Consider the following 144,179-nt stretch of genomic DNA (forward strand, 5'->3'; position numbering starts at 1 on the left):
CCATTTGGGTCAAATAAAGGTTCCAACTCTCACAGTTCCACTATCAGTTTGCTAGAAAATCTCAAAAAAATAGGAGCATGTAATTGGGCCATCATTTTGGTAAACTAGAAGGTGTGAATTGGCTAGATGAATGTAATTGTGATTTAGAGCATTCTAGAAAAAGAATCAAGTCAAAAGGCCCCACAGTTTGAAAGTTATTGCAGTTTTTCAAGTTTTGGAGACCTCCTAAGAATGCTTTAAAGTCAAGTTAGGTGCATTAAATGACCTCAAAAAGTGCCAAAAAATGAGAGACGAGCGAAACTTGTCCATAGGGCTATAGAGCGCTTCAAGATCTTTTCGAAAATGTAAACGCTTCGTCAATCGGAGCTACGGTTCAAAAGTTATGCCTCCCGAAAGATTGGTGACCATTTTTAGATTCTTCTAGATTTGCACCGACTTCTAACGCAGCTTCTAGAACCTTCTATTTGGTCGGTGGATGCCTACTAGCACTTTCTAGAATGTACTTCTAGTCCTTAACTCTCCGAGGTCTATTTAAGGAGATTTTTGGCATTGTAAAAGGAAGTTCGGAGTGGAGCTTGAGAGGAGGTACTGAAAGGAGAAATTATCTCCAGATTTGTGCTATTGTAAGCCCTTAGGGCATGTTTTGAAGTTTATTTTCTCTGTACTATTTGTACTAGCTTATTTTCTCAGTTAATATAATTTCCCCTTTTCTATTGTGTCCATTTTGTTCTTGGGTTGTGTCCCCATCAAATTCAAATATAATTAACAAAACATATATACATATAGATAAATAAACTTTCTTCACAATACATGAAGTAGAAATCAAAATGAAAGTCTAGAATATGTGATATGGCTTTTTAAGGAAAAAGTAAAGAAATTATACATTTAAAGTTTCAAATTATATAAAAAATAGCAAAAATTAAATGAAAAAATAAATACTATCATATTAGGAAAGTGATGAATTATCATACATTTAGCAGTAGGTTCTGGTTGGCAATCCATTGTTGCCTATATCAACATTGGTTGTTATAGTTATTTCATTGGGTTTCCATTGGGTGTGATTCTTAGTTGGAGTTTTAATCTAGGAGTTCAAGTGAATATCTCTTTTATCAAATCAACAAATTTTATATTTTGTCTTAGTTGATATTTATTTTTTAACGCATTCAAAGTTGTACCACATGTAGGGAATTTGGGGTGGAATGATATGTGGAACAACAATTCAAACACTCATATTATGTTACCTAACATATAGGTGTGATTGCAGTATAGAGGTAACTAGAATAATTTTGACTACTAATTCTCAACATATTTACCTTTTAATTATGTCTAAAATAAACCAATATTTTTATTTAAAATATTTGATTATTTGTAGGTTGCGAAGGCACTTTTTCATGTCAAGTCAAACTCTTCTTCTTCCTTTTAAGAAAATCCATTATTATTATGCATAAGATTTTGTAATTTCTAAAAGAGTAATTTGAATTGAAAGAAGAATATGAGATCTATTTTCAATAAATTTTGTTTAAAAGGTATGTTTCATCTATGTATATTTGTCCATCCTAAGAAAATGTTCTATATCACAACGTACACCATAATATTATAAACATGTTTCGTTGGTGACTTGTTGATTTCATTCTTGAGTAAGTGTGATGGGTCCTATTGAGCTATCATTTTTCATGATGCTAAATGATAGGAATCCTTTCAAACTCCTCTCTTGAAAAGCTAATCAAGGATCAACTCCAAGGTTTCAGGCAATCTTATGACCTACTGAAATTTTCTCAATTGAAGATAAATGCGTATGTTCACGACGAGAGCTTTGCTAGTTTTGAACAATTTTGGATAATTTGTTTGATCTAGTACTGTTTGAAAAAGTAATCACAAAAGGAATATATTTTTGGTATTTTCTATTTTTATGATGAATGCAAGTTATTGATGCAACTATATAAATTCCTATTTTAACCAAGTGTTAGAAAAGATTAATTTATGATTCCATTTATTGTAAGAAAAGTTTAATTTATGAATTATTAATATATTAATTTATGATTCTATTTATTTTAAGAAATGATAAAAATAAAATAAATTATTTGTAAGACTTGATAAAATTCTTAATATTTCCTATTTAATAAAATTGATAATAAAAAGTTCAAAATCTAAAAAAATCCTTTAGATAATTCTTTGTCAACATAAATGCTATACGCATTATATTTGATCAGGATTATGTTGCAACTTGTGTACTGTTATGAGAAAGCTTGTTTCATGTTTAAAAACATAGTAAGAGTGTTATTTTCCAAAGTAAAAATGAGATAGAGCCAAAAAACAAAATAAAAAAATGAGAAAGAGCAAATGTATGTAAAAAAATCTATGACAATCAAATGTATAACATTATTCATGAGTTTAGCCAAAACAACACTCAAATCACCTAGTTTCTTTAAATTTGATATATGGCCAAATCAATATTGGTGAAAATTGTTTTTTATTTTAAAAGTTGTAAAAGGTCACACATACTTTGAACAAAATTATACAGAAGCAACATAATGTTCAATGGACCATAGGAATTGACATGCTAAATTTTTTGAAGTGTAAATATGACACTTCAAATTATTAATAAACTGTCAAATTTTATTATAGACAATATAATATTTATATGTATAATATATATTAATGATAAATATCTCTTATTTTATAATATATATTTTTTTTTCATTTTACATATTTTAATATTATTTATAACATTATATTTATATTAATGTAAAATATTTTTAAAATAAATAAATAAATATGAAATCATGGAATTAGAAACTTGTTCATTAATTTGATATTTTTGTATATATTGTCAATTTATAGTTATTTATAACAAGTTTCTAAAATGTGTATTGTTATTAATTTAGAATCTTTTCAAATAACAAAATTGAAATTAGAAACAACATATATATTTTATAGACTTTTGTATATATTGCTAATTTATATCTATTTCATTTTTTTTATATTTATCAAATAATATTTAATTATATATTATTATTATTTATTCAGAATCTTATTTGAAATTAAATATATAAAATTAAAAAAATGAGTAATTTGATATTTTCAATGATAATCAATATTTTTCACAACCTAAAATGAAAGGCATTAAAATGGTCAAACCATCATTAAAAAATCATATAACAGATAGGGGTGACTGTCATCAAATTCCAGACCTAATGGCATGGGTGGAATAAAATCCCACAGAATTGAATTCGAGCCAGAAATGTGTAGCTCCCAAATGTGTCACATCTGACTGCAATAATTTTGTCTTTCTCTTCCTTTATTTGGTAGTAACAATAAGAAACCATGGGAACTATACATCTTTAGTGCTTGCTACATTTGGACGCAATGTAAACTATGTGTGTAGTTGGGCTACCATGTCACATCAATAGGCTCAACGACACTTGAATAAAGAGGGAGAAACATGTCATAGGACCAGAGTTTTTGTTATTGGATGGGGAAGATGTGCATTCCATATATCCAACCGTACATTGCCATAATTAATAAAAGCTTATCTGCTCTCTTTTGATGTCCATTTTTCAATAATTAAAAAAGAAAATTACCCCTGGTGAAAATATTTCGACCAATAGGAATTTAGAATTTAAATAAAAAAGATTTCTAAATATTTCATGTTTAAACTTTGGCAAATGACAACTTGTCTTAATTTAAACTAATGATGTACTGCTAACGAAAACATTAGTACCCTTGTGCAAGACATGGACTAACAAAAATTATAAAACAAAATCATTGACTAGCCCACCTCTATTTTCAAAGCACTTGTGCTTGCAACGATGAGCCTATAGGTGTTTATTTTAAGTAAAATTCAATTTCATTTTGTAATAAATCAAATAAATAATATTTATTTAATTTATTTATTGTATACTAATAAATTATCATCTAAAATTTTTTCCCATAAAAATCTAACATGAAAAACTAATAAGAAAATAATATGAAAAAATAACCCATATTTTAGCTAATAAGCCACTAGGCTCGAAAGGGTTCACTGCATTATTTTTTCAAAAATGTTGGGATGTAATTTGTTTTGAATTGCTTGAGGCTCTTGAAGAATCTAGGAAAAATGTCTCCATTTTGAAGAACTTTAATACCACCAATATTGCTCTCATCCCAAAGGTTAATGATCCTTATTCTTTTGTTGATTCCCATCCTATTTCTTTATGTAACACTATCTATAAGATTATCACAAAGGCTATGTATTTGCATCTTAAGCCCATTATTCCAAAAAATATATCAACAAAACAAGGGGGTTTTGTTCGTAGTTGAGAAACAACTGAGCGAGCTATAATAGCCCATGAGACCCTTCATTCCATCAAAGAACATAATATTTCAGCCTTTGTTGTCAAATTAGATATGATGAAGGCTTACGAAAAATTGAATTGGTCTTTTCTTCTTCTAGTGCTTCATCAGTTTGGTTTTTCTTCTAGGTGGTGTAAATGGATTAAAGCTTGCATTTTAGGTGCACAATTTTTCTATTCTCATTAATGATGCACCAACAGGTTTCTTTGTCTCTTCCCATTGAATTTGTCAGGGTGACCCTCTTTCTCCATTCCTATTTATCATTATGGCAAAGGCTCTTAGCAGACTTATTAACTCATTTAATCACAAAGGGTTGTGAAAACATATCAATATTATAGGTACATCTTTGTCCATAACCAACTCTCTTTTTGTTGATGATACTTTACTTTTTGGATCATCTACATATCAAGAAGCATAGAGTATGAAGAAAGCCATTGACCTATATACACAAGTTTTAGGTCAATGTATCAATGCAACTAAATCTAAAATTTATGTTTTTAATAATTCCCAATTGGTTTCTCAAAGAATAGTCCATCTTCTTGGTTTTCCCCATGATCATTTACCTTCCACTTATCTTGGTGTTCCCTTTTTTATGGGATTAAACAGACCCTCTTATTGGAAATCTATGATTGATCGTATCAAGAGTAGAATTAGTTCTTGGAAGGTTTGCTAGTTATCCCTCTCAGGTAGAATTTTTCTTATTAAAACTATTCTTTCTGCCATTCCTAACTATTACTTCTCCATTCTACAAGCCCCTAAAGGTATCATCTCTCAAATTGAAACTTTAATCTACAGCATTCTTTGGTTAGATAATATGAATGGTTAGAAGAAGATATCGCTAATTTCTATTCATGCCATGTCAACCTCTTCTAGAATAAGAGGTTTCAAACTTCCCAACATTACTGATAGGAATAAGGCTTTTGGTGGTAAACTTGTTTGGCAAATGTATGAAAAGCCCTCTGCCAAATGGTGTCACCTTTTGTAAGAGAAATATTTAGATAACTTGGAACCTTCCAAAGTTCTTACTGTGCTAGACCTACCAAAGGGATCTATCATTTGGGATTTCATGATGGATTCTTGAGAAGTTATTATGTCATTCATATCATGGCAAGTGAACAACGAGGATAGTGTCAATTTTTGGTTTGATTCATGGAATGGGTTCCCCCCCTTGCCACTATTGATTCTCTAAAGGATCTTGCCACTATTGATTCTTTAAAGGATTTTTCAAATATAGTGATTCAAGCTTGGGGGACATCCTTTTCTGCTTGTCTTAGCTATTCATAGGTTCATATGGCTATTCATTTGGCAAGATCCCTCATCCCTTCCTATATCCCACAACCAGGGTGCTTCTTTCAAATAAGTACTAGCTGAAAGGAATGTCTTTATGTCTAATCATCTAGATTGCTTCTTTTGGGTTCTAGCTAAAGATGGTAAATACTCTATTAAATTAGGATACTTGCCTCTCCAACACAACTAGTATAATCAGATCACATATTGTGCTTTTGAATTCTATTGGAATAGCTCAGTTCTGTCAAAAGTAGGATGCTTTGCATGGCTTGCACTTAAAATCCAAATATTGACTAGTGATCATCTTCATAGATTGAACATTTATGATCCGTTTAACTATGTGCTCTGTCTGCAAGCTATAGAAATAATAGACCACCTCCTCTTAAATTCCCCTTTTGCCCAAGATTGTTGGCATTTTGTCCTTGATAAGCTTAATTTCCACATGCCATTACCTAATTCTCTATGGGATTTATTCCAAGCATGGCCAATCTTATACTCTAAATCAATTTTTTCATGTCTTTGGAAGTGCATCCCTGCATTTATAGTATGGGAAATTTGGTGGGAAAGAAACAAAATATTTTTTAGACAGACTTCATCTCCAATACCTCAATTTTTGGAAGGATTAGAGAGATCAATTATTGAGCTTGTTAATGCTTCAGTAAATAAATATAGGGGTAAACATGTTTTTTCTCCTTGGGATGGCTATATTATTCAGTAGTGGAAGGGTTTACTTTTTTCTCATCTTCCTGCTTCATTGTGTCCATCCAAGATTCCTCTTATCCATGCTCAAACCAAGTGGATTCCTCCAAGTGAGGGTTATTTCAAACTCAATTTTGATGGGGCCTCTAGAGGAAATCCAGGAAACTCTGGCTATGGCATAATCATTAGAGATTTTAAAGGTCATGTGATTGTAGCAAAATCATCTTCTCTCCCTTACTGTACTAATAACAAAGCTAAGGCCTTGGCCTTTCTTTTTAGTTTGGAACTTACTAAATCACTTTCTATATCTAAGCTACATGTTGAAGGGGATTCATCAATTATTATTAATGCATGTATTAAATTTCATGTATGTAATTGGTCCATATAGTATATATTACATCAAGTATGGTCTCTTTTTTATTCAATCTCTGAATGTTACATCATGCATACTTATAGAGAAGGCAATCTTTTAGCTAATTGTTTGGCTAATTTGGGTATTGATGGGATTTATATTAACTCTTTAATTTCCCCACTTAACCTCCTTGATCTCCCCAACTTGGTTAATATTATGACAAAAGAATATGTTTAGTATAAGGTTGAGTCCTCCTCATTTTTTATTTGATAGTAAACCATGACTTCTCTATGATTTTGCATGTTTATTCTTTTATGGATCTTGCTTGTTCTTTTGAGATATTATATGCAGTTCGAGGTCTTAGATTACACTTGCATCATATGGCTTTCTAATATCATGGTCTTCGTTGAAGTTTTGGATGTAGCTTAGGGATGGTAATCTTTGTGACATTTTTTGTTGGGCTTTGGGTCTTGTCTTTGGCACCAATCAATGTATTGTATTCATATGAGTTTTGGGCTCTTTGTAATTACTATAATCTCAATCTGAGAATCTCTAGGACAAGATTCATTGGTGTTGACATATACTCTCTCTTAATGTGGTATTTCTTCTTCTACATTCCTTTTTTGTATTAGACAGTGACCAAAGTTTTTATTTTCTAGTTCTTTTCTCTAGAAGCTCTTTTGAACCAGTTATTAATAAATATAAATATACTTTTTTGCCAAAAAATATATAAACTAAAATAATTATAAAAACTAAAATCTAAAAACTAAACTAAGGGAAGTCCTAGTGCTTCACCTCTGTGAGCATCACCGAGATCCAATGGCAGCTAAGTGTTTTATTTATCATCACAAGAGATGGATTCTTGTAAATCACTAATCATTAAACATGAGTCAATGAGTTTGACTCAAAAACTACATAGTTAAACCCTCATAACAATATCACAATTTATCTTACTATGGAAAAATATCTTTAAAAATTAATATGAGAAATATTTTAAAAATAATAGTAAAAAAAACCAATTTAAATAATTTAAAAACTAAAACTTCAATCAATTTAAAAAATCAAAATTAAATAAAAAAGAAAGAAAAATATGAGTTAAAAGTAGAGATAACAACTAATTAATTTTCTAATTAAATAGAAAAAGAGAGAGTTAAAAGTATAGATAAATTAATTTATAAATTAAATAAAACAATTAAAAATGGAGATGAACAAAAAATAAAGATAAAAAATAGAGTTAACAGTGTAGATAATAGCTAATTTAATTAAATAAATAGGAAAAAAGCAAGAGCTAAAGTTGGAGAGAGATAAGGGCTGATAATTTTTTGGCCAAAAAAGTAATTGTACAGGAACAAAGTTCCCACATATAACCTATCGGCTAAATGAATAAATGTTGTTCCCAAATATGTTCTTTCTTCTTCATTTGTTTTCTCCCAATTCAAATCTCATAAAAACAAAATGTATCTCGCCCAACTATCACTAAATTCCCCCTTTCATATGCATGCTTTCCTTTAAAAAGAATATGTTAATTTTCTCCTAAAATTTCCTAATTACTACCGTAGCTTACATAAGGTTTCCCTTAAATTAAGGTAGCAGTCTATTAAAGTAATTTTAAATTTATCTAATTCTATTTCAATAAATACAAATCAAGGAGATAAGAAATGGAAATATGTAAATTTAGTAATTCTAATTTACAATGTCAAATTTATTAAAGTATAAGGAAAATAATTTAATGAAACTATATAAATAATGTTAATTGATCTATTAAATCTAAATACAATTTATGATTATGACATTTCATTTCATTTTTTTAAACAATCATTCGATAATGTTTTGAATTATAAAAAAAATGGATATGTTATTAACCATCACATGACATTATAGAATGTGTAGATGTATAGAGGATGAACCCACCCATTATCTGTAACATAATATAAGAGGTATTTGGAACAAGGATTCCAGTTAAACTCTCTTGTTCATTCTAGAGTAGTAGTGTAGCCTGTGATCCTCTTATCCATATTGTCACATCTAATTCTCAACTATTATAATTTATTTGTTTTTATTTAAAGTCTTGTAATATTTATTTTTCTTATTTCAATAAAATAATTTTTTTTACCCATTAATCATTTGTAAAATGGCTCAAATAATATCATATTGTTTTTATAATTAATATGACAAACATTCTATTTTTCTATTATTTTGATTTTAAATTATTATATTTTTTTAAATTTATTAACCATTAAATATAAAAATGCATCAAAAAATTTATTGCATAACAATTGAAAACTATCAATCAAACAAAATTTAAAAAGAAAAAAATATAATTAAAAATAAAGAAATGAAATGAATTTATGAACAAATATTTGTTCATGCACACTAGTTCATTAGTGGAGACTAGCTCAAACAAAAAAAAAAAAAAAAAAAGTAAAACAAATGAATAAGAATCCATTAAAAATATTATGCTACACAATATTAACATATGGTCCTTTAGTTTATTAGTTTTAACTATTACTCTTCTTTTATAAAAACAAAAATAGATAGTGGAGACGAACCACTAGCTACTTAGACTAACTTTATGCACCAATTCTTAATCTGTATGTCAAATTTTGCCAAATTTTGCAATGATCCTATGTAGGTGAGTGAAGAGCTTAAAGCTAACATTTCATCTTTTCCGCATTTACAGAACTCTTTATAGAATTCATAGAGTACAAGAGGTTGTCTAAAAGTGTCATTTCCAGACATTCAGCCCAAATGGAGCAATTAGAAACCAAGAAAGTTGATAAATGATCAACTATTAGTGCATGTGTGAATGGCTATTAATTTATGTGCTATTATTTTTGGGGTTTTTTACTAGTGGTAATTGGAAGGGGGGATAGGTGACAATAGGACATGGGGGTCATTGGAACATGAGGACTTGTTTTATTAGAAAAAATATAATATATAAGAAGTTGAGCTTATTTTCTATTTAAATAGAATTTTATACACATTATAAAATAGGTTAAATATATTTTGCCTCACAAAAAAAGAGCTATTTGTAAACAAATTAAATGAAATAAAAGTAAATAGTTTATAAATGATAATATGGGTTTAAATGTTTGATTTATTTTAGGGTTTATATCTAATTTTAAGTATACGTTTTTATTTAGTTTAATATTATGATCATTTCTTTTAAATATTTTATAAAATAGATATAATTGAAATATATAAAATAAAATGGATTATTTTCAAGTTATTTAGATTAAAATTAATATTTTATAGTAAACGAAGTATTTTTTAAAATATATCAAATATTTAAGAATGCATATCAAGGTGTACAAAGTTACTAGAATGCCCTACTTGGGAACCTAAGAGAAATAAACCTAACATGTTACAATGTCCACTAAACTAATTTCTTATTAAAATTTAATCAACATCAAAGTAACAATGCAGAAGCAATATACACATACACATCAAGTACACATAAGCAATTACGAATACAGTTTCAATTCCTCAAGGGTTCCTTCATGTTGAGTCACTTTAAGAAGTTTATATTAATTAGTTTAAGTCTCAAGTTCAAGTCCATAATCAAGAGTGAACAACATATACATAACCTCATAAGAAGGTACATGAATACGACAGATACAATACAATATTTCATATGAATAACATCCACTGCACATGTCGCAGGGTATTGGAGAATAGATACAGGGTTTGTATAAGATCATGGTCGGTCTAACTATGGCCTTAAGTGACATTGAAAAAATAGGACATCAATGTTAGTCAACTTGATGTGAAATCTTGAACTAGTTACGAACCTTATATCATAAATTTGTAACAATACAATTTATAGTAAACTAACTTTAGTTTCTAAAATACTAGCCTTTTTCTGATAAAAAAAAAATTTATTGGTCAAAACTTGGAATTTCAAAGAAAAAGTACTAAAAATTTTAGAAAATGATAAGAAGTAGGTGTATGTCTAATCACTTTAATCATAATCAAATATATATATATATTCTAGATATAAGAATTAGACTCATACCCAGATGTGATGCATTGTTTTTTGTATTTTTATTCCAAGGAAATAACTAATTTTGAATTTTCTGTTACAACATTTTTTTCCATAAACAAACTCTCGTGTATGACCACCTTAACTCATTCAAAACTATAAAAAATTAAGATTTATTTTTATTTTCCTTCATACTAGGAAAAAAATAGAGTGTGATGCATCTTTTAGTTTTGATAAGGTTATACCTTTTTTAAGTTATAACTTTTTTTTCAACCAGTACATAAATCAACACTTTATAAGGAATTCCATTAGAAAATAAGTAATAATTACTTACCAAACTCATAATTTGATAGAAATTATATCAATGAAAAACTGATAATTTCCTTTAAAAACCCTTTTCATTTCATCAAATCCAGATGTAAAGCATTTTTTTTCCATATCTTTACTTTTTGGCCCATCATGACCCTACACATATCTTAAAAGTTCATTAAAATACAAGATACATGATAATATATATACATCCGCTTAATAGAAAATCTCCAAGATAGGAATAAAACTAATAATGGTACAGGGTATGTCTAGGATCATGGTGTGCCAAAAAGTGGCGATTTGAAAAATCTGTAGTTTTGAAATATCTCAAACCATTTCAAAATCTATTCTAACCTTTTTCCCATCCACCCTGATACTAAATGAAAAAATTTAATATCTTTATAAGGTATACTATATCTTTTGATACCAAACCTATATGGTCAACTTTAAAAACATCCTTAAAATGTGCTTTTGGCCTAATTTTATGTGATTTTTACTTTAAACATGTAGCTGACGATTTTTTTTTCACCAAAAATTGATGAAATGAAAAGAATTTCTTAAGAATGTTCTTATCTTTCCATAAATGTAAGATTTTTCAAATTATGAGCTTAGTAAGTGATTATTACTTATTTTCTAATGGAGTTATGTATAAAGTGCTAACTGACACACTACTTGAAAAAAAACTATAATGTACAAATGGTACAAAAAAAAATTTAATCCAAAAGATGCATCACATTCTATGTTTCTTCTACTATAAGGAAAAAAATGGAAAATTGAATTTTGCAGAGTTTTGAATTAGTTAAGGTGGTTAGACACAAGATTTTTCTATTACAAAAATACTAAAGTCAAAAATTAATCATTTATTATTTATTTAGAATAAAAATACTCAAAAATATGTCACATCTAGGCATGAGTCTACTATTTATATCTAGAATATTATTAAAAAATATTATCATTTGATTTTGATTAAGGTGATTAGACATATGTCTACTTATTTTTGTTCTAAATTTTTTGTGATATTGCATTACAATTCAAAATTTTGACCAATCAATTTTTATTTTTTTGAGATAAGTCCTAGTAGTTTAGAAACTAGATTCAATTTTCTAAAGATTCTTTTCTCTCAAATTTTTGATATAAAGTTAATAACAAGTAGAAAATTACACATCAAGTTGACATAACCCTGATTTTCTATTTTTTTATTGCCACTTAAGAGCATAGTTTGGTTGACCATGATCCTGCACATACCCTACAACTGCATCAACAAACATCCAAAATTTCTCGAATTGAGGGAGACCCAAATGGTAAGAAGTCACTACCTCTTGATCGTGCGGTTACCTAGCTAGGGTTCCACCACCATGCAGAGAAGATAATGAATGATCTACATTCAAATAATCAAACCATAAAATGATCCTAGGCAAGGAATCGTGATGGCTAAAACTACCTCAAGGGTAACAAATTATTGAAGAAGGAAGATAATCAAAATTGAAAAGACACTCATTCCAAAAAGCTAATGCCACATACCAAAGTCAACATTTTGATACCATGAATAAATTAAATATCATGAATCAAGACATATAATACTGAAAGAATAACCATTTCCAAACCAAGTACCAAATATTAGAAGTACAATAACCAACAAATCACCAACTATTGTCAATGAAAATAAAACACCAATTAATAAATACAATAGTCAATACACCACCAGATGAAAATACCAAAAATCTATGGAGGAGACTCCAACTACATACTAGGGATTATTTTCATCACATGGTCAAACTACTTGAGTTACCTTGGACTGGCCTCTCATTAGACCCCGAACCCTCAAGCATTAAGTTACCTTGGATTGGTCACTTTGAACCCTAGACCCTCAACATGACACATGTGAAACTAGAATACCCTCTGATGAAGGCAAGTAAAACTAGTCATATCTCTCACTACGTATCATCTCATTCCCATCCTTAACCTATACAAGTGCTCAAGGCATGGGTGAGACTAACATTTCTAACTTATTTTTTTAATGTGTTTCTAAATATTTTAAATTACTATGTTATCACTTATTACATAACTTACAATAGGTTACCCTAGTATTGATCAGTTTGGGCCTCAGACCCCTATTGTAAGCCACTCCCAAAAGTATACACCTAGACTACCTTCCAAAAAATACATAAATCACAATTGTGTCCCATAGCTCAAAAATAATAAAGATCAAATTCAGTTCCATGATAGACAACCCAAAAATACCATTAGTTCTCAAAAGTCAAGTTCTCATAAATGGTCATCAAAATAGAACTCATAAAATAAATCTCAATTTGAATCATAAAATACATCATGACATATGGTCAAATAATCACCATAAAAGAAAACTCAAAGATACCTTTGGTGCACATCATAACTTGGCCAACTAAACAATCCACAAAGAGAACCATTACAAAAATAAACATCGAGACTCTAAAGGGAATATAAGAAAACACATATTTTTTAAGCCATATGGTTTAATTTCATCATTTTATATATTTGGATTGAGCTACAAGCATGTGTTTAGCCATAGAGTAAGAATATGTATGTTTACATAAATTGTTAAGTTTTAATACACTTATTTAAAAGAAAAGAAAATTTAAATGTTAAATCCCTTTGTGCATATAATATGTCATGCAATATTACCATGTTATTAATTTAAATAATCTTAAATCACAAATGACTTATATTGCTAGATTAAAAATTGATCTCAATTATATTTTTATTTATTTTTAAATATTAATTTGACTTCAATTTAAATCCAATATTAATATTTACATTCTTTTAAATCATAATGCAACTACAAATAATTCATATGTGAAATTATAATTATAATTAAATTATTTATAATTTATCTCATAATAATAAATATTCTTAACTAAATGATTACATAATGAACTCTACCATAACTTCTCTTAGAATATAAGAAATTACAAATACTTATTTATTAAATTTCTACTTGCATTAATAAATATATAATCACTTATATGTAAATAATAGTTTAACTAGATTTAAGATATCATTTATAATAACTTCCACTTTATAAATAAATGAGTAATATTTATTTAATTTTAAAAATTAATAAATAAATTTATATATTTTAATAAGAATTTTTTTTAAAAATAAATTGGAATTATTATTTTATGATAGAATCTAGAAAATTGATCTGATAAAATCTAAGGGTGCCTCAAAAGGCTTTTGTATTATTTGGGATCCTAGGAGAATTGAATACAAAAGATGGACAGCAAACAATAATTGGATGAGTGGAAGAATTAAAAGTTATAAAGAGGATTTACATTTTGTTCTAATCAATAAATATGGTTTGACTCTGACAACTAATAAGAAAGCTCTATGGAAAGAAATCAATACCTATATAAACATTTATCCCTCAAAGTTACTCTGGATAGATGAGGACTTTAGTGCTATTTTAAGTTTAGAAGAAAAACAAGGAGTTTTTCAAATAACCTCCTAAGGCATGACAAATTTTAGAAGTTGGATTACCAAAGACAATCTAATTAACTTTGTCCCAACTAATAGTCTCTATACTTGGCATAACAAAAGGAAAGATTTATGTCAAACAATAGAGAGACTTGATCAATTTATTTTCAAAGGAGATCTTAGAGACTTTGATCATTCTGTTCAATCCTTTATCCTCTCAAGTGTGGGATCAAATTACCTTCCAAACATACAAGAAATAATAGAACATCATAAACCATCCAGAAACCCATTCAAATGTGAAAAGATGTGGTTCCAAGATGAGAAGTTTATGGCACTCATAAAAAAATGGTGTTTAGAAAGGAATTTTGAAGAATCCAAAATGTTATGTTTTATATCCAAATTAAAGATGTCAAAGGAAAACATACTAAGGTGGAATGATAAGCACTTTAATAACATATTCAAAGAGAAGCTAGTAATAGAAGAACTAAAAAATATTAATGAAAAAATCATAAAAGGACTAGATAATTATAAATATTTAAAAGAAAAAGAATTACTATCAAATCAAGAATCTATACTAGCAAAATAAGAAATCTTCTAGAAATAGAAATCAAAGGAAAACCGATTATTAGATGGGGACCAAAATACAAAATTATTTCATAATAGTACTATCAACAATCAAAATGTCAACACAATTTCAAAAACTAAAGATGGACTAGGAAATGATATAGAAGATCCTAAGTAGGTAGCAAATATATTTGTAGACTATTATACTAACATTTTAAATAATTATTAAAATTCTTATTTATGAGCATAAAGACCTATATTAAATTCCATTCCAAGACTCATATCGAACAAAGACAATAAATTCTTAAATAAGACATTTTCAAAGGAAGAAATTAAAACAACACTTTTTAACCTCAATCTAGATAAGTCCGCTAGACCAAATGGATTCCAATCTTTTTTTGTTCTAGAAATGTTGAGATATATTAGGAGATAAATTATGGCAAGCTATAGAAGCTACTAGAAATTTAGTGTTTGAGCTAATAGAGATTAACAATACTTTCTTAGCTCGTGTTCCTAAGAACTTGTCAATCATGCCAAACCAAGAGATTATTGCCCTATTGTGCTCTGCAACACTATATATAAAATTTTAACTAAGGCCCTAGCTAACCAACTTAAAGTTGTCTGAGATAAACTAATTTCAGAAGATAAAATAGGTTTCATACATAATAGATAAATTTTACATAGAATTATTATTATCTAGGAAGTAATCCACTCCTCCCAATCAGATAAGGAAGCATCTATGCTCATGAAATTAGACATACAGAAAGCATATGATAAAGTAGATTGGAGATTCTTGTGTAACTCCATTGAAACATTCAATTTCTCACATTAGAGGATTAATCTTATCTTCAACTATATAGCTACTCCAAAAATAAAACTCCTCATCAATGGTATTCTAGAAGGATTTTTCAATATCTCAAGAGGAATAAGTCAAGGAGACTGGATATCTCCATTCTTATTCATTATTATGAAAAAATCATTTGGTATAGGTATTAAGAAAGCTCAAGAAGATTCTCCTATCAAAGGATTCATAACAATAGAAGGTATGCTTAAAATTACACATCAACAATTTTTGGATGACACTATCCTCCTAGGAGAAAGTTCCATGAAAGAAGCCCATAACATCAAGAATATCATCATAAAAGATATGGAAGCATTTGGTCATTAAGTTAGTGAAGACAAATCTGAATTTTTTTCTTAAATACCTCACTAAATCTTGAAAATAGCATATGCCAAATTATAGGATTTAAGAAAGGCTCTTTCCCTTGCAAGCACCTAGGAATACAACTTGAAAAAACTTAAGGGATTGTAAATCTTGGCTCCCTATTTTAGACAAAGTAAATAAAATTGGAAAATTGGAAAATCGGAAAGAAAAATGGTTAACTAAGGCATGACAAGAAACTAAAATAAAATCAATTCTTTCTGCTATACCAACTTATCAAATGTTGTGTCTACCTCTACCTAAATGGGTTAAAAACAACTTACATGAAAACATGAGAAAAGTCTTTTGAAATGGATTAGAAGAAAAGAAAAATAATTCTCTTATAAAATGGGATAACATTAGTAGACCTAAAAAAGTAGGAAGCTTCAGAATTAAAAATTTAAGTTGGAAAAATAAAGGTTTGGGAGCCAAACTAGTTTGGAGAATGTTCTAAGAAAGGGATAGTAAATGGGCTAAAATACTCTATCAGAAATATATGTCATCTTCAGATTGACTATTTGTATCTCACACCATTAATCTTCCTAAGGGATCTAGAACTTGGAACTTTATGATGCAATGTCGACCCCTCGATAGAAAAAACTTAACTTGGGATATAGGTGATGGGAGAAGTGTCCTATTTTGGGAAGACTCATACAAAGGTCTTTCAGCCCTAGATAACTTGACTATATGAAGGTCTTCTAGCCCTGGACAACTTGACTATGTCCTCAAATATTAGAAACACCTTGTCTAACCTCTAGGGTAAATCAATTATCAACTACCAAATTATCACTACTTCAGAACATTCATTCAAATGTGAATGGAAATTAGTCACTTATACAAGTCTTATAGAAGATGGAAATTTGCAATATAATCAATTCATAAAACAAAGAATGGCTAATAAAAAAAATAGAAATGATAAACTAATCAGGGGTGCATCTAAAGATTGGAAATACAAAGTTAAATTAGGCTACAAAATTATCACTAAATCTCATAGAGGGAAGCAATTATTATTTCCTTTTGAACTATGCTAGGATTCAACTTGTTCACCAAAAGTAGGTATTTTCCTATGGGCAACACTCCAAAATAGGATCTTAACAGTAGATACATTTATGAAAATGGGATTTGAAGAGCCATCAAAATGTTCTCTTTGTGGAAGCAATTCCAAAATAGGAGATCATATTTAATTTAATTGTCCCTTCACTAAAATATGCTTGTTTTGGTTATGTAAAAAATTAAATTAGCAATTGGTACTCCATAACAATCCCTGGGGCCATCTCAAATGTTGGCCTAAGTTAGGACAGTCAAGAATTTATAACAACCTTTGGAGGATAACCCCTTCTATATTATTGTGGGAAATCTAGAAAGAAAGAAGCCATAGAATCTTCCTGAAGATGGAGCTATCTATTCCTTCTTTTTTGAATAAAGTAGAGGCTAGTATCATAGAAAACATCAACAACAATCTCAGAAACTCAGTGAAAGAAGAAGGATATTTCTCTGAATAGGATGCAGAAATGAACAAAAAGTTGAGCAATCTTATCAATACTCCCATGATCTACTCTAAAGCTAATAATTTGGTTAAAGATAACTATGAATGGAGTCCTCCACCTATTGGATGGATTAAGTTGAATTTTGATGGTGCATCAAGAGGTAATTCTTGTAATGCAAGCTTAGGATGCATCATTCATACTGCTAATCAAGAATGGTTAGCCAAATGAGCTAAATTAATAGGGAAGGTTAAAAATAATGTTGGAAAGATGGAGGCTTTAATTGAAGGTCTCCAACAAAGCATGGATTTGGGAATTAAGAAATTAATCATTGAGGGGGATTCTCAAATCATTCTTAATGCAATCAGAAAATGAGGAACCCCTAATTGGTAGCTCAACTCCAAATTAGAATAGGCTTTAGAATTAATAGATAAATTAGAGGATGTTTGAAATAAACACATATTTAGGGAAGGGAATAAAGAAGTTGATTCTCTAGAAAATGTAGGGGTAGGTGGAGAAGAAATATTCATTAAAAAAGAACTAAGTAATCCTAACTAATTAAGAAGCAAACACACTTACAAAAATCTTAGAATTGAAGGAAGTATTAATAATACAAATAAATTAAAACTATTAGATCAAAGGAAGTATAATTGATCATTAATTTTGTAAGAATTTTCCTAAGGTCAAGATTCACCCAAGAACTAAGAACTCAAACACAAGCACAATTGTAGACCAAAAATGGATATGATCAATTAATCAGAGTATGTCTGAATACATTGCTCTGTTCAAAATGTGATGTTGAACACATTAGGAGTGCATGTATATAAAGGCCTCTTAGGAAGCACCTACAATGTCTCTATAAACAACCAGGAGATAAGACAACTAAGCACCTTATCCAACATTTTAGATGAATGGATAAGAATGACAAAGTGTCATATGTGTGTAGAAGATTCCTATGTTGTAGACAACATGTGCTTAAAAGAGGTGTGGACCACTGTGATGTCATCAAGACAACTCACAAGAATGCACAAACTCCTAAGTGTCTCACAAATAAAAATAATAAAATAATGCAAAATAATAAACTAATGCATTAACCTAAGTAAACTTAAGTAAGTGTAATAAGTGAATACTTATTTACACCAACACCCCCCCTTAAGCGCAATTTAGGGGAATGTCCTTAAGCTTACAAACTAGGATGAAGATGCATAATGGGTCCCGGCTACTAGGCCATATTAGGTACCCATGTACATAATGAAAATGAAAATCTCCCATAAAGCAAGGAAAGAGGGAAAACCTCATGGGAAAAATCCTCTCCCAAAAAGAGAGATGAAATAAGGATGCATTGATGGATGGAGTAATCAAGACCCCCCCATTACAACATACATCCATGTATATAAAAGAAAGAATGGAGAAGGACAAAACCTCCTATGAGGAAACCCCCCCCAAAAAAGAGAAGAAGGAGACAAGGTCGTTCCCCCCCCCCTGCCCCCTCCCTTAAAAGTAGTATGTTGATTAGTGAAGAATGCTCCTATGTAGAAGCTGATCCATGACCTTTCGATGATGTTCCTGCCCTTTGGAAGAAACAAAGGAAAGCATACCTGTGAGATGTGTCCCCTGGATGGAGAAAGAATCTTTATGATGATCGGTGTCTCTAAAGCTTGTCCAAAAGCCCTTGTGTTGATACTGATGATGGCTTCCTCTAAAACTACTGAAGAGAAGTGCAAATCAAACAAGAAAGGAGGTAGAACCTATCTCAGGAAACCAATAGTCTTCTCAACTGATGAAGAGACCTCTTGCAGATTTTGTAAAGAAGAATCCAAAATCACACCAATTTGGAAGGATTGAGCATGTAGAGCATGGAGTTGAGGGTCAGAGTGGGCCCTTGCAACAACTATAGAAGACTCCTCAGAAAAGAGAAGCAATAAATCATCATAAAAGTCTCCCATATTTACTGTGTGTGACTCCAAGAACAGAACTAAAATGTTTGGCAAGAAATTATCACTTGGAAGACCATGAGTACCTTGCAGTGCTAAAGTACATGAATCTATCACTATGGCAAAGGATGAAGTATCCACCTCAAATAGAAGATGAATGTCATCAAGAATGTCTCCCACATCTTCAATGTGAGACTCCATGAACAACTGTGCAACGTCTGAAAGGAAGTCTTCGCATGAAGGTAGAGTAGGAAGACATAAAGTATCTTGCTACGCTGATTCTGAAGCATCTATGGCTGAAATAGGATCAGTAGGAGCAACAGGAGCTAGAGGTGTGATCTCATTTGAGGTTGAAGAAACCATAGCTGGAGCGACTGGATGTAGAAAGTCCACTGGAGATGGAGGATCACATGGATCTCCATATGCTTCCCAAATAGACCACCAAATATCACAAGGAAAATGTGCCAATCTAAGAGGACCAAAAGATTCCCTACTCATACTTTTACGTAAAAATTGATGAAGCTTGATAATATATGTCCAATCAAAATGTGGTGGCATTAAATAGAGATAAGGAAGCAATACTGGATGTTCTCTTAGATGGTTAATTATCAAATTCCTCCATTTGTAATAGTTCCTTGTTGTCAATTGTGGTCTAATACCAAATTGACAAATCTGACAAGACTCCATGAGATCAATCAATGAACCCCCAAAGAATCAAAGAAACCCCCCTAACGTATGATTTAGCACTTGGTAGCCACTTGCCAATTTAGGGCCTATTTTTTAAAGTAGTATTTCTATCCATAGAACCTATAATGTGATTGCAAATCTGGAAAGTAGACAAAAAAAAAATGCACTTTCAAAAAAAATGGAACCTGATTTGGAGTCCAGATGAGCCCGTACCAAGCATTTTAAGTGGAAAATTTTGAGATTTTGGAGTTGCAAAAAAATTCAGAAACAAAGATCTCAAACCACCTGTACCAACGTGTAGATCATGAAATCCTACCCCAAAACAAAAAAAAAATTGCTCACAAAAAGGAGTTCATATGAGGAAGATATCTCTGTTTGAAAATTGTTCCTGCTATTATTTTTTTTGAATCGCTGTTGCGCCTTCAAAAAAAAAATCACTCTAGATTTTGCCTTAGATGTCCGATTTGGATAAAACAAAATCTAATCTGGAGGTTTTTGGACCTTTTGAATGTGCTACAAATATCATATTTGCACCAACAAGCTTCAATCTTCACTTGCAAAAAATCTCTCCTATGGCCCTATGGCCAAAAATTTTTTGAAAAAAAATGTAGATCCAAAAAAAAAAGGTAGAGATGCAGATGAAAAAAATTTAGATCTAAAAATTAAATGTACAGATCTGAAATGATCATACTAATTTTGCAAATCAGTCCTTCAAGTGCTGATTTGCAAAAAGAATTTTCCTCACAATCGACTTTGGCCTAGGGTAGGCAGCTTTGTAGCCAATTTTCACCGAATCAGCATTCTGGATGCCATGGTGAGGTTAGATCTGATGTTGGACACTCCCAATTTCTACAGCACTCCAGATTCAAGCTGAGGTGATGAAGCAAGTATGGTCTCGAATGGCTATGTGATGAGAAAGTCTCCAAGTTGCTCTGATACCATGTAAGAATTTGCCTAAGGGAAGGATTCACTTAGGAACTAAGAACTCAAACACAAGCCAAACTATAGACCAAAAATGGATATGATCAATTAATCAGAGTATGTCTAAATGCATTGCTCTATTCAAAATGTGATGTTGAACACACCAGGAGTGCCTGTATATAAAGGCCTCTTAGGAAGCACCTAGAATGTCTCTAGAAACAACCAGGAGATAAGACAACTAAGCACCTTATCCAACATTCTAGATGAATGGATAAAAATGACAAAGTGTCATATGTGTGTAGAAGATTCCTGTGTTGTAGACAACATGTGTTTAAAAGAGGTGCGACACACCAGGAGTGCCTGTATATAAAGGCCTCTTAGGAAGCACCTAGAATGTCTCTAGAAACAACCAAGAGATAAGACAACCAAGCACCTTATCCAACATTCTAGATGAATGGATAAAAATGACAAAGTGTCATATGTGTGTAGAAGATTCTTGTGTTGTAGACAACATGTGTTTAAAAGAGGTGTGGACCCCTATGATGTCATCAAGACAACTCACAAGAGTGCACAAACTCCTAAGTGTCTCACAAATAAAAATAATAAAATAATGCAAAATAATAAACTAATGCATTAACCTAAGTAAACTTATGTAAGTGTAATAAGTGAATACTTCTTTACACCAACAAATTTAATGGTACACAGTAGAAAGAATTACTTATGATATTAGTATTAATAAAATAAAGAGAAGTAATCTACAAGGCAATTTGTGTTAAATAAGAAATGAAATATGATCCATTATCATGTTTCAAGGTAGACAATGGATTTATTTGCATTTTCTCTAACAAAAATCTTGGCCAAGTGTTTCTATTCTTCTAAGGTCTTCACTCAATACATTTAGAGTTTTAACTAGCATCGAGAAATGGAAAGCGACTAACTAACATTCAAAAGTTTGTAACAAGATCTTCAATTAAAGGAGAAAGTTCAAGGAAGCATATTTGAAATGCTAGAAGAAAAAGACATTGGTCTATAATCAAGATTGACTTTACTACTCTCTTTAAGAAACACTATTTTAAACTTTATTATTTAATATAATGGAGGGAGTTGGCCTTCTATCAATCAAAATAACAATAATTTGAATTTTTTTTAAATATATAAATTTGAAAGTTAAATTATAGTTTATAAAATAAAAAAACATGCAATTAGTATTCTCACATTCCTTTGATCTCTTAGATCATGCAAGCATAATATAGTTTTTTTTTTATCTTTAATAATATATTTGTTTTCACATGCATGTATAAGTTTAGTTACAATATGCTTTCCTCACAGCAATCTTTTTTTTTTCCAATAAATTTTGCAACTAAATTATTTTAGATATAAGAAAAATATTTATCTTTATTTAGAAAATTCATGATAATCACATAGCTCTAATGGAAAATTTAAAGTTGAAACCCTAGCTATTCAATTTTTTGTTTTCTTCCAATTTCCTATTATTAAATATTTCCTATATAAGAAAGGGTTTTAAATGAATACAATCATAATCATTTTCTAAAATTTTCTACAGTTTTTCCTCAATCAAGTTTTCTTGATCGACGAGTTTTCTTTTTCAAAATCTACTAGATAATTCTTTATCCAAAAATTAATACAATAAATTAATAAGCATTATGCAAGCACCCAGCAAGACACGAAATAGACTAATCTTTTAATAAAATTCTACAATGGGTTTTCAAACTCTATCTCAAAATAACAGTTGAATATGAGACAATCTGTAAATATATGTAAATTCAAAACTCTTTTAAAGTTTCAACAATTATTTTGCTCCAACTATAAATTTTACTCACCAAAATCTATGTGTAAAATGATGAAATGAAAAACCTCTAATATAGAGCCCTAACTCCCTTTAGGGTTTCTATTTCTAAAAGCCCTAAAATATAATCATTTAATTTAATTAATCTTTTCATGCATATTTAAGTCACTTTTTAATTAAATAAACTCTTTTATTTTATTTTCCCACTTTATCATTTAATGCAAGCACTTTAAAAATAATTATTTATTATATCAATAAAGATAACTAGAGTTCATTATTTAAATGCAAGTTCTAGTTTTAATCAATATTAATTAAATATTCACACTAAAACAATATTTAATACTTGCTATTTAAATTCTTTTTTATTTAGCTTTCTAATTTAGAACTTCAAATTAAATCTTTTAAATTAGCCATATATTCAAATAATTCAATCGAATTAAATATCATCTTATTTTAATAATTTTTTCTTTTTTAATTCAATAAAATTCAATAATTCAAATATTAATGATTAATCCAAAAATCATAAATAAGCATTTTACCAAGGAAATCACAAAGTCAAACCACATGAAATGTATAAGGAAAATTACCCAAAGTGAAAATCAAACCACATACACATAGAAAGACTCACTAATTTAGAAAGGGTAGGTGGTTAGTTACAAGTCAAGTCCTTATGGGACAATTATTTAGGCTAAGGGTGAGATTGTATTTGAACATTATCTTCTCATTCTTACTATTGAGTTATTGTGATAGGTCACACTCATCTTGGAAAATCATGGAAGTCAATGCCTAGTACCTGCAACCTGCACAAAAGATGAGCATGTACACACATGCGTGCACACACACACACACACACACACACACACACACACACACACACACACACACACACACCTAAGCTAAATAGACAATGGGGAGGAGTGGTACATCATGTAGATCTTGACTAGCAAGTGACTACAACTCCCTTCCTCAACCACACCAAACATGTCAAATAGAAAAGTAAAAGTGATACACACACCATACACATGCTAGTATGGGGTATCATAATAAATTATGAGTCAAATCATCAAATTCTTACATATAACATTGCATTATGAATATGAAATAATCATCTTTTGGAGACCTATCATATGACATCACATGTGAGAGCAATCACAATTTACTAACTCGGAATCATTAAAGCATCTTTAATGCACAAGTAATCATAATCATTAATCAACATGTAAAATATAATCAAGTAAGTAATCATCTTTGATATGTATGTATGTATGTATATGAAATCCAAGTCATGAAATAATGCCACATAGTTGTAAATCAAGTATCTCTAAAATTAACACATGCATGAAATATGCCTAAAGGAGTTTGGTAATCAGAACATAAAAGCAACCTACATATGGACATTATAGTTACAAACTATAAATATGACTTTTCAAATTAACAAAGATGTAAAAGAGTTAAAATATATAGAGCACAATAATATTACATTGTAAAAAAAATAACTATAAAAATTATTGTTGATTTCAATTTTAATCTTATATTTTCAAGAACAAGAAATAATTTTCAAACATGAAAAATAAAATCAAACTGATACTAATCATAACTCTAACTAATTGAACCTTTATATTATCTCTAGCTCTAACCTTTGAAGATTTGTTTTAAACTAGAAATAATAACTGAACTCAATTAATCTTATATAATATAATGATCTAGGATATATAAAAAAAAAAAATTGAACATTTCATGTCCATGTTTCTATTGAGGCAATTCAATTTCAAGCCCCAACAACAATTACTCTACAAAATAATTTACCTTTCAAAAGTAAATATTTCTTTAATGAAATCAAGAATTCCTATAATTCAACTTTTAGTAATTTTATAATATAAATTTAAATTTATCATTACATAAATTTAAAATATTTACAAGAAAATTATATTTTTCAAAGAAATTATGTCTTTAGTTTCTACATTAGAATTTGGGTTTGGATTCTTGGTGCATCAAAAACCTTGATATAAAATGCTATAAAGTTGTTAAGAAATTTGGACTTAATGAAATTTGTTGAGGTTGGAACACAATGTTTTTTATATTGTAAAATATAGTTAATTGTTTCTAAGAAAATCAAATGAACCAATGAATTTCATTGAAACTTGGTATAGACTTGCTATGATAATGGTTATAATGACTTCTAAATTTGTAAAGAAGTCTTCGAATCATTAAATAAATGCTTTGGAATTTGTGAATTCTTGATTGTTTCCTCATTCTAAAATTGATCACAATTAAGAATTAACTTTGTGAACTATTTCAATGAATTTATAAATACCTTTTAATTATATTGCCTCATTCTGATCTACATAATTAATTCAATATAAATTTTCCCTGTCCCACTCTTTTGACTTAGGGACAATATAAGTTAGTTGTATATGTTTCTATTGGCATAACTATTACACCTCTTTTTGTTGCAAATGCTAGTGTATTCTATTTTCACATTCCAATATGGAAAATTTAACTTTCCATTATTTGAGAACGTATTCCTTTTAATCTATAATAACCTATGGGATAAGATAGAGATAAAGCATGAGGTAAGGATACAAAAAAGAATCATTAATCTAAAATATAAATATGAATTTTGGTGTGTGTAGGCTACTAGATGATGCACACCTACTCTTCTGAGGAGCTAGCTTCCTCTATCTCAACCAGACTCTCGTCTACTTCCTGCAACCACTCAAAAACACTCAAAGAGACACTAGTAGGTTAGTGTCCAATAATCCATAATAAAACATTAACTCATAACTCATAATTCAATTTAATTTCACATATTAAATAAATAATTTTAAAATGACCACTATCATCAGAAGTAACATGAATATCATAGATCATAACATGTACAACATATCCCATATAATCATCTAAAATTAAATAACTATAGTCAACAATCAACGACCAAGTCAAAGAGTCATAGAAATATGCTAGAAAATAGGTACCAAAGGGCAAGTCATCACAGAGGTTGATTTTTTTCATATATAATTACATCTACAAAATAGAAACAAAATCCTCTTATTTTGTATTTTGATGGATTTTCATGTCATGTTTAGGAGGTAGGCAAAAGAATTTGGAAGATAGGCATTTTTTTGTTGTTGAATAGTTTGTGTTTTATTTTCCAAGATTATCTCTTCGTATACTTTGCCAATTTTGCATTTCTATATTACACTACACTTTCAAGACATTTTTTCAAATGGTTCATGTGCCTTCTAATTATTTTAGACACCTATATTTGATAAAATCCTTTATCCATAATTTCCTCTAACCTTAGAGAAAAAAAATTCAATTCAAATGTAAATATAATTTAATAAATTTATTATTGTTTGATAAGTTATAAGCATTGAGGATCCAATTTCTTACTTATATAGATATTCTTAGCCCATTTAAAATGACATCCACATGGTATTTTTTTAATATGCAATAAGATCTTTGGTTTTAATGGTAAAACAAAGGATAATTTGGTGTTACCTATCAGTTGTGATATTCCTTGCTAGAATTGAAAAAACATTCCTTGAGCTTGAATAGAGCACAAAAGGAAATTTTTAGATTAGTTATAATTTGAAAGGATGTAGATGCTGGTAATACTGGTTCAACATGCAGAATTTTTTTACATTTGGAAATTGCTTGCTAATATAGTTAGCTTTGAGAATATTAATAAAAGATTGAATTTATAGCCTAAGCTTTGGGAGGACACCAACTATGTTAGTACCTTTTAAATAAACAATTAGATAACATCATTCAAAATAATTTGATAAAATGTTTCATTAACATGTGTTGCTTTACAATGAAAGGCTTATGGAAATAAGGCACGTAGAGCTTTTAGATTGCAAATAGTGCAAGCCCTTTAAACCTAAATATGCTTGAAACATCATCCTTTTATAAAGTAATTTCATTTTTTTAAATAATCACATTGATGCATGCTGCTAAACAAAATTTCAAGTCTGCACAATAATATTCTTGATATCTTGGACATTATTTTATAGGGAAAATATATAATTGGTCAGTTTTGATTATGAATGATAGTGTGATTTTCTAAGTTTGCAACAATTATCTTTTCCATATAAGAATTAAATAAGTTGAGGATACTTAGGAATTTGGTAGTTGTTTGGAAACCAACCAAACCTTGTTATAAAAGATGGGTCATATTTCTTCATTTATGTTTTCTAACAAATTTAGTATTAAAATATGTACAAAGTTGCCAAAAGATTTGTTAAATGGAAGAGTGGCCAATATAGAATGATATTTAATGTTTAATCAGGCAAAGAGAAACTATGACTTGTGTATGACATTTATAAAAAAATTATTTTAGGCTAGGCTTAGATACTGAATTCAACAAATTTATTATAACTATTCAAGAAGGCATAGAGAAACTTAAATTTAGAAAATGTATTTAAACTAATATTTATAAAAAATATATTCCAGATGTTTGGTTCTTTGTTGCGCATGCGCTTAACATAAAATGATTACAAAAAATTCTTACAAACCTATAATCTTTAGTAAAAAATAGGGTATAAAATACTATATAAGTTAAATGACAGAGATGGCAAGTTTCACCCATGTGTAAAATAAGGCAGCAACAAAACCATTTTTTAAATATGACACAAAAAGAAGTTATGAATAGAAATCATTTGAATAATTTGTGACATTTGCGATAAATTATGTGTAAATAGATAAACAGGAGTAGAGGGAGAGATAAACTATATATTTTTCTATCAATTTTTTCTAATGATTATTTTAGAGTCTTGTCTTGTTGTAAAAATAAAAATACTTATATTAGATGTTTTTTATTTAAAAAATTGTAGAAGAAAATTTAAAGAGATTTTTGACAAATTTAAAGAGCTCTAGGAGAGGCATATAAAAGTAGGGAGTCATAAGGAGGAGTAATTTTTCATATTAGTGCCAAAATTCTATTAGTATGTGTGTAGGGAGGGTCTATGTGAGTTTAAAAGATAGAAAGGTAGGATAATGAGGTAGATAGGGAGAGTGTGTGAGGTAGTAAATAAAATCTATTGTGTTTTAAATTTTTTGAATTTTGGTCAATAATTCATTTTTTCTTGAGCTTAGTTGTGTCCTAATTTAATTGTAGATATAACCTTATGGAATGATAATTACATTGTTGATTATGTAATATTTTTCTTTTATTAACATATTGATATTACGAAAAAATAATGTAAACATCAGGTATCATTATTCAATTCATTGATACAATTTCTTATTTTTTAGTAAATGGCACTGTGTGTTTTTTTTGGCAAAGGTGGACAAGCCACTAAATATATTTATAAATAAAATTGATTCAAGAGCTCAACCAAGAAAGAATCAGAAAGAAAATTTGGAATCTTTGCTAAATACAAAAGATTGATATAAAGAAAATTACTATATCGATGGGATAAAAGTTCCCCATTTAGAAGTTGGAGCAGATACTTCCACCAAGACCAAGAACAAGCAAAGATTGAGAAGATATCAAAATTACAAAAAAATGATAAGCTATAAGGATCTCAATCTCACTCCTCCATAGTTGCATATTCAGACTTGGAACATGAGGCAAAAGCACCCACATCATGAATATCACATCTCCAAATGGAACAAAGTGAGGGCTCAGAAGAAGATTCCCAACCCAACCCATGAGTTGCACCCCAAGTGAAAGAGAAAACAATAGAATTTACCACATTCTAGCTAAATTCTAGAGCATCATGAGTAGACTGTAGTCAATTCAAACAACTTGAAGATCCTTTGAAGAACAACCCCCCAACACACCTGAAACCAAGTGCTGACCCTGCAGACTAGTAGTTTTCACATTTTTGAGACCCGTGAAACCAAGGCTAAGAGTCAAGGGTCAGCCAATATGAAGGCTAGAGACTAGGTGATAGCAAGGTAAATTTGTTTGGAACATCTAGCAGGTCAAAATAACATGCCATGTATGCTTAACACACTCTTCCAATTGGAAACCAATGCCCTCACAATGACTTGCACAGTGTTCTTCATAAACCAAGGACTCTATTTTTCAAAATATTTTTGAAGGGCCTCATAAGTTGCCATGAAATCATGCTTTTGCATTAGCTAGGATTGCAAAAAAATACCACCCACTAGAGCATTACCCATCCAAAAATCATAATGCTATATTGTAACTGTAAGTTTATGATCTCCCCAGAATTTGCGGTAAGCAACCTTGGTAGTAAGGATTTCCAAAAGAGAGATAGACTACAATAAGTCCAATGCATTAGATAGGAAGATTGACACCATTTTGGATGGGAAGAGGAAATGTTTGGAGGAAGGGGAAAGAATATCATCCCCAATAACATGTCTAATCACATGCTGAATGGAAGGAGAATGAATGCAAAACATGACATCCATATCAGAATCAATGATGTGCAAAGGAAGAACTTGTTCATCCACATTTGGTGGAAGCCAAATCTGATAGTTTTTGGGCAGAATTGTTCTATGGAACTAAGAGCACAAATCACATTTGACATAGACCTCCATGAGAGATAAAAACTCCAAGCCACCAACAAAGAAATGTGTTGAAACCAGAGGCTTAAAAGAAATACATAAGATGGGTAAAAAGGACTGCAAAATCCTATGTGAATAAATTTCCAACAAAAGCTAGCATGCATGAAGGATATGAAAGACAAATATCATTGTGATAAGAAACATAATTAGTTAATGAAGTGACTTCAAGGCCAATGAAATAAACTACACTTCTATCTAAAGCACATGAAGTACAATTATGATGCCTATTTGCTAGAGATCTTGGTGGCTATAACTAACAAACTTAGTTATGGGAAAGCTGAGACTATTATGACATACATGCTACATTAAGAAAATTAGTACCAACATCTATCATTGTTTGAACTGATCAATAATTGCAACTCCTCAAATTGGTCAATGAAAGAGGTTGGTTGAAAAGTGGAGATCATGATGCCATCACACCCAAGATTTGAAATGTAATCTACAACTCTGTTTCCCTCCTATAGAGTATGTGAAATGCATATATCTTGAAACTGATCTAACAAATTCCAAATCTAAAGAAGGATATACTTGAGTTTCCAAGAGAATGTCTTCATTTTAATGTAGGAATTAATTATTACCTAAGAGTGACCTTTAATCTACATATGTTGAAAATTACCTTTCTTGGCAAGAACTAAACCAACAAACAAGGCTTGAGCTTCTTCTAAATTGTTGATACCATTCGGTAAGGGGGTAGTTGTAAATGCTAACACTTTCCCATAACAATCTCAAATACATGCCCCTAACCTTGATTTACCTGGGATTTCTCTAGAAGCACCATCAAAGTTAATCTTCCCATACCCAGAATTGGGAGGATGTTAGTGTACATCAGAACAATCTTCTTTATGTTGCAATTTTTAGGTTAGTCCCCATCCCACAGGAATAAAATGTGTTTTCCAAACACGAAGGATATTGGCATCCCAAGAAGTAATAATAGGATTAATCTTACAATTGCTTAGACTAGTGTTAGTAACTTCTGCAATTGGCTTTTCAATACCTTCAAGCACCTTATCAATAGAAGAAAAAAAAAATTCTGAATATTATCTTATTTGTTGCCCACCAAATGGCCCAAATGACTAATGTTGAGGCACACTTCCATAAACTTGCAAATAAGGCACAAGGATGAATGATCGGCCATGCCTAGAAAATGTCCCAAATATTGTTTTGAAGAGGGGTAAAGAAGCTTAATTTTTGAAGAACAAAGGTCTAGCAGTGGTAGGCAAAAGGACACTGCACAAAAAGATGATCACCTATTTCAAATTCATCATTGCATAACACACATTTGAAAGTTGTAGCAATATTTAATCTTACTAGTCTATCACTTTTAAGAATCCTACACTTAATAGAAAGCCATGCAAAACAACTAGCTTTTGGTAGTACTGCATTGTTCTAGCAAAACAAGTATTCTCTAGAAGGACTCTTATTTGAAGCAATCTTTTGAAAGAGTTTACTACCCTCTTTAATAGAATAGTTACCATCCTTGGTAGGGGACCACAACAACTTGTCTTTAGAATTTGATAGGAAGTCATGTTTCTGTTCTAAGATGGAATGAAAATACTCTTGGTCTTGGTTAGGAAGAGGAATAAGATCCAAATCCTTCCGAAAGACTTTCCTTGAAAAGAGATAAACTGCAAAAATGAAGTGATGCACTTGAGTTCCCCATACAAATTTTGAGATTAAAATAAGATCTTTTGTATTGGGTAGTGTAATCAAAGGAGGTTGACCATTCCAGGAATCTCTCCAAAAGCTATCTGTCTCTCCATTATTCACTTCCCAAGTAACATACTTAAGGACAATGTTTGTAGAATAAACCATAAAATCCTAGACCATAGACCCCTTTGGAGGATCGAGCATTAAGAATATTCTTGATGGATCATTATTATCCAAGTACTTTTGCTACATAATTTGATACTAGGAAGTATGAGACTTGGTATACATTTTCCAGACTAGTTTACCACCAAATGCAACATTCCTTTTTGATAAATCAAGAACTCCTACACCCCCAACAATAGGAAAATGTGTCATGTCTTGTAGAGAGATGAGAGGTATTTTCTTGTGTTCTGACATATTACCCATCCAAAAGGAATCCTCTAATCGATTTTTCAATTTGTAAAATGATTGAGGGTGGAGCTTTAAGAACAACAAGATAGTAATTTGGGATAGCTACAAGTACTGATTTAATGAGAAGAATTCTACCTAATAGAGAGAGCCATCTAACTTTCCATGCAACAACTTTGCTTTTAATTCTAACAAGGATAGAAGTCCAATAACTCATCTTATTTGACTCCATAAAGAAAGGTATTCCAAGACAATTAGAAGGTAAAAAAGTCCTCTGAAAATCCCAAAATTTGCACAATTCTGTCTGAAATAACTTTGATAGTATTGACAAGATTTTTATTTTATTTTGAGTGTTAATTTTTTTGCCCTGAATCAATAGAGTATAATTGCAAGATGTACTTGATCTACCTAGCCTTTGAAACTTGAGAGCTACAAAATAGTAGCATATCATCAACAAATAATGAGTGGGTAATGGTTAAAGAAGTACCCTAAATATGCACACCCTTCCACTTGCCTAATGAGTTATAAAGCTTAATGGATTTGCTCAAAGCTTCTACCATAATAATGAATAAAACTGGTGATAATGGATCACCTTGTCTAACACCTTGTGTAGAAGAGAAAAAAATAGAAGCTTTCCCATTAATGATAACTAAAAATGAAGCTCCAAAAATACATGCTTTAATCCATTTACACCAGTTTTTTGAAAAACCCATTTTCCAAAGAACTTGAAAAAGAAACATCCAACAAACTTCATCATATGCCTTTATCATATCAAGTTTGATCACAAAATTCAAGGACTAAGAAGTATTGAAGGAATGGAGAACTTCATGAGCAACCAAGGCACCCTTTATAGTTTCCCTACCTGGAACAAAACCTCCTTGCTTATTAGAAATAATACCTGTGATGAGATGTTGTAATCACAAATAAATGGCTTTGGTGATAATCTTACAAGTCAAATTGCACAAAAAAATGGGTCAAAAATCTACAAAGGTTTTAGGCTCCTTAGATTTTGGGATTAGGGAAATATTGGTAGTATTAAAGTACTTCAACATAGATCTATTTTTTATGGATTCCTCAATAGCAACAAATAAGTGCCAACAAATGGTGTCCCAATAGCTTTGATAGAAAAGAGCAGTAAATCCATCAAGACCAGGAACTTTGTCTAGAGGGAATGAAAAAACTACCTTAAGAATCTCTTGAATAGATAAGGGATCCATAAGCATAGAATTCTTCAAAGGAGACACCATTGTAGGAATAGCCTCAAGGAGCTCATTCACTTGAGAATCCAAAAGTGTTGGATATACAATGGGGCAAGAAGATTTTAGAAGAAATTAACACCAACATCCCTGATATGTAATGCATTGGTTAAGATATTTCTTGATTTAGAATCCTTGATTTGGAACATTGTTTAAGCATCACTCTTTTGTTTGGCTAAGGCATGAAAGTATTTAGTATTCTTATCACCTTGTTGAAGCCACAATTCCTTGGACTTTTGTCTCCAATATTCTTCTTCTTGACTAGACAACTCTTCCCATTCAAGTTGAAGGCTCTTCTACTTATGATATGTATCATTATCCATACCATTTTGAATGATATTTTTGTATATATCATTTAACTATGCTTTAACAACCTCTTTTGTCTTGAAGACATTCTTGAAAACATGATTATTCTAATTCTTAATAAGTACCTTGATATGCTTCAGTTTGTTGGCAAATTGATGCATCTTGGAACCATGAACAAAAGATGCACTGACCCGCCACTATTTAATCAATTGAAGGAAATGAGGATGGCATAGACACATTCTTTCAAACTTGAAGGAGGAGTTTGACTGGTTATTATCCCCATTAGTTCCCTGAGTGATAGAAATAGATATTGGAAAATGACCTGAACCTAGCAAAGATAGGATCTCTGACTGAATATGAAAGTTGTGTAGTTTCCATTCTTGAGAAAGGAGGAACCTATCCAAGTGAACAACAATCTGCACAAATCTAGCTCTCAAATTTGTCTAGGTAAATGACCCTTGAATGGCATGAATATCCATTAAATTATTGATTTCCACAAAATGAGAGAAGTCATGAATAGTTTTGATTGGTGGAAAAATCCCTCCATCTTTCTTTGATTCATTCAAAATTGCATTAAAATCTCCCCCAAGAATAATATTATGAGAATCTTGAATTTGGATCAAGTGAGTAATACCATTCCAAAATTTTTGTTTATCTTGTGTTGAGGAAGGCCCATAAACATTAATAGGAATGAAAGCAAGGTCAAAATTTGACATCTTAAGTATTTTCCAATTGGAATGTTGCTGAACAAGTTGACCATAAATAGTTTGGGGATTCCAAAGGACAACAAGACCTCTAGATGCTCCTATCCCAGGAGAATGCAAGGAAGACCACTTAGGCCATTTAGCAAGTGTCTTATCCAATGTGTCATTAGATAACTCAATTTCGTATGCAAGATAATATTTGCATTCATAGAATCAAGTAATTGTTTGATCCTACATCTTTTGTCAAAGGCATTGATGCCTTTGACATTCCAAAAGTTAATCTTCATTGCAAACAAGGAGAACATTTTTTCCTCCTTGTCACACACTTGGTAACAACAAATCTATCATCCAAAGTAGTTTGAATACCTACTACAATTTCAATTTTAGTCTTGGAGCTTTTTGGTCTACCTCTAGATTTGGGCATTTTAGGGACTAGCTAGCATTGGGAAGGAGATTGGGAAATTGAGAGAATTTGACGATGATCAAATAGCCCTATCACAGTAGAACTATTAAAATCCTTAAGAGAATGACCATCATTACTCTTAGATTCATCAATATGAAAATGCAAACATTGGAAATTTGAATTGATTGTTGCATTTTGAAACTTCTAGTAAATACAATCTTCTAAACCCAAAGAATCCTCATGAGTGCAAGAAATATCCATAGGTTGTACTCCATGTGAATTATCCTGAATAACTTTCACAATTTTTGAGATTTGATAAATATTTGGATTGTTAGTAAAAGATTGAGTATTCCAAAATTGCAATTCTTTAAGCAAGCCATCAATAGAAGTGGACTTCTAAAGTTGTGAAATAATTCCTTCTTCCTCTGTTATTCCAAATATGATAGAAGATGCAATTTCTGAGAGGATCTGGTCACTAGTCTGTCGAGCCTTCAAATCTACAAATTGAGAGTTAATGAATAGGCCCCATGGAATAGGAGAGCATGAAGGGGATCCCAAGATAACATACTTCTACCTTGGGGTCATGAAGATTGAGATAAGGGGCAAAGTGGCATTATAATCCTGATGGGAATCTAAGCCCCATTTAAAAGAACATGAAGTTTGGTTAGAATTGTGATCTAGAAAAAATTATGTAGGGCCATGCACCAATTGTTGACATTGTGAATTAAAATATCCTAGTCTGTATTGAAATTTTTGCACTGTGACCTCATCTTGAATCTTAATGGACTGATTCCATTAACCCCATTTAGAGTTGATCACAAATTTAGCAGGGAAATTTTTCCTCATGTCTAATAGAAAGCAAAATCTAACATCCAAATGTGGACAATTGAAAGGGATAAGATCACGTTTTAGAAAAATCCCTATTTTGTTAGCAATAAATTTCAATAATTTGTGGATCTTTGTACTCAAGCAATAGAAGAGAAAATGAAATCCAAAAGGGAAAAAAGTGAATATCTGCAGATTGAGGCTTGAATTTTGGGACCCAAATCATAGTGAAGAGCCTTGAGCCTTGACAAAACTAGCCTTTTTGTTTATGAATGGAATCCCTAAAGTCCTTGGATGAGAAGATGGCTACCAAATATTGGGAATCAAGGTAGATAAGTAGAAGATATATTTTAGCCTTGGCTAGGAAGAAAATGCCCAATCCTTAATAGCAAAGAATGAAAGTGTGGAACCAAAAAACTTACCTATAAGTGCAGATTAATGGGGAAGACCAATCAAATGTTGTAACAAATGACCCAAGAGAGTGATTGATAGTGGATTAAGGATGGTCATTTAGCACCTGTAAGATTGCACCCTGAATCTTCTTATTTTTCCAAACTTGATGGGTCTTTGTTGGGATGAAAGGTACCCTGGAAGAGGTAGGAATTGATATTTTAGGGGCAAAATCATTGGCTGCTAGCTATGATTTTTTGCCAACAAATCCATACAACTCATGTAAAGGTGTAGGCTCTTTCTCTGTCTCTACTCTCGCAATATCAACCATCCTAGGCAAGGTACCTTCACAAATATCAAAAACAAGTTGTTTATGGGGTCATCACTAATTGCCTTTTGATCCAAGCTTCCTAGATATATGAGGTTGAAAAGCACCCCTGCTCCTCTGATCTAGCACATTGGGAGGGGGTTAAGAAAATTTGAATTATTTTCTCCCCATCCAAAACTATTTTCACAATGTTGATCATGTGGAGGATGAAGTAAAGCTTGATCGGATGATTTCCCAAACTCAAATGTAGAAAGTACCAAGGGGGGCCTAGGTTTATTTGTAGTTTCCTTTGAAGAAGCCACCATTTTAGAATGAGGCAAAATCATCAAATGCAATCTATGATTATGACGAACATGAAATCACAGATTCATGAAGAAGGGTTTGGTCGATTGAATAATTTCTTTGCCACAAAAGATTGACTTCATGCCCTTATATTTGAGGCAACTAGTATTCTTTTCCTGAAAAGGGCATCATTGAAAATGGAAATCAGAACGAGGCCTTGTAGCAGGTTGTACAATTAGCGTAGAGGACAAAATGTCAGTAAGATTTTGATTCCCTGTAGGATACTATTGTGACTGATTACCACTAATATTTTCATGTCAAATGTTTGTACTCTAGAACCTACACCAATACCTATTCCTGTCCCTATATTTGATGCAACTCCTACACCAATAACTATCCCTACAAATCCTCAAGGTCTAGCTCCTGCTCTAGCTCCAGCTCCTACATGACCTATCCCTACAAATCCTCGAGCTCCTGCTCCTACTCCAAATCCATCTCTTGCATGAATTTCCATAATGGCATTGTGTGTTATTAATGTTCATTTTTTCTTTATGAAAAAGAGAGTTGGAGGATGTTGGAAATAATTTGAACAATAAAACATCTTACAATGCAAATGAAGGATCCCAATCCTCTCTCATAAATAGAGATAAGAATCAATAGGGAAACATAAGGAGAGACAATGTATTAATAGATGAGTCATAATTGAATATTAAAGTAGGGGATAGTTATGAAGGGGGAGACAAAGAGGAGAGGAGTGGGAGGGAGATAAATAGGGAAATGAGGGAGATAAAGATAGAGAATGATAAAGATATATGAGGTGATACATGAACAATGGATAGAGAGACAAATATGGCACATTTATAGAGTAGATCAAAGAGAAATAGAGAGATAAGATATAGATACATAGGAGTGAGAAGTAAAGAGGGCTAATGTAATATAGTGATAGGAAGGGAGAAAGGAGTGTCTATGTGTGTGAATATGACATATATAAACACAGGGGTAGGGAAGTAGACAAAGAGAGTTTATGTATAGCTATTTAAGGACATTATCAAAAGTATACAAGACTATCAACTTAACCCTAGCACCCTTCAAAGGTGCAAGTGCTATTTATTTCCTATGTTAGAAAGGTTAATATTTATAACCACCTTAATTTGTAGTTTGTTAAGAATGATCAATTAGTTGTCATTATAAGCCACTTAGCATAGATTTTAAATGTTTGACACATAGAACATTTTGAAGGTTAACTAATTATAATAATTAATCCTTTGGTTAATTAATAATTTCTAATAACTAATACTATGAAATTGTTGAGAATATGAGTTGACATATGTCATTGCATAACAAGGCTATGTTACCATACACAAATTTCTTGTCACTCAAAACATAAGAAATAAATTGCTCTTAATTTTTTTTATCAAAAGTACCTATTTTGAATGTTCAACATGTAAATCATTAGAATGATGAAGGTAATTACTCCTTATTGCACAAGATATGATTTATATAGAGCTAAATATGGATTTCTATAATCCAAACTTGATTGACATACCCTTTTAAAATCTTAAATGTTTTGAGAAAGATACACAAGTAATGATATCATTGTTGTTTTGATTGATTACCATTGACATCAATGATAGAAACCAAAGACATCAACAAAAAGGCACCCCCTTAGTTGAATGCAAGGTGAGATAACACATGGTAGATGCAACTCAATGTTGCAACATAAGGTGGCCATGGGTAAAGTTGCCTAGGGCAATAGATTAGATGACATTGTGGTGATATTCCATATAGGCACCCTAGTTTTACACAAGCTGATCAACTTATAGTTTCCTTCACCCCATGCACATCTCGACCAAGGCATTAAATTGAGATGGATACAACTTAGAAAAATTAATTTATTACACATGGAGAAAAATTTCCAAATGGCCTCAATTTTTTTAATTTGGGGTTGCCAACTCATCTAGCTAGGATAGTAAAATATAGGGTGTGGGGTCCATGTAGTGACCTAGGTGGACCCCTGACATTAGGGTATACATATTATGGCTTTGTTCCTCTAGTATCTTGGATGTGTGTGTGTGTGTGTGTGTGTGTGTGTGTGATTTTATCTTTATTCTCTATTGTATTTGAGATTTTTTGATCTTTCAAATAATTTCTACAAAGTATTTGTCATTGTGTTTAAGTGTTCTAAATCTCATTTTTTTCTTCTACGTATTAAACAAACATGTTACTTAAGTTTACTTAGGGATGACATTAAAATATTCTAATTTTTAGTGGGGTTATCATGTTATAAATCATCCATGTTAAGTGAAACTTCTATGTTTGATGGACTTATCATGCTATTAATTTTCCACCTTAGTCGGATGATCCACCTTTAGTGGATGAGTCACACTATCACTTTTTCACCTTTAGTGGGCATTTCATACTATCACTTTGCCACCATAGGTGGGCAATAAGTTATTACTTTAGGTATCATGTCATAATATTAAGACACTTCTCATAAGATTTCTCCATTACCTCTAAAAGATCTTATCTTGATAATCTCCCAAAACTCCTAAAGGCAACTTGATTAGAAAGCCATAAAGTCTTGGGGCTTTGTAGGTTTTTCATTTGAAATACAACCTTCTTCATTTCTTCTAAAAACAATTGTGTTCCCATCTCATTCTTGAAGCCAATCAATATGCATTATTTTCTTCCAATGAAATCCCTTGCAAAGCTCACATTCTTTCATCTCCTTAGTAATCACATTCTCCTCTCTACTCAAATCCAATGTATGACCTTGATTCAAAATTGTGTAAGTGATTTTATCTAGCTTGAGCCATAATTTTATTGAGCTACAAGTTGTCAAAGAGCCTCCTATTCCAGTTCTATTCGGCTAATATTTCAAAGAATACAATGTTTTTTCAATGTAATAAATGGCCCTACCATGAGCATTTACACCACCATACCATAAATAAATATTGGAGAGAAGAAACCCTTAAACACATAATTTTTAATCTATAAGAGGGTTTTTTTGAATTTGTAGAGACAATTTATAATTGCATCAACTAGTGCTCAAAACCTTTTGAATCTAAGATCTACAAGATGGTAGTCCATCAATCCTCACTACAAAAAAAGAAAGAAAGAGAGAGACAAGGAGCCACCAAGCCTCTCTGAGATAACATTGGCTTCATTCTTATTACTCCAAGTGAAGATGCCATTGTTTTTTATCATAATGAGTAAACTCAAGAGATTCATACTGCCCCTTTGGAGATTAGTAGAAGGGTCAAGCTTAACTATGACACATCTTTTCTCCTCCAAGTTACAAACACCATTAAAGTCACCATCAATGATTAGAGGAAAAAATATATCAAGGTACCAAATGTATCTAATATGAGATCAAAGCTTCCATTTTTGCAAGAAAATACTCTAGAAGCATAAATGTTAGTGAAAAGATGATTATCTCCAAATTCTTGACTAGAAACAACCATTGGTTATTGGAAATGCTGAAGTGGTTAAAGACCTTATGAAACAGATTCCACAGATTGAGGCCAAAAACAAGGTGTTGGAGAAGGCTAATAGTGATAATCTAAAGAAGATGACAAGCCTAGAGGCCAAGGTGAATAATATGGAAAAGATAATAAAGAAAATGATTGATAATAATAGTTATGCTTTAAAGAATATGGCAGATAATGCGAGTAGTCTCCTTAGTAAGAATGAGCAAGATAAAGGAAAGGATTCCCCTAGTATTGCTGAGAACTAGGGACCTAGTAAATGCACTAGATCTCACTTTAAGAATAATGAGGAGAAGAACAAGATGGAAGAGGTAGAATATGCACATCTTGGCAGACCATGCAGCTAACATGCTGAAGACTATGTAGTTGTTCGGGTGTTGGTTTTTTGTTGTTCCTTTGCTGTCTTTTTAGCTTCGTTCTTGTTGGCCTCATGTCTTCTTGTTTTTCTCTGCTCTTTCTAGAGGCCTATTTTTTAGTGAACTATGCTTTTAGACTTAGATGGTAGCTTTATGCTTTTTTCTCTAGACTTTTGGTTACTTTGTAAAAGGTTTTGGGTCCTTTAAAACCCGTTTTTACTTAATCAAAACAACCATTGGAATAAAGAGTGTTTGAGGTCCACCAAAGAGTGGCCACCTTCCTTGGATGACAAAAATGTGGTACACAACATAGATGCCATCAACTCCAAATTACCTAAAAAGGCTAGGAGGTCATATTCAAGAACCTCTATTCAACATTCTACCATTATCAATTAAGTTTCCTTGACAGAGGCAATTATAGTAGAATGAGTATGATTTAGTTAATAATAACCCTTTTTTAGGGATATTATTCATACCCCTTAAATTCCAAGAAATGAAAATCATTTATGATATTGGGAGAAATGATAGCTAATGATCGTTGTTGACCCTAATTCCACCAACCTCTAACCAATTAAGTTCACCTTTTTGTGATATTTGTAATTCCCCATCTTAGAGTTTTCTTTGGGAGGCCCCCTTTTAAGGGGATTTTGGTCTAGAACCAAGGCATGTGAAGTGCCACTATTTTCAAATAATCCAAGGCCTCTTTCACTTGAGGAGAAGCTAAAGTACTCAAGGCTCCAACATTTGTAGTGAATATAGTTACACTTATTTTTGATAAATATATAAGTTTAAAGGGTAAATATGTGTCCATATGACTTATCCTTTGAAGTACAATAAAAGACAAGAGTTGATTATCATTCTATCTATCTTCTTAAAAAGCCCCTCTATCTATCTTTTTAAAAAGTCTCTCTTAGGGGTCCAACACTGGAAGGCAACTCAAAGGGGATCCCCTCTTCTAGAACCATGTCCTCCAAAGCATAAATCCCATTTAAAATCTTGTCTATAAGAGAACTTCTCAAGGCTATATATATTTGAGAGTTCTCTTTTGACCCATTTGATAAAGGAGTCTTTCCTTTATTAGTCGTATAAAAAATGTGGATTGACCTTAGTTGGAACAAATTTCAAATTAAATTGAGGGCATTTCCTTTGCAAATGATCATACTCAAGGAGAATTCTACATCTAAAAGGAAGAGTTTTATTGTAAAGTTATTGAACCTAAGAAGAGGGTCCAATGCATATTTCCATAGAATAAAAGAAATGATTATTCAAATTAATAGGCCTAAGAAATCACCTTCCTATCTAAAGGTTTTTTAGCATAACCATTTGGTTTGTTAAGAAAAATAACAATCAAATGAAGAATGCTACTCCACCATAACTTGAGTAGAGATTATAGAAGTCAAACCTAGATAGGGATCCTTGAAGGAAGTTCCTTAGTAGAATCAAACCCCACACATCATGGTTTGATAAAATGACCAACTTGATTATAAAAATAAGGTCCTTGAAAAGCCTTTTTTCTATCCACCATATATAAAAACAAAACTAGAAAGTACAGTAAGCAACCATTAACATCTCCATTCCACCTTTAGGATTTTGAATTCATTGAGCCAAATATTTTAATATTGACAAAGAAATGCAAATCCCCTTCAAATCGAAGCATGGTTGGTCAAGTATGTATCATCCTCAAATACTATCTCTAGTCAAATCACCAAGACCAAACAATCCTAACATCTTTGCAAATAACTAGATTTACTTTCTTCATTCTAGGAAAGTGCTTCAAAGATGGACCGTCTTCATTAGTTTATTTTTATTTATTTTTATGTTCCAAGAATTCTTAATAAAAAAGAGGGAGGATGACCTAGAATATCCATAGCTCCAAAAATTTCCAAACTTGAGGAAGTACTAGACTCCTCCATATAAAGCAAGCTATAAAGAGCAAATACAAGGCTATACTTTGAAGCACCCACTCTACCAAACCCTAAGACAAAGACCACCTAAACCCCAAGGAAAACAAATATCTTCATGTTGCAAAAGGAGAGATCCCAAGACAATTCTAAAACAACCAAGGAGACAATCACAAGCATGAGAGAGAGCACTACAAAAAAACCCACCAAAATCCCATTACCACCCTCAAGCATACTACCTTCACCCTAGTGTATAACACACCTAACCAACCATAAGATGGACCCAAATTAATATTTATAAACATCCATATTTTTTTTATTTCGAATGCTCAAGATTATATTCCCAACAATTCTATAAAAGTAAAATTATAATTATAATTGTTGTTTAAAAAAAAAAACATAAATTTTACAAATATAATATTATTTTATTTTATTTTTAAAGATTTTTGTAATAAATAGTATTAACAATTGATCTTGAAATCTATTCTTCGTTATGAAAATATACATTAACAAATGTTATGTAATAATTAATACTTAGTTCTAAAAATAATAAATATTAAATGCTTGAAGAAACAAATTCTAAACCATGATAATTTATAAATTATTTCTAAAAGCCACCTACACACTCCATAGACTTCATCATTAGGGAGGCTAATGCAAGCTCCTTTACATTAATTGCTTTGATTTGATAAACATTACTTTTTAAGTGACATAACAAATCATGTCTAGATAATATAATAAACTTAGATAATATATTCATTAAAGAAGTGTTAGGCTAATGATCCCGGTGCTACGCATCAACTCCGGTTCGAGTCACACTAGGTTTACCACAAACCCTTTTAAGGGTGAGTGAGTAGCCGAGTTGGTGTGAAGGCGAGTCGTGAGGCGTAGTGTTAGGCTAATGATTCTGGTGCTACGCATCAACTCCGGTTCGAGTCACACTAGGTTTACCACAAACCCTTTTAAGGGTGAGTGAGTAGCCGAGTTGGTGTGAAGGCGAGTCGTGAGGCGTAGTGTTAGGCTAATGATCCCGGTGCTACGCATCAACTCCGGTTCAAGTCACACTAGGTTTACCACAAACCCTTTTAAGGGTGAGTGAGTAGCCGAGTTGGTGTGAAGGCGAGTCGTGAGGCGTAGTGTTAGGCTAATGATCCCGGTGCTACGCATCAACTCCGGTTCGAGTCACACTAGGTTTACCACAAACCCTTTAAGGGTGAGTGAGTAGCCGAGTTGGTGTGAAGGCGAGTCGTGAGGCGTAGTGTTAGGCTAATGATCCCGGTGCTATGCATCAACTCCTGTTCAAGTCACACTAGGTTTACCACAAACCCTTTTAAGGGTGAGTGAGTAGCCGAGTTGGTGTGAAGGCGAGTCGTGAAGCGTAGTGTTAGGCTAATGATCCCGGTGCTACGCATCAACTTCGGTTCGAGTCACACTAGGTTTACCACAAACCCTTTAGCCAATAGTGGCATGTTGTGATGGTTAAGTTGTTGTGTTGTTATCCTTGCCATCAAGGTTCAAATCTCATGGGGATGAGGTCCCCTGTTTGTGGCCTCACTGGTTCATAGCTCCAGATCAAAGCGTTTACCCCTCTTTAAAAAAAAATTAAAAAAAAATCTTAATCATTTAACCTTATAATATTCAAAAAGAATATTAATATTAAAATTAAGGTTTTAATATTGTGTTTAGATTATTCTATATAAAATATTATAAAAAGAAGTGTGTGGGAGACATGGCATTCAAATTAGGTTAAATTTAGAGCAAAATACAAAGTACAGTTGCAAAAGGTTTCCAAATAGTACGTCTATTTTGATTTCAATTTGCCTCATATATAGTAGGCTTGAAGTGTCTATCAATAGGCTTGAAGTGTCTATGGTAAAGTCTCGTCTATCATTATTATTATTACTATTATCATCATCATCATCATCATCATCTTTAACAATAAGAGCAAGAGAAATAGCATGGGATACTCAAGAAGATGATTACTAAAAGATATTAGAAAAGTAGTGTGGGTTGCTCAAGAAACTCGGAGAAGCCAATCACTAAAAGACATTGGAGATGTATCTTCCCTAAACATGATCTCTTCTTACAAGAACAAGAATAAAGAAGCATAAAAATGAATATTTGCCCTCCCTAACACCTACTAACCAAGGGGGGCACCCCAAAATTAGGTTGGTCAGGGGACGAAACTTAAGATTGTGGATAGTTCCCATAGCCTTGAGTAAATCTGAAAGCCTGCTTCTTAAAAGACACTGGTAGGGGGACACCACTAGATTAGAAAAAAACAAAACAAAAAAACTACAAAACAGAAGACTTATATTTTGATTTACTAGATAACTCAATTAATCAAATTGAAGTTGAAAGAGATAGATAATATTTAATCATACCATCCACCGAAATTGAAATCATCTAGGGTAATGATAATAGATCTTTCCGAAAGTGCACAAGTTTCCACATTCATGTGGAACACGTTGAAGAATGATATGATGGGAGCTGGTCCTCCATAATCATATAAGAACTCTTCCTTTTTATAGCTCAAAACTTCTAGAAGAACATTGATGTTCATTGCGACTAAAATGGCCGACAAAATCACTCAAACAACTGACGTAAATATAATTTAAACCAGGTGTTTTGAGGGCTGGACCAGCCATTAATTCAACCAGTCTGGATTGGACCAGAAAAAGCTCTCTTCGGATAAAGTGAAAACACTTTTCCTGTGTAGGTTTTAGAATTTTGGAGAACAGAATTCCACACATCCACAAATGCAAAAGGGACAGACCCATGCATTCCAGTACATAATGCTTTCTTTCATTGAAAGTATGACATTTCTACGGTTTATGAGACTTCTAGACTAAATTGTTCACATTTTTTATACTTCTTTTACAAAGATTCATGGGTTTCTTACATTGTACCGAATAGAATTGTTGTGGTGAGTAATGCTATTTCTTAATTCTTGACTTTAATGAAACATCTGATTTGACTGTTTTAAATTTGGTGTTTAAGTTACTTTTATAGCCTGACTCGTCTATGATTGGGAATACAGATAAAATCGGTCCAATCTACTTTGCTTATCAAAATTTCTTTGGTACATCAGAGATTCCGTTGGTACATTATGTTGTAGTTTAACATTGAGTTTGACATTTTTGTTTCATTTGATTAATATGCTTAGACCACATTTTAACAATTGAATGTTTATATTCATTTTACAACTAGGTGAACATGTCTAATAGTTATAAGAGTATTTGTTGATTTAATGTCTATAACTTTAGTAATATGTATCAAAATTGGTGTCAATTTACCTCAACCTAAAGATTCTCAAGACTCCCAATCACATTCCCTATTGGCATCCCCTTCTGAACTCAATTTGGAAGAAGCATAAGTGCAAGTGGGCAGTGAGCAGAGTGTTATTTATAGGAACATGGATCCCCACAAATTAAATCATAACAAGAAGATGAAGCAAGCTGAGCTTCATCTTCCTCTTGTTGAGAGTGTAGAAGTGCAGGAAAAGAAGTTGTTGAGAGATATTTGGGAGCAGTCACAGAAGTTATGGAGGATTGCAGGGCCTGCAATCTTATCCCGGGTAGCTATGTATGGAATGAACTCAACATCTCAGGCAATTGCTGGTCACTTGGGTAACCTAGATCTGGCTGCAATTTCTATAGCTTCTGTTGTCATTTTAGGCCTCAGTTATGGATTCTTAGTGAGTAAATCTTTTCCTCGCAAAACAATATATATTAATGATATCAATTTTGTGCAATTCGTAATATTGTACAGTATTGTTTCTAAATTTGATTGTGTTAAAGATTCCATATTAATATTTCTGAGTCATAAGTGATCTATCATTAAGATAATAGAGAGCTAGAGGAGAAGAAAAAGTTTACAATAACCTTCTTCTCTATTATCATGAGTATGAATTATAGAGATTCTTCTCTTTTAGCTTTCTATTATCGCGATCTTTAACTTTATGATAGATTATAAAAAAAAAAATTCCGTATAATAGATCACAGAATATAATCTAAAATATTTATGTAAAATCTTTAATACAATTGTACATCTAGAAACAATATTGTTCAGCAATACCGGTGCTGCCTTCTCAATCTCAATCAATACTTCTAGAATATGATCTCTTGTGTTATGAACTTACGATATATTGGTAAGTCTTATTTGTTCATCACTACCTTGTCTGCCTCTTTTTAAAAGTTCAGTCAGTCTTGCTTTATCAGTGCTGATTGTTGGAAATAGTTCACATTTGGATCAAAGATGGATTTGTCTATAGTTCAGTGATAGAGCATTCTAGTGGTAAATGAAAGGTTCTAAGTTTGGGTCTTAGTTGGTCCATGTAAAGCTCAACATGATATTAGAGCAGGCCAGAAGTTCCAAGCATTTTATAGAGTGATTTAAGAGGAGATGTTGGCAATATCTCACTCATACTCTTCCTCGATGCCAAGAGGACTCATAATATGATCTCGAAGCATTAAATATTGAACCTTTGCAACCTTTCTGACGAAAGTTTGCAAATCCAGTAGTACTGCTATGCCTGAGTTCTACTTCTTTCATTTCATTTTGCCTCCTTTCTCCAGATCAGCATGCTTCTTTGGTGGGTTCTTTCTTTTAACTATAAAGCACACACCTACCATCTCACAAACACTTCTTCAGCCTTAACACTTCTCTAGATCTTCTTACTCTGAGTTTTAAACAGTCACACAAAAACGACAAAGTTATATCAGCCAAAAAACAAAAACAAAATAGAGAATAATACTATGGAGATGTTACTTGGCATTTCGTTTTGATTATTAAACAGATTTTTCAATTGTGTAGCTTTCTGAGTTCAGTTACTTTCACATTCATTTGTAAGGAGTGGAATGATGTTGCTGATTGTTTGAACAAATAAGTCTTAGATAAGATGCAAAGCTGAAATATAGTAGATAAGGACAATTATCTCCTGATTTGGCTCTTATGTTTATAATGATAGGGTTCTCTAATAATCTTTTTTCTGAGCACTTTAGTTATATCTCTTTTTGTGATTAAATAAAGTTTTACCCAGCTTATAATAATACTAAGAACATACTTTGTTACTATAGCATGCTGAAAAGCTTATTAGAAACTTAAACCAGAAACTGAGGATGGCAGAAGCTATAGCATGCTGAAGAGTATATAAGAAAATAATACAGATGACTGGTGGTTTTGTCAAATACCAAACAAAAAGCCCAGAAGTTCAGTTTTGGAACATTCTCATGATAAATGGTAGGTCTTCGATTTGAATTCTAATTGATCAGTAAAAATCTCAACAATCATATAGTATTGTAGTATCCCTTCAAGGAACTAATGTTCAAATGCAATTCTCTTGGTATTATTAGTGCAAATACATGGAAACGAGATGTACAACAATGATGCCAAAAAAATTTATTCTGAATTATTACAGCAAAATCATATGCTGATGAAGTACAATGATAATAGTGATACCTGAGAATGGGAATGAATCAAGCATAGACACTGTAGTGTTGCATCCTGCATGCATACTGTAGCAATCAAAATTTATTCTTCAATTTAAGCACAAAATAGAACTCTTGAATTGAAGCTCTCCCAATTACCAAATTCAATAGATATTTCACCATCTCAAATAGTTGCAACACTGAAGAGTTGACGTTCTCCAATGACTGACTGAAATCAAAAACCTTAGTTTCTTCTCCCAACTTGATATCAAATGCAATTCACAAAATTGGATGATAAATAATGAAGCTCTCACCTCTTTTTATACTTTTCCTAGACCCTCGTAGAAGGAAATAAAATATTTAATAATTTCATTCTCTAGAAGTTTCCCCCTTCCAATAATTAATGCACTTGTTAGAAGTTTCTCTCTTGCAATACAATAATTAAATAAAATATTTAATAATTGCATTCTCTAGAAGTTTCCCCCTCCCAATAATTAATGCACTTGCTGGAATCTCCCCCCTTGCAATACAATAATTAATTGTACTTCTAGAAAATTAAATTACTAAAAGCTTCCCCCTTCTAATAATTAATGCATTCTCCAATAAATTAAATTAACTAAATATAAAGTCACTTTTTCTTTTTTTTTTTTGACTTTTGACTTTTGACTTTATAAGAAATTAATTCAATCAATTTTTCCTTATTTCTCCACTTAGCTTTCGAAGAATGTAAAGGCAAGAACTCTACTGATATGCTAAAAAGAAGGGGACATTACAATCCGCCCTCCCTAAAATTGCTTGTCCTCAAGCAACTTTAAGTTCGGATGCTGAAAAATCTCCTCATTCTCCCATGTCACATCCTCAACTAGCAGGTCCTTCCATTTCACCAAATACTACCTTATAGTGTGTCACCTCAAGTTCCTTTCCCTGAAATCAATGATGGCCTCTGGCACCAATATCAATTTTTTGTGATCATCCAAGGGAGGCAATACTATAGAAGGCACCACATTCTGACCCAACACCTTTTTGAGGCATGACACATGAAACACATTGTGCACTCTATTATTTGTGAGAAACTCCAACTCATAAGCCACCTTACCAACTCACCTAACAATCCTGAATGGTCCAAAATAGCGCATGGCTTGAGTTTCTCTACACCACTCTTCTTGAGAGTGGACTGCCTATAGGGCTGCAACATGAGGTAGACCATATCATCTACCTCAAAACTACATTCAATCCTCTTCTAGTCTGCATATTGTTTTTGCTGGTTTGAGCTCTAGCAATGTTGTCCCTGAGAGTGGCAACTATATCTTACTCTCCTATAATAGTTCACCTGCACAGGGTACCCGACTATCACCCAACAACAAATCTAAAAAATTGGGTGCCTCATAATCGTAAAGTGCCATGAAGGGTGTTATTTGTATAGTCATATAGTATGTAGTATTGTAGCAATACTCACAGAGATATATCTATCTAACCTAAGCTCGTTGTTGAGCTGTCACATAATTCCTCAAATACCCTTCCACCCATTTGTTCACAATCTCCATTTGACCATCTGTTTGTGGGTGATAACTGGTGCAAGGTGTAAGCTCAGTGCCACACAACCGAAATATCTCCTGCCAAAAGTGACTCATGTAGCAGTTGTCCCTGTCACTCACAATGTTTCGAAGCAAACTATGTAATCTAAAAACCTCTCTGAAGAAGACCTCTACTACCTGATCTGTTGAGTATGTAGTAGTGATAGGGAAGAAGCGAGCATATTTTGTCAGCCTATCCACCACCACATAGATACAATCGTGCCCCTAGGCCTTGGGCAAGCCCGTGATAAAATTCATGGAGATGCACTCCCACTTCTTTTTGGGAATAGGAAGTGGTTGTAGGAGCCTTGCTGGATAAGTGTGCTCTTGTTTGTTTTGATGGCAAACAAGACACTCACACACATACTGTAAAACATCATCCTTAAGCCCCTTCCAAGTGAACTACTCCTGAACTAACCTATAAGTCTTGAAATACCTGGGATGGCTTGATGTAGGTGAATCATGAAGTGCTCTCAAAATCAACTACTTCACTTTCGATCCAGGGATTAAGTAAATCTCATTCTTGTAAATGATCAAATCATCTACAAGAGTGTACCTAGTGTCGATCGTTGTTCCCTCCACTATTTTAGAGGTCCGTGTGTCTTTGAAAATTTTTGCTACAATCAAGTGTCGCTAATCCTATGATATCCACTTCTATTGATGATCATTCAAGTCCCACTATTCCAAGAAGTACCTCAAACTGTTATGGTCATTTTAATACAAAATTTTTTGCCCACAAGATACTGTCTGAATTTGGCCAAGGCATGCATGATGGCCAACATCTCCTTATCATATATGTTGAATGATCTCTCAGGCCCTCTGAGTTTCTTGCTCTCATAAGCTATAGGATGCTTTTCATGCATGAGTACAGCACCAACTCCCTCTCTAGAAGCATCACATTGAAGCTCAAATGGCTTCATGAAATCAGGCAATGCTAATATTGGGCATGTAGTCATTATTTCTTTGAACTGCATGAAACAGTCCTATGCCTTGTGAGTCCACACAAATGCCCCTTTCTTTAGAAAATCTATCATAGGTGTTGTGTGCCATGAGCAGCCATTGACAAACCTACAATAGAATCCACACAGACCAAGGAACCCCCTCAACAGTGTAAGATTCTCTAGTGGTGGCCAATCAACAATAGTATGGATCTTGTAGTGTCTGCCCCTGGTTCACATTTGTTATCGTTGTTGAACTCTTTTAGAACTAATTTTATATTGTTGGTTAGCAGCATTCTTTTAAGATTATCAGATATTGTGCTATGGAATTCAGTTTATTATGTGATGAGATTACTTAGACTCTACATTTTATATATGTATGATGATTATTTTTAGTGTTTACAATTATTGATGATGATTATTACATTGCTTTCAATTATTAATGATGATTAGTAAGATGATTAATAATCATATGTGCTTTCTTATGGATACTTACCCCATACTTACATGTGTATGGTGTGCGTGTTTGCCTTGCGTATTTGCTTTTGTATGATGTGTCTGATGTGGTTAAGGAAGGGAGTCGTAGTCACCTGCTAGTCGGGATCTGCATGATGCACCACTTCCTACCATTGTCTATTTAGTTTAGTATATATTGTGTTTGTACATGCATGGTTTTTATGCAGGTTGCAGGTACCGGGTATCGACTTTTTTGAATTGTCAGGATGAGCATACCCTATCACATTATCTTAATGATAAGAGAGGGGAGATAAATTCTCAAGTCCAAATTCCAACCCTTTAAGCCATTTATTCTAATTGAAAAATTAGGACAAGTATCTAAGTTGAGTACCCTCCGAATGCGTCAGATGATGTAATTCGTGATATAAACCCCTTGGTTTGATTTGTATGTATTTTGGCTATGATGAGTTTTCATATTTTTACCTTTGTGAGTCTTTGGAGTATTTTCTATTAATTAAGCCTAATTAAAAATATTTTAATTAATGATTTAATTAAATGGAAAATTAATATGGTATTTTAATATTTATTTTATTTAATTAATTGAAAAATTAATTAAATAAAATAATTAAATTTGAGAATAAAAGTTAAAAGTTTAAATTTGGAATGTGACAACATTTATTTTAATAATAATATATTTGGAGCTCATTTTTAAATAAATGACTAAATAATAATATTATTAAAGCTAATAAATATTTTAGTAATAAAATTTTGGAAAATAAAATTTAAAAGTGAAAAATATATTTTAAATTATTAAAAGATTTTAAATCTCATATGATTAAAATATAAATATATTAAGATTGAAAAGTAGAGATATTAAAGTAAGTGCATGAGATTTAATAAATAAATAAATTAAATTGGAAAGAGTAAAGTAAATTGGAGTTATAAGCTTGCATGAGAATTAATATGTGTCAACAATATGAGAGTTAGTGCATCAATTAAGCACAAGGTGTCTACAACTCTATGACTCATCAAAAAGATTGAAAAAGACTCATGCTTAGTTGGTGACACCTTCCAGCCATTTCAAGAAACATTTCAAAAGTTTCTTGAGAGCTATTGATATTCAGACATTCATAGAAGCTTAAATGAAAAACTTAATGGAAGCTACAAGCTTAATAGAAGCTTCAAAGCTTACATGTAGGAGAGAAGATTCATATGCTCATATTTTCTACTTGCTTCTATGCTCCTTCTAGCACTTCTAATCACTTGGAGGATTCGATCGGCTGAAATTCTTGGAAGAATTGTGAATGACGGAGAAGGAAGAGATTTTCTATGGACTTCTGAGGCATGGCAAATTAACATCAGTGTTCAGGTGCACTCGTGATATTCTCATATTCCATTTGCACTCTTTCTCTTCCTTTCTTCATCATATCTGTTTTATGTGTTTGAATACTCTTTATGATTGAATCTACTATTTGAAATTGGAATCTAGATATTTTATTTGGATGAGAAGAAAATAATAAAAAAAACCCTAGTTCCAAATGAGAAAGAAATTAAATTTTAATCAAGTTTCGGTTTGAATATATATTAAATTAGAAAGACAAGATTTGGAATTAAAATAGAAATTTTATAGTAAAAATTCGAATGATTAGATGTAATCTTTTTATCAATTATATTTTTAGATGCATATGAACAAACTCTTTTATGGTTAAATTTAGAGAACAATTATTTTAACAGGAAATTCTTAATTCATCACAAATTGTCCTGTTGCTGCCCCTTGGATAGACCCGAACTCAGTCATTCATAACTTTTTATTGTGATCGAATTTATTCGATTGCTCCAGTTAGAAGTGGTGTAACTTGGCTCTCTCCAACATATTTTAATTTCAGTCCGATCCAACGGTTCATTAGGGAGATATGGCCGTCGTACTGAGACTATTTTATTCAAAGACAGATATTTCTCTTTTTCTCATAACTAAGAGTTCTTTATGCTTAAACTTCACCAAAATAATATATATGGGTATGTGCAAGATCATGGTGTACCAAACTATGGCCTTAAGTGGCAGTGAAAATTCAGCAAATCAGGTTTATGTCAACTTGACACATAATTTTGAAGTGGTTATGGACTTTATATCAAAAAGTTGTAAGAAAATAATTTGTAGAAAATTGAATGTAGTTTCTAAACTACTAGGCCTTATCAGGAGAAAAAAATAATTGATTGGTCAAAAATTTGAATTTTAATGCAGTACTAAAAAATTTTTAGGGCGAAAATAAAAAGTAGGTGTATGTCTGACCACCTTAATCAAATCATAATATTCTTTTAATATAATTATAGATATGAAAACTAGACTCATGCCCGGATGTGACGCATATTTTTTGATATTTTTATTCCAAATAAATAATTAAATATAAATTTTCTACCAAAACTTTTTCGGATTAAAAAAAGTCCCGTGTCTGACCACTCTAATTAATAGAAAATTTTATCAAATTTTTCTTTTTTTGTTTTTTTCTTATACTAGGCGAAGTATAGAATGTGACGCAACTTTTAGATTTAAAAAATGTTATACTGTTTGAAAGTTATAGCTATTTTTCATTCAGTATGTCAATCAGCACTTTACAATAGTCTTCATTGATAATTAACTAATAAATACTTATCGAACTCAGAATTTGACAAAAATTATATTGATGGAATTTAGAGAGCGATATTAAAAAACGCATTTCGTTTCATTCAATTTCGATCAAAATAACATTGTCAGACGGCTACCCGAAGTCTGAGTATCACTAAAACTCTCTATAAACACGTCTTTGGGGTTGACCGGGCAGGCTTGGTAAATACCAAGCCTGATCGGATATCCGATTTGACATCGGATATCCGATATGGCTCGGTAGTCAAATTCCAAAAATCTTCAAATTTTAGAGGAAAATTCGATTTAAACATTCTAGTTTTTTATTTTTAAATTATTTCACTTATATTAATATGTAAAGGCATATTTTAATATATTATATATATATATATATATATAATAACGTAATGTAAACATACAAGATATAATCAAGTAATATATAATAATATCTTATGTTAATCTTATTACAATCTATAAATATAATATATATTATTATTATTTTACTAAATATAATAACGTAATTTATATATATATATAAAATACGTATTATATATTATTATATTAATATGTATGTTATTAATATATACAATAACGTAATATTTTCATTAAATGTAATATGTATTATATATTATTATATTAATATGTATAATAATATAATATTTATATAACAACGCAATATTTTTATTAAATATAATATATATTATAAATATTATTATATTAATATGTATGTTATTAATATATTTATATAATAACGTAATATTTTCATTAAATATAATAATGTAATATGTATATGTATATATATATTATTATATTGATATGTATATTATTAATATATATGTATATTATTAATATATAAGAGTCAAAGGGGGTCATAGGGTGACCTATAACCCTCATTGACCCATTAAACGACGATATATGTCTCTAAGGGTCCTGGGACCTATAGGGACATATGTCGTCCTTTAATGGGTCAAAGGAGGTCCCTTTGACCCATTAAATGACGACATATGTCCCTAGGACCCCCACGGACATAGCCGAATCGTTCATATCGGTCAAAGGGGGTAGACCCATTAAATGACGACATATGTCTCTAGAGGTCCTAGGACCCCCAAGGACATATTCGAATGGGTATTATGGGTTAAAGGGGGTCATAGGTCACCTCTTTGACCCATTAAACGACGACATAGTCGAATCATTCATATAGGTCAAAGGGGGTCATAGGGTGACCTATGACTTCCTTTGACCCATTAAATGACGACATATGTCCCTGGGGGTCCTAGGACCCCTAGGGACATAGTCGAATCATTCATATGAGTCAAAGGGGGTCATAGGGTGACTTATGACCCCCTTTGACCCATTAAATGACGACATATGGTCCTAGGGGTCCTAGGACCTTTAGGGACATATTCAAATGGGTAATATGGGTCAAAGGGGGTCATAAGGTGACCTATGACCCTCTTTGACCCATTAAACGACGACATATGTCCCTAGGGGTCCTAAGACCCTTAGGGACATATTCGAATCGTTCATATGGGTCAAAGGGGGTCATAGGGTGACCTATGACCCTCTTTGACCCATTAAACGACGATATATGTCTCTAGGGGTCCTAGGACCCCTAGGGACATATTCGAATGGGTAATATGTGTCAAAGGGGGTCATAGGGTGACCTATGACCATCTCTGACTCATTAAACGACGACATATTTCTCTAGGGGTCCTTGGACCCCTAAGGACATATTCGAATTGTTCATATGAGTCAAAGGGGGTCATAGGGTGACCTATGACCCCCTTTGACCCATTAAACGACGACATATGTCCCTAGGGGTCCTAAGACCCCTAGGGACATATTCGAATGGGTAATATGAGTCAAATGGGGTCATAGGGTAACCTATGACCCTCTTTGACCCATTAAACGACGACATATGTTCTCCTATGGACATATTCGAATCGTTTATATGGGTCAAAGAGGGTCATAGAGTGACCTATGACCCTCTTTGACCCATTAAACAACGACATATGTCCTTAGGGGTCCTCGGACCCTTAGGGACATATTCGAATCGTTCATATGGGTCAAAGGGGGTCATAGGGTGACCTATGACCCTGTTTGACCCATTAAACGATGACATATGTCCCTAGGGGTCCTAGGACCCCTAGGGATATATTCAAATCGTACATATAGGTCAAAGGATTAAACGACGATATATGTCTCTAGGGGTCCTAGGACCCCTAGGGACATATTCGAATGGGTAATATGGGTCAAAGGGGGTCATAGGGTGACCTATGACCCTCTTTGACCCATTAAACGATGACATATGTCCTTGGACCCCAAGAGACATATTCGAATGGGTAATATGGGTCAAAGGGGGTCATAGGGTGACCTATGACCCTCTTTGACCCATTAAACGACGACATATGTCCCTAGGGGTCCTAGGACCCTACAGACATATTCAAATTGTTCATATGGGTCAAAGGGGGTCATAGGGTGACCTATGACCCCCTTTGACCCATTAAACGACGACATATGTCCCTAAGGGTCTTAGGACCCCTAGGGACATATTCGAATGGGTAATATGGGTCAAATGGGGTCATAGTGTAACCTATGACCCTCTTTGACCCATTAAACAATGACATATGTCTCTAGAGGTCCTAGGACCCCTAGGGACATATTCGAATCGTTCATATGGGTCAAAGGGGGTCATAGGGTGACCTATGACTCTCTTGACCCATTAAACGACGATATATGTCTCTAGGGGTCCTAGGACCCCTAGGGACATATTCGAATGGATAATATGGGTCACCCTATGACCCTCTTTGACCCATTAAATGACGACATATGTCCCTAGGGGTCCTCGGACCCCAAGGGACATATTCAAATCGGTAATATGGGTCAAAGGGGGTCATAGGGTGACCTATGACCCTATTTGACCCATTAAACGACGACATATGTCCCTAGGGGTCCTAGGACCCTAAGAACATATTTGAATCGTTCATATGGGTCAAAGGGGGTCATAGGGTGACCTATGACCCCCTTTGACTCATTAAACGACGACATATGTTCCTAGGGGTCCTAGGACTCCTAGGGACATATTTGAATCGTTCATATGAGTCAAAGGGGGTCGTAGGGTGACCTATGACCCCCTTTGACCCATTAAACGACGATATATGTCCCTAGGGGTCCTAGGACCCCTAAGGACATATTCGAATGGGTAATATGGGTCAAATGGGGTCATAGGGTAACCTATGACCCTCTTTGACTCATTAAATGATGACATATGTCTCTAGGGGTCTTAGGACCCTTAGGGACATATTCAAATCGTTCATATGGGTCAAAGGGGGTCATAGGGTGACCTATGACCCTTTTGACTCATTAAATGACAATATATGTCTCTAGGGGTCCTACGACCGCTAGGGACATATTCGAATGGGTAATAAAGGTCAAAGGTGGTCATAGGGTGACCTATGACCCTCTTTGACCCATTAAACGACGACATATGTCCCTAGGGGTCCTAGGACCCCTAGAGACATATTCGAATGGGTAATATGGGTCAAAGGGGGTCATAGGGTGACCTATGACCCTCTTTGACCCATTAAACGAAGACATATGTCCCTAGGGGTCCTAGGACCCTAGGGACATATTCGAATGGTTCATATGGGTCAAAAGGGGTCATAGGGTGACCTATGACCCCCTTTGACCCATTAAACGACGACATATGTCCCTTAGGGACATTTTTGAATCGTTCATTTGAGTCAAAGGGGGTCATAGGGTGACCTATGACCCACTTTGACCCATTAAACGACGACATATGTCCTTAGGGGTCCTAGGACCCCTAGAGACATATTCGAATGGGTAATATGGGTCAAATGGGATCATAGGGTAACCTATGACCCTCTTTGACTCATTAAACGATGATATATGTCTCTAGGGGTCCTAGGACCCCTAGGGACATATTCGAATCGTTCATATGGGTCAAAAGGGGTCATAGGGTGACCTATGACCCTCTTGACCCATTAAACGATGATATATGTCTCTAGGGGTCCTCAGACCCCTAGGGACATATTCGAATGGGTAATATGGGTCAAAGGGGGTCATAGGGTGACCTATGACCCTCTTTGACCCATTAAACGATGACATATGTCCCGAAGGGTCCTAAGACCCTTAGGGACATATTCGAATGGGTAATATGGGTCAAATGGGGTCATAGGGTAACCTGTGACCCTCTTTGACCCATTAAATGATGACATATGTCTTTAGGGGTCCTAGGACCCCTAGGGACATATTCGAATCGTTCATATGGGTCAAAGTGGGACGCATTAAATGACGATATATGTCTCTAGGGGTCCTAGGACCCTTGGGGACATATTCGAATGGGTAATATGGGTCAAAGGGGGTCATAGGGTGACTTATGACCCTCTTTGACCCATTAAACGACGACATATGTCTCTAGGGATCCTCGAACCCCAAGGGACATATTCGAGTGGGTAATATGGGTCAAATGGGGTCATAGGGTGACCTATGACCCTCTTTGACCCATTAAACAACGACATATGTCCCTAGGGGTCCTAGGACCCTAGGGACATATTCCAATCGTTCATATGGGTCAAAGGGGGTCATAGGGTGACCTATGACCCCTTTGACCCATTAAACGACAACATATGTCCATAGGGGTCGTAAGACCCCTAGGGACATATTTGAATCATTCATATGAGTCAAAGGGGGTCATAGGGTGACCTATGACCCCCTTTGATGCATTAAACGACGACATATGTCCCTAGGGGTCCTAGGACCCCTAGGGACATATTCGAATGGGTAATATGGGTCAAATGGAGTCATAGGGTAACCTATGACCCTCTTTGACCCTTTAAATGACGACATATGTCTCTAAAGGTCCTAGGACCCCTAGGGACATATTCGAATCGTACATATGGGTCAAAAGGGGTCATAGGGTGACCTATGACCCTCTTTGACCCATTAAACGATGATATATGTCTCTAGGGGTCCTAGGACCCTTAGGGACATATTCAAATGGGTAATATGGGTCAAAGGGTGTCATAGGGTGACCTATGACCCTCTCTGACCCATTAAACAACAAAAAATATGTCGCTAGGGGTCTTAGGACCCCTAGGGACATATTCGAATGGGTAATATGGGTCAAAGGGGGTCATAGGGTAACCTATGACCCCCTTTGACCCATTAAACGACGATATATGTCTCTAGGGGTCTTAGGACCCCTAGGGACATATTCGAATTGGTATTATGGGTCAAAGGGGGTCATAGGGTGACCTATGACCCTCTTTGACCCATTAAACGATGACATATGTCCCTAGGGGTCCTCAGACCCCTAGGGACATATTCGAATGGGTAATATGGGTCAAATGGGGTCATAGGGTGACCAATGACCCTCTTTGACCCATTAAACGACGACATATGTCCCTAGGGGTCCTAGGACCCTAGGGGCATATTCCAATCGTTCATATGGGTCAAAGGGGGTCATAGGGTGACCTATGACCCCCTTTGACCCACTAAACGACAACATATGTCCCTAAGGGTCCTAGGACCCCTAAGGACATATTTGAATCGTTCATATGAGTCAAAGGGGGTCATAGGTCACCTTTGATGCTTTAAACGACGACATATATTCCTAGGGACATATTCGAATGGGTAATATGGGTCAAATGGGGTCATAGGGTAACCTATGGCCCTCTTTGACCCTTTAAATGATGACATATGTTTCTAGGGGTCCTAGGACCCCTAGGGACATATTCGAATCGTACATATAGGTCAAAGGGCGTCATAGGGTGACCTATGACCCTTTTGACCCATTAAACGACGATATATGTCTGTAGGGGTCTTAGGACCCCTAGGGACATGTTCGAATGGGTAATATGGGTCAAAGGGGGTCATAGGGTGACCTATGACTCTATTTGACCCATTAAACGACGATATATGTCTCTAAGGGTCCTTAAGGACATATTCGAATGGGTAATATGGGTCAAAAGGGGTCATAGGATAGTGATTTTGTGTTTAATCCATGCACAGGTATCGGATATCCGATATTATAATATATATATAATATAACATATATATTACATTTTATATATTTTTATATTATATTTTATATTTATTATATTAATTTACTATATATTATAATATAAAATATTATTATTATACTATATTATTATAATTTATAATATATTATACTTTTTTATTATATATTATATTATAAGATATTACTTTTTATTATTATATTATATTATATATATATATATATTATATTACATTACTATATATTATAATATATGAAATATTATATTATATTATTATAATATAATATGTTATTATAATATTATTATTATAGTATAATAATAATTATAATAATATTATTATATTATAGTATAATAATTATTATAATAATAATATTATTATAATATAATAGTACGATATATTATTTAATATTATTATTATTATTTTATATCAATAATAATATTATTAAATAATATATCATACTATTATATGATTTTAATTATTAGTCGGATATTGGATTTAATATCGGATATCCGATAAGGCTCGACTTAACCTTCCAGGTTTGGTTTCTGGATAGGTAAAAAAAAAACAGATCGGATTTTGAAGTGCTTTTAGGCGTCTTCAAACTTTTTTTTTTTTTTTACATCGCCACTTTTTGGCACACCATGATCCTGCACATACCCATTATATATCAAAGCATAAAATGAATTAAAAATATTATTGCAATCTTCTCTTATTAGAATCTTATTAATATGCATTAGTTTTATATGGTTTATTATCTAATCTAATTAAATCAAATTTAATTAAGATTAGTTAATAGTAGAAGAAGTGTAATTAATTATTAGTCAATCTAAGTAAATAGATTTTTAAATCAGAAAAAATTAAAAGAAACGAGTTTTTAATATAGTTTATATAGTCAACTTTTTATAATGTATATTGAATACTATTATATATATATATATATATATATATATATATATATATATATATATATATATATATATATATATATATATAAAACAATTTTAGAGTTGTTTAATGAAGATGATAATATTAAGAATTTGAAGATTATTCATGTTAAAATCTACAATGAGTCTTATTGATTTGTGATAGGGATCTTTTTTCAAACAACTTTTATATAGACAAAATATTATTAGGAAAATTAGAAAATGGAGTCTAATGGTTGGTTTTAATATTGATTAAATAATTGTAAGATGATAATTTATATTATGTTGATTTGAATTTAGAAACTCTAAATGATATTGGATTAAGATTGAATTATTATGTTATTGGTTAATACGTTTGAATACCTTAATGGAATTAAGAGTTAGCTAATGAAGTTCTATGTAAAAGTTCTCTAGATTGACTATTTATAGTTGTGATAAGTTTATTATTTATTAATGTTTGTTGGGTCTAACAAACTATTAATAAATAATAGTATAAAAAGTTTAAATAGTTATCAACTAATACAAACAGAGTTACTCTAAAAGAGATTAGTTAATGATTGAAGTACTGTAAAAAATATTAATCAAATTAAATTGGTTAATAATTTGAAGAAATATCAGTTAACTGAATCAACGTACATAAGAAAAATTTATTTGAGATAATAATACTTGGTATTGAAGATTTATTATAACTTTTTATTATTAAAATATAAATAAGAACATTGTTGTAGAGTGATGTATGTGATCATTAAAAATTTAATAATAAGATTCCCAATACAACATGTCATTAAATATTAACAAATTATTATTATTGAATTATTAATATGATCATTTGAGTATTGAATTATAGTTGACTTTTAACTTACAGAATTCTAGTTAGTTATTAGTCAACTAATGTTAATTAGAACGTTGCTATGGTTATAAAATTATTAATTAAATCAATTAATGAGAGTTAATTAGATTTAATTAATAATTAAGTTATGTAATAGAGATTTATTTGATATAATTCTTTTAATGAGATTGTAAAAATATTGATATCAAGTTGATAGGTCTTATTCCGATGACTTGAATAACGACTTTAGATATTTTAATGGTGAAGACTTAGTAATATATAATTAAGAATTATTATAACGATAAAAGGTCAAGGATTGTGAACTGATATTAATTGATCATTTTAATGAAGTTATAATTTCTTATTCGAAGAATGATAATTGGTCCTCTTATAATATAACGAATAATGATTTTAGAAAAGTTGAAAGGTTAATCAATTAGACTATGGATCATGGTTACATATAGAGGACAATTTAACTAAAAGTCAATGATGATCAGTTTAGTGAATATTTACCTTTAAGCTATTCTTAGAATGTAATTCTTAATAATAGAAGGATAATGCTATCGAAAAACGATTGGGTTGACGTGTAGGTTAAATGATGAATCCTATACACTTGAAGTATACTTACAAATAGAAAATTGAAAACCTCCACACTTGATTCAACTATGTAATATAGCAAAACCAAAACATGTGTTTGCATCGTGTATTCTATATGCTTCTTGTTTTGGGTGTTGGGTTGACTAGTGTTGACTAGTCCTAGGTTGTTACCAAAGACTCGGGAGTTATGAGATGTGATGGCATGTTGATCTTATTTGGTCTCAATCTTTATAAGCCCAACCATGGTTATGTGATCGTATGCTCTATGAAATGTTTGTATTTTTTCTTCAGTCTTCATGTGTGAAGCTGAGATGTATATATATTTGAGATGCTTGAACTAATTATTTTTGAGTTATCGATCAATTATCTTTGGATTACTTTCTAGTCGCCATGATGGAACTAAAATATGAATTTATTTCTTGATGATGTCATGTTGTGACATGTTTGACTCAACTATTTTGGAGTCTTCGATCAGTATGATTTTGAGATATTCTTGGTTTCTTATTGAGAATAATTTATCTTGAGATATATTTTGGTTATTGAGAACCAATGGATACTTATGATTATCAGTGATGCTTTCAGTTGCCAATAGAGAACTGTTGTGGTCATGATTTTCTATGGATGTTTTTCGGATGCTCATGAAGATTTGATGATTCTTATCTTAGAGGTTTGATGATTTTTATTATGGATATTTGATGTTTTTATGCATATTTGATGATTTTATTATGATTATCTTTTGTGATTTTGAGATTTATGATTCCATGAGCTTAGGGTAAGTTATCTACTTATAGTGTCGGAAAGTGGTTTGCAATGGGGGCCGGGGCCCTAAGTGGATGTCAGGGTAACTCATTGTAAGTTTAGTTAATAAGTGATAACATTTACACACTAAATGGAGATTAAATGAACCTAAAAAGATAATTATTTTGATGTTCTAGGCCATGCCTTGAGTGCTTGTATAGGCTAGGATGGGAGTAGTGAGAACGCATTGTTGCGACCGTGCATTTCGTAGTATGTCTCGTCAGTATGAGAGGATACTAGTATGCCTTTGTGTGCCTCTGGGAATTAAATGTCGATTTTGTGTGATGAAACTTTTGAGTTAGTATACTTTTAGGATTCCTGGACTTATAAAGATTTGTGCTTCGTGAATTGATATCCTATTTGAGACTTGAGATTATCTCCTCAGCACGGTGGGAGTGGACCACTTAAGTTCTACGCGGTCGGGTGGTAGTGTATTTTCACTCTTATCATTTGAGATCCGTCCGAGACACCGTGGCTGGAGTATCCTTGGTTGGTATTTATTCTTCATTATGTTCTTGGGGCATTATGATAGATAATATACCTTATGATGGATGTATTTACTGGTATGTTTCTTATATTGATGATTTTCTTTCCTTTGCATATGTTAGTTGATGATTTATTATGCTTTACTTTGCATGTTAGTAGGATGTTTTAGGAGTGACATTCCTACTATATTAATACCGATGATCTCTTCGGTGCTTTGGAATATTATGCACGGAAGGATGGTTAGGATCTACGATGGTCTAATGATGTTATTTACGATTGGGAGGAACCGTGCACTTAGTTATTTATGTTTGTGATATATGGTTATCTTTTGTGATGGATGTTTATATCTTTTGTGATGATGTATCATGTATGATATGTGGTTTCATTTATGTTATTGCATCATGAATTAATATTAGATGATGATGATGTACTTTATTTAATTGGATGTTTATTCTTTTAAGCTTTTTCATACCCTATGATATGTACAATGCATGATTGAGCTAAACTAAAATATAATTACAAAAAGACACTTGTATATTGTTTAAGTACATTGGATGTATCATTGTTATTTCATAAAGATGAGATGTTAGATGAATAGTTAATTTAGATGTGATACAACGTTAAGAGATATTTAAAAAATGTAGCCTGTTATGTATATATGTTATGTTAATTTTCATTTGAATTGTTGTTATTGCTTTTGCAAATGTTATGAATGATTTTATCTTTCATGTTTAAAAAAAAAAAATTGTTTGGCAAATTTAGTAAAATTCTTTGGATTCCTTGGCGGGGCATTACATTTGGTATCAGAGCTCGAGTTTCAACATTGGGAACTCTGGATATATTGGAATGTCACTAGTTCTTAACTAGGTAAACAAAATGAAAACTTTGAACTATCATGTGTATCTCTTTCAAAACTGAAAACTTAAAAACTAGGTGAACTAAAACAAAACTTGAAATTATTATTTGCATATTTTTCATACTTCAACACTTAGCTTTCAAAATTGAAAATTCTACTGAAAACTTAAACGAAGGCAAAACTGAAAATGGAAACTCATTTTAGCTGCAAAACATGTATCTTTTATCTATGTTGTAAGGTAGTAAACCTCTGTTTATCTTTGCAATCATTAAGTTGCTCTTGATTAGAATGAATTAAGGGATCTATTTTAGTAGTTGTTAAAAGAATGAATGTTGGATCGATATGATTTTCGGTTTACCATTAAACTAGAATCATATTGCTTTAAGGGTGTTGTAATATCTTCAATGGAAACATATTTCTCTACAAAGGGAAAGGGTTCAATGGAACCCACATAGTGAGTATTTTAGTTTTTCATTCCTGTAGGCTTCCAGGAGTAAGTCTAATCCCAGAGGGGGTGGATGTAGTGCCTGCCCCTGGTTCACATTTGTTATCGTTGTTGAACTCTTTTAGAACTAGTTTTATGTTGTTGGTTAGCAGCATTCTTTTGATATTATCAGATATTGTGCTATGGAATTCAGTTTATTATGTGATGAGATTACTTAGACTCTACATTTTATGTATGTATGATGATTATTTTTAGTGTTCACAATTATTGATGATGATTATTACATTGCTTTCAATTATTAATGATGATTAGTAAGATGCTTTATTATTATATGTGCTTTCTTATGGATACTTACCCCATACTTGCATGTGTATGGTGTGCGTGTTTGGTTTTGTATGACGTGTCTGATGTGGTTAAGGAAGGGAGTCGTAGTCACCTGCTAGTCAGGATCTACACGATGCACCACTTCCTACCATTGTCTGTTTAATTTAGTATATATTGTGTTTGTACATGCATAGTTTTTATGCAGGTTATAGTTACCGGATATCAACTTTTTTGAATTGCTAAGATGAGTGTACCCTATCACATTATCTCAATGATAAGAGAGGGGAGATAAATTCTCAAGTCCAAATCTCAACCCTTTAAGTCATTTGTTCTAATTGAAAAATTAGAACAAGTATCTAAGTTGAGTACCCTCCGAATGCGTCAGATGATGTAATTCGTGATATAATCCCCTTGATTTGATTTGTGTGTATTTTGGCTATGATGAGTTTTCATATTTTTACCTTTGTGAGTATTTGAAGTATTTTCTATTAATTAAGCCTAATTAAAAAAAAATTAATTAATGGTTTAATTAAATAAAAAATTAATATGGTATTTTAATATTTATTTTATTTAATTAATTGAAAAATTAATTAAATAAAATAATTAAATTTGAGAATAAAAGTTAAAAGTTTAAATTTAGAATGTGGCAACATTTATTTTAATAATAATATATTTGGAGCTCATTTTTAAATAAATGACTAAATAATATTATTATTAAAGCTAATAAATATTTTAGCAATAAAATTTTAAAAAATAAAATTTAAAAGTGAAAAATATATTTTAAATTATTAAAAGATTCTAAATCTCATATGATTAAAATGTAAATATATTAAGATTGAAAAGTGGAGATATTAAAGTAAGTGCATGAGATTTAATAAATAAATAAATTAAATTGGAAAGAGTAAAGTGAATTGGAGTTATAAGCTTACATAATAATTAACATGTGTCAACAACACGAGGGTTAGTGCATCAATTAAGCACAAGGTGTCTACAACTCTATGACTCATCAAAAAAGTTGGAAAGACCCATGCTTAGTTGGTGACACCTTCCAGCTATTTCAAGAAGCATTTCAAAGGTTTCTTGAGAGCTCTTGATATTCAGGCATTCATAGAAGCTTAAATGAAAAGCTTAATGGAAGCTATAAGCTTAATGGAAGTCACGAGCTACAAGCAAAAATAGAAGCTTCAAAGCTTACATGCAGGAGAGAAGATTCATATGCTCATATATTTTCTACTTGCTTCTATGCTCCTTCTAGCACTTCTAATCACTTGGAAGATTCGATCGGGTGAGATTCTTGAAAGAATTGCAAATGATGGAGAAGGAAGGAATTTTCTATGGACTTCTGAAGCATGAAAAATTAGCATCAGTGTCCAGGTGCACTCATGATATTCTCATATTTCTTTTGCATTCTTTCTCTTCCTGTCTTCATCATATCTGTTTTATGTGTCTGAGTACTCTCTCTGATTGAATCTACTATTTGAAATTGGAATTTAGATATTTTATTTGGATGAGAAGAAAACAATAAAAAAAACCCTAGTTTCAAATGAGAAAGAAATTAGATTTTAATCGAGTTTGGGTTCGAATTTATATTAAATTAGAAAGACAAGATTTGGAATTAAAATAAAAATTTTATGGTGAAAATTCGAATGATTAGATGTAATTTTTTTATCAATTATATTTTTAGATGCATATGAACAAACCCTTTGATGGTTAAATTTAGAGAACAATTATTTTAACAGGAAATTCTTAATTCATCACAAATTGTCCTGTCGCTGCCCCTTGGATAGACCCGAACTCAGTCATTTATAACTTTTTAGAAGTGGTGCAACTTGACCCTCTCCAACATATTTTAATTTCAGCTCAATCCAACGGTTCATCAGGGAGATATGGCCATCATACTAGGACTGTTTTATTCAAGGACAGATATTTTTGTTTTTCTCATAACTTTTTAGAAGTGGCGCAACTTGACCCTCTCTAACATATTTTAATTTCAGCCCAATCCAACGGTTCATCAGGGAGATATGACCGTCATACTAGGATTGTTTTATTCAAAGACAGATATTTCTGTTTTTCTCATAACTAAGAGTTCTTTATGCTTAAACTTCACAAAAATAATATATATATCAAAGCATGAAATGAATTAAAGATATTATTGCAATATTCCCTTATTAAAATCTTATTAATATGCATTAGTTTTGTATGGTCTATTATCTAATATAATTAAATCAAATTTAATTAGGATTAGTTAATAGTAGAAGAAGTGTAATTAATTATTAGTCAATCTAAGTAAATGAATTTTTAAATCAGAGAAAATTAAAAGAAAAGAGTTTTTAATATAGTTTATATAGTGGACTTTTTATAATGTATATTGAATACTATTTAATATATATATTAAACAATTTTAGAGTTGATAAGTAGGAGATGATTTCCACAGCTAATCAAATTGTGATGTGAATATCAGGATTTAACTGTGTGATTTTTGAGTCAAACTCGATGACCCATGTTTCATGAGTAGTGATTCAACATGAATCTATCTTTCATGAGAATAAATGAAACACTTAGCACTCATTGGATCTAGGTGATGCTCATAGGGGTGAAGCACCGGGACTTCCCGGGAGGTCACCCATCCCAATACTACTCCAGCCTGAGCGTGCTTAACTACGGAGTTTCCTCCACAGTTAAACCCAAAGCTTGCAACCCCATTTGCAAAACCTTCACCAAGTGTTGTGTCTTATGAACCATTTGATTAGCTGTGAAAATCATCTCTTACTTATCAATTGATGAGCTTAAGGGGCTTTCTAATGAATGGTTCATAAGGTACAACACTTGGTGAAGATTTTGCAAATGGGGTTGCAAGCTTTGGTTTTAACTGTGGAGGAAACTTTGTAGTTAAGCGCGCTCAGGCTGGAGTAGTACTGGGATGGGTGACCTCCCGGGAAGTCCTAGTGCTTCACCCCTGTGAGCATCACCTAGATCCAATGAGTGCTAAGTGTTCCATTTATTCTCATGAGAGATAGATTCATGTTGAATCACTACTCATGAAACATGGGTCATCGAAGTTGACTCAAAAACCACACACTTAAATCCTGATATTCACATCACAATTTGATTAGCTGTGAAAATCATCTCCTACTTATCAATTGATGAGCTTAAGGGGCTTTCTAATGAATGGTTCATAAGGAACAACACTTGGTGAAGGTTTTGCAAATGGGGTTGCAAGCTTTGGGTTTAACTGTGGAAGAAACTCCGTAGTTAAGCGCGCTCAGGCTGGAGTAGTACTAGGATGGGTGACCTCCCGGGAAGTCCCGGTGCTTCACCCCTGTGAGCATCACCTAGATCCAATGAGTGCTAAGTGTTCCATTTATTCTCATGAGAGATAGATTCATGTTGAATCACTACTCATGAAATATGGGTCATCGAGTTTGACTCAAAAACCACACAGTTAAATCCTGATATTCACATCACAATTTTAGAGTTGTTTAATGAAGATGATAATGTTAAGAATTTGAAAATTATTCATATTAAAATTTACAATGAGTCTTATTGGTTTGTGATAGGGATATTTTTCAAACAACTTTTATATAGATAAAATATTATTAGAACAATTAAAAAATGGAGTCTAATGGTTGATTTTAATATTTATTAAATAATTGTAAGATAATAATTTATATTATATTGATTTGAATTTAGAAACTCTAAATGATATTGGATTAACATTGAATTATTATATTATTGGTTAATACGTTTGAATACTTTAATGGTATTAAGAGTTAGCTAATGAAGTTCTATGTAAAAGTTCTCTAGATTGACTATTTATAGTTGTGATAAGTTTATTATTTATTAATGTTTGTTGGGTCTAACAAACTATTAATAAATAATAGTATAAATAGTTTAAATAGTTATCAACTAATACGAACAAAGTTGCTTTAAATGAGATTAGTTAATGATTGAAGTACTGTAAGAGATATTAATCAAATTGAATTGGTTAATAATTTTGAAAAATATCAGTTAATTGAATCAACGTACATAGGGAAAACTTATTTGAGATAATAATACTTAGTATTGAGGATTTATTATAACTTATTATTAAAATATAAATAAGAACATTGTTGCAGAGTGATGTATGTGATCATTAAAGATTTAATAATAAGATTCTCAATACAGCATGCCATTAAATATTAACAAGTTATTATTATTGAATTATTAATATGATCGTTTGAGTATTGAATTATAGTTGACTTTTAGCTTACAGAATTTTAGTTAGTTATTAGTCAACTGATAGTTAGTTATTAGTCAACTGATGTTAATTAGAACGTTGCTATGGTTATACAATTATTAATTAAATCAATTAATGAGAGTTAATTAGATTTAATTAATAATTAAGTTATGTAATAGAGATTTATTTGATATAATTTTTTTAATGAGATTGTAGAAATATTGATATCAAGTTGATAGGTCTTATTCTGATGACTTGAATAACGACTTTAGATATTTTAATCGTGAAGACTTAATAATATATAATTGAGAATTATTAGAACGATAAAAGGTCAAGGATTGTGAACCAATATTAATTGATCATTCTAATGAAGTTATAATTTCTTATTCGAAGAATGATAATTGATCCTCTTATAATATAAGGAATAATGATTTTTAAAAAGTTGAAAGGTTAATCAATTAGAATATGGATCATGGTTAAATATAGAGGACAATTTAATTAAAAGTCAATGATGATCAATTTAGTGAATATTTACCCTTAAGCTATTCTTAGAATGTAATTCTTAATAATAAAAGGATAATGCTATCGGAAAACAATTGGGTTGACGTGTAGGTCAAATGATGAATCCTATACACTTGAAGTATACTTGCAAATAGAAAATTAGAAACTTCTACACTTGATTCAACTATGTAATATAACAAAACTAAAACATGTGTTTGGATCGTGTATTCTATATGCTTCTTATTTTGGGTTTTGGGTTGACTAGTGTTGACCAGTCCTAGGTTGTTACCAGAGGCTAGGAGGTTATGAGATGTGATGACATGTTGATCTTATTTGGTCTCGATAATTATAAGCCCAATCATGGTTATGTGATCATATGCTCTATGAAATATTTGTATTTGTTCTTCAGTCTTCATGTGTGAAGTTGAGATGTATATATTTCTGAGATGCTTGAGCTAATCATTTTTGAGTCATCGATCAGTTATCTTTGGATTACTTTCTAGTCGCCATGATGAGACTGAAATGTGAATTTATTTTTTGATGATGTCATGTTGTGATATGTTTGACTCAACTATTTTGAAGTTTTCGATCAGTATGATTTTGAGATATTCTTGGTTGCTTGTTGAGAACCATTTATCTTGAGATATATTTTGGTTATTGAGAACCAATGGATACTTAAGATTATCAGTGATGCCTTCAGTTGCCAATAGAGAATTGTTGTGGTCATAATTTTCTATGGATGTTTTTCAGATGCTCATAGAGATTCGATGATTCTTATCTTGGAGGTTTGATAATTTTTATTATGGATATTTGATGCTTTTATGCATATTTGATGATTTTATTATGGATTATCTTTGGTGATTTTGAGATTTATGATTCCATGAGCTTAGGGTAGATTATCTAATTATAGTGTCGGGAAGTGGCTTGCAATGGGGGCTAGGGCCCTAAGTGGATGCCAAGATAACTCATTGTAAGTTTGGTTAATAAGTGATAACATTTACACACTTAATAGGGATTAAATAATCTAAAAAGATAATCATTTTGATGTTATCGCCCACGCCTTGAGTGCTTGTATAGGCTAGGATGAGAGTAGTGATAATGCATGGTTGCAACCGTGCATTCCGTAGTATGCCTCGTCAGTATGAGAGGATACTAGTGGCCGCATGAGATTAGTATGGACCCATGGAGTTTAGCTAACTGCCAAGGTAACTTGTACATGATAATTGCGATAACACTTTCTCGCTTGCAGAGTAGGTTTCCTATATGTCTTTGTGTGCCTCTAGGAATTAGATGTTGGTTTTGTGTGATGAAACTTTTGAGTTAGTATACTTTTAAAATTCTTGGACTTATAGAGATTTGTGCTTCATGAATTGATATCCTGTTTGGGAGTTGAGATTATCTCCTCAGCACGGTGAGAGTGGACCACTTAGGTTCCACGTGGTCGGGTGGTAGTGTATTTTTACTCTTATCATTTGAGATCCATCCGAGACACCGTGGCTGGAGTATCCTTGGTTGGTATTTATTTTTCATTATGTTCTTGGCGCATTATGATAGATAATATACCTTATGATGGATGTATTTACTAGTATGTTTCTTATATTGATGATTTTCTTTACTTTGCATATGTAAGTTGATGATTTATTATGCTTTACTTTGCATGTTAGTAGGATATTTTAGGAGCGACATTCCTATTATGTTAATACCGATGATCTCTTCGGTGTTTTGAAATGTTACGCACGGAAGGATGACTAGGATCCACGATGGTCTAATGATGCTATTTACGGTTGAGAGGAACTGTGCACTTAGTTATTTATGTTTGTGATATATGATTATCTTTTGTGATGGCTGTTTATATCTTTTGTAATGATGTATCATGTATGATATGTGATTTCATTTATGTTACTGTATCATGGATTAATATTAGATGATGATGATGTACTTTATTTACTTGGATGTTTATTCTTTTAAGCTTTTCATACCTTGTGATATATACAGTGGATGATTGAGCTAAACTAAAATATAATTACAAAAAGACACTTGTATATTGTTTAAGTACATTGGATGTATAATTGTTATTTCATAAGGATGAGATGTTAGATGAATAGTTAATTTAGATGTGATACAACGTTAAGGGATCTTTAAAGAATATAGCCTGTTATGTATATATATTATGTTTATTTTCATTTGAATTGTTACTATTGCTTCCGCAAATGTTATGAATAGTTTTATCTTTCATGTTTAAAAAAAAATTTGTTTGACAAACTTAGTAAAATTTTTTGGATTCCTTGGCGGGGCATTACATTTGGTATCAAAGCTCAAGTTTCAACATTGGGAGCTCTGGATATATTGAAATGTCACTAGTTGTTAACTAGTTAAACAAAATGAAAACTTTGAACTATCATGTGTATCTCTTTCAAAACTGAAAACTAGGTAAAATGAAACAAAACTTGAAACTATTATTTGCATATTTTTCATACTTCAACACTTAGCTTTCAAAATTAAAAATTCTACTGAAAACTTAAACGAAGGGAAAACTAAAAATTGAAACTCATTCTAGCTGCAAAATATGTATCTTTTCTCTATATTGTAAGGTAGTAAACCTCTATTTATCTTTGCAATCATTAAGTTGCTCTTGTTTAGAATGAATTAAGGGATCTATTTTAGTAGTTGTTAAAAGAATGAATGTTGGATCGATATGATTTTTGATTTACCATTAAGCCAGAATCATATTGCTCTAAGGGTGTTGTAATATCTTCAATGAAAACATGTTTCCCTACAAAGGGAAAGGGTTAATTAGGACCCACATAGTGAGTATCTTAGTTTTTCATTCATGTAGGCTTCCAAGAGTAAGCCTAATCCCAAGGGGGGTGGATGTAGTGCCTGCCCCTAGTTTACATTTGTTATCGTTACTGAACTCTTTTAGAACTAGTTTTATGTTGTTGGTTAGCAACATTCTTTTGAGATTATTAGATATTGTGCTATGGAATTCAGTTTATTATGTGATGAGATTACTTAGACTCTACATTTTATGTATGTATGATGATTATTTTTAGTGTTCACAATTATTGATGATGATTATTACATTACTTTCAATTATTTTCATATTCCCTTTGCACTCTTTCTCTTCCTGTGTTCATCATATCTATTTTATGTACCTGAATATTCTTTGTGATTGAATCTACTATTTGAAATTGGAATTTAGATATTTTATTTGGATGAGAAGAAAATAATAATAAAAATTTAGTTCCAAATGAGAAAGAAATTAGATTTTAATTGGGTTTGGGTTCAAATTTATATTAAATTAGAAAGATAAGATTTGGAATAAAAATAAAAATTTTATGGTGAAAATTCGAATGATTAGATGTAATCTTTCTATTAATTATATTTTTAGATGCATATGAACAAACCCTTTTATGGTTAAATTTAGAGAACAATTATTTTAACAAGAAATTCTTAATTCATCACAAATTCTCCTGTCACTGCCCCTTGGATAGTCCTGACTTCAGTCATTCATAACTTTTTATTGTAATAGAATTTATTCGATCGCTCTGGTTAGAAGTGGCGCAACTTGACCCTCTCCAACATATTTTAATTTCAGTCCGATCCAATGGTTCATTAGGGAGATATGACCATTGTACTGAGACTGTTTTATTCAAAGTCAAATAATTCTCCTTTTCTCATAATTAAGAGTTATTTATGCTTAAACTTCACAAAAATAATATATATATCAAAGCATGAAATAAATTAAAGATATTATTGCAATCTTCTCTTATTAGAATCTTATTAATATGTATTAGTTTTATATGGTCTATTATCTAATATAATTAAATCAAATTTATTTAAGATTAGTTTATAGTAGAAGAAGTGTAATTAATTATTAGTCAATCTAAGTAAATAGATTTTTAAATCAGAGAAAATTAAAAGAAAAGAGTTTTTAATATAGTTTATATAGTGGACTTTTTATAATGTATATTGAATACTATTTAATATATATATTAAACAATTTTAGAGTTGTTTAATGAAGATGATAATGTTAAGAATTTGAAAATTATTCATGTTAAAATCTACAATGAGTCTTATTGGTTGTGATAGGGATTTTTTTCAAACAACTTTTATATAGACAAAATATTATTAGAACAATTAGAAAATGGAGTCTAATGGTTGATTTTAATATTGATTAAATAATTGTAAGATGATAATTTATATTATGTTGATTTGAATTTAGAAACTCTAAATGATATTGGATTAAGATTGAATTATTATGTTATTGGTTAATATGTTTGAATATCTTAATGGTATTAAGAGTTAGTTAATGAAGTTCTATGTAAAAGTTTTCTAGATTGACTATTTATAGTTGTGATAAGTTTATTATTTATTAATGTTTGTTGGGTCTAACAAATTATTAATAAATAATAGTATAAATAGTTTAAATAGTTATCAACTAATATGAATAGAGTTACTCTAAAAGAAATTAGTTAATGATTGAAGTACTGTAAAAGATATTAATCAAATTGAATTGGTTAATAATTTAGAAGAATATCAGTTAACTGAATGAATATACATAGAAAAAAATTATTTGAGATAATAATACTTGGTATTGAAGATTTATTATAACTTGTTATTATTAAAATATAAATGAGAACATTGTTACAGAGTGATGTATGTGATCATTAAAGATTTAATAATAAGATTCCCAATACAGCATGTCATTAAATATTAACAAGTTATTATTATTGAATTATTAATATGATTATTTGAATATTGAATTATAGTTGACTTTTAACTTACAGAATTTTAGTTAGTTATTAGTCAACTGATGTTAATTAGAATGTTGTTATGGTTATACAATTATTAATTAAATCAATTAACGAGAGTTAATTAGATTTAATTAATAATTAAGTTATGTAATAGAGATTTATTTGATATAATTTTTTTAATGAGATTGTAGAAATATTGATATCAAGTTGATAGGTCTTATTTCGATGGCTTGAATAATGACTTTAGATATTTTAATGGTAAAGACTTAGTAATATATAATTGAGAATTATTAAAATGATAAAAGGTCAAAGATTGTGAACCGATATTAATTGATCATTCTAATGAAGTTATAATCTCTTATTTGAAGAATGATAATTGGTCCTCTTATAATATAACGAATAATGATTTTAGAAAAGTTGAAAGGTTAATCAATTAGACTATGGATCATGGTTAAATATAGAGGACAATTTAATTAAAAGTCAATGATGATCAATTTATTGAATATTTACCCTTAAGCTATTCTTAGAATGTAATTCTTAATAATGGAAGGATAATGCTATCGGAGAACAATTGAGTTCATGTGTAGGTCAAATGATGCATCCTATACACTTGAAGTATACTTGCAAACATAAAATTGGAAACCTCTACACTTGATTCAACTATGTAATATACCAAAACCAAAATATGTGTTTGCATTGTGTATTCTATATGCTTCTTGTTTTGGGTTTTGGGTTGACTAGTGTTGACCAGTCCTAGGTCGTTACCAAAGGCTTGGAGGTTATGAGATGTGATGACATGTTGCTCTTATTTGGTCTCGATCTTTATAAGCCTAACCATGGTTATGTGATCGTATGCTCTATGAAATGTTTGTATTTATTCTTCAGCCTTCATGTGTGAAGCTGAGATGTATATATATATATATATATATATATATATATATATATATATATTTGAGATGCTTGAGCTAATCATTTTTGAGTCATCGATCAGTTATCCTTGGATTACTTTCTAGTCGCCATGATGGCATTGAAATGTGAATTTATTTCTTGATGATGTCATGTTGTGACATGTTTGATTCAACCATTTTGGAGTCTTCGATCAGTATGATTTTGAGATATTCTTGGTTGCTTGTTGAAAACCATTTATCTTGAGATATATTTTGGTTATTGAGTACTAATGGATACTTATGATTATCAGTGATGCCTTCACTTGCCAATAGAGAACTGTTGTGGTCATGATTTTCTATGGATGTTTTTCGGATGCTCATAGAGATTTGATGATTCTTATGTTGGAGGTTTGATGATTTTTATTATGGATATTTGATGCTTTTATACATATTTGATGATTTTATTATGGATTATCTTTTGTGATTTTGAGATTTATGATTCCATGAGCTTAGGGTAGGTTATCTACTTGTAGTGTCGGAAAGTGGCTTGCAATGGGGGCTGGGGCCCTAAGTGGCTGTCAGGGTAACTCATTGTAAGTTTGGTTAATAAGTGATAACATTTACGCACTAAATGGAGATTAAATAAACTTAAAAAGATAATTGTTTTGATATTTTCACCCATGCCTTGAGTGCTTGTACAGGCTAGGATGGGAGTAGTGAGAACGCATGGTTGCAACCGTGCATTCCGTAGTATGCCTCGTCAGTATGAGAGGATACTAATGGCTGCATGAGATCAGTATGGACCCATGGAGTTTAGCACACTGCTAGGGTAACTTGTATGTGATAATTGCAATGACACTTTTTTGCTTGCAGAGTAGGTTTCCTACATGTCTTTGTGTGCCTCTGAGAATTAGATGTCAGTTTTGTGTGATGAAACTTTTGAGTTAGTATAATTTTAAGATTCTTAGACTTATAGAGATTTGTGCTTCGTGAATTGATATCCTATTTGGGACTTGATATTATCTCCTCAGCACACTGAGAGTGGACCACTTAGGTTCCACGCGGTCGGGTGGTAGTGTATTTTCACTCTTATCATTTGAGATCCGTTTGAGACACCGTGGTTGGAGTATCCTTGGTTGGTATTTATTCTTCATTATGTTCTTGGAGCATTATGATAGATAATATACCTTATGATGGATGTATTTACTAGTATGTTTCTTATATTGATGATTTACTTTACTTTGCATATGTTAGTTGATGATTTATTATGTTTTACTTTGTATGTTAGTAGGATGTTTTAGGAGTGACATTCCTACTATGTTAATACCGATGATCTCTTCGGTGCTTTGGAATGTTATGCACGGAGGGATGGCTAGGATCCACGATGGTCTAATGATGCTATTTATGATTGGCAGGAACCGTGCACTTAGTTATTTATGTTTGTGATATATGGTTATCTTTTGTGATGGATGTTTATATCTGTTGTGATGATGTATCATGTATGATATGTGGTTTCATTTATGTTATTGCATCATGGATTAATATTAGATGATGATGATGTACTTTATTTACTTGGATGTTTATTCTTTTAAGCTTTTCTTACCCTATGATATGTACAGTGGATGATTGAGCTAAACTAAAATATAATTACAAAAGGACACCTGTATATTGTTTAAGTACATTGGATGTATCATTGTTATTTCATAAGGATGGGATGTTAGATGAATAGTTAATTTAGATGTGATACAACATTAATGAATCTTTAAAGAATGTAGCCTATTATGTTTATTTTCATTTGAATTGTTGCTATTACTTCTGCAAATGTTATGAATGGTTTTATATTTCATGTTAAAAAAAAAATTTATTTGGCAAACTTAGTAAAATTCTTTGGATCCCTTGGCAGGGCATTACAGATCTTTTTAGGATCCATTTGCACTCCCTCCGCACTAATGATGTGTCCAAGATACAACAATTCTGTCATCCCCAAATCACATTTGGACTCCTTGGCATACAATGACTCCTTTTGTAAAATGCTCAATATTGTCTCCAAGTGTTCTAAATTTTCTTGCCAAGTCTTATAGTTATAGATCAAAATATCATCAAACAACACTAGCACAAATTTCCTCAACTGATGTTGGAAGACCCTATTCATAGTGGACTGGAAAGTGGCAGGTGCATTAGTCAAACCAAAATGCATGAATATAAACTTGAAGTGCCCACAATGACATCTAAAAATAGTTTTCTCAATATCCTGCTCTTGAACTCTAATCTAATGACAGCCTGATCTCAAATCATTTTTTGTGAAATAACAAGCCCCATGCAATTTATCTATCAACTCATTGTGGTGTGGGATGGGATACCTGTTCTTTATAGTTCTCTTATTCAACACCCTATAATCAATACACGTCTATAGAGTACCATCCTTTTTTACCAAAACAACATAAGACACAAAAGGTGACTTGGGTATATGCACCGAGTTGTGGTGCCAAAAAGGTGCCAACTTTTTTTTCTTCTCTATTTTCAATTTTGCATACGCACTATTAAAAAATAAATTTTTTAATATATGATGGGTTGCACACCCGTAGCCCATCATTTCCATCAATATTTTTGCCCTTTTCTTGTAGAGCAGTGTGTACATGGGTTGGAGTTTCAACATTTTTGCACCATCCATTGCCAATATGCCTCCTCGTTGACAAAATTCGAGATCACAAGCGCAACCACGCCGATGCCATATGTGATCTAAACTTAACTTTGCATTGTTTGATATGTTTTTCATATTGTTTTGCAGGGATTTTACAATTTTCATTTAGATTTATTTATTTATTTGGACTTCAATTGATTTTTTATCAGGAAATGTCTATAATCAATCGACAAATCCACAAGAACCTCAAAACCCTCAACAACCTAAAACCCTCCTCAAGAAGAACAACAAATTCCACAACCTGAACCAATTGCAAGAACTCCACCAAGCACATAAGAAAATATAATAAATGAAATAGAGAGAGGCAAAACTAAATTAGAAGGTCTCATTGCTCGGTTGAAAGAATCTGAACAAATCAATCTAATGAGGGCTCAATTGGTATCATCCCTCGAATCTATTAAGACCCAAATAGACTTAGTTAGTGGTCAGTTAGATATTTTGAGGGTTAAGAGGGATGAACAAAAAAGATTTTATAAAATAAATTGTCATATGAAGATGTTAAAAATAAATAAATACCAAAAGGTAGTATATGTGCATTATTTAAAAAACTCGGTGAGCAAAATACTAGTAGAGGGGGTACTAAACGATTCCCCATCCATTGGTGCATACACGATGCTATTAGAAATAATTTTTGGGATAGATGGTGGATGGGTTTTGATGCTTCTCCTTGCAACAATCATGAGGTCCCCATGTATTTTTTGAAGAAATTATATTGTGAGTTTGTCCTTGGGGAGATCCTGAATTATTTTGATATATTAGACTCCCAGGGTAGAGGTGGGGGGTCATCATTTGAGCGGCCAGGAGCATGTCGTGACCCTAATGTAGTTAGGTCACCTGTGGTCAAGCCACGACATGAGCATGCGACTATTTTTTCACTTGTGAAGGAACATGTAGAGGCCAGTGCTCTAGGGACTGTTAATGCTTTGATGCAGACCCTCATCCATTCCATGATCCCATTAGTTGAGGGGGAGCCTTCTGTGCGTCGTGGTCACATGTGCACTTCATGTGGATCGCTATGCACATTTGGCACTTATACTGGAGATGATGAGCATGATGGGCTCGTCACTGATCAGTTCCTAAATGACACATTTGGCATTGACACACTGGCAAATTATAATTATAATTTACTAATCTAATGACATTTCATATGTATAGTGAATGATTAATTAATTAGCATCGATTGATATTATTCAAAATTTAGGGTTAGAGTGTTCTTGGGCCTAGCAGTGATCCTCTAGGCCCATTTTTTGTCCCCTCCACGAGTCTAGAGGTATGTATTGCTTTAATTATTTTACTTAATATATATATATAAATCATATTAAGGATTGACAAAAAAAATTATGCATGTGCATCATCTCTCCATAGGACCCTCAACCTTTACTACAGACTCATAGCATAGACATCATACAGGTACAGTTGTTTCATGTTACTTTGATTCATTTGATTATATTTATTTCATGTTTCATGTTACTTGTAACGTGTATTGTATGACATGAAGCTCATGATGTTGGACACACCTCCTCATCTCTGACAGTCTGTTGATTATGGAGTGGTTGTAGCTACAGCTAGCTCATAGCCATTGACTGAAGTATGAAAGAATTTTCTTCATTTTAGTTGTTTATAATAGTTAGTCTAAAATTTTTTAATGTTATTTATAAGTGATTATATTTATTGAATTGTTGTAGGGTCTCATCACACCTTATCATCCATGAGCCTTTGAGGTGGACTTACAGAGTGACTATTTGATGGTGGTAAGAAAATAATTGATTTTATGTGTGTGTATATTTGATTTCAATGTATAATAAATATTGATTCATATCTACTTTGTTTGTATCAGCTCAAGTTGGAGAAGAACCTCAACAAGAGGATGAGCGAGCGTGTTAGGAGGACCTCGTCATCTCCACCATCTCCCTCCACACGACAACAGAAGACATCGAGAGATTTGTTTCCTTCCCCTCATGGGAAGGAAAAGATATAGTTGATCTAGACATGTATATATATAGGCATCAATGGACATATTTGATACACATTTGATGTATATGACATTCTATATTTGATGTATGACATTATTGGTTATCATTTTATATTATATGTTTGTTCATGTATGACATTAAATTAGATATGTGCATGTATGACATTAAATTAGATATGTTTATGTATGAAATTAAATTCAATACCTAATTTGTTCGAAACTTTGATAGAATATTGATTAATAATAAACTTTATCATTGTTTAAGCATAAGTTAATCATTTGCAATATGTCATTTTCATATGATTTATGATCTTGTTCATGTTTAAAGTTTTCCTTCTCTATCATTTGTTTATCAAGTTTAATTCAATGTGTAATTAGTTTGAATTTTTGATACAATATTGATTGGCAATAAACTTTATCAATCAAGATCGATTAAGACATCCTAGAAATAAACTTTATTAGGCAATATTTGTGAACCTCTTAGCAATTGGTCACCTAAATGAGAACTTTGAGATTTATTAGGAACTCCATGAAAGAAATCAATAGTTTGAAATTACTCTATCCAACAAAATTAGATCAAAAGTTCTCTAAACATTTATGCTAAAAATAAGATAAAAATTTGATCACAAGTGGTCACAAAGTTTGTGTAGAAGAAAAAATCATTGTTACAAAAAGAATATAGACAAGAAGAAAAAACACAATTAGCTTGTTGAGCTTCAATAAATAGTTGTGATGCATAAGAAAGAGAGATATTTCACATGAGAGGGGGACAAATATAACATGACACATAAGATACTTGTAAGAGGAAGCTATACTTGTTAAAAATTTTACAATGCATGTTATGGAAAATCATAGAGAATCTTTAAAAGTAAATAAAAGAGTATGACAAGTGGAAGGAACATGTCGTTTTGTAGACTCGTATTCAAATTTGGGTGTCAATTTTCTAATGAAGGATTCAAGCATTGCAATTTGGTAGTTTTGGCTCATGTTATCCTTGTATCTCACTCTCTCTTAAACCCCCCCCCCCCCCCCTTATATTTCTATTTTTTCCATATCTATGTAGCCATCTATCCTCTTCATCTCCCCCTCACTAATGTAGAGATGTTAAGCAAGAAGTGAGGTTTAAGCACTTTCTTCTTCCTAATCTACCAAACTAAACTTGTGGCCTTACTAATATCTTACTCCTTTAGGATATCATTTTTGTGGCCTATCCAAAGTGATAGGGTCATTTGTGAACTCCTCCAAGGCGAGTACTTCTCCAATCAAGATCTTGCACCTTTTTGTTTTAGAGATACTAGCCCTATTCCAAGCCAATAACTGTAACTCTTCACCAATGGCTTCACCACCCCCAATTTTCTATTGGGACACCTTCCTTATGTTGAACTGATTGAGAATCAACTCTTGGTTTAACCCTCCAATTGTCATACAGTACAAAATGTTGACTATCATAGAATTCCTTATAGGTCTCCTACTCTGATTTTCTAGACTTAAATTCCTCTTAGGTTGAAATCTAACTATTGTATGGGTAGATTCAAACACCCTTTTGTAATTTATTTAAGACTCCAAAGCCTAGATTCCCAATTCCATTCCTGTAGCACCTAACCCTTGTAAAGTACATAGACCTAATAAGGTCACACTAGGTTTGGCTTTCAAAGTAATTACTAGATAATTGGTGCATGGCCTCAAACCTCCTCTACTCACCAATATTTATTATCTTCAAATTATGATGAAACACAATAACGTTTCCACTTTTTTCTATTATATATTCCCCCTTATGAAAATACTCATAGAACTAATAAACCCTTCATATGCTCCTTGCAACACTTCTCTACTTCATGTCTCTGCTTGACTCATATCTTAACTATAACACTTCTCTCCCTGAGTAGCCTTCACTAATAGTTCATTTCTCCCCCTTTGACTCATATCTTCTATTTTTACATCACTACCTTTGATATAAGTCCATTCAATATTTTATCTTCATTAACAATTTATCAATGTTTTTAACTAAATTTCCCCTTTTCTTAACATCTTTAAAGTTAGTCAATATTGATTATCCTTTGTCACATAGGAATATATTTATATTTTGTAGAAAATATTTTATATCTACTCATACTCTTATCATCCCTAGTCATGACAAACAACACAAAACACTGAGTTGCCTCTAGCAATTTGATGTTTTTAGTGGAGGATAGAGAGTTACAGAGTTGGTGACAATTTGGATGTGTAATGAATATATAAAAAAAATGAGTAAACAAGAAGCCATTAGACACATGACCTACAATGTGGTATTTTCATGCATTCATTGGGTTTCAATATTATGGCTTTTGTGAGAGCAATGTTATCATTACAAAGAGATTCACACCTTGAAGGTGAGTGCAATGTACCCTGCTTAAACATAACCAATTTGAGAATGATTAGGATTTTTTGATTTTTTTTGTAGACTAATTTGGTAGACAAGGGAGAACTCCAAATTGGAGAGGACAAGGTTAATTGAGCAATGATTTGTTCATGGACAATGTCAACCTTGAATTTGCATAAGGTTACTATTTAAATTAAGTTTACATTTCAGCACAAATTATTCCTAGACCTTTCTCAAAACTTTGGATGGGGCTAAATAAGAATGCTAATAAATTTTTGTTGAAAGATAATGCCTAGATTTAATGTAATAAAATTTCTTGTTTTTTAAGTTGGCATAAAAAGTTACAAGTCAATTTTGAAGGTCTTAAAGACTCCTAAACAACTCAAAAGTGTTTGTAATTAGCGTAGTGGAGTATAGCTTGATAAAGGGCATCACAAGCTTTGTAATGCTTCTAACAATTCCTCAATCAAACTCTTGGCTCAAAATCTCTTTAACTCAATCCTCAATCAAACTCTTGGCTCAATGGATTATACCACTATATCAATTTATACGTATGATATTCTTCGTAAGTACATATGAAGTGATTCAATCAACATATTCCTTTAGTTAACTTTAGATAGGAGAATGGACCAAAATTTACCTTTGATATCAACATACCAGATCTTAAGTCTTCCTATCAGTTGCTTTGTAATTGCATCATTCTTACATTGTTGGAAATAGGAGCAGCATGAAGGATCTCTAATATTTTCCAAAGGAAGGGTATCTAAGTTTTACATATGTTTCATGCGAGGATAAAGGGTATCCAAAACATCCATTTCTTCAAAGATTCTTTTGGAAAAAATAAAATTTATTGATCAATTTGTCTTGTTACTGTCACAAAATTGGAAAAACTTGCATTGACAACATTTTGGTACATTGAGCATTTTGGCTTAGAAGGTATTGAAACTAAAAGGTATTGATTGGAACAAGTTAGATATGCCAAAGAAAACCTATTGATGCCTTGAAACCTCCTAGAGTTGACTATTTGTAGATTTTTCCCATCAAGACCTAGAAGAGTATCTTGGAACACTTCAACACTTTTGCTCATTTTGGGTTGTTTAAAGGTCTTATCATACTTTCATCTGCATTAGAAGGGGACAGGACAAGTTTGGGGGTAGGGTTTACCCAATCACCTAGAGCTAACGGAGTAGACAGTTCGATCCCACGATGAAAGGTGAGAGAGATTTGGTAGTTGGCAACTTTGTACTGGCCAATACTGCAAGTTTTAGCATCACCTGAGATGGCATTGTAAAATAAAAATAGAGTGTGATCTCCAAAAAGTGAGATAGGTTATTGTAGGTCTTTGCAATATGATCCTATAGGAAATAGAATCGCATCCATACCTCACACAAGCTCTGAGATATGCCCCGTCAAATATTGCAGCCCTATGGCATTTAGTGACCCTTAGGGATATTCCAGTTTGACATACCCAAGAATGTTTGAGCACTAAAGGGGATAGGAAGAGGTTGAGGATAGGGTTTACCCAGCCACTTAGGGCTAATGGAGTAGATAATTTGATCCCAAAATGAAAGGTGAGAGAGATTTGGCAGTTGGCAACTTTGTACTGGCCAATACTTCAAGTTTTAGCATCACCCGAGATGGCGTTGTAAAATGAAAACGGAGTGTGATCTCCAAAAAGTGAGAAAGGTTATTGTAGGTCTCCCCAACATAGTCCTGTAGGAACTAGAATCACATCCATACCTTGCACAAGCTTTGATATATGCCCCATCAAAGATCACAGCCCTATGGCATTTAGTGACGCTTAGGGACATTCCGATTTGGTGTGCCCAAGAATGTTCAAGCGCTGAAGGGGAGATGACAAGGTTGGTGATAGGGTTTACTGAGCCACCTAGAGCTAATGGAGTAGACAGTTTGATTCCACGATGAAAGGTGAGAGAGATTTGGTAGTTGGCAACTTTGTACTAGCCAACACTACAAGTTTCAGCATCACCCAAGATGGCAATGTAAAATAAAAATGGACTGTGATCTCCAAAAAGTGAGAGAGGTTATTGTAGGTCTCTACAACACAGTTCTATAAGAACTAGAATTGTATCCATACCTCACACAAGCTTCGAGATATGCCTCATCAAAAATTGCAGCCTTATGGCATTTAGTGACCCTTAGGGACATTTCGATTCGGCATGCCCAAGAACGTTCAAGCACTGATGGGGATAGGATGAGGTTGGTGATAGGGTTTACCTAGACACCCAGAGCTAACAAAGTAGACAGTTCGATCCCACGATGAAAGGTGAGAGAGATTTGGTAGTTGGCAACTTTGTACTAGCCAACACTGCAAGTTTCAACATCACCCGAGATGGAAATGTAAAATAAAAATGAATTGTGACCTCAAAAAGTGAGAGAGTTTATTGTAGGTCTCCACAACATGGTCTTGTAAGAACTAGAATTGCATCCATGCCTCGCACGAGCTTCGAGATATGCCCCATCAAAGATCATAGCCCTATGGCATTTAGTGACCCTTAGGGACATTGGGGTTCGACGTGCCCAAGAATGTTTGAGCACTGAAGGGGAAAGTACAAGGTTGGTGATCAGGTTTACTCTACCACCTGGAGCTAACAAAGTAGACAGTTCGATCCCACAATGAAAGGTGAGAGAGATTTGGCAATTGGCAACTTTGTACTAGCCAACACTGCAAGTTTCAACATCACCCAAGATGGCAATGTAAAATAAAAATGGAGTGTGATCTCCAAAAAGTGAGAGAGGTTATTTTAGGTCTCCACAACATGATCCTGTAGGAACTAGAATTGCATCCGTACCTTGCACGAGCTCTGAGATATACCCTATCAAAGATCACAACCCTATGACATTTAGTGACCCTTAGGCACATTCAAGTTCGGCATGCCTGAGAACGTTCTAGTGCTGAAAGGGATAGGATGAGGTTGAGGATAGGGTTTACCTAGCCACTCAGAGCTAATGGAGTAGACAGTTCGATCCCACAACCCTTTTTCCACTAAGTTGCAAATTTGAGCAACTTTTACAACTTTCAACAATGCAACTTTGCACAAAAAGTGCAATTTTCACATTTTTCACTTGATTCAAATTCTATGACTTAGAAAAGTTTTTAAAATAGTAAAACCTCAAAGGAATATAGGAATATAGACAGTTTTATGGTTATTTCCTAAAAGTTGCTAAATTGTTGCAAAAGTTGCTAATGCAACTTTGCAATTTTTGCACTTATTGGAATTTCAACTAACCACCAAACTAAATGAATCTTAATCATTCAAAATGATTATAATAGACTCAAAACCACTAAAACAACCTAAAAAAGAGTAAAAAATTGCAAAAAAGTGCAAAAAATTGCAAAATGCAAAAAGTTGCTAAAGAGCAATGTTGGCAAATAATAGTTGTCAAACTCAACATGAGGTTGTATGGTGTTTCAACCATCCAAATGTAAGTTATAAATAATCTAAGGCATGTACTTAAGATCCCAACATGTGGAAACGGTCATTATACGGATAGTGGACAACATTGGTCAATAAAAAACTCAGATTTTATGCCTTTTTTACTATTTTTTCAATTATGTATGGCCTATACGGATTCGTGATGGTACAAGTATTATATGGTTGGATAGAGGGTTGAGTCAATATTCCATTTCAATTTTTTTGAGGTCTTTATCTTGTATAAAAAAAATGTTATATCAGTTTTAGTGTAGGTAGGTCAGATTTACTCCAAATTTGAGAGTTTTAGCAAGATGGAATCCTAACTTGCAAACCCACCATGGGATTTCAATGTCACTTTGTGGAATAAAATTTAGGAGAGGGTTATTTGAGATTGAAGAGATTTAGGGTTGTAGGAGCATGGAATCTATTTTTACCAACAAGCCCTAGACGAAACATAATCTTATGTCTGGTCTAGATTTGAAGGAAAAAGAAGGACCAGGCTCCTAAATTGATTAATCTGACCCAAGTGAAGGGTGTAGAAGGACAAGTTTAATATATATCAAAGATACAAGGGGTTGAACCAAGTCTATGAACCCATTTTTTTATTTTTTCCTTGTAACCAAGCCTAAACTGGCCATTTAGGACTGACACAAAGTGGGCATAACTTGATGATAGAGCCGAGTTGTTGGTTAATCTTTTGGAATCTCTTAGGAGATGTTGAAGAGTGTGTAAAAATGAAAAAATAGAAGGGGGTCCTTTTTATGGTTTTGGAGTTTGACCGTTAAAACTAGAAATTGTCCTAGTAGGAAGTGTTGGTAAAAGTTTTGAAATTTGATTGTTGAGTTTTGAGAAACCTCAAGTTTGAGATTTTTCTTGTTGGTTTGAGTCTATAATAACCATTTCCATCTAAAAAGTCAAGTTTTGAAAACATTTAATAAGTATTTTCCTTTGTAGGCCTATTGGTGGTAGGGAGTTCCTAAGTGTTGATCCAAGTTGTTTGAGTACCCTAAGTTTGAGGGTTGGGCTTGTGAAGTGGAGTCCACTTGCAGGGTAGAGTCTCCCTGTATTAGAAGTCCATTGGATCCTTAGTCCTTGGTGTCTTCAACGAATCTATCTTCATAGAATGCCCTTGGTTCCCCTACACCATTAAGTGATGATGAACATGAGTAAAATTATGAGATTTGTGCCTACATATTACAATGAAAAAGTCGTTTCTATTTTGAAATTAAGAACTATAAAAAAAGTTTCAAGAGAAGCTTAGGATATGATGTAGGAGCATAATATGCCTATCAAAGGCACATTGGAGGTCCAAGTCATCACAGAGCTCATGGAGAATATCCTAGAGTTAATTGGGCAATCCTTCAACCAATCATGGCATTTGAAAGCATAAAAAAGTCATAATGTTGTATGATGTCTTGATGGATTTCAATGTTGGAAAAGTTGTAATTGAGCCATTGAATAGGATCTAGGGATTTAATAGGGTAGGAGAGTCCTTTGATAGGGTCCTATAGGTTATCATAACCTTAGCATGTCATTTGATAAGTTAAAATATTCAAAAAGGTCTTTAAAAACATAGTTTAATAGTTAAAAAATTTAAATCTTGAATGTAACGACTACATGGGCATTTTGGAGGGAAACTCCATAGTTTAAATTTTATGAAGGAATAGGGAGTGAAACTAGTTGGATTTGGTTAAGGGGGTTAGTTTCTATCTCCCAAGTCTATAAATATTTTTTTTGTATGGATGGTAAACATAGATTGTACGGACTATCTCAGAAAAATAGAAGGAAAGTGCTTGGTTTCAAGAGTAATTTGAAGATCTCTTTTCTTTTTGAGAAATTTCACATGTTGTAATGATTGGTAACATCTTAGCAGACATGTTTTGAGATTCTTTACTCAGTTTAGCATTCAAACTTGAAGTTTTGTTCATCAAATTTCTATACTGTTGGCTGTAGTAGTCTTATTTCTAAACATTTTGACAATTTTTTTCATCTAATCATGGTTGTTCCATGAAATGCTCACTATTTATTCATGGAATTCCATTTATCTAAATTCTACAAATATTTATAATCATGAAATGAAGATCTAACTTGAGATTGGTGGCCACCACATCAAATAAAGTTGTGAAAACAAGGGTTATTTGGAGAGAACAATCAATTAGGAAGAGATTTTCCTTAAGGAGGGTAGTGTTTGTGAGTTGATTCATGTTTATGGTGATAAAAGATATATTTTTTAATTTATAATTAGTCCAAGAAGGCTTGGCATGTGTGAGATTGGTGGTGCCCTAGGAACAAGGGTTTTGAGAAGGTGAATTGGGGCTTTTGGGGTTAGGGAACCCATAGACTGAAATAGAGAGTGGATTTGTCTAATTGAAGTCATTTTAGGAGCCTATGAAAAGTTTGAAGTCCATAGATTGAGCATTTATATATGTTGCTTTGTAAATGCACTATTGCTTCATTGATGAAAACAAGGGCAATGTGTAGAATCTCAGATATTTTCTAAAGGAGTTGCATCTAAGTCTTACATATGTTTTGGTCAAGGATAAAGGGTATCTAGAAAGGTCATTTATTCAAGAATTAATTTGAAAAAATTAAAAGTTATCCATCATTTTTTCTTGCTTCTGTCATAGACTTGTGAAAATGCATTGACAACATTTGGGTGAATTATGCAATTTGGCTTGTAGGGTATGGAAACTGAAAGGTGTTGATGGGAACATGCTAGATAGGATAGAACAAACCAATTAAAGCCCAAAAAAATCCTAGAGTTGATTATTTGTGGGATTTTCCCATCAGGACCTAGAAAGGTCACTTGGCACATTGTTACAAATTTGCTCATTTTGGGTTGTTACTTGGGTCCATCACCCTATCCTCTGCATCAGGCTGGAAGACTTTTTTTCTATCAGATGACTACTCTTGGTAATAAGCTACCAAATATTGAAACTACACTCAAATCCAATATTTATAAGGATAACGAAGAAATTTTGAAAGATAGTAGCTATGCTAAGTGTACGAATTTTCTCAAGGAAAAAAATAAAAAATGACAAGATCTAGTAACTCAATTGATAAAACAAATTTTCCAATTGTTTGCCAACACTGGTGCAGGAGCACCAAGGTCACAAGCAGGAGGCAAGATGAGGAATCCTTAGGTGGATTGGAAGACAAATGGTCTTCTAAGGTCATTAAAACTTGTAATGAGTTTAATCATGGACATGTGATCTTGTTTTGATCATAGATTGATCATATTATAATCAAAACATTAATGTAAGCCTTAATGGCATTATTGAGCCTATAAGGTACCTAGGGGTCACTAGGAATGGATTTGGATTGATCCTAGGTTATGGGTGGATATAAAAGACCTATAAAGTTATTGAATAATGTAATAAGGCTATCAAAGCCTCTAAAAGATGTAAAAGGCACTAAAAGTGCAATATTTTGTAAAATTGCCAACATTGGCAATATAAGCCAAATTGGGCTTAATCGAGTCATGTAAGGGGTCCAAAGGGAGGTTTCATTTGGTTTTGAGAGTCTAAATGAGTTTAAAACCTCATTCCCACATGTGGGAGACAAGTTTGGATGGTCACAATTGATTGATAATGTAAGAGTTTTGAAGTTTGAGCAAGGAATGTATAGTTTTCCCTAAAATTTGAGTGCATAAAAAGGGGTATGTGATTGCTCGAAAGGTGGATTTAGTTTTTTATCCAAAAAAGAGTTGCATTTTATGTTGGAAGTCATCTAATATAACCAAAGTGAATGTGTTTCAACCATTTTGGGGTTCTAGAGATGTTGCAAAGTAAGATTTTTAGAAAGCCCTAGGGTAAAGGGGCTAGAAAGGAGGGTTTTGTAAAAATCATTGTAAAGTTGATCATGAGACCAAAGAAAAAGAATAATCCTTGAATTTTATTTGTCTATTAAGAATTTTTTGGGTCATGGGAGTTCCAAAATTCAAGGGATTGTGAGTTGCTTTGTAAGTGACCTTAAACTAGGCCTAGTTGACAGACTGAAATAGCCAGTTTTGAGTGATATTTTACAAAACAAGTGCAGTTTGTTTTGGAGTATATTTTAGATCGAGGAAAAGGGTATTTTAATCACCCAATAGTTTAGGAATTTCTATGGGAAAGTTTGGAGAAAACAACAAATTAGTGACTGGCAAGGGCTAGTTGGAACAAGCCTAGAAGAGGCAAAATTGAGAAAGTGTAAGAGAAGTTGCTAAGAGTGTGCAAGGAATTGGCACATGTTAGATGGGATTTTTTGAGATGATCAAAGGTGTTGGGGTCATGGTATGAAGCCAAGGATGAGTTTTGGTATGTTGGAGGCACCAGGGCACACTAGATGCATGGTGAACAATTTGAGTGTTTAGAAGACAAATTGAAGATTTGGGTTATAACCTCTTAGACATGGTTGTAGGAAGATGTTACCAAGTCAGAGACCTCCTCTTGAACCCTAGTAGAGTCTAATTCCTTGGGTAGATTCCAAGAATACAACAGAATCCTAGAGTTGAGTTATGGTTCCTAAGGGAATATAAGAGGGCTTTGCATCAAACACACACACTTGTTGTACAGTCACAGATATTGTGATCATTCATGAACTTGAACAACACCATGTCAGAAATAATGTTGTGAAAAAGGACTACAAAATAGAGGGAAATGGCCATCGGCTGATCAACATTATCCTTAGAGAGAACTATATCTGTCACTACCCCATTATCATCAGATCGAGACCTATTTTCCTTCTTACTTTTTGATGATTGTGATCCTCTGCAATTTTAGGCATAAGATGATTAACATACAATGGTACTTGAACAAAGAATACTAATAAATATTGAGGATGTGAAATGATAATACCATTTTGCAGATGATTTTGGCATCTCACCCTTTATCACTTGTGTGTCAACTTTATTAGCCCTCTTCTTTGGTGACCTTCAAATGAAGAATTAGCATAGTAAAAAATCTAAGATAAGATTAATCCACTAAAATTAGAGAATGAAAAAAATTGAATTTTTCTTGTCATTAAGAATTATCCATTTGTATAAATCCTTACTTTCTGAGTTATATGATAACCCTTGCTTGATGAGTATTGAAAACTTCTCCCATTGTATCCTTGCTTTCGCTAGTTTGAAGTTTCTGGTTACATGCACACAATCATGACTTTACATCACAAAGCATTCACATTCTAACAATATTCATGTTCTTTCATTACATTTTGATCTAAACAAAAAATTCTAAAATTTCACTTATTCAAATGACTAATCTAAAAATGGGTCTTATTAAAGAATCTAATATAAATTCAAATAATGTATCTAGATTCTAAACAAATTAAAACTAAATCTCATCACTTACACATCATAGCAATACAGTCCACCTTAGTCATGTGGATAGTCCTATGGAAGAGGTTGTAACATTGTATTTGGATCCAATTGATCACTCTCTCTCTCTCTCTCTCTCTCTCTCTCTCTCTCTCTCTCTCTCTCTCTCTCTCTCTCTCTCTCTCTCTCTTTATTCAATCTAATGAGCCAACTGGATCTACTTGACATTTTAATGTCCCAAGTATTGCCTCATGGTTTGACTCACGAACTTTCCAAAGAATCTTATTATGTGGTTTTCTACCATATTTTATCAAGTGGACATTTGATCCAACAACAAGGTTTGAATAATGAAGAATCTTCCTCTCTATTTGTCAATCCTCGAATAACCACAAGTTAGGGTTCTTCATAGAATATCGTCTAAGCCATGTACTTGTTACAACCACTGCACTGACATGGTACTCTAAACCTTCACCATCTATAACCGAGTGATCCAATTTTTTTTGAGCTTCAACACAATGACACAAATAATAATTTGTCCCTTCTTCATTATCTTCAGATGCAATAATAGAAAAAACATGGCCTGCAGTAACAAGTGTACAAAATGCGGTCATTAATTCAAAAAATAATTGGGTAAAAGTTATAAAGTTACATATTGAAATTAAAAAAAATATATATATATATATCTTTTTTATTTCAATATGTAACTTTATAACTTTTACCCAATTATTTTCTGACAAGTGGTCAGAAAATAATTGGTAAAAGTTAATAGACAAGTGGTCAAAGTTAATAGATGAATCCATCTCTACCATTTCCAGTGCTTGTGGGGGATGATAGGTGTCAATTGGGTCCAAAGCCTATATATCCCATTTGTCCACCCATTCAATTGACTCACATTCATCCCAATTTTCCTCTGCACATGATGGACAATAGCATGCCATTTTTTGTGTGTGGACACTCCATGAACCTGCATTAGAGCTTCTAAAAGAGTGTAACTCACTAGATCCTCTTAGTGTGCAACAATCCTGATATGGTGCAATGTTAGTATTATCTATCAACCAAAAAAATCTATGAACCATAGACTCAACTTCCTTACCTAGACCCATTGTAGCGTTTCACCATTGGACAATGGATTTTGCATTTATCAATATTGCTCCATATTTGTACTTTAGTTCTTCACAAGACAAGGCTCTTTTAATACACGCGCTTGCACCATTGTGCTCTCTCTTACCATGACCAGCCTCTATGAAATTCCACATATATTGAATTCTACACAACCTATGTATCCTTCTCAACCAATAGAACATCCGTGCATTCTTGACTTGAGATGTGCAATTGTCTGACCAAATAATGTGCTAACAATATGTTATGCCCCTGTTAGCCAAATCTCCATAAAATAATTGAAAACAACCATGTACAAACTCCATAGAATGTGATCGATCATTGCTGATGTAAAAATGGTACTCCCTCAAAATCTTTCTGTCATCCTCTATACTTGTAGGTGAATGCATGAATGTTATGTGAACAAATATGGAAACTCATTGAGAAGTATAATACTTTTCTTGCACCTCATTTTGTGGTTGTAGTGTGTAGTTCCCTACAAAATCTACATCCGAAAAAATGGTATCCAGTGGAAACATATCCTTGCACAACTTGAATTACAAATCTAGCAATCGAGCTCTATGGGTATGCCTTGCATAATCGTAATTAATCTTTCTACAAAAAATCTTCATGAACTCATACACTAGAATCTTTTCAAAATCACATCTTTTACCATGTTTCTCATCTTTTAGAGCATATGTCACTATCTGAAAATTTTTGTAATCTACTATTTCATTTCCAATTCCATGTGTACTATCCATATGTTGACAAGTTGATAAAAGTTACAAAGAACCACAAAATAAGCATGTACCATGCAAGAATGATGTCTTGTAAAATTATTGGCTATCCCCTATTTCACATAAAATTTTGGATATGAACTCCCTTGAAGATCTTGGTGGCTCATTCATGTCACAATCTTTCAAAACAAATTGAGAATGCAAAACTACGCATACATGCCTAAAAACATCAAAATGGATAAAAAATTCAATATGTATCCTACAACAACAACTTGTGCGTGTGTGATTTATCTTCACATAAAAAGTTTTACCCATCTCAAAAAATCTTTGACTTATTCAAATATGAGGATACATACCAATAAATTTTGCAAAAAATTGTGTCAGAGTTGAGTCCAAAAAATGTTTCGCATGTGGGTAGTGATTTTTGCTACCAATCCTCCTTCTTACAAAATCTCTTTGATTAGGGGAAACACGTGCATCATTTTTAAAAAAGTCTTCGATCAATGATTTCAAGGCTTCTCTAATTTGTTTATCCTTTCGAGGTAGTCTATCGCTAAATGTCCATAACTCATTTTTTGTTGGATCTTCCAATCTCTCATGCCTTAGCATGGCTCTCCTTCGAGTACCTCTACCAATTTTTAATATTTTTCTTTTCTTTCTCATGAGTCAAGCTTTTTTCATTTGGCTACTTACTATTGTCGATGTAAGTACTCGTCTTGTGATATTACTATCTTTGGTGTGTGATTTAGAACCCACTTTGTCATAAGCACTTATTAGATTCTTTCCAATATTTATTTCATTTGAATTATCCATTGTTCTTAGCCCAGGAATCTTCACGATAGGCCTAAATTTCAAATTCCTCATCATTTCAACAAATAATTGGCATTGACCTGTAATATTTAATTCTTCAAAAAATAATCTCCACATACGATTAACTTTTATTTGACAAGTATGCTTGCTAATCTTGTCAGGCATTGATTTCAAAATGTTAGTATCAATATCAATCAAATATTTTGGTCTTCTAAAATGAATTCTAGAAGGTGTTATAATCTCTTCCATTCCCTCAATATTTTGAACATCAACATAAGGTCGAGCGTATTCTGTACCTTGAACTGAAGATGATGTGCCTTGACAATAAGATGCAAAACATGGAATATCACCTACTTGATGTGTTGATGTTATGCCTTCAACATGACACGATGGAGTGTGTATATCGTTGGATCTACAAATTAGTGTCTCTTCAACATGAGAGGATGATATGACTTCAACATTGGAAGACGGTGTAGCAGACAATATGACTCCAACATTGGAAGATGGTGTAGTGAACAATATGACTCCAGCACTGGCAGATGGTGTAGTAGACAATATGACTCCAATATTGGAAGATGGTGTAGCAGACAATATGAATCCAACATTGAAAGATGGTGTAGCTTCACAATTCAATTGTCTTCTTGAGCATAACAATCTCATTCGTTCTCTTTGTCTTTCCAATTCTTCCTCTTTGTTTCTTTGTACTAATGGTTCTTGATCCTCTTCGAAAGTCAATTCTTCATTATTGCTTTGCAATTTTATTTGCTCATGTAGTAATTTCATTTTATCTCTTTTAATTGCCAAATCTCTCTCTCTCTCTATCTTCATTTGTTTGAGTTTTTGGTTTCTTCCTTGGCATGATGATGATTTCTACATGTCAAATTATTCAAACATCTAAATTACTTAAAATGTGTAAATTACAAATTATTCAAATACATATAAAAATTATAATTATTTGAATGAATACACAATATATATCAAATGACTTGTCAAATTTTTAACCATTTCAAAATAACATTTCATTCAAACATACAAATTTCAATGAATTCACTATATATTAAACAACATGTCAAATTATAATCAAATTTGTATCTATTTATCAACAAAAAATATTTAAAATAGATTGCACTAACCTTTTCTATACAAGAAATATTTAAAAAGTCTTCAAATCATGTATCCAATGATTGAATTTGGTGTTTGCAAGCTTCCAAAAGTGTTGAAATAGTGTTTGCTATGTTGAAACCCATGATTTCTATTGGAATAATAGAGTACATAACAGACCAAAAGCAGAGAATGGATGAAATGGGCCACAAAGTTTTTTTTTGTCCATTTTTAGGTGATTTCACATAGTGTGTATGCACTATAGCTCATACGCACTATAGTGCATATGCACTATGTGGAAACACATCACTCTCAATCTTCCCTACTCTCTATCCTCCCTACTCTCTCTCTCATCCCCTACCCTCCCTCTCTTCCTACTCTCTCTCCCCTCTCCCATCCCTTACACACTCTCTCCCCCCCCTCTCCCATCCTTTACTCTCTCTCTCTCTTGCTCTCCCTCTCCCACCACCTACTCTCTCTACCTCTCTCACCCTCTCTTCTCTCCCATCCCCTACTCTTTAGATCTCTCACACACTCTCTTATACCCCCACTCTCTTCTCTCTAATCCCCTACTCTCTACATCTATCACACACACTCCCATCGCCCCATATCTTTCCCTCTCCCTCTTCTATCACCTACTCTCTCTCTCTCTCTCTCTCTCTCTCTCTCTCTCTCATTCTCTCTCTCCCTCTCTCTCTCTCTCTCCCATCCCCTACTCTCTCTCAAACTCTTCCATCCCCTAATATCACTCTCTCTCTCACATCTCGTACGAGCTCTCTCTGCCACCACCTACTCACTCTCACATTCTCTCTCCCGTCCCCTACTCTATCTCTCTTACACACACACACTCCCATCCCCCCCCTCTCCCTCTCCCACTCCCTCTCCCATCGCCTACTTTCTCTCCCCCATCCCCTAATCTCTCTCTCCTCTCCCATCCCCTACTCTCACACTCTCATACTTTCTCCCATCCCCTACTTTGTCTTACACACATTCCCATTCCCCCTCTCTCTCTTTCTCTCCCACCACCTACTTTCTCTCCCCCATCGCCATATTCTCTCTCTTTGCCACCCCTTACTCTCTCCCATCCCCTGCTCTCTCTCTTTCATAGAGACAAACACTCTTATTCCCCCACTCTCTTCTCTCCCATCCCCCTATCTCTCTCCCTCTCCCTCTCCTACTCTCTCTCTCTCTCTCTCTCTCTCTCTCTCTCTCTCTCTCCCTCTATGCTCTCTCTCTCTCTCTCCCATCCTGTATGAGCTCTCTCTGCCACCACCTACTCACTCTCACACTCTCTCCCATACCCTACTCTATCTCTCTTACACACACACACTCCCATTCCCTCCCCCCTCTCTCTCCCTCTCCCACTCCCTCTCCCACCACCTATTTTCTCTTCCCCATGCCCTACTCTCTCTCCTCTCCCATCCCCTACTCTCTCACACTCTCTCCCATCCCCCCCCTCTCTCTCCCTCTCCCACTGCCTACTTTCTCTCCCCCATCGCCATACTCTCTCTCTCTCTCTACCACCCCCTTCTCTCTCACAGTCTCACACTCTCTCACAACCCCTACTCTCTCTCACACTCTCTCTCCCATCCCCTACTCTCTCTCTTTCATAGACACACACACTCTTATCCCCTCACTCTTCTTCTCTCCCATCCCCTACTCTCTACATATGTCACACACACTCCCATCTCCCTATCTCTCTCCCTCTCCCTCTCCCACTCCCTCTCCTACTGCCTACTATATCTCTCTCTCAAGTTCTCTCTCTTCCTCTCTACTCTCTCTCTCTCTCTCTCCCATCCCTTACTCTCACTCTCTCTCCCCCATCCCCTACTCTCTCTCACACTCTCCCATTCCCTAATCTTACTCTCTCTCTCATCCCATACGAGCTCTCTCTACCACCATCTACTCTCTCTCACACTCTCACACTCTCTCTCCCATCCCCTACTCTATCTCTCTTACACACACACACACTCCCATCCCCGACTCTTTCTCTCCTCTCCCATCGCCTACTCTCTAGATTTGTCACACACACTCCCATCCCCCCTCTCTCTCTCCCTCTCCCACTCCCTCTTCCACTACCTACATTATCTCTCTCTCTCAAGTACTCTCTCTCCCTCTCTACTTTCTCTCTCCCATCCCCTACTCTCACTTTCTCTCTTCCATCCCCTACTCTCTCTCACACTCTCTCTCTCACCCCCATCCTGTACGAGCTCTCTCTACCACCTCCTACTCTCTCTCAAACTCTCAAACTCTCTCCCATCCCCTACTTTATCTCTCTTATAAATAAATACACATTCCCATTCCCTCGCTCCTTGCCTCTCTCTCATAGTCCCTCTCTCACTGCCTACTCTGTCCCATCCCCTACTCTATCTCTCTTACACACTTCCATTCCACCTCTCTCTCCCTCCCACTCCCTCTCCCACTACCTACTATCTCTCTCTCTCTCTCTCTCTCTCTCTCTCTCACTCTCACTCTCACTCTCTCCCTCTCTCTCCCATCCCTCTACCATTTCCTACTCTCTCTATCTATCTCTCCTCTCTCTCATTTCCTACTCTCTCTCTTTCACACACACACACACACCCATCCCCTACTTTTTCTATCAGTCCCTCTCCCTCTCCAACTCTCTCTCTCTCTCTCTCTCTCTCTCTCTCCCATCGCCTACTCTCTCTTTATTCCCTACTCTCTCTCTCTCTCTCGAGCTACTCTGTCTTCCCCCTCTCCCATTCCATACTCTCTCTCTTTCACACACATGCACTCCCATCTGCCTCTCTCTTGTTCTTCCTATCCCACTTTGTCTCCCACTGCCTACTCTCTCTATCTCTTTGTCTCTCTCTCTCACACACATAGCCCTTCCCCTGCCCCCCCCAACACTTAGCTCTATTTTTGTCTTGGTTTGCAATTTAGGCCTCAATAGTGTGTGCACCCTATAGCATGCACACACTACTGAGAATTCAATGCTTCCAATAGCGCTTGCGCGCTATAGGGCGCACACACTATTGAAAGCTTTGCATTAAACCCAAGCCCAAGGCTTGGTTTTTCCTTGGAGATCCAACCCAAAGGTTTGGAGTTTATAAATAGGTATGAGACGTGTTTTCCAGCAAACATACCAAAAATGATTGATTTTTCTTGTGTGCTCCTCTTCAAGATTCCTCATGGTTGGGTATCGATAAGATTAGGTTACATAACATTATAGGTCTCTATGTTAGCTATCTAACCATATAATTTATTTTTAATTTGAACTATTTCAAGCCTTTCATCTATAATTTCTTTTGAATGTATGTTCATTTTTTGTCAAAAACCACCATGTACTAATTGGGCTATAGATTTTAGTTCGTTCATCAAATTATGCAACAACTTAGTTTTTAAGAAACTAGACTCCATTCTACACACTTTAAAAAAAAGTTTTGATTTTAAATTAGTTTTCAATTATTTCTAGGGGGAGCACACAAATATTTCATGTTTTTGGGATGTGTCTAGTTAAAAAATTCATTAAAATAAAAATACACATTATAAAATTACCCAAAAAATCTGAGATAAACTACATAGTGTTAAGTAATTTTTGACTGGAGCAATTAAAGAATTTCTAAAAAAAAGTTAAAATTTTAGGTGGGCCACACTTTGTATTGTGTTATGTTTTTTTGGAATAAACAGTACCAATTTTTGTGGCCCCCTTTTTTGAGGACCTAAAACTAAACCATTTTGAAAAAAAATTAGTAGTTTATAAACTAGATTCAAAGGACTATGACTTTTATTTTTGCCATATCTTAAAATTTTAAGCATAACTATCTTCAAATTCTTGTTGAAGTTCAAAATTTGCAGATTTCAAAAAAAAGGTGTCCACTTATACCCCCCTTTTGGCACCACAACTTGGTGCACTTACCCACTTACTTGGTTGGATGTGTCCCATTGCAAGAAACTCCTTGATGGTCCTCTCAATCTCGTCCTTGAGTCTTTTTGTGTGCCAGTATGGTGTGATCATGATAGGCTTAGCATCTTCCTCCAGCTTGATAATGTGCTCAATGCCTCTGTCTGGTGGCCTACCTGGTGGAATCTTGTTGAATACCTTCCCATACTTGATTCTCAATTTTTGAATATCCGGATGATATTCAGTCTGATGCTGCTCCTCCTAGGTAGGCATCAATGTGCATATTGCCACCCACTCTATATCATCATGCCTGGTTAATCTCTCCATCTTCCTAAATGAGATAGTCCTAACATCACCATTATGGATAGCCTTTAGCACATGAGTCCTACCATCCACCTCGAATTGTATCTCCATATCCTTAAGTCTTAGGCTAACCTCCTCCAAAGAATGTAGCCATTGCATCCCAAGTACTATGTCCATGTCACCCATGTTGACCACATGATCGTCCACCTTGAACTCATAGTTGTTCAGGTGAAAAGGTAGATCTCACAACATCTTTTCATAATGAAGAGTATATCCATCACCTACCTTGACTCTCAATCCCTTGAACTCCTCAGGAATGATTCCATGCCTCTCCACAAATTGTGCATCAATGAAATTATGCATGGCACCTCTATCCAACCGAGTAATAACCTTTTGTCTAGCCAAGACTTCTCGAAGTCTGAAAGATCCCTCTCTCTTAATACTAGACAGACGTGCCTCCTATAAATGTAGCTCTAGAGCTTCTTTTTTCTCAGCACTATCTACCTCCTATTCATCCTCTACCTCATCAGGATCCTTATCATGGTGCTCTGAGCTATCTAAATCCAAACCCTCACAATAAGCCCACATCACCCAGTCAGCCTTCCCCTTAAGCCTCATAGGATAGTCATGACCAAACTCATAGGGACCTTTGCAAAAGAAGCATAAATTCTTCTTACACAGGTCATTAAGTGTCTCCTTATCCAAAGGTGTAGCTGACTTTCCCTTTGACTCACTAACCTTCTCTTTACCCTTGCTAAATCCCTCTCTATTATCTCTAAATGATTAAGAACCCTTCAAACTTAACTGGTTTGTCAGAGCTACAAGTTTCATATTGTAGGCTTTCTTCATGGCTTCTTGTAATGTAGAAGGATCAAATGCCTTTATCCACCCCTTGAGTGGTTTAGTCAATCCCTCTATGAATAAAATGACTAGCCTCCATTCTGAAATGTCAGGCATCATCACTGCAAACTTTTGGAAGTCATTGATAAATTGTTCTAAGCCTCCTAACTATCTCAACTAGACTAACTCTTGGAAATAAACTTCAGGATCCTTTTTATCAAACCTTTCTATTAATCTATCCATGAACTCCTGATAAGTGGTTACCTAATTATGTTGCAATGTGATCATGCCATGTGTCCACCAATCATGAGCTACCCCATCTAAGTGTAAAGTGGCTTACTTGAGTGCTTCAAATTCTATCACAGTCTTCAAAGATAAGAAAGTATCCACCTTATGAATCCAAGCACAAGCAGTCATTTTCCCACTACCATCAAATGTGGGTAATGCCAACTTTTTGGTGACCTATTGCAACTCACTGTGTTTATTTGCCTACTTTTGCCTAGTAGCTCTGTAGTTTAGGTACCTGTCAAATGTCCATCCATCTTGTACATATGCTATAAATGAATGCTACTCATTCCTTGCATGTCAGAGTTCATCTATAATATCTATTACCATAGCATCAGGTCTGAGTGCTAGAGTTTATTCCCTGAATGTAGGACGTGTGGGTCTATCAGGTGTCCCAGATTGAGTCCTATGTTGTGATCCTGCTATGCTCCTGTCATCTTGGTTATTATTATGATTATTTCTCCTATCAATCAAATGTTGCATCATAGCCATCATTGTCTATGTACTTGCCTCTATTGACTATAGAATCCTATCCTAATGTTGTAAAGCCTCATCATCTCTCATAATTTTGGGTGGGCTTCGAGAATGTCTATCAGTCATGTTCTCAGTTGTGCTGGTTCCCTATGTGAATAGAGCCCTTTTGTTTTTGCTTTTGAAAACTAAATCAAATGGTGGCTACATAAACCCTATTAGGCTATCAAGAAACCGCTCTAATACCACTGTAGTAACCCCAACAAGTTATAACTTCTTCAAACGCCAAAAAATCTTTATACTTTAGTTGTTTAACATTTCATCAAACACTTTGCAAGCAAGCTCTGATACCACTATAATATTCCCTCAAGGAACTAATGTTCAAATGCAATTATGTTGGTATTATTAGTGAAAATACATGGAAATGAGATGTAAGAATGATGCCAAAAAAATTTTGATTCTAAATTATTACAGAAATTTTTTATATTGATGAAGTACAACGATAATAGTGATGCCTGAGAATGGGAATGAATCAAGCATAGATACTATAGCGCAGCATCCTACATGCGTACTATAGAAATAAAAATTTATTCTCCAATTCAAGAACCAAATAGAACTCCTAAATTGAAGCTCTCCCAAATACCAAATTCAATGGATATTTCACCACCTCAAATGGTTGCAACACTAAAGAGTTGACATTCTCCAGTGGCTGGCTGGTTGAAATCAAAAACCTTAGTTTCTTCTCCCAACTTGATATCAAATGCAATTCACAAAATTAGATGATAAATAATGAAGCTCTCACCCCTTTTTATACTTTTCCTTGACCCTTGTAGAAGGAAATAAAATATTTAATAATTGCATTCTCTAGAAGTTTTTGCCTTCCCATAATTAATGCACTTGCTAGAAGCTTCTCTCTTACAATACAATAATTAAATAAAATATTTAATAATTGCATTTCCTAGAAGTTTCCCCCTCCCAATAATTAATGCACTTCCTAGAAGCTTCTCCCTCACAATAGAATAATTAATTGTGCTTCTAGAAAATTAAATTACTAGAAGCTTCCCCCTTCCAATAATTAATGCATTCTCCAATTAAATTAATTAAATATGAAGTCACTCTCTCTCTCTCTCTCTCTATTTTTTTTTGACTTTTGAATTTATTAGAAATTAATTTAATCAATTTCTCCTTATTTCTCCACTTAGCCTTCAGAGAATGTAAATGCTAAGAACTCTACTGATATGCTAAAAAGATGGGGACATTACAAGTATTGATGTTCCTATAAACTCCTTTAAATCAATATCTTCTATTTAATGATAAATAAATATATTGAACTTCATTAAGATCAAAATGGTTTGGATAACTTACCAAGTTGTATGTTTCTAAAGAGGAAATTGTGTTAACAATTTTGAAGTTTTATGATAGATTTTTAGAGCTATGTTTGACTTTATTAATTAAAGATTTCTTGAACTAATTCATGATTACAAATATATATATTGATATATTGTGATGGTTTAGTTGGGAATGGGGAGTTCATTGGAAACTATATGTCGGAAAGCATATGGAGTAGGGGAATATGACAGCATGGGATTTTATCTACAAAAATCATGGATTCTACTCTTCCTAGTTGGTGTTCTTGTTTTTCCAATGTTCATATTCGCCACACCTATCCTCAAGATAATAGGCCAACTTGATGATGTAGCAGAACTAGGTGGAACAATGGAAAATTGGCTCATCCCTTAGCATTTTACATATGTGCTTTTGTTTCCCATGATGAGATTTTTGTAGTGCCAACTAAAAAATGCCATAATTACATGGTTTTGTTTGGGGGCTTTGATAGCAAATGCTCTAATCTCATGGGTTGTAGTGTTCAAGCTAAAAATGGGCTTGTTTGGATTAGCCATGGCCTTGAATGTGGCTTGGTATATTACTTGTGGTTACTATCCCCTTTCATGGCATGGGTTTTCATGTCAAGCATTTTCTGACATGTGGCCCTACTTCAAACTTTCTGCAACCTCTGGAGTAATGCTATGGTAAGTTATAATTGAATACTTAAGACTTCATAGTACACATATTTTAAGTATATATTCTAGATTAGTATACCCTTTTTCATACCAATCTCTCACTGTACAATGGTTTTTTAAATCAAAAACTATTTTTATAACTATTATGCTTCTTAAATTTTTGTAGCTTGGAGTTCTGGTACTACAGGATATTGGTTCTACTCACTGGCAATTTGAAAGACCCTGAAATTGCCATAGATGCTTTATCTATAAGGTATGCAATACGTCTCAAACTGATGGTGGTTTGAAGCTTATTTAATAAATCTAGTGGATTATTTGATGAAATTTTTTATTTATCGCATGCAATACTAGTACTTTTGAATGTAAATTTAAAAAAATAGGAAAAATTAAACTGTCAGGTAAACCAATTTATTTCTAATATAAAATTATTTTATAAATGAATCATTTATAAAAACAAATGGTTTTATGAGGTCTTATGAGTTGTGTGAGGATATGTGTGTGTGTGTGTGTGGAGGTAAAATTGAAAGTATTTCATTTGTTCAATTTTAGCAACAATCTGAATGCTTGGGAATCAATGATCCATCTTGGTTTATTCATTGCAATAGGGTATGGATTATGTGTATTTTATTTTTTCTCTTTATTTTTTTAGTATTAATCCACATCTATCTAAGAATTTGATGAGTGTCATAATGTTGAAGTGAATGGTATAGGGTGAGGATTGCAAATGAACTTGGTTTAGGAAGTGCAAGAGGGGCCAAGTTTGCTGCAATTGTTGTAAAAGATTGTTTTCAATCATTTTTTTTCCATTGATGTCAAACCTGTTATTTGTAGGGATGATATCTGCTTATAAGATTCATTCACTATCACTTAGTTGTTTGATGAAGAGGATTTGATCAACAAGATGTAACAAGAGCACCTAAAGGAAAGGTTGAGTTATGATATTGTAATGAAGTGCAAGGATCAGTTAAGACAATGGTTAGGTAATGTCTTGATGACATACTCAAAGATATATAGGTTGGTCACACTTAGATAAATTGGAGGAAGAAGTTGTAACAAGGTTGATTGCAAAGCTTTAACTAAGATCATTAGTGGGTGCCGAGCAAGTTAGTTGAAGCTAAGAAAATCCTTAGTAGAAGCTGAGTAACAAATATTTCCAGTGTGTGCCAAGTGATCTTCAAGTGCCAAGTAAAGATTAGGTGCCGAGCAACAAATTTTTTTCAGTTGGTGTCAAGTGATCTTCAGGTGCCAAGCATCAAGGAAAACATAGTTGATGCCGAGTAGCACAATATGTGTTGAGCACCAGTATTTCAATAGTGCTGAGCTACTGCATTATTTCAAATGATGAAGATTTGCCAAATCTAGGCTGACATAGTGGTTGCATTGAATTTTGTGAATAATTTAGAATATAAGGATGATGAGTTGTTGGCACAAAATCTTATGTAAACTATTTTTGGGAAAATTCTAAAGGATTATTCAAGAAGTTTCTAGAGGAAATAGAATATGGGTTAGATACAATGAATCCTACATAATCCATGTGAATTGAAATTGAAAAAAGAAAGAATCAAGAAGGAAAAGGAACTCCAGGAGTTTTATTTAAGAAGTCATAGACCAAGAAGCAAAGAGCTACTAATACTATTGCTACAGAAGTGCCAAAATCTGTGAAGTGATTGAAAGGGTGTCAAGAAGGAGACATCTAGGAGAAGGAAGAGCACAAAGGTTTTGCTTCTATGAGTGGTCATGAAGAGATGATTGCATTGGTACATTAATTATGAAGACTCAAGGAGACAAAGCTTGAAAGAGAGGGCAAGCTATTAAGAGTTTCAGAGATTAAAGGCTAGGCAAGGGTATGAGTTAAGAAGTGATATAAGATCTACAACGTAAGTTGTATGTTTTAGTCAGGTCAAGGTTTTCTAATACTCTATAGCAATTTTATTAGATTAGAAAATCTTATGGACTTAGGTTGGCCTAATAGCTAGTTGTAAATCCTTTAACAAGGTGGCATTCCAAGTGAATGTTCTAAAGTCCTCTAACCAGGCCCACTTCTAATAGGGTGGTTAAATCTTCTAACAAGGTCACACCTAATAGTGTGTTGTAAGCCTTTAATAGTGTAGGCCTTTCATAGGGCATCACTTCAGAAGGGTGAAAATTGAGTAGCATGTTACAAGTGATTTTTCCCAAATTGGGTTTTCATGTAAATCATTATGTCATGTGTTGAATTCTTGTGTGTTATACTTGCATTTTGATTTATAGTAACTTTCAGACTAGATAAGTTATAGCTTGGATGAATAAATGGTTGAATTAGTTCATTATATTTGAAGGAAAGTTTGAATTGGACAACTGGACCTTGAAAACTGATTCACACCACCTCCCCCTCTCTTAGTTATTTTAAAGAAATTCTAACAATTGGTATCAGAGCCTTCTCCTAACTTAGTTTCAAGGTACTAGAAACAGGAAGATCAAGATGTCTAAGAGAGAAGTTCCCAAGCTCAACAAAGAGAACTTTTCTGCATGGCAGAGTTTGATGAAATTGCACTTTGGATCAATAGGTGACTATGAAAAAACCTCAATTGGAACAAAGCATGTAACTCTAGTAGGACCCCTTACTGCAAATGACTTAAAAAAAAAGGAGAATAACCAAGCAATTTTGGAGATTGCATCTACACTTAGCTATGCTGAATATGATGACATTAAGGACTATAACACTACATTCAAAATGTGGAAAACCTTGTCAAATATCTATGGAGGTGATCAGAATGTCCAAAGAGCAAAGAGAGAAAGCTTAAGAGGGAATTTTGATGACATGAAGATGGAGGAAGGTGAAAATGCTGCTTAGTATGCTGCAAGAATAAAAGAAGTGGTGAGTGCAATAAGAAGTCTAGGTGGAAAACTAAAAGAAGAAACATCCATCAGCAAATACCCAATAACTTTTCTCCCTATCTATGCTATAAGAGTTTTAGTTGTCCAAGAGCTGAGGCATGTACAAGGGAACACACTAACCTTTGAAGGAATAGTTGGAAGACTTACTACATTTGAGCTATCCAATTTTGACAACTACAGACCTAAGAAACTTGAATCTTCTTTCAAGCTCAAGATGAAAATAAAAGATTTTGAGGAGGATACATTAAGAAGGAGAAGAAGAAAAGGAAAACAGGTATCTAGTGATAGTAGCACAAATAAGGAAGATGTGGAATAGTTAGAGGCACTACTAGCCTAGAGATTCCATAGAGGTAAAGGCAAATTCAAAGGTAAGCTCTCTATCATATGTTTCAATTGTAATGAAGTAGGTCATATAGCTACAAGATGACCATAGAAGAAAAACTCTAAAGAAGGAAGCAAGTTTAGGAACAAAAGAGAAGATGACAACAAAGACTACAAGGAGAAAGGGAAGAGATGCTACATTGTTGAAGAAGACTCTGATGAAAATGATGACGAAGTAGTCTATGTAGCCATGAAGGATGAATTAGACAAAGATGAAGATGAAGCAACATCATTGGTTACCTGTGTGAACAAGAATGACAAGTGGATCATAGATGGTGGATGCTCACATCACATGATAAGAGATAAAAGTAAATTCATTGCCTTTACTCAATATGATGGAAATAGTGTTAGATTTGGTAATGATGCTCCATGTCAAATCAAAGGAAAAGGATCTATCAAACTTATAGAGAAAATTTCATGTAATAATGCATACTATGTTGAAGGATTGAATTACAACTTGTTGAGTGTATCACAATTAGGCAATGTAGGAGGCAAAGTGGAATTTGGAAACAAAACTGCCAAGATCTATGACACTGATGGAAATATGATAGGAAAAGGTGAAAAAAATAGAAGTAATTTGTTTTACCTAGATATGGAAGAGCCAACATGTCTTGTTGTTAGATTTGATGATGTGTGGTTATGGCATAAAAGGATGTGTCACGTTAACTTTGATAATTCGATTAGTATCAACAAGAAAAAGAAAGTTAAAGGATTGCCCAAGTTGAAGAAACCTAAAACCACAATGTGCAAGCAATGTCAACTATGGAAAATGAATAAGTATAGTTTCAAAAGAAAAACATAAACTTCCAATGAAGTACTAGAGTTAGTTCATGCATACCTATGTGGCCGAATAGAAGTGCAAGGCTACCTAGCAGACAAATACATAATGTTATTTGTAGATGATTATTTAAAGAAAAAATTTGATGCATTCCAAATGTTCAAGTGGTATTTGGGTAGAGTTGAGAAGGAAATAGGAAAGAACCTAAAATGCCTAAGGTCAGACAGAAGAGGCGAGTTCACATCAAGAGAGTTTGAAACATTCTGCAATGATAAAGGTATCAAAAGGAAAACATCAGCACCACGAACTCCACCACAGAATGGTATTGCTAAAAGGAGAAATAGGTCAATGATTGACTACAAAAGAACCTTGATGATGGAGAAAAATGTTGCATTAAAACACTAGAGAGAAGCTGTAAGTACTGCAGTCTACACATTGAATAGAGTTCAAATCAAGAAAGGTACAAATGCAACACCCTTTGAATTGTGGTATGGTCATTCACCTATTGTTAAACATTTCAAAGTGTTTGGTTGTAAATGCTATATTCTAAAAGACACTATAAATGGAAAGTTTGATGCAAAAAGTGTTGAAGGCATATTTATTGGATACTTCACTAGAATTAAGGCATATAAATGTTTGAATACTAACACTAACAAAGTTGTGGAGAGTGAAAATGTAAATTTTGATGAGCATGCAGAAGTTTAGATTGACGAATCAAGGCAAGAAGAGGATTATAGATCCTTTGTGTACTTCTATGAAGGACTGACAATTGAAGACAATGCTACAAATCAAGTTGGGAATCGGCAACAAACTTTAGTATCTGCCCAGTCTCAACTAGTGAATGTTGAGTTACATTCAGAAATTGAGCTACAGAATGTGGAACATGCACACTCTAATTCTGAAAACAATATGAAAGAAAGAAATGATGAAATGCCAGATGAAGATGAATGAAATGACTCTAAAGCTGAAGGATCAAACATGGAAAGAAGGACTGAACCTAGATTAGCCAAGTATGTATGAAGACATCATCCTACAGATCAAATCATTGGTGATGAGGATGCTAGACCAATGACAAGGAATAGAATCAAGAATGAATCATGTCTACTAAGCAATGTTGAACCCAAAATAGTCAAAGATGCATTGCAAGATGATGACTGGTATAAGGCCATGAAAGAAGAGATAGATTAGATTGAGAAGAACAAAACTTGGTCTCTAGTTTCCAGACTAGCTGATAAGAATGTGATTGGTACCAAATGGGTGTTTAGAAACAAACTTGATGAGAATGGTGAAATAACAAGAAACAAAGCCAGATTAGTTTGCAAAGGCTATGCACAAAAAGAAGTATTGGATTATGGAGAGACATTTTCCCCTATTGCAAGAATGGAAGGAGAAAGAACATTACTTGCATATGCTACATATAAAGGTTTCAAAGTCTACCAGATGGATGTGAAGCTAGCTTTTCTGAATGGTATACTAGAAGAGGAAGTCTACATAGAACAACCAGAGGGATTTTTTGATGAAAAGAACAAGGACATGGTCTGAAAGCTACATAAAGCACTATATGGATTGAAGCAAGCACCTAGAGCATGGTATGAAAGGTTGCACAAATATCTTGTGAAGATAGGATTTCAAAGAATAGATGACAATAGCAACCTGTACATCAAAGTTAAGGAAGGTAAAGACATTTTGATTTTAGAAATCTTTGTTGATGACATAATATTTGGAGGAAAGGATGTTTTATGCAAAGATTTTTTTGATCAAATGAAGCATGAGTTTGAGATGTCAATGTTTGGAAAAATCAAATTCTTTGTTGGATTACAAGTACATTAGTTGAAGCATGGCATATTTGTTATCCAATCTAGATACATCAAGGAAGTACTCAAAACATTTGGGCTACAAGACTCAAAACTAGTTAGCACACCAATGGCAACAGGTCATAAACTATAAAATAATGATGAATTTGCTGAAGTAAATCAAACATTATACAAGTCAATGATTGGAAAATTACAATATGTTGTACATAGTAGACCAAAAATTGCATTAGCTGTTGGAATAGTAGCAAGATTTTTTGCCAATCCAAGAGAAAATCATTTAATGGCAGTGAAGAGAATACTGACATACCTAAAAAAAACTGATGACTTTGGTTTATACTAAAAGAACTAAAAGCTTACACTGGTGCAGATTGGGGAGGTAACATTGATGATAGAAAAAGCACTATTGGAGGAGCACTTTTCTTAGGAAAGAGGTTAATCACATGGACGAGCAAAAATCAAAGTTGCACCACACAATCTGCTGCTGAAGTTGAATATGTGGTAGATTTTATAAACTATACCAATATTGTGTGGATCAAACACTTCCTGCAATGTATGAAGGAAGAGGTAATTGAGCCTGTGACACTTTATTGTGATAATACAAGTGCTATCAATATATCAAAGAATCCAATAATGCATGCTAAAACTAAACACCTTGCAATCAAGTAACATTATGTAAGAGAACTAGTGGAAGACAAACAAGTGAAGATGGAATATGTCAGCTCAAAGGAACAGATTGTTGATATCTTCACAAAAGCACTACCTAAAGATGCTTTTGATTATCTTAGAGGGAAGTTAGGGGTGATAAACCTAGCTAAGGATAATTGAACCAAAAAGAAAGTATGCCCTACATCAAATAAGAAGAATGTTGAAGGTTTTACACATTGATGCAGAGGATGTTTACTTTGGGATCCATGCCTAAAGTAATAGAAATGCTAAAACTTCAAATTAGTCACAACAAAGGTGACAGAGGGAGACATTAATTGAACTTGTAAGAGCTACATCTACATATTAAGATTCTAATGTGTCTTTGGCATTCTTGTCAAAGAGGGAGAAGTGAACTAATGATCAACAACTATTGAAGATAAAGGATTGGAGAAATAGAGGGAGATTTTAGAGGTTGATCAGAACAATAGAAGAGGAATAATATAGAGGGAGAAAGATAAAGATAAAGGATACAAAATTAAAGAGGGAGAAGTATAATAAGACAATTAGAATAGTAGTGGGAGATGTGATGATACAATTTACTTTTTGACATTTGACTTACTATTCTAACTTAATAACCTTCTGGTGGAATAGTTTAGTCTGATGGTTGATCAGTTTGGTTTGTCATCAATGCCAAAGAGGTAGATTGTTGAAAATTTGATTGAAAAGCTCATTGTTATTAAAGATAAAAGAGGGAGATTGTTGTAAAATATTATTTTCAATCATTATTTTTTCATTGATGTCAAACTTTCTATTTGTAGGGATGATATCTGCTTCTAAGATTCATGCACTATCACTTAGTTGATTGATGAAGAGGATTTGATCAGCAAGATTTAACAAGAGCTCCTAAAGGAAAGGTTGAGTTATGATATTGTAATGAAGTGCAAGGATCAATTAAGACAATGGTTAAGTAATGTATTGATGACATACTCAAAGATATAGAGGTTGGTCAGACTTAGATAAATTAGAGGAAGAAGTTGTAACAAGGTTGACTGCGAAGCTTTAACTAAGATCATTAGTGGGTGCTGAGAAAGTCAGTTGAAGCTGAGAAAATTCTTAGTAGAAGCTGAGTAACAGATATTTCTAGTGTGTGCCAAGTGATCTTCAAGTGCTGAGTAAAGATCAAATGTCAAGCAATAGAAAATTTTGAGTTGGTGCTGAGTGATCTTCAGGTGCCAAGCATCAAGGAAAACATAGTTGATGTCGAGTAGCATAGTATGTGTTGAGCACTAGTATTTCAATAGTGTCAAGCTACTGCATTATTTCAAATGATAAAGATTCACCAAATCTGGGTCAACATAGTGGTTGCATTAAATTTTGTGAACAAGTTGGAAGATAAGGATGATGAGTTGTTGGCACAAAATCTTATGTAAATCATTTTTGGAAAAATTCTAAGGGATTATTCAAGAATTTCTAGAGGAAATAGAATATGGGTTAGATACAATGAATCCTACCTAATCCATGCAAATTTAAATTGAAAAATGAAAGAATCAAGTGGGAAAGGGAACTCTAGGACTTCTATTTAAGAAGTCATAGACCAAGAAGCAAAGAGTTGTTGATACTATTTCTATAGAAGAGTCAAAATCTATGAAGTGATTGAAAAGGTGTCAAGAAGGAGACATCTAGGAGAAGGAAGAGCACAAAGGCTCTTCTTCTATGAGTGGTCATAAAGAGATGATTCCACTGGTACATTGACTATGAAGACTCAAGGAGACAAAGCTTGAAAGAGAGGGCAAGCTATTAAGAGTTGTAGAGATTGAAGGCCAGCCAAGGGTATGAGCTGAGAAGTGATCTAAGATCTACAAGATAAGTTGTATTTTGTAGTTAGGTCAAAGTTTTTGAATACTTTCTAGCAATTGTATTGGATCAAAAAATCCTACGGACTTAGGTTGGTCTAATGGCTAGTTGTAAATCCTTTAACAAGGTGGCATTCCAAGTGAATGTTTTAAAGTCCTCTAACTAGGTCCACTTCTAAAGGGTGGTTAAATCCTCTAACAAGGTCACACTTAATAGTGTGTTGTAAGCATTTAATAGGGCAAGCCTTTTATAGGGCATCATTTCAGAAGGGTAAAAATTGTGATAACCCTAGCTACGGCTAGTTGAACCAAAATGCAAATCTGCATCAAATAAGAAGAATGTTGAAGATTTTACACATTGATGCAGAGGATGTTTACTTTCGGATCCATGCCTAAAGTAATAAAAATGCTAAAACTTTAAATTAGTCACAAGAAAGGTGATAGAGGGAGACATTAATTGAACCTGTAAGAGCTACATCTACATATTAAGATGCTAATGTGTCTTTGGTATTGTTGTCAAAGAGGGAGAAGTGAACTACTGATCAACAACTATTGAAGATAAAAGATCAAAGAAATAGAGGGAGATTTTAGAGGTTGATCAGAACAACAGAAAAGGAATAATATAGAGGGAGAAAGATAAAGATAAAGGATACAATAGTAAAGAGGGAGAAGTGTAATAAGACAATTAGAATAGTTGTAGGAGATGTGATGATACAATTTACTTTTTGACATTTGACTTACTATTCTAACTTAATAACCTTCTGGTGGAATAGTTTAGTCTGATGGTTGATCAGTTTGGTTTTCCATCAATGCCAAAGAGGGAGATTGTTGAAAATCTGATTGAAAAGCTCATTGTTATTGAAGATCAAAGAGGGAGATTGTTGTAAAATATTGTTTTCAATCATTTTTGTATCATTGATGTCAAACTTGCTATTTGTAGGGATAATATCTGCTTCTAAGATTCATGCACTATCACTTAGTTGATTGATGAAGAGGATTTGATCAATAAGATGTAACAAGAGCACCTAAAGGAAAGGTTGAGTTATGATATTGTAATGAAGTGCAAGGATCAGTTAAGACAATGGTTAAGTAATGTATTGATGACATACTCAAAGATATAGAGGTTGGTCACACTTAGATAAATTGGAGGAAGAAGTTGTAACAAGGTTGACTACAAAGCTTTAACTAAGATCATTAGTGGGTGCCGAGAAACTCAATTGAAGCCAAGAAAATTCTTAGTAGAAGCTAAGTAATAGATATTTCTAGTGTGTGCCAAGTGATCTACAAGTGCTGAGTAAAGATCAAGTGTCGAAAAACAAATTTTTTTGAGTTGGTGCTGAGTGATCTTCAGGTGTTGAGCATCAAGGAAAACATAGTTGATGTCGTGTAGCATGGTATGTGTCAACCATCAGTGCATAGTATGTGCTGAGCACTAGTATTTCAATAGTGTCAAGCTACTGCATTATTTCAAATGATAAAGATTCACCAAATCTTGGTCAACATAGTGGTTGAATTAAATTTTGTGAACAAGTTGGAAGATAAGGATGATGAGTTGTTGGCGCAGAATCTTATGTAAATCTTTTTTGGGAAAATTCTAAAGGATTATTCAAAAAGTTTCTAGAGGAAATAGAATATGGGTTAGATATAATGAATCCTTCCTAATCCATGCAAATTTAAATTGAAAAATGAAAGAATCGAGTGGGAAAGGGAACTCTAGGACTTCTATTTAAGAAGTCATAGACCAAGAATCAAAGATCTGTTGATACTATTGCTACAGAAGTGTCAAAATCTATGAAGTGATTGAAAGGGTGTCAAGAAGGAGACATCTAGGAGAAGGAAGAGCACAAAGGCTCTACTTCTATGAGTGGTCATGAAGAGATGATTGCACTAGTACATTGACTATGAAGACTCAAGGAGATGAAGCTTGAAAGAGAGGGCAAGCTATTAAGAGTTGTAGAGATTGAAGGCTAGGAAAGGATATGAGCTAAGATGTGATCTAAGATCTACAAGATAAGTTGTATGTTGTAGTTAGGTCAAGGTTTTCTAATACTCTCTAGAAATTGTAGTAGATTAGAAAATCCTATGGACTTAGGTTGGCCTAATAGCTAGTTGTAAATCCTTTAACAAGGTGGCATTCCAAGTGAATTTTCTAAAGTCCTCTAACAAGGTCCACTTCTAACAGGGTGGTTAAATCCTCTAAAAAAGTCACACTTAATAGTGTGTTGTAAGCCTTTAACAAGCCAAGCCTTTCATAGGGTATCACTTCAGAAGGGTTAAAATTGAGTAGCATATTACTGGTGGTTTTTCCCAAATTGGGTTTCCACATAAATCAATATGTCATGTGTTGATTTCTTGTGTGTTATACTTGCATGTTGATTTATAATAACATGCTGATTAGATAAGTTATAGCTTGGATGAATAAATGGTTGAATTAGTTCACTATATTTAAAGGAAATTTTGAATTAGGAAACTAGACCTTGAATAACTTATTCACCCCCACCCCCCCCCCCCTCGTCCCCCCCCACTCTTAGTTATTCTAAAGAAATTCTAACAGATGATGAGACCTTAGCAACAATTAATAGCCTCATAAAAGTGTCAAAGGAATTTATGATATGGATACCCTCATTAATAATATTACTAATTCTCCATGAAGGAATCGTTACTTTGTTAAGACAATTAATAATATTGAGTGAATTTGCCTCCACCCAAATATTATTTTCATTTTCTTAGCATAAATAAGACCATGAAGAGAAACTGAGGCTTCAACAATGTGATTTTTTTGAGTTCCAATTGGTATAGCCATACTTCCCATATTATCTCCATTGGAATTTCTAATCACAATACCACACCCTACTTTACCTAGGTTTCCTTTCGAGGCCCCATCAAAGTTTATCTTAAACCAATTGTTAGGAGGACAATCTCATCTTGCATGTTCTCTAGGATTAGGTCAATGAACACCCATACTCATACTTTTCAAATTCCAATTATGAAGAACACTGGCTTCCTAGTCATTACAAGGTTGTTGTTCAGATCCCAAAGTTTTAATATTCTCTATCATAAGAATCTTTATCTTATGGAAGACTTCAGTCAGACTGGATTCCACATCTCTAAATATCCTATCATTATGCTCCTTCCAAATACCCCAACACACATATGGAAGAATGAAGTCACATAGTTTAACAATCAGAGTATTCTTTGAAGGAGTCATCCAATTGGTTAAGAACAATTGAATAGTGGAAGGGAACACCCATTCAACATTGAATAGGTAGCATATTTTATCCCAAATCATCTTAGAGAAAGGAAAATGAAAAGTGATGTGGTCAACTAATTCTCCATCATTCTTACAGAGAACACATCTATTAATAATAATAATCCATCTCTTTTAAAGATTATCCAAAGTGAGAATTTTATTTTGCAAAAGGATCCAAAAGAAACTATTGACTTTGGGTGTCATACCCTTCATCCAAGCCTTAGCCCAACATGGTTCTTCAACAGCATCAAAGGAGTCAACATAGGTTGAAGCAATAGAAAAAATACCACTAGGATCATTTTTCCAAATCAGCTCATCCTCATTTTGGTTTAGGAAGAATGCATTCAGACACTTACTAAGTTCAACCAAATTGAAATCCTCTCTATTGAGGTCCACCCATTTTCCCTCTTTCTAGCAATCTACAACAAGAGTTCCAATTTGAGTCTTACAAGGCTCCATATACCTATTCCATCTTGGATCATCACACAAAGGTTTATCCAAAATCCAAATGTCTTCCCAAAAAAGAACTCTCCCACCATTACAAACCTTCCATTTAACTCCTTTTCTAATTATATGTTTAAGTTTTTGAACATTCTTCCAAATCATAGATCCCCTTTGATCCATATTACTATTAAGGAAGTGGTAAAAATTAGAGTTATCTATGTTATATTTATCATTCCAAATAATCTCCCATTCCCCAATCTCTTTATACCATCTCCATAAAAGTTTAGCCAATAATAAATCATTCATACAAGTAACCCTTGACAAACCAAGCCCTCCCTTCTTTTGAGGTATACAAACATTTTCCCAAGCAATGAGAAGAAGTCTTTTTTTATTCTCCATACCCATCCACAAGAAAGGTTTTTGGATCTTTTCAATAGCAAGAGCATATTTTCTAGGAATTTTGAAAAGACTTAAAGCATAAAGTAGGACACTTTTCAAAATAGATTTCAAAACAACCACCTTACCTGCCTAACTAAGAAGGGATCCTTTCCAGCTCGCAAGTTTTGACTAGATTTTATCAATCAATGAGTTTCATAAACTATTAGGAGGGAATAAACCCAAAGGTAAACCTAGATAAGAATAGGCGAAGATCCAATCTCATAGCCAATACTCTTTTTTATCTTCAATTGTCTTTCAACACTGACATTCATAAAATAGATCATGCTTTTATTCTAACTAATAATTTGACTAGTAGCATTACCATAGTCCACCAGAGCCTTCTTAATATTCCTATCATTCTTCATCAAAGCTTCTCCCATATCAATAGATTCATCAACAAATTGTTGGTGAGAACATACTAGAGTTGATGAGGAAGGATTAAGTCCCACAAAGTCCCCTTTATGAACCATATTATCAACAAATCTCCCTAACATTCAGCCAAAATGATAAAAAGAATTGGAGAAATAGGGCCACCTTCTCTAAGGCCCTTGGAAGCCTTGAAAAAAGAGGTAGGGGAACCATTCACAAGCACCAAAAAAGATGTTGACGACACCAACATAAAGATAAGATCCCAAATTCTCTTAGTAAAGCCAAAAGCTTCAAGGACATGAAGAAGAAAGTGCCAGTCCACTCTATCATAAGCTTTAGAGAGGTCAAGCTTAAGCAAAAAACCTTCCTTTTTAGACACTGAGAGAGAATGAAGATTTTCATATATAGTAATAATGGAGTCCACAATCTGTCTACTAGGAACAAACCCATTTTGCTGACTAGAAATAATGAGAGTAAGAAGGGACAAAATCCTAAGGGTAAGAACCTTAGAAGTTTGTTGTAATTGTTGCTATAGTGACTTCAGGAGTTTTTGGTCTTCTATTTGTAGTTATTATATTTATCTTTAATGACTCTATGGCTTTAGTATTTACAAATAGTAAGCTTATTGAAAAGGAAGTGTCTAAAATGTCAATTTTATTGGCACTATCAATTCTTCTCAATGGCATACAACCTATTCTATCAAGTAAAACTTGAACCTCTACTCTATACTACTTTTGATGATTACATTTCATTTAAAATTTTCTCTTTTAAATTATTTTTTACCTTTTGAAACTGTAAATGTTAATAAAACACTCATCATTAAAAATTTCCTTATTTCATTTAATGCTTACCATGTAAAGGAATTAAAAATGTGTTAAAAGATTCATTTCTAATATGAATTAAATTATATTTTTATATATATTAGTAAAATGTTCTAATAATATTATATACAATTGATTTTAAAATTGAGAAAATGTTAGTATTTCATTAGATAAATTATAAATTTTATCACTTCAAAATAATGTTATTATAATAGATAACATTTAGAGTATGATGATTTAACATCCTTCTTTAGTAACATAAGATCACTTCAATTAGGTTCAATATATGCAAAAAATCAAATACAATTAACAAAATATACATACATATAGATAAATAAACTTTCTTCATAATATATGAATTAGATATATAAAAGAAACTCTAGAATATGTGATATTTCTTTTTAAGGCAAAAGTAAAGAAATTAGACATTTAAAGTTTGAACTTGTATAAAAGAATATAAAAAATTAAATGAAAAAATAAATACTATCATATTGGGAAAGTGATGTATTATCATACATATTATGAATTGGATATAATAGAAACTCTAGAATATGTGATATTACTTTTTAAGGCAAAAGTAAAGAAATTATATAAAAAATTACGAAAATTAAATGAAAAAAGCAATACTATCATATTGGGAAAGTGATGCATTATCATACATTTAGGTGTAGCAGTAGGTTCCGGTTGGCAATCCATTGCTGCTTATGTCAACATTGGTTGTTACTATTTCATTGGATTTCCATTGGGTGCGATTCTTGGTTGGAGTTTTAATCTAGGAGTTCAAGTGCGTATCTCCTTTATCAAATCAAAAAAAATTATATTTTATCTTAGTTGATATTTTTTTTAATGCATTAAAAGTTGTGTCATGTATAGGTAATTTGGGGTGGAATGATATGCGGAACAACAATTCAAACACTCGTATTATGTTACCTAACATATAGGTGTGATTCGAATCCAGAGGTACTAGAATAATTTTGACTATTAATTCTCAACTTATTTACCTTTTAATTATGTCTAAAATAAACTAATATTTTTATTGAAAATATTTGATTGTTTGTAGGTTGTGAAGGCACTTTGTTGTGTCAAGTCCAACTCTTTTTCTTCCTCTTAAGAAAACCCATTGTTATTATGCATAAGATTTTGTAATTTCTAAAAGAGTAATTTGAATTGAAAGAAGAATATAAGATCTATTTTCAATAATATTTTTTTAAAGGTATTTTTCATCTATGTATATTTGTCCATCCTAAGAAAATGTTCTATATCACAACGTACACAATAATATTATAAACATGTTTCTTTGGTGACTTGTTGATTTCATTCTTGAGTAAGTGTGATGGGTCCTATTGAGCTGTCATTTTGCACGATGTTGAATGACAAGAATGCTTTCAAACTCCTCTCATGAAAAGCTAATTGAGGATCAACTCCAAGGTTTTGGGTGATCTTGTGACCTACCAAAATCCGCTAAATTGAAGATAAATGTATATGTTCACAAGGAGGCCTTTACTTGTTCTAAACAATTTTAGATAATTTGTTTGATCTATTGTTGTTTGAAAAAGTAACCACAAAATAAATATATTTTTGGTATTTTCTATTTTTATGATGAATGCAAGTTATCAATGCAACTATATGAATTTTGATTTTAACCAAGTGTTAGAAAAGAAAATAACAAAGATAGGGTGATGAGAGATTAAAGCAAATAATTTAAAAGGGAAATTCCTAAAGGATATTACCATAGTTACAAAACCTATGCAAACTAAGTTGTCAAAAGGAATTGGGTAGAAAACCAATGAAAATAGGTGCAACGCTTCCTCAATTCCACTGATGTAATCATCAATGGGGGGTTAAGTGCATCGAGTTATGGTGCCAAAAGGGGGTTTAAGTGGCCACTATTTTTTTGAAATTGACAATTTCTAAACATTGACAAGAATTTCAAGATAGTTACACTCAAAATTTTAAGATATGACAAAACTAAAAGCAATCATCCTTTGAATCTAGTTTCTAAAGTACTAATTTTTTTTCAAAATGGTTTAGCTTTAGGTCCTCAAAAAAGGGGGCCATAGAAAGTGGTACTATTTTTTTAGAAAAAACATACGGTAGTGCAAAGTGTGCCCCCCATAAAATTTTAACTTAAAAAAAAAAAAGCTTTAATTGCTCTAGTCAAAAGCTACATAACACCGTGTAGTTTATCTCAGATTTTTTGGGTAATTTTATAATGTGTATTTTTTTGATGAATTTGTAATTGGAAAAATCCCAAAAATGTGATACATTTTTGTGCTTCCCCTAGAAATTATTGAAAACTAATCTAAATCAAAACTTCTTTTTTTTCAAAGTGTGAAGAATGGAGTCTAGTTTCTAAAAAACTAAGTTTTGCAAAATTTGATGACTGAGCTAAAATCTACACCCCAATTAGTACATGTTAGTTTTTGAGAGAAAATGGACATACATTCAAAAGAAATTATAGTTGAAAGGATTGAAATTGTATGAATTTGAAATAAGTTATATGGTTATATAGCTAACACAAATATCTACAATATCATGTAAGATGATTTTATTGATGCTCAACCATGAGGAAACTTGAAAGAGGGCACACAAAAAAAGTCAATCAATTTTTGTATGCTTGCTGCAAAACATGTCTCAGACCAGTTTAGACACTCCAAACTTTTGGATTGGATCCCCAAGGAAAATACAAGTATTAGGCTTCATAGAATCCAATGCTTTCAATAGCGTATGCACACTATTTAAAGTATTTTTTAATCCAAGGCTTACATAGCATGCACACTATAGGGCATACATGCTATAGTGCGCACACACTTTTTAAGCCTTGTATTTCAATAGAGATGATGGACAGGGAGAGAGGGAAGGAGACAAGGAGAGAGTAGGAGATGGGAGAGAGGGGGGGATAAATGGAGAGAGAGAGAGAGAGAGAGAGGGAGGGAGAGAAGGGGATGGGACAGGGTGGGATAAGGAGAGAGAGAGAGGGGAGAGAGAGTAGGGGATGGGAGAGAGAGAGAGAGAGAGAGAGAGAGAGAGAGAGAGAGAGAGAGAGATTTTGCATAGAGTGTGCATGCTTTATACTGCATACGAACTATATGAAAACACACAAAAATGGTTACAAGGAAAGTTTGGGTCCCTACTAACCCATATTCTCTTTTTTGTCTATTGTTTGTTTTGTCGTTTCGACAGAAAACATGGGTTTCATGGTATTCGAAGCTAGAAAACACCAAATCAAATCATTGGATACACTATTTGAAGAGTTTTTGAACATTCTTTGTATAGAAAAGGTTAGTGCAGTCCTTTTTAAATATTCTTTATTACTATAGAGACAAATTTCATTATAATTTGATGAGTTGTTTAATATATAGTGAATTCATTGAAATTTGTATATTTGAATGAATTGTTATTTGAAAATGGTTATAAATTTTAATGTATGAATAATTCATTATAATTTTACAAGTTATTTAATATATATTGTGTATTCATTGAAATAATTGCAATTTATATATGTATTTGAATGATTTGTTATTTACAAATTGTAAGTAATTTGGATGTTTGAATAATTTGATATATAGAAATTATCATCATGCCAAAGAAAAAACCAAAAAGAGAGGGAGAGAGATTTGGAAATTAAAAGAGATAAAATAAAACTACTATGTGAACAAAGAAAATTGTAATGCAATAATGAAGAATTATCTTTCGAAGCAAAACATGAACCACCAATACAAAGAAACAAAGAGAAAGAATTGGAAAGACAAAGAGAACAAATGCGACTCTTATGCTCAAGAAGACAATTGAACTGTGAAGCTACACCATCTTCCAATGTTGGATTCATATCATCATCTCATATTGAAGAGATACTAATTTCTACATTTGACAATGTACACACTCCATCATGTCATGTTTAAGGCACAACATCAACATATAAAGTAGGTGATATTCCATCTTTTGCATCTTATTGCCAAGGCATGTCATCTTTAGTTCAAGGTACACAAATCACTCAACCTTATGTTGGTGTTCAAAATGTTGAGGGAATGGAAAATATTATAACATCTTCTAAAAAAAAATTTAGAAGACCAAAATAATTGATTGATATTGATACTAATATTTTGAAATCAATGTCTGACAAGATTACCAAGTGTACTTGTCAAAGAAAAGTTAATCATATGTGGAGATTATTCTTTGAAGAATTAACTATGACAGTTCAATGCCAATTATTTCTTGAAATGATGAGGAGTTTGAAATTTAGGCCTATCATAAAGATTCTTGGGCTAAGAACAATGGATGATTCAAATGAAAAAAGCATTCTAAACAATCTGACGAGTGTATATCACAAAGTGGGTTATAAATCATGTGCCAAAAATAGTAATATCACATGACATGTACTTACATTGACAATAGTAAGTACCCAAATGAAGAAAGCTTGACTCATGAGAGAGACAAGAAAAACATTAAAATTGCTAGAGGTACTCTAAGGAGAGCCATGGTAAGGTGTGAGCGAGTGGAAGATCCAACAAAAAATGAGTTTTGGACATTTAGTAGTAGACTACCACAAAAGGATAAATAAATTTTTGAAGCATTGAAATCATTGATTGAAGATTTTTGGACAAATAACATGCGTGTTTCCCCTAATCAAAGAGATGTTGTAAGGAGGACTGGTAGCCAAAATCGCGATCTACATGCAAAACATTTTTTGGACTCAATTTAGACACAATTTTTTGCAAAATTTATTGGTATGTATCCTCAAATTCAAATAAGTCAAATATTTTTTGAGATGGGTAAACCTTTTTATGTGAAGATAAATCACACATGCACAACTTCTTGTTGTAAGATTCATATTGAATTTTCTAACCATTTTGGTGTTTTTAGGCATATATGTGTGTTTTTGCATTCTAAGTTTGTTTTGTGGGATTGTGACATAAATGAGCCACCTAGATCTTCAAGGGAATTAATATCTAAAATTTTATGTGAAATAGGGGATGGTCAACAATTTTACAAGATGTCATGCTTGGATGATACATGCTTATTTTGTGGTTCTTTGTAGCTTTTATCAACTTTTGAACATATGGATAATACACATGGAATTGGAAATTAAATAGTAGATTATGAAAAATATAAGATAGTGACATATACTCTAAAAGATGAGAAACTGAGTAAAAGATGTGATTTAGTCATTGAAAAGATTCCAGTGTATGAGTTCATGAAGATTTTTTGTGAAAAGATTATTTACAAGTATGCAAGGCATGCACATAGATCTCAATGGTTGGAGATGCAATTCAAGTTGTGCAAGGATACATTTCCACTGGATACCATTGTTTTGGTTGTAGACTTCATAGAGAACTACACACTACAACCACAAAATGAGGTGCAAGCAAAGTATTATACTTCTCAACAGGTTCCATATTTTTTCACATAATATTCATGCATGCACCTAAAAGTACAGAGGATGAGAGGAAGATATTGAGGGAGTACCATTTTTACATCAGCGATGATCGATCACATTCTATAGAGTTTGTACATGGTTGTTTTCAACTATTTTATGGAGATTTGGATAATAGGGGCATACCATATTGCCAGCACATTATTTGTTCAAACAATTGCGCATCTCAATTCCAGAATGCACAAATGTTCTATTAGTTGAGCAAGATGCACAAGTTGTCTAGAATTCAATATATGTAAAATTTCACAAAGGTTGGTAATGGAAAGGGAGAGCCCAATGGTGCAAGTGCATGCATCAAAAGAGATTTAACTTGTGAAGAATTAAAGTACAAAGATGGAGAAACATTGATAGATACAAAATCCATCATCTAGTGATGTAACACTACAATGGGTCTAGGTAAGGAAGGTGAGTCTATGGTTGATAGATTTTTTGGTGATAGATAATACTAACAATGCACCATATGAGGATTGTTGCACACTAATAGGATCAAGTGATTTGCACTCTTTTAAAAGCTATGATGCACGTTCATGGAGTATCCACACATGTATAATGACATGCTTTTTTCCATCATGTGCAAAGGACAATTGGGATGAGTGTGAGTTGACTAAATGGGTGGACAAATGAGATATATGAGTTTTGGACCCAATTGACACCTATCATCCCCCACAAGAACTGAAAATGATAGAGATGGATTCATCCATTGAATTTGACCACTTGTTTGATCTAGTATAACCTAGTAATATATATCTAAGTAAATTCAGTATGTAACTTTATAAGTTTTACCTAAGCATTTGTTGAATTATTGACCACATTAGGTACATTTATCACTCTAGGCCATGTTTTTGTTGTTATTGCACCTAAAGATAATGAATAAGGGATTGATTATTATTTGTGTCATTATGTGTAGACCAAATTTTTTTTTGGATCACTCAGTTACAGATGGTGAAGGTTTAGAGTACTATATAAGTGTGGTGGTTGTAATTGATACATGGCTTAGACAATATTCTATGAAGAACCCTAACTTGTGGTTATTCAAGGATTGGAAAACAAAGAGGAAGATTCTTCATTATTTGAATCTTGTTGTCATATCAAATGTCCACTTGATAATATATGGAGGAAAACCACATAATAAGACTCTTTTAAAGGTTCACAAGTTAGACCACAAGGCAATACTTGAGAGATTAAAATGTAAAGTAGATCTAGCTAGTTCATTAGATTAAATATAATTAAAAAAACATTAAATGTAGCATTTATATACTTGAGATCCTAAGAGTCACTAAATATCATAGGGCAGAGAACTTTGAGAAGGCATATCTCGGAGTTCATGCAAGGTATTGATGCAATTCTAGGTGCTACAAGATTGTGTTGTCGATACTACAATAACTTTTCTCACTTTTTGGAGATTGGATTCCATTTTGATTTTGTAGCCCCATCTCAAGTGATACTAAAACTTGTAGTATTGGCTAGTACAAAGTTGCCAAATGGTGAATCTCTCTAATCATTTGTCATGGGACCAAACTATCTTCTCCGTTAGCTTCAAGTGGTTGAGTAAACCTTAGTCTCAATCTCATCTCATCCTATTGATAGCTTGAATGTTCTTTAACATGTTGAACAGAATTGATCTTGAGAGTCACTAAATGCCATAGGCTAGTGATCTTTGATAGGGCATATCTCAGAGATTTTGCAAGGCATGGATGAAATTCTAGGTACTACAGGATTGTGTTGTCAACACCTAAAATACTCTCTCACTTTTTAAAGATTGGATTATATTTTGATTTTGTAGCCCCATCTTGGGTGATGCTAAAACTTGTAGTGTTGGCCAGTACAAAGTTGCCAACCGGTGAATCTCTCTAATCATTCATTGTGGGACAAAACTATTTGATCCCTCAGCTTTGAGTGGCAGGGTAAACCCTAGTCCCAAGCTCATCTCATCCCATTAACCACTCAAACATTCTCATGCATTTCAAACAAAATTGACCCTGAGAGTCACTAAATGTCAATGGGTAGTGATATTTGATGATCAATATTTTGGAGCTCGTGCAAGGTATGCATGCAATTTTGGGTGCTACAAGATCATGTTGTTGAAACCTACAATAACCCCTCTCTCTCTCTCTCTCTTTGAAGATTTGATTCTATTTTAATTTTGCGGCCCTATGTCAGGTGATGTTGAAACTTGTAGTGTTGGCTAGTACAAAGTCGCCAATTGGTAAATCTCTCTAACTGTTCATTGTGGGACCAAACTATCTACTATGTTAGCTCTAAGTGGCCAGGTAAACCCTAATCCCAATATTTTCTCATCCCATTAATAGCTCAAATGTTCTTAGGAATGCTGAACGAAATTGACCCTAAGAGTCACAAAATGTTAGGGAAACAATCATTGATGGGGCATATCTTAGAGCTTGTGTGAGGTATGGATGCAATTTTGAGTGCTTTAGGATCATGTTGTCAACACCTACAATAACCTCTCTCTCTTTTTGGAGATTGGATTCCATTTTGATTTTGTGGCCCCATCTCAGGTGATGTTGAATCTTGTAGTGTTGGCTAGTACAAAGTTTCCAACTAGTGAATCTCTCTAACCATTTGTCATGGGATCAAACTATCTTCTTCATTAGCTCTGAGTGGCTGAGTAAACCCTAGTCCCAATCTTATCTTGTCCCATTGATTGCTTGAATGTTCTCAGGCATGCTAGATAGAACTGACCCTTAGGGTCACTAAATGCCATAGGGCAGTGATCTTTGATGGGACATATCTTAGAGCTCATGTGAGTATGGATGCAATGTCGGTGCTACAAGATCAGGTTTTTGACACTTACAATAACCTCTCTCTCTTTGGAGATTGGGTTTCATTTTTATTTTGCGGCCCTATCTTGATTGATGCTAAAACTTATTGTATTGGCCAATAAAAAGTCACCAACTAGTGAATCTCTCTAACCATTCATTGTGGGTTTGAATTGTCTGCTCCATTAGCTCCAAGTGGCTAGGTAAACCCTAGTCCCAAGCTCATCTCATCCCATTGACCACTACAATATTCTTGGGCACACGGAATGGAATTGACCCTAAGAGTCACTAAATATTGTGTGTCAATACTTGGAAGAATGAAAAAGATACAAGAAGTTGATGATGACATCCTAGGGGCATAAAATCCATCACCATACAAAGGAGATCAAAGATAGTGTAGTCAATGCATAGTGGATAATGAAAGACAAAATATATCCAAGAAAAAATGAAAAAATTATAGCTCTAGGAATCATAAGAAGAGCATATATAATGTGTTTCCATGAATGAAGCTCTTGATTGGATGATGGATAAGAAAGCAATATTTATATCAAATTCCATGAATAAATTAAAAAGATTATTTCAAGTCTTCTCATGTTGTGAAGATAAATCATATATAAACTCTTGAAATGTTTATGATGACACCAAGTTTCAAGCTTAGACATTTACATAATGGAGCCAACTCAAGAGTCAAACTTCAATGTTAATTGTAATATAGTAATAAGAATTCAAGTTTCACTATTCTCATCCCAACAAAAACTCCAAATAAATTACTCATAGTCAAAAGTACTCATAAATTGTAAAACCTAAATACAAATTAATATCATAGCCTTATTCACATGTCAAAAGATACTATTGAAGCTTATTATAATGATTCCTAACCTTATTTTGGATGCAAATTACATTAAAATGAAATACATGAAATACTTAAAATATAAACAACAAAATAAGATATATATTATGATAACCAATAATTTCATACATGAGCAAACCAATGCATCAAAGTTCTAAGTCTAATAATGTCATGCATCAAATATATGTCATACATCAAATATAAAATGTCATACATACATCAACTGTATGTCAAATATGTCCACTAACATAAAATCCAAGATATATGTCAACTAATGCATATACAAGTGTCCATCCCTATATATTCTACTTCCCATGAGCAGAAGGAAAAAAATCCCTAGGGGTCTTCATTCATTGCATGGAGGGAGATGGTGGAGACGATGGGGTCTTCCTCATATGCTCACTCATCCTCTTGTTTAGGTTCCTCTCTAACTAAAGCTGATACAAACAAAGTATATATGAATCAATAATTATTATACCTCAAAAAAAAATATATGTACATAAAAAATTAATTATTTTCTTATCGTCGTCAAATAGTCACTCTGTACATTCACCTTAAAGGCTCGTGGATGATTGGGAGTAACAAGGCCCTACAACAATTCAATCAATATAATCACTCGATCATACTTATAAATACCATTTGAAATTTCAATACTAACTATTATAAATAAAAATAAAAACTATGAAAACTCTTTCATACATCAATCAATGGCTTTGAAGAAGCCATCACGACAGCAACTGCACGATCGATGGACTAGCAAAGATGAGGAGTCTCTAACATCAACAACTACAAATCATATAATACAATTTACATGTCTTTTATAGAATATAATATATTCAAATGAATTAAACTAACATGAAATAAATGTACCCCTACTAAGCTCATATCATACCTAGGCTGAGAGTTCCTTATGAATGTTAATGGTATAGTAGAGAACTAATGCACATGGATAAAGAAATTTTATCAATACTTCATATGATTACTTAATGATCAAATGAGACATAAAATGGGGCCAAGGAATTTTTACTAGGGCCATCAACACTCTTACCCTAAATTTTCAACAATGTTAAGATATGCTAATTTATTAGTCATTCATTGTACATACAAAACGTGATCAAATTAGTTTACTATAATTGTAATTTACTTGTGTGTCAATGCCAAATATCTCACTTAGGAATTCATTAGTGATTGGCCCATCATCCATTGTGTCTCCAACGTGACTACCAAATGTGTATAAGGATCCACATGATGTGCACAGGTGACTGTGGTGCAAATAAGGCTCCTCCTCAACTAATGGACTAACACAATAAATGAGGGTCTGTGTCAAAGCATTGATAGTCCCTAAAATATTGGTCTCTACATGTTCCTTCACAACTAAAGGAATAATGATATGCTCACCCTATGGCTTGACAATAGGTATCCTAACTACATTAGGGTCACAATGTGCCCCCAACCTCTCAAATGATGGCCCCACACCTCTACCCTAAGAATCTAACATGTCAAAATAATTGGGGATCTCCCCAAGGACAAATTCACAATACAATTTCCTTAAGAAATATATTGAAACCTTGTGATTATAGCAGGGAGGGGCATCAAAGACCATCCACCATCTATCCCAAAAATTATTTCTAATATCATCATGGATGCACTAGTGGATGGGGAATCCTTTAGTTGTAGTTTTAATAGTTTCTTATTTTCTTGGCTTTTTAAACAATGGACATATGTTACCTTTTGTTATGTCCTTTTTTTAACATCTTTATAGGATAATTTGTTTGCATAATATCTTCTTTGTTCTTCTCTCTTAACATGCCAAATATCAAACTGACCACTAACAGAAGCTACCTAGTTCATAATGGACTCAAGGGAGCATGCCAATTGTACTCTCATAGGATTAGTTTTCCCGAAAGTTTTTAACCTACAAATGATTTCTTCTAATTCATTTTTTCCTCTTTCTATTTCATTCATTATATTGTCTTGGGTTCCAAGAGGAGGTCTTTCAATTGGTGGAGGTTGTGGATGTTCTTGCTCTTCCTCACAAGGGTTTTCATTTTGATCTTGTGGAGCATTTTAATTTTGATCTTGTAGAGGGTTTTAATTTTGATTTTTTGGAGGATTTTGTTGATCAAGCTAGGGATTTGGTGGTTGATTATTCACATTTCTTGATAAGAAACCAGTTGCATTTTAAATAAATAAACAAACTTGAATCAAAACTTTTAAAAAATACAAAACAATGCAAAAACAAGATTATAAAACATACTTGATGAACCTAATCTTGATCTCTGGTGACGAGGAGGCATTTTGAGGAGGAGAGTGAGAAAAGATTTCAACTTCTACAATATATGTGTGTGCTATTGGAGGTAGAGAAGGCAATCAGAAAATGAAAACCCAAAAAATGAAATGGTTTGTGGATCACAATCCATAAATAAGTTTTTTTTTAAGTGCGCACACACTATAGTGCATCTATGCTATTGAAAATTTTCAAAAAAAATGATGTGTATCATCTTTTTGGCACCAAAACTTGGTGCATTCACCCTGGGAACTCAATATAAATAAAAATATGTTTCATGTCTCATCAAATCACAAGGCCACAAAAAGTGTGCTCATGTAAGACAAGATGTTATGAAGGAACAAAATGATCCTTTCTCCAATTCATTACGTCAATAGAATTTGTTATCATGAGGCAAACACTAGAACTAAAAGATTGCACAATCATTACAACACAATAAAACTATTGGCTTCGTTATTATTCATGAACATGCATTCACAAAAAGAACACTTTGGCAAGAATAACTACACTCAGAATGAGAGCACCAATAGCATATATTATTGTATTAAAATAATGGCTTAGAGTACATATTACATCCATGTACTTATAAGAAACCATCTCCTCCTTTTGTGTTAGGAGAGAGAGTTCTTAAAATGCAAATCATGCAAAAAACTAATTAAAAAATCTAATTATATAAAAACTGACTCTCTAAATGGTGCTAAATAGGTCTCCACCCTTGTTTATATTAATTAATGGGTGCATGAGCCTTTACATGACACAAAAGAATAAGAATATAAAGTTGCACCAAGTTGTGGTGCCAAAAATATGACACCTTTTTTTTCTAGTTTTGAAAAGCAAGTATGCGCTATAGGGCATACACACTATGATTTGGGATACCCAAGCCATAGTGCATACGTGCTATAACGTGTAGGCACTTTTCAAAAAAAAAAAATAATAACGCACATACACGCTACTAAGACTTAAATTTAAAAAGCTTTAAATAGCACGTACACGCTATAGCAGACACACACTATAGGGAACACGCGCTATTCAAAACTTTGCATTCTACCAAGCCTAAGGTTTGGAGTCTGTAAATTGGTTTGAGATGTGTTTTGCTCCAAACATACAAAAAATGATTGATGTTTCTTGTGTGCTCCCCTTTGAACCCTTTTTGGGGGTCCATCATTTATCTATGAATTTCCTTCTATTTATATTATTCTCATGATGATTTTGATAATCATCTTCTCATTGATTGGAGTTGCCTCTTGAACTATACATTTTCCGTATTTTTGAATCCCAATCACCTCCTCTAATATAGTTCAATTGGTCTCAAAAAAATATATGTTTGCATTGTCTATGAATGTGATGTATCTTCCTTCGCTTGAAGTTTCCATTTATCTCTGCACTAATGTTATGGTCTCTCCTTATTACCACTGAAGATATCAGTTGATTATTTATTTCTGAATGTTGGCTTACCTTGTTCCACAGTAGATCTTGCTTGATGTAATGTATTTCTCCATCCATGATTTTTTGACCACACCTGGGAAAATCTATTATGTTGTTCTTCGTATCTTCGCTTTTATACATGTTGCTCAGTATTGGCCAATAGTCACATCCGTAGGTGTTAACTAATTAATTATATCATATATTATTATTATATGTTATTAAATATTATGGTTATCATATTAAATATGTTATATAAACATATATAATACCATATTGTATTATCATTAATTCTTGTATCATTAATAGATATATATTATTATATTGAATAGTTTATTAATCAACTTATTATCATTAGCTATTAATATGATATATATTCAAATGTGATAATATTTGAATATATTATAATCTTTATTGATTTATAATGTAATTATAATAATAATTATTATTTGTTTATTATTAAAATATATGTCAAAATCAGGGATATTACAAATGATATCATAACATTATTCTAGAGTATGATCATCTCATAACATTTCATTATAAAGTTATTATTGTTATTATGAATAATATCAATTTAGGAATAATTAAATAGGATTATTTATATTACATAATTAAATAAATATTGGTCTTATATAGTTTATCATTATTATTCTTTTTGTGAGAAATCAGTAAGAATATAGGAATTATTATAGTTTATCTAATTATAAGATTCTCTTTAGGAGGGGTCATGACAGTCCATCCCTCTTGAATTTGCTTGTCCTCAAGAAATAAACATTTTCATATTTGTTTCACCTTATATAACTAAATTAATTACAAGATCCCATTCAAATTTTTACTTGTAATATTACTTCATTCTATTCTATAAAAGAGCCACACTTGCAGGATATACATTAATACAATGAACCACATAGAACATGAATTCACTCAAATCATGAAGTACATATAACACATAAACATATAACTGGTTTTTTATTTAGTCATAAATAGATTAAATACACGTAGCATACAAATTATGATGTGTATATATAAATCATGTGTAAAGATGCATGAGTACACATGGAGCATGAATCATATATTGAGAATGAAGCTAAGGATTTTAATATAAAACATGGAGTAAACATGTCAAACGTAAGGAAATAAATTCATGGTGAACAACAAAGATATGAAGCAGTACACTCAAATACACACCAAACATGTAATGCATGGAATAGTGCTCATTGGACACATAAATCATAAGTACATGTTATGCACGTAAGTCATGAAGCAAAAATTAAGAGTACATGAGTACATGTAAGGCACGGCTAATGAAAATGAATGCAGCTAGCACGTACATAACATAATGCACAAAGCATACTTAGGAATTCATAAAAATCATGAGGTATACATTAGCGTATATCATGCATATGAGCTTACTTAATTCAAGGAGAATACATATGAATAAAGCATGTACATTAGTTCACGTAAGTCATTGAGTATATATGCAGACACATCTAGAACATAAGGGATTAAAACATACAAATGAGCTTTATGAAGTATTCATAGAGGCATCTATGAAGAGTTTGAAAGATATATTCAAGGCATGAAGTATGAGGTGGACATCTGAAAAGAGTATGTATTAAGTTTAGAATAACATATATAGTCATGGGTCTTATACACACAACACATAAAGTGCATAAAGCATAAAGTATACTTAAAACATAAAGAACATTCATGAAGCCATATAAATGCACACAAGACAATACATATATGTCATACACTCAAAGCATGGGTATCGTACCCAACATAAAGACATGAAGTAGTGCATAAGTACACATCAACACATCATAGATAAAGCAATAAATACACACCAAAATTTTTAAGACATGAAGAAATACATAGGTATATGTCAAACACATAAGGAAAGAAGCACACAAAACATACATGGAGAATGTGCTCATGAGTTACTCCTACATGAAGTTGCAACCACAATGTATACATATGAATATATGAGGACATGAGGAATACATGTGTTTGTGTAAAGACATGAGGTAGACACATTGAAAAAACAAAGCATACACATTGATGCATGAAGACACAAAGTATACACATTGATGCAAGAAGACATGAAGTAGACACGATGTAGACACATCATACATAACCTTGATTAGATCCTAAAGTTAACAATGTGCAATGACTATACTTCTTCATTAGGCTTATGAACCTTGCAACCACAAAATAAGCATCAGTGCATGTATATAGATATATATAAGCTTCAAAGAAATTCAAATAAAAATGAGTTAATCCAAGCCAGTTCCATACTAAGCCCAAGAGTGGAACTTTGGCCCCCTTGGCCCTGGTGGTGGGTGTTAGGTATCCACACGAGGTGGTCTACTTAGTGGATTGCTTGTTTGGCTAGAAAGGTTCTTGTGAAAAGGAGCCATTACTACCTTTCCCTTAACTAGCACTACAATAGGGTGTTTTCTCCTAATTGCAGACTCCATAGGAAGTGGTAGGGTTCCCTTTTCTTATTTACATAATCCTTTGGAATGAATCTTTCTCCCTTTCCTTATTATGATCACCATAAGATGGTAGATTTATGGTGCACAGGGTGCGTGAAACAACTTCCAAGCATATCCGACAAGTGCTCGAAATTACTCCGCCTCTCCCTTCAGCAACTCCCTATCTTAGGATATCATAATGTGGATGAGAAGATGGGTATTAAATTTAATTTACTTATTTCATTTGAAAGATTTCTTCTTATAGTACACAAACTAATTTCTCTCTCCTTGTTACGATCATCTTGATGGTAGAATGATGGTGTAGAGGGCGCATGAAACAAGCTCCAAGCATATTCGACAAGTGCTCGAAATTACTCTGTCTTTCCCCACACCAAGACCCTATCTAAGATTACGTAATTTGGATGAGAGATAGCCTCTCTTTACTATAATTGAAATGTATTCTAATTACTATGTTTTCGTTAAATCAACATATTTATATTTCATTTTTTTTTTCATTTTTCATATATATTTTTTCCATTTTCATATATTCTGATTTCATTTCTTTGTAACTAGAATCATTGATTGATTATTCAATATTCTTCACAATAACAAATGTGTCAGTAATAAGAAAGATAGTATCAATTATTTCATAGCAATATATGCACAAAATATATATCTTACCTCATTACCCTTGTGTGTTGAAGTGGTGATGTAGGAGTATGGGGTAACTTCTTATCCACTTTCCCTTGTGTAATCATTAGAAAATACATTGAGTAATCTATCATTCACTTAAATACATTGAGTAATCTATCATTCACTTAAATACATTGAGTAATATATTTTAATATTTTTTCTCGTTATCATTAGAAAATACATTGAGTAATCTATCATTCACTTAAATCATAGATTCATAATGAAATAAACAAATAGTATTTACCTTAACATTACCTCAATATTACCTTTAACAATATTCTCTTTAATCTTTTCCCATGCTTTCCTTGTAACTCTTTGCACGCATATCTCTTCCAATATCACTTACCATGGTAATAATATATATATATCTTTTATATGATTTTGTAGTCCTGGTCGATGAATACTAAGCGTCCTCTTGTGACACCTCAAGATTCATTACTAAATTGGTAGATCTAAACAGGTTAATCTTTTTAATCTTTCTTCCAATAGAGAAAATTTAGGTGTCAATATTGATCTATACATAGATATTATCCATATCTTCATACGATATTATGTGGAGAAAATTTATGGATTGGCTTCATTGATTACATCAAATCCATTCAATAACATAAAGTGAATATTTTCTGGATTTTCTAGACTGTCTTCTACTCCATCTAAAGAGATAAACTAAATATTTTCTAGATCATATTTGCAAAATGGAGTAATTGGCTTTACATTCTTTAGATGTTTTTTTTTTAATGAATGTAGAAAAATCTTGTTATTCTAAAATCATTACAGCTTTGTATTCAAGAAGCTTAATCAATTTACCCTTAGCAATAAATTTTTGGAATATTAATTGCAGTTGGTCATTTCTCCCTGAAGCCAAATACCCACCTACCACCCCTGATGGATTGCAAAATAGTCATAAACATTTATCACTGGTAGGTGAGTTTTCAAATTTTCTAAATGAGGGGGAAATTTATTTTTTGGCAGAAGAAAAAAAGGATTGTTCACATTCATTCGAACAGACAGACATCAGAGTGAAGGTGAAGAAGAGTAGATCAAAGAGTTCTAGAGAGAAGAGAAGTGATCAGCAAATCTAGTCGTCCGAGTGCAGAGAAAAGGAAGTTCATTTCGTGCCTACAGTTGCACGTGTTTCTTCTTTAATCATTTTGTAAGTTTATTATTTGTTTGATTCGACCTGTTGAAGTAGTGATTGCTCTAGGCATTGTAGTATGCAGCCATTAGAGCTACAAGTTTGAAGTTTTATCAGTTTAAAGTTTAGGGTTATTTTAGGGTTTTCTAGTTGAAGCCGAATGCTCCTAGATCTTGTATTAGTTTGAATCAAAGTTGAATAGAAAGAAAGCAGGCATACTTGAATCCATTTGTCTCCTTCTATTCATTGCATTTGAAAAGTTTTATTTGGAAGCTTCAAGTTCTGGATTTCTGGTTTTAATGGTGAAAGTTGTTCACATTATAAATCACTACTTAGTGAAGTCTTGTTAAAAGATCTTATCTCTGCTATCTCTACTGATCTCCACTCTCCAATGGCTACCAAGTTCACTCGGTAATCACTTTTCTTATCGAGTTTACTCAGTAATCACACCCTGTAATGTCTATCGAGTTCTTCATCTACCAAGTTGTTTTCTTTTCATTTACCAAGCTCACTCAGTAAACACTCCTGCCACTTGGTTCCTTTGGTTACCGAGAAAAATTATCACTCGGTAATAGTTGTTGCCGAGCATTTTTTTTGGGTTGTGCAAACAATAGTTAGGGTTGTTGGTGATTGAAATTTTAATATTTCTCACATAAATTTCCTTTCTTTCCTCCTAGCATAGTCTAGCAATTACAAGTTGCAACACCTATTTCCAAAAATAGGACTAGTTCAATACTCAAAATTTTGAGAGATGTTAGGAAAATTCTACAAATGTTTTTCTTCTATATTAATTGACTTGATGAAGAGTCCATTATAGAGCATACAAATTCTTCTCAACAACTGTTAAAGAGGTCATGCTTGGTATGAAATGACTTATCATATCACAAGAGAAACCACTGGCCATGAACACTATGAATTTTTCTAAAATAGTAACCCTATCATGTAGATCTATTTCCATCAAACAAAAGATCTCCAAAATTCTCATACCAGTTTCGTTGAAGAAGAACTAAATATATTTGGGTTCTTTTTATAATAAAGTTTCCCAAGCTCTTGCATTGGGTGATCAATGTTGCTCAACATTGACACAGTTGTGAGCAAGCTTAGTTTTCCTTCATAAAAAATTGATGTGGAGGCAACAAGCTATTGATATGACAAGGTTTTATACCAATGCTTTTAAAGAACTTAAATCTCATTGAGTGTATTATAAAACAGACATTTCTTAAAGGGTTGGGTTACATTCTTCTATTGATTTACACTAGATAATAGCTTGCATATAAGAGACTAATACCTCTAGGATTAGTAAAGTTAAAATCCATTGGATAGTAAAAATAATCATGCTAAATCTAGTGCTCCATGTTACATGGATCTCTACCACTACTTCTGAGAGGTTTGGTGGACTGAACCAAAGTTGAAAGCAACAATTTAAGAATGAAAATCCTAGTAAGCCTATTTTTATGTAGGAAATAAGAATTTAGGTTGAAACATATATCTTCTAAATGCCCATTGAAGCACGACTAGTTCATTCTATAGGTGTTATTGTTGAAAATTTATGGTGTATAGTAGAGAGCAAACTCTTTAAATTTCTTTAAGTTTTGCATTGCGTTGTCTCTTCCTATCAATTAACGTGGAGGAAGATTGGCTTTCAAATTTCATTCTAGGGCTTTCTCAAGGTTTAAGGACTCCCTTGCTCTCATCCGAGATGAAGTTTTCTCTCAATTTGTATGAATAAAATTACTATCTTCAACTAGAATAAAAATGAGAATGAGCAAGGTGTTGAAATTGAATAGAGATACACCAATGATGGAACACTTCAATAAGTAATCTTCTAATCCATCAAATCTATTTCCATAGCTAGATTTTGAAAAACTAACTTCCTGGGTGTCATGCTGATATTTTTTTGAATGAAATTATGGAGACATTAATTCCTAAGAAGTCCCAAGATTTTTTATTCACTCTTTTAAAAAACCATGAGTGATGAATTCAGTGGGAAGACTCTGGACAAAATACACTTGGTAATCATGCTTCTAGTTTCATGCTGAAGTTATTAGCTAGGGTGGTTGGAGTGTTCAGAAGCCAAGTACATCAAGCTTGAAGTGATTGAATGTCATGGATTTTTTAGAAAACCTCACAGGCTGGCAAGATGCTAGCTCTAATACCATTTGTAATGAACCCTTTTTGAGGGTCCATCATTTATCTATGGCTTTCCTTCTATTTATATTGTTCTTGTGATGATTTTGATAATCTTCTTCTCATTGATTGGAGTTGCCTCTTGAACTATACATTTTTCGTATTTTTGAATCCTAATCACCTCCTCTAATATAATTCGATTGGTCTCAAAAAAATATATGTTCACATTGTCTATGAATGTGATGTATCTTCCTTCACTTGAAGTTTCCATTTATCTCTACACTAATGCTATGGTCTCTCCTTATTACCGCTAAAGATATCAATTGATTATTTATTTCTGAATGTTGGCTTACCTTGTTCCACAGTAGATTTTGCTTGATGTAATGTATTTCTCCGTCCATAATTTTTTGACCACACCTGGAAAAATCTATTATGTTGTTCTTCGTATCTTCGCTTTTATACATGTTGCTCGGTATTGGCCAATAGTCACATTTGCAGGTGTTAACTAATTAATTATATCATATTTTTATTATTATTATATGTTATTAAATATTATGGTTATCATATTAAATATGTTATATAAACATATATAATACCATATTGTACTATCATTAATTCTTGTATCATTAATATATATAATATTATATTGAATAGTTTATTAATCAACTTATTATCATTAGCTATTAATATGATATATATTCAAATGTGATAATATTTGAATATATTATAATCTTTATTGATTTATAATGTAATAATAATAATAATAATAATAATTTTTTTTATTAAAATATATGTCAAAATCAAGGATATTACAAATGATATCATAACATTATTCTAGAGTATGATCATCTCATAACATTTCATTATAAAGTTATTATTGTTATTATGAATAATATCAATTTAGGAATAATTAAATAGGATTATTTATATTACATAATTAAATAAATATTGGTCTTATATAGTTTATCATTATTATTATTTTTGTGAGAAATCAATAAGAATATAAGAATTATTATAGTTTATCTAATTATAAGATTCTCTTTAGGAGGGGTCATGACATTTGTGTCCATTTTTTGTCAAAAACCAACATGTACTAATTAGGCTGTAGATTTTCGTATGTTCATCAAATTTTGTAACAACTTAGTTTTTTAGAAACTAGACTCCATTCTAAACACTTTGAAAAAAATAAGTTTTAATTTTAGATTAGTTTTCAATCATTTCTAGGTGAGCACATAGATATTTCACATTTTTGGAACGTGTCTAATTAAAAAATTCATTAAAAAAATACACATTATAAAATTATCCAAAAAGTCTGGGATAAACTACATAGTGTTAGGTAACTTTTGACCAAAGCAATTAAAGAATTTCAAAAAAAAAAAGTTAAAATTTTAGGGAGGTCACACTTTGTACTATGTTATATTTTTTTGGAATAAACAGTACCACTTTCTGTGGCTCCCTTTTTTGAGGGCCTAAAACTAAACCATTTTGAAAAAAAAATTAGTAGTTTAGAAACTAGATTCAAACGACTATTACTCTGTTTTTTGTCATATCTTAAAATTTTGAGCATAACTATCTTCAAATTTTTGTTGAATTTCAAAAATTTCTGATTTCAGAAAAAAGGTGTACACTTATACCCCCCTTTTGGCACCACAACTTGGTGCACTTACCACCTAGCTACAAGATGATCTAGGAAGCTCTGGAAGCTCTAAAAATGGAAGCTTGACATTTCCTAGGCATTTCTGGCAATTGAACTGCCATCAAAATTTGTTTCCAGTGCATGGAATGCTCTAAATTAGGAACTGGAAGTTAACTATTAGAGCACTAATGCTTCTTCAAAACTGTTAGCACACCTCTATAAAAATTGCACTTGCACACATGTGCACCTTGGTGACAAGTTCCAAAATCCCAAAAAAATTCAAGTGTCGAAACTAAATCTCCAACATCCAAGTTTTTTCCCTTTAGACCAAAATGATGTGTGGATCTTTGCTCTTGAACTTCTCTATTATTTTTTCCACTTGGGTAGCTTCTAAAAAATCCAAAACCCCATATTTATCCTTTACAAATTACTAGTAATTACTAACTTTAATCCTAGTTGCTATAAAATCCTCAAGCTTTGTGTCTAGCTCCAAAAATACCTCTTTAGTCTTAAATTCTTGTCTTATGTCTTCATCTGACGAAGCATCCTCAAATATTCCTCAAAATTTTTGGACCACTGATTATGTTGCAATAAGCTTTATCTTAGCCTTATCTTCAAAAATCTCAAGGCAAGTGGCATTGAATACCTTTCCACTTCAAAAAATTGCTCTTGAGTGTGATCCTTGATCCTTTGAATCTCGTCCTATAATCCCTCCATTACTTTATTGTTGGATGATATCTTCTCAATCTAGTTTTTGATCTAGTCTATCTCCTAAGTAGTATATACTTCCATCAGCATACGATACCTTTGGCCCTTTATTGATTTCATCACCTGTAGGTCTTTAGCCCATCTATGTACTTCATCCATTAGCCCAAAATCTTGGTTCTATGTGGAAACCAACTTATCAACAACTGACTAGATGTGTTGCAATAGGTTCAAATTACCCTATATTATCTGTACACCTTTCTCTTCAAAATTAACACACCATTGTTGACATGCTTCAAAAAATGAATTTCACTATGTTTCCCCTATTTCTCTTTTCTCAAATTTCATTGCAAGAGCACTATTTGGATTTTCTAGGTTGATGGGGCACACCAGTCCATTTAAGTAGCCTCTTAGTAGCTTATTTTGCTTCTGTAGTGCTATAAATTCAAACTCATCCTGGTCCATATACCTGAACACCTCTTTCATAACCATAGTGATCATTACTTTTTTTGTATCTATTGTGGGCCGTCCCAATGATTTAGTAATCTTTAGGAGTTGGTTCTTTGGTGTCATCATGAGCTAGAGGAATGGAAATATGTGCAAGTAGATCCTAATCTTGGTTCTTCACTATGAAGGCCAATGTTCATGCATCACCTTAGGTGGCTTAGGCCTATTGACTACTTTTACTATTTCTTCCATTCCCTCCTCAAATGTTAGGTCTAGCTGCCTCTTTTGGAGAAACATAACCTCCCTCTTTATCCTAGTTGATGTGGTTCCCATGGGGGACATGTACTTGGCTAAAGGGTTGGTCCTACTACATGCTTCTTTCCCTTATCAGTCCTCTCTAGAGTCATCTCCTACTAAGAAAGATCTTCAGTGTGAGTTATTGTCTCTGGTTGGGCTAAGGTCCTAGCAACTTTATTTTGAGGAGTTTTTTGAGGCTCTTCATGTATTTTCCCTTCCTCAAATACTTCATCAGCATGCAACTATTGGAATTCTCCTTCCTTGGTTGCTTTTTCTTCTTCCTTAGTAGCTAGAGGAAGTGGAGTCACTAATTCTTTATCCAAAACTACCAAATCTTGAGATGGTGGTTATGGAATACCCAAAGGTCCTTGAGGTAGAGATGGTAATTGATTCCAATGCTCTTCTAAGGGTTCACTCATGGGAGTATCTCTTATTTTCTCTCCCACCATCTCAGTGCCTACTGGCATAAAGTCAAAATAAAAGAGGTCGAAGACATCAGTTTCTTGACCATCCATATCATCTATCCATCTTTGTTGTTCATCCTTTGAACTTGATACCTAGATAGAATCCCTTAAAGGAGATGGAGGTGTCACTATGGAGCTTTCATCCTTTCTTCCTCTATTGCTTTATCCAAGTAGGTTCTTTGGCTCAAGGGGACAAATTATATTTGCTCCCCTTGTTTTTCATCCTATTCTTTCATGATGGTCTCAAGCACTTGTGGTGATGGAGTGCTTTTCTTCTTTAGTCTCCTTCTCTGTGTTCCCACCATAGTTGATTCAATTCTTTCCCTTTTGGAGATAAGGGAGAGGATTCTTCCTCTTCAATTTCTACCAATGGTATCCTCTACTCCTCCACCTATTCTTCTAACTATTGTTCCAACTATTCTTGTTCTTGGGGCTTTTAGGTTGGCTCTTGTACTTGAGACTCAACTTGTGGCTCAACTTCTGGTTGTTTAGGTTGTTCTTGAGCTTAAGCTATTTTCTTCTTCTCCCTAGAAGGTACTCTCTTCCTTTTTGTGCCCCTGTCAACTCCATAGTACTCAACCTCATGCTCATGTTGATGAACTATTTTTGGCCTTACTAGGGATTGAGTGGGGAAGGTTGGTACTATGAATTTTGTACCTTTTTCTTTGATCATCCTTGTTGTGGCTTGTAGGGGTATGGCCTAAGGAATTGGATCCATTCTAAATGGCTTCTTGATCCATTCCTTTGGCAACTTGACTATGGGTCTAGCTCGATGATTTATATCATTATTTTCATCCCTCCCAATATTTGCATTCAGCATTGGTTAGTCATAGATTTTATCCCTATTTTATAAAGGATCCATGATATCTTTGGCATCCTTTTCCATGGCCTTGAGAGGAATCTTCATCTTTAATCCTTTTTTTGCTAAGTATAGAGTCATCCTACAATAGTTTCTTATACAAACATCGTAGCCATCTACAACGTTCATCTAGTGATCTTCTAATGCATCTTCATGTACAAACTCTTTCCCTACTAGGTGTTGTACCATCCCAATGTTATCAAAGTATGGGAAAGGGGAGTTGTATTCTTCCAAGGGATATTAATCCCACTCAAAGTCAAAGGTGGAAATATCTTTCTTTTGTTTTACCTCGAAGGCACCAATTGTGATGGGTCAGACCCATGTCTCCATGTGTTGTCTTCTCACTCTACCATATGCAGAAGTGAGTTGGCATGCAATCTCCAAAAGGATGAGCCTATCTGATGGGTATCTTGGAAGCTTCTTTGGGAATAGTAGAGTACTAGCTACCTGAAGATAGGTGAAGGTCTTAAACTGAATATAGTAGGCATTGAACTCTGTGATCCTAGTTGTTGCCTCTACTAGCATTCTTTTAACATAGTTTCCTTTGATGAACCTGATGATTGTGAAGACAAAATAATCATTTACCACTTTGTATTCCACACTTTGTAGTGAGAGCTTCTTCTTCACTAATTTTGGATATACCACATAGGGTCACACATTTACATCCTACATGCTTCCCTTTTTGTAGAGGCCTGGGTAATCTGTGGTTCTAGCTGCCAATAAATACACCATGTATGATGTCATATAGAAGCATAGGTCAGATTTGATAGCTACTAACTACTCATCCAAGTTTTCACTTAGGATGGTAGCCCAATCAATTGGCATCTTTTCCATTCTGATGGTTTTAATAAAGTGGAGCATCCAGGTCTAAAGGTGAAATTTTGTTGAGAGTCTCATAACTCTTCTCAATAACATAATTGCATATCCAATATCATCCTTCATATATCCACTTGTCATATCAATTTTTCCCACCCTATGACCCACTGGTGTTCTATCAATTAGGAAGGAGGATTGAACTATTTCTTGTGCTTCTTTTAGATTATCCTTATACCATCATTTTCTCTATCATATGTTATTCATAGATATTGGTCTACTCTGGGAAAGTGAAACTTTATTGATGTTCTAGGGTTAAAGGTCTAGGACTATCTCTCCTATAACACTCTTAATGACCTTCTCTTTGGTCACATAATGTTCTACCAAGGTCATTATTAGTTCTAAGGATTGAACTAATGTTGGATGAGATGTTTCATTGACTAGGCCTAGCTGGATGAGTGTTGACACCACAACACATCTCTCTTTATGTTTTTTGGAAATTGTGAGGAATGTGTTCCAATCAATGTGTCCCAGTTGTGTGTCTTTGATTTCAGTGTTTCCATCTTGAAACCTTGAATTCATGGGTGCCCCTTGATACTTGAATGCAACTACTTTTGGAGCCATATTTTCTACCATTGAAGAGGATGAGGATGTCATCTTATCTATGCAAGAGAAAGAAAACATTAGTTGGAAGTTAAAAAGTTGACCTAAAAAAAACTATAACTGACTCCAAAATAGGTCAAAACTAGTCAAAATGAAAACAAAAAGCAATCCATCCCCTCAAAATGGATTGGAATGCACTTCAGTGCACCTAGTAGACCCTTAAAATTGTGTACATGCATTTATTTTAGCTTTTGAATGGCTCTTATGTGCAGTTGTGCACCTATCCAAGTGCACACCTTGGTGAGATGCACATATGCACATGCTGCACACATGAGCAGCTACATAGTTCAAGTTTGGGGAAGTCATTAAGTTAAGATTTTGAGAGCATGGAAGTGTGCACATGCACACCTTCATGGTGACTCCAAAGGATTTGGCATTTTTTTTTTAGTTTTAATGTTTATGTTGAAATGTGAAAATGGGAGGTGTGCATGTGCACACCTTCATGTCCTTAGTATTCTTAGGTTTATTTTTTAGGTTTTTTTTGTTATGTTTTGTAATCATGGAGGTGCGCACATGCACACCTCATGGTGTTGACATTCCAATCATGTTTGTTAACCTATTTAGATATGCACATATTTAGATTGTAAGCCTATATTGAGCATATTGTGTGTTAACCAAGCATTTCAGTTGTTACTAAGCTCTACAGTTGCTACTGAGTCCTTTAGATAGATTTTAGTTTGTGCCAAGCAATTACTACTATGGTGATGATTAGTAGTGTAAACTGAGCATCTCAGTGTATGTCAAGTTTACTAGTGCAAACTGAGTTGTGCAATGCTTACCAATTTTGTAGGTTATGTGATACAAGTCTAGTGTTAACTGAGCTACTTAGTATTAACCAAGTGACTTAGTCTATACTGAGCTTGTAGAGAATCTAGCGTTGACCGAACTATACACTAAGAATCGAGTGATTCGGTTTATATGCCAAGTTTTGTAGTATTTTTTGAGTCACCAATGCAAATTGAGTTCAAGACTACTTGGAAGTGATTAGTATAAATTGAGCTTCTATGTCTACCGAGTACATGATGATGCCAAGCATTGACAATGGATGTCGAGTATCAGAACCTCATCAAGCCAGTCTTCAGAACTTGAGTTTCTACACTTTAGCTAACTTTGTGACTTTTGTGTAAACTTGTATTGTGGCCGACCTTATAATTTTGTAATTGGATTGGTATATATGTAATGTATTGTATCACATCCAATGCAATGGTATGGAATGAATATATTAAGTAATGAAGAGTGAATTACAAAGGCTACAATAGTATAAGGAGTAACAAAGATTTATTAGTCATAGCAAGGTGATTTGTACACTCAGAGAAATTTAATTCAACAAACCAAGTTGCAGATTAGAGATCAACTACAGCTTCATCCTAATAGGTGGATCAATCAAATCCTTGAACAAGGTAGACCTAATAGTCTTGTGTAAATCTCTTTACCAAGTGCATTCTTCATTGTATGTTTGTAAATCATTTTTCAAGGTGGACCTAGCAGTCCTTATTGCTCCTAATAGGGTAGATCATCAGAAGTGATCATTGTAAGCCTTAACAGGACAACGTTATACTGCAGTACTAAAGCTTGTGGATATCATCCCCACCCTAATTTTACTTTTTATTTGGAAGGTTTCTAGGTCACCAAATTGTGTGTCAAATGTGTTATGAATGCTTTAATGTTTTTAGTTTCTCATGCATGTAGTTAATTAGAATTTACATGAAGGATTAATTTCTAATTAAGGATTAAGTTTTATTGGTTGCTCCTAATAGGGTAGATCATCAGAAGTGATGATTGTAAGCCTTAATAGGCCAACGCTATACTGTAGTACTAAAGCTTGTGGGTATCATCCCCACCCTAGTTTTACTTTCTATTTGGAAGGTTTCTAGGTCACCATATTGTGTGTCAAATGTGTTATGAATGCTTTAATGTTTTTAGTCTCTCATGCATGCAATTAGATTAGAATTCACATGAAGGATTAATCTCTAATTAAGGATTAAGTTTTATTGTTTACTAATTCACCCCTCCCCTTTGAGTAACTTATACTTTCATAATATTTCCAACAATTGGTATCAGAACTTTATGGTTCTTAGAGAAAATTTTAATAGCTTGAGAAAACATCAAAGGCAATGGAGGTATTCAAACTTGACATGGCTATTGGCAATGGGAAGCTATATTTGGAATTTGCTATTGGTCAACGCAAGAAAGAAAAAGAGCAACTCTCTCAATCCCTAAAAAGAAGAAAAGATCTTGCAATTCAGATAAATGATCAACTCTACATTGAAGAAAGAATTGATGACATCCACTTAAGAAATTTAGATGAAGTTGATGAAGTAATCAAAGAACTATTGGAAAAGAATAGTACTCTTCAAGAAGAAGTAAGAAAACTAAGAAGAGAGTAAGAAATTTAGTTAGTAAGATTGTGTGAATTCATGGAAGAGAAAAACAAGATAAGAGAAGAAATAGAAGGAAAGAACAATGAAATTCAGCACCTATCCCTTCAGCAAGAAAACTTCATTGATAAAATCACCAATGCAAATGAAGAAATCATGAATCTAAGATCAAAAAATGAAAGATTGCAGAATGATCTAAACACTAAAAAGAAAACCAATGAAAGGATGATAAAATCTCAAGTAGACATGAATTAGTTGAAAGAGAAAAGTCATTATAGACAAAAAGGAAAAGAAAGAATTGGACATATGGAAGAAGGTGAATCATTCAAGCTGGGATCTCAAAAGAATCAAAGACCTATTTGCAATTACAATGGTAAAATAGGTCATACATCAAACAAATGTTGAAGCAGTGGGAAAGAAAAATTCAATGGAAAATGCTACAATTGTAATCAGCATGATCATAGGGATAATGAATGCAAAGAGAAACCAAAATTTGAAGGCAAATGTCACAAATGTAAGAAGCATGGGCACAAGTCATCAAAATGCAAAACAAAGATATTGAATCTAGAAGAACAAATTGTAAAAGCTATATCTAGTTGGGACTATAACACTTGGTGCAGATGTCATTACTATGGAGAATTTGGACACATTGGAATGAATTGTCAGAAACATCACATGAGGAAAAGAGATACTACTAGAACATGTTTCATTTGTATAGAACTTGGTCATCTTGCCAAGAACTATATGAATACTAGAAGGATTGAAGATGAAAAGAAGGAAAAAGTTGATAACATCAGAAATTAGATGAGACAGAAATAGGTTTTAAAGTCTACTAAAAATGCAAGTCTGAGCAATGATGATCAATTCACTTAAGAATTGGATGACTTTACCATTTCCACTTGATTTCTAAAAGGAGAAATGGAACTGAGATATTGAAGAAGACATCTAACATCAATTCTAGTTGATAGGACAAAAGATCCATATCAACATTCAAGATGCCAAGGGATCACTGAGTAAGAGATGGTAATCACTACTGAGTTACTATACTTACCAAGTGATGTTGGGTTATAGATTCTACCAAGCAAGGTCAAGAGGAACTAAGTCTTATATGGTTACTGAGTCATGGAAGACTATCGAGCATTCAATACAAGTGAAGTGGATGACAATCTATCAATTTGAGCGAACAATTGTACCAAGAATTAATGGAAAAATTTGATAA

General features: G+C 33.0%; 1 pseudogene; it reads left to right on the forward strand.

Annotated features, from left to right (window-relative positions):
* Positions 1-45,261: 45,261 nt before the first annotated feature.
* Positions 45,262-102,633, forward strand: LOC149542107 (protein DETOXIFICATION 27-like; annotated as a pseudogene).
* Positions 102,634-144,179: the final 41,546 nt, after the last annotated feature.

Source organism: Cupressus sempervirens, chromosome 8, assembly GCF_028749045.1.
Source record: "Cupressus sempervirens isolate cs-2001-9-10 chromosome 8, ASM2874904v1, whole genome shotgun sequence".
NCBI classification, from domain to species: Eukaryota; Viridiplantae; Streptophyta; class Pinopsida; order Cupressales; family Cupressaceae; genus Cupressus; species Cupressus sempervirens.